Here is a 125,542-nt window from a genome sequence, read left to right on the forward strand (position 1 = left end):
TGAAAGTCAGCAGGTGCCACAAATTTTCCCCTAAAGGACCCTCTTACCATCACACTACTGCTTAACTGTGTATCCAAATGCCAATAAGATGCATGGAATCCTGAAATCGCTTTCAGAAGAACAATGTTGTTCTCGAATTTTCATGTGAACCACTGAAAAAAAATGTCTTATGTATATATATAACTTCTTTGCTTTTATATTTCAAATTCACCTTCCTCATATAGCCTCTCTTTTAGGCTGAATGTGGAAAGTGGCTGCTACTGACCTGAGAAAACGTCTGAGGCATTGTTATGTCCTTGACATTGTCAACTTCTTTGCTTTTTCCATGTTTCCCAGGCTGTACCCTCCATCAGCATAGAGGACACCTCCAGAAAGCAATTTTCTTTCACAAGGAGTATACCTTGAGGTGTCCTATAGGTAAGTGTGAGCAAGATGTTGTTCTTGCTTGGAAGAATTTTGCAAAGCAGATTGGATCCAGCTGAAAGAAACCAACCTTACTACAATATAGTTTTCTTCTTTCTTTTAATACCGAATTTGTAACATACATGTAATTACAGTCCTAGAGGGGAAAGAGAGAGAGAGAATCAGGCAAAAAAAAAAAAATGCTTGAAGAAATAATGACTGGAACTTTACAAATTGGATGGAAACATGAACACATGGATCTAAGAAGTTCAACAAGTCTCATGTAAGATAAATACAGAGAAAGCCACTCCTAGACAAATGACAGTCAAATTGATTAAACATAAACAGAAAGAGAACATCTTAAAAGCAGCCAAAAAAATAAAAACATATATACCAGGAACAATGATATGAATGATGGCTAATTTCTTTTTCTTTTTCTTTTTCTTTTTCTTTTTTCTTTTCTTTTTTTTTTTTTTTTTTGAGACGGAATCTCGCTCTTTCGCCCAGGCTGGAGTGCAGTGGCGCGATCTCTGCTCACTGCAAGCTCCACCTCCCGGGTTCACGCCATTCTCCTGCCTCAGCCTCTGGAGTAGCTGGGACTACAGGCGCCCGCCACCACGCCCAGCTAATTTTTTGTATTTTTAGTAGAGACGGGATTTCACCATGTTAGCCAGGATGGTCTCAATCTCCTGACCTCGTGATCCGCCTGCCTCAGCCTCCCAAAGTGCTGGGATTACTGGCGTGAGCCACTGTGCCCGGCCCGGCCTCTTTTTTTTTTTTTTTTTTTTTTTGAGATGGAGTCCCACTCTGTCACCCAGGCTGGAGTGCAATGGCGCAATCGCTGGTTCAAGCGATTCTCTTGCTAAGCCTCCTGAGTAGCTGAGATTACAGTCCTGCACCACCACACACCGTTAATTTTTTGTATTTTTAGTAGAGATGGGGTTTCACCATGTTGGTCAGGCTGTCTGGAGCTGCTGACTTCAAATGACTGACCCGCCTCGGCTTCCCAAAGTGCTGAGATTATAGGCGTGAGCCACCATGCCCGGCCGAATGATGGCTAATTTCTTATTAGAATCTATGCAAGACAGAAAACATATCAGAAGACAATGGAATAGTATTTAAAGGAAATAAAACTGTTGCCATAAAATTCTATATCCACCTAAGAAAAATTCTTCAAAAATTGAGGTAAAATAAAAACATTTTCAAATGAAAGGCTGAGAGAATTTACCACCAACAGACCTACACTGCAACAAATGTTAAGAAAAATGTTTAAAGATAAATAATACCAGATAGAAACTTGGGCATGCAGAAAGGAAAAAAAAAAAGAGAAAAATGATTAATGAACTTCCAGTTTCCTGTCAATTATGTGAAGAACTTAGAAGTCACCATTCCGTCCTAACAGGTAAAAAGTTGGACAAACTGATAATTAAGCAACCTTTCTTAGATTCATCAGAGAAATGAGGTCACAAGGCAAACCAATGCCCTCAAAATTGAAGAGACAGGCAAATACAGAGAACCACAGCTTACTAAAGCAAAAACTCACGAGCAGAAACCACCTTGGGAACAAGTACTGAAGTAGAAAAACCTAAACTGTAATTGATTAATTGCTGGAAACTCACTGCAAAAAAACTCTGAGAGTTAAAAATTCTGGGGGAACCCAGTCACAGGAAGGCTCCCACACTTTTATGAGTTTGACCTCCAGGAGATCTACCTGAGTAGGGAGGGGATCTACTCCTCCTGAGTAGATCTCCTGGAGGTCAAACTCATACAAGTGAATATTGAATATTTGGGAAAAATAATGAATATTGGGGAAAAAATCCCCCATGCTCTGGCAGCAGGAAGGGGAAAAGGAATTATTTTGTAATATGTCAGAACATTCTATTTTTCATAACAAGTCTTGCCCTCAGGAGAAATTATTTTACCAGATACTAACTTGCTGGGGTTTATCACTACCATAAGACCAAAACCAGACAAAGACATTACAAGAAAAGAAAACCCTGCAGACCAATATTGCTCATGAACATAAATGCAAAAATCCTCAACAAAATATTAGCCAGTCAAATCCAATCACGTATAAAAAGAAGTAGAGCCAAGACGACCAAATAGGAACAGCTCCAGTCTACAGCTCCCAGCGTGAGTGACGCAGAAGACAGGTGATTTCTGCATTTCCAACTAAGGTACCAGGTTCAGCTCACTGGGGAGTGTCTGACAGTGGGTGCAGTGCACTGAGCGTGAGCCAAAGCGGGGCGAGGCATCACCTCACCCGGGAAGCACAAGGGGTCAGAGAATTCCCTTTCCTAATCAAAGAAAGGGGTGACAGATGGCACCTGGAAAATCGGGTCACTCCCACCCTAATACTGCACTTTTCCAACAGTCTTAGCAAATGGCACACCAGGAGATTATATCCCATGCCTGGCTCAGAGGGTCCTATGCCCACGGAGCCTCGCTCATTGCTAGCACAGCAGTCTGAGATCAAATTGCAAGGCAGCAGTGAGGCTGGGGGAGGGGTGCCCACCATTGCTGAGGCTTGAGTAGGTAAACAAAGTGGCCTGGAAGCTCGAACTGGGTGGAGCCCACTGCAGCTCAAGGAGGCCTGCCTGCCTCCATAGACTTCACCTCTGGGGGCAGGGCATAGCCAAACAAAAGGCAGCAGAAACCTCTGCAGACTTAAATGTCCCTGTCTGACAGCTTTGAAGAGAGTAGTGGTTCTCCCAGCATGCAGCTGGAGATCTGAGAACGGACAGACTGCCTCCTCAAGTGGGTCCCTGACCCCCGACTAGCCTAACTGGGAGGCAGCCCCCAGTAGGGGCAGACTGACACCTCACACAGCCAGGTACTCCTCTGAGACAAAACTTCCAGAGGAATGATCAGGCAGCAACATTTGCTGTTCACCAGTATCTGCTGTTCTGCAGCCTCCGCTACTGATACCCAGGCAAAACAGGGTCTGGAGTGGACCTCCAGCAGACTCCAACAAACCTGCAGCTGAGGGTCCTGACTGTTAAAAGGAAAACTAACAAACAGAAAGGACATCCATACCAAAACCTCATCTGTACGTCACCATCATCAAAGACCAAAGGTAGATAAAAACCACAAAGATGGGGAAAAAACAGAGCAGAAAACTGGAAACTCTAAAAATCAGAATGCCTCTCCTCCTCCAAAGGAACACAGCTCCTCACCAGCAATGGAACAAAGCTGGATGGAGAATGACTTTGATGAGTTGAGAGAAGAAGGCTTCAGATGATCAAACTACTCCAAGCTACAGGAGGAAGTTCGAACCCATGGCAAAGAAGTTAAAAACCTTGAAAAAATTAGATGAATGGCTAACTAGAATAACCAATGCAGAGAAGTCCTTAAAGGACCTGATGGAGCTGAAAACCAAGGCACGAGAACTATGTGCCTCATAAGCCTCACTAGCCAATGCAATCAACTGGAAGAAAGGGTATCAGTGATGGAAGATCAAATGAATGAAATGAAGAGAGAAGAGAAGTTTAGAGAAAAAACAATAAAAAGAAATGAGCAAGGCCTCCAAGAAATATGGGACTAGGTGAAAAGACCAAATCTACATCGATTGGTGTACCTGAAAATGACGGGAAGAATGGAACCAAGTTGGAAAACACTCTGCAGGATATTCTCCAGGAGAACTTCCCCAGTCTAGCAAGGCAGGCCAACATTCAAATTCAGGAAGTACAGAGAATGCCACAAAGATATTCCTCGAGAAGAGCAACTCCAAGATACATAATTTTCAGATTCACCAAAGTTGAAATGAAGGAAAAAATGTTAAGGGCAGCCAGAGAGAAACGTCGGGTTACCCACAAAGGGAAGCCTATCAGACTAACAGTTGATCTCTCAGCAGAAACTCTACAAGCCAGAAGAGAGTGGGGGCCAATATTCAACATTCTTAAAGAAAAGAATTTTCAAACCAGAATCTCATATCCAGCCAAACTAAGCTTCATAAGTGAAGCAGAAATAAAATACTTTACAGACAAGTGAATGCCGAGAGATTTTGTCACCACCTGGCCTGCCCTAAAAGAGCTCCTGAAGGAAGCACCAAACATGGAAAGGAAAAACCAGTACCAGCCACTGCAAAAACATTCCAAATTGTAAAGACCATCGAGGCTAGGAAGAAACTGCATCAACTAATGAGCAAAATAACCAGCTAACATCATAATGACAGGATCAAATTCACACATAACAATATTAACCTTAAATGTAAATGGGCTAAGTGCTCCAATTAAAAGACACAGACTGGCACATTGGATAAAGAGTCAAGACCCATCAGTGTGCTGTATTCAGGAAACCCATCTCATGTGCAGAGACACACATAGGCTCAAAATAAACACATGGAGGAAGATCTACCAAGCAAATGGAAAACAAAAAAAGGCAGGGGTTGTAATCCTAGTCTCAGATAAAACAGACTTTAAACCAACAAAGATCAAAAGAGACAAAGAAGGCCATTATATAATGGTAAAGAGATCAATTCAACAAGAAGAGCAAACTATACTAAATATATATGCACCCAATACAGGAGCACCCAGATTCATAAAGCAAATCCTTAGAGACCTACAAAGAGACTTAGACTCCCACACAATAATAATGGGAGATTTTAACACCCCACTGTCAACATTAGACAGATCAAAGAGACTGAAAGTTAACAAGGATATCCAGGAATTGAACTCAGCTCTGCACCAAGCGGACCTAATAGACATCTACAGAACTCTCCACCCCAAATCAACAGAATATACATTCTTTTCAGCACCACACCATACCTATTCCAAAATTGACCACATAGTTGGAAGTAAAGCACTCCTCAGCAAATGTAAAAGAAGAGAAATTATAACAAACTGTCTCTCAGACCACAGTGCAATCAAATTAGAACTCAGGATTAAGAAACGCACTCAAAACCGCTCAACTACATGAAAACTGAAAAACCTGCTCTTGAATGACTACTGGGTACATAACAAAATGAAGGCAGAAATAAAGATGTTCTTTGAAACCAACGAGAACAAAGACACAACATACCAGAATCTCTGGGACACATTCAAAGCAGTGTGTAGAGGGAAATTTATAGCACTAAATGCCCACAGGAGAAAGCAGGAAAGATCTAAAATTGACACCCTAACATCACAATTAAAAGAACTAGAGAAGCAAGAGCAAACACATTCAAAAGCTATCAGAAGGCAAGAAATAACTAAGATCAGAGCAGAACTGAAGGAAATAGAGACACAAAAAACCCTTCAAAAAATCAATGAATCCAAGAGTTTGTTTTTTGAAAAGATCAACAAAATTAATAGACTGCTAGCAAGACTAATAAAGAAGAAAAGAGAGAAGAATCAAATAGATGCAATAAAAAACGATAAAGGGAATATCACCACTGATCCCACAGAAATACAAACTACCATCAGAGAATACTATAAACACCTCTACGCAAATAAACTAGAAAATCTAGAAGAAATGAATAAATTCCTCAACACATACACCCTCCCAAGACTAAACCAGGAAGAAGTCGAATTCTGAATAGACCAATAACAGGCTCTGAAATTGAGGCAAAAATTAATAACTTACCAACCAAAAAAAGTCCAGGACCAGATGGATTCACAGCCGAATTCTACCAGAGGTACAAGGAGGAACTGGTACCATTCCTTCTGAAACCATTCCAATCAATAGAAAAAGAGAGAATCCTCCCTAACTCATTTTATGAGGCCAGCATCATCCTGATACCAAAGCCTGGCAGAGACACAACAAAAAAAGAATTTTAGACCAATATCCCTGATGAACATTGATGCAAAAATGCTCAATAAAATACTGGCAAACCAAATCCAGCAGCACATCAAAAAGCTAATCCACCATGATCAAGTGGGCTTCATCCCTGGGATGCAAGGCTGGTTCAACATACCCAAATCAATAAATGTAATCCAGCATATAAACAGAACCAAAGACAAAAACCACATGATTATCTCAATAGAAGCAGAAAAGGCCTTTGACAAAATTCAACAACCTTCATGCTAAAAACTCTCAATAAATTAGGTATTGATAGGACATATCTCAAAATAATAAGAGCTATCTATGACAGACCCACTGCCAATATCATACTGAATGGGCAAAAACTGGAAGCATTCCTTTGAAATCTGGCACAAGACAGGGATGCCCTCTCTCACCACTCCTGTTCAACATAGTGTTGGAAGTTCTGGCCAGGGAAATCAGGCAGGAGAAGGAAATAAAGGGTATTGATTTAGGAAAAGAGGAAGTCAAATTGTCCCTGTTTGCAGATGACATGATTGTATATTTAGAAAACCCCATTGTCTCAGCCCAAAATCTCCTTAAGCTGATAGGCAACTTCAGCAAAGTCTCAGGATACAAAATCAATGTGCAAAAATCACAAGCATTCTGATACACCAATAACAGACAAACAGAGAGCCAAATCATGAGTGAACTCCCATTCACAATTGCTTCAAAGAGAATAAAATACCCAGGAATCCAACTTACAAGGGATGTGAAGGACCTCTTCAAGGAGAACTATAAACCACTGCTCAATGAAATAAAAGAGGATACAAACAAATGGAAGAACATTCCATGCTCATGGGTAGGAAGAATCAATATCGTGAAAATGGCCATACTGCCCAAGGTAATTTATAGATTCAATGCCATCTCCATCAAGCTACCAATGACTTTCTTCACAGAATTGGAAAAAACAACTTTAAAGTTCATATGGAACCAAAAAAGAGCCCGCACTGCCAAGTCAATCCTAAGCCAAAAGAACAAAGCTGGAGGCATCATGCTACCTGACTTCAAACTATACTACAAGGATACAGTAACCAAAACAGCATGGTACTGGTACCAAAACAGAGATATAGACCAATGGAACAGAACAGAGCCCTCAGAAATAATGCCACATATCTACAACTATCTGATCCATGACAAACCTGAGAAAAACAAGAAATGGGGAAAGGATACCCTATTTAATAAATGGTGCTGGGAAAACTGGCTAGCCATATGTAGAAAGCTGAAACTAGATCCCTTCCTTACACCTTATACAAAAATTAATTCAAGATAGATTAAAGGCTTGCATGTCAGACCTAAAACCATAAAAACCCTAGAAGAAAACCTAGGCAATACCATTCAGGCCATTGGCATGGCCAAGGACCTCATGTCTAAAACACCAAAAGCAATGGCAACAAAAGCCAAAATAGACAAATGGGATCTAATTAAACTAAAGAGCTTCTGCACAGCAAAAGAAACTACCATCAGAGTGAACAGGCAACCTACAGAATGGGAGAACATTTTTGCAATCTACTCATCTGACAAAGGGCTAATATCCAGAATCTACAATGAACTCAAACAAATTTACAAGAAAAAAACAAACAACCCCATCAACAAGTGGGCAAAGGATATGAACAGACACTTCTCAAAAGAAGACATTTATGCCGCCAGAACACACATAAAAAATGCTCATCATCACTGGTCATCAGAGAAATGCAAATCAAAACCACAATGAGATGCCATCTACACCAGTTAGAATGGTGATCATTAAAAAGTCAGGAAGCAACATGTGGTAGAGAGGATGTGGAGAAATAGGAACACTTTTACACTGTTGGTGGGAGTGTAAACTAGTTCAACCAAAGTGGAAGTCAGTGTGGCAATTCCTCAGGGATCTAGAACTAGAAATACCATTTGACCCAGCCATCCCATTACTGGGTATATACCCAAAGGATTATAAAACATGCTGCTATAAAGACACATGCAGAAGTATGTTTATTGTGGCACTATTCACAATAGCAAAGACTTGGAACCAACCCAAATGTCCAACAATGATAGACTGGATTAAGAAAATGTGGCACATACACACCATGGAATACTATGCAGCCATAAAAAAGGATGAGTTCATGTCCTTTGTAGGGACATGGATGAAGCTGGAAACCTTCATTCTCAGCAAAGTATCGCAAGGACAAAAAACCAAACACTGCATGTTCTCACTCATAGGTGGGAATTGAAAATGAGAACACATGGACACAGGAAGGGGAACAGCACACACCGAGGCCTGTTTTGGAGTGGGGGGAGAGGGGAGGGATAGCATTAGGAGACATACCTAATGTTAAATGACGAGTTAATGGGTGCAGCATACCAACATGGCACATGTATACATAGGTAACAAACATGCACGTTGTGCACATGTACCCTAAAACAAAGTATAAACAAAAAAGAAGTAAACACCATGATCAAGTGGGATTTGTCCCAGGAATGCAAGGTTGGCTCAACATTTGAAAATTAATTAATGTAATCCATCACATCAACCAGCCAAAGAAGAAAAGTCACATGATCATATAAATAGATACAGAAAAAAGCATTTGTAAAATCCAATTCCCATTCATGATAAAGCATTCTCAGCAAACCAATAATGGAGCAAAACTTTCTTTTCTTAACTTGATAAAGAACATCTAAAAAATCCTATAGCTAACACTATACTTAATGATAAGAAACTTGTAGCTTTCCTGCTAAGATCAGGAACAAGCCAAGTATGTCCTCTCCCCCTATCTCTGCTTTTCAACATTGTACTGGAAGTCCTAGCTAATGCAATAAAACAAGAAAAGAAAGTAAAAGGTATATAGCTTCAGAAGGAAGAAATAAAATTGTCTTTATTCACAAATGACATGATTGTGTATATAGAAAATCCAGAAGAACCAGCAAATTCTTAGAATTAGTTGGCAATTAGAAGAAGTTGTAGGATACAAAGCTAATATACAAAAATTTGTTATATATCAGCAATAAACATGTGGAATTTGAAATTAAGAACACATCACCATTTACATTATCATTAAAAAATAATATACTTAGGTATAAATATTATAAAATGTGTTCAACATTTATATGAGGAAAATTCTGATGAAATATATCAAAAAACTAAATAAATGGAGAGATATTCCATGCAAATGAATAGGAATACTAAATATTACCAAGATGTCAGTTCTTTCCAACTTGATCTGTAGATTGAATATAGTCACAATCAAAATCCCAGCAAGTTATTTTGTAGATATTGACAAACTGATTGTAAAGTGTATGTGGAGGAGCAAAAGACCCAGAAAAACCAACTCAATATTGCAGGAGAAAACTATGTTGGAGGACTGACACTACCTGACATCAAGATTTACTATAAAGCTGCAATAATCAAGGCAGTGTGGTATCAGTGAAAGAATAAACAAGTAGAACAATGGAACAGAATAGAAAGCTCATAAAAAGACCTACATAAATATAGTCAACTGATCTTTGACAAAGGAGCAAAGGCAAATGGAGTAAAGATAACCTTTTTCATAAAAAAATTCAAAATGGATCACAGACTTAAATATAAAATGCAAAACTCTAAAACTCCTAGAACATAACACAAGAGAAAATCTATATGACCTTGGGTACAGTGATGACTTTTTAAATTCAACACCAAAGACATTACCTATGAAAGAAATAATTGATAAGTTGGACTTCTATAAAATGTAAAGCTTTTGTTCTACAAAAGATACTGTTAAGAAAATGAACAGACAAGCCATAGAATGGAAGAAAGTCTTTGCAAAAGATACATGTGATAAAGGATTGTTATCCAAAACACACGAAGAACTCTTAAAATTTAACAAAAAGAAAAAGAAACCTATTTTAAAATGGGCAAAAGGCCTGAACAAACACCTCACCAAAGAAGATATACAGATGGCAAGAAGGCAAATAAAAAGATGGTCAGCATCATATGTCACTAGGGAATTGCAAATTTAAACACCAATGAGATATTATTACATACCTATGAGAATGACCAAAACCTACTAACAACACCAAATACTAGTGAGAATATAGAGCAACAGGAACACTCATTCATGCTAGTGGGAATGTAAAATGGTACAGCCACTTTGGAAGACAGTTTGGCACTTTCTTACAAAGGTAAGTATACTCTAACCATATGATCCAGCAATTGCATTTCTTTGTATTTACTCAAATGTATTGAAATTTTATATCCACACAAAAGTCTGTAAATAGATATTTATAGAATTGTTTTTGTATAATGCCAAAACTTGGAAGCAACCATGGAGCAAAGAGCAGCCATTGCTACTGTGCCCTTTCTGAATTCCTGGTCTATTCCTGATACACCATTAACCTTGGAATAATTTTTTATGAAGAAATAGATAACCAGAACACTAACCATATCAATAATTATACTAAATGTAAATAAACTAAACCCTTCAAATAAAGGCAGACACTATCAGATGGATTTAAATTAGGCCCAACTATATACTGTTTACAAGAGAAACTCTTTGAATAAAATAATATTGATAGGTTAATGAAAAAGAAAAATGTATAAACATTAATCATAGAGATAGTGTGACTATATTAATATGAGGCAAAGTACACTTCAAGATAAGGAGTATTATTAGATGTAAAGAAAGATACTTCATAACAATAAAATGGTCTCTCCATCAAGAAGACAAGAGAATTCTTAAATGCCTATGTGTCTAGTAACAGTTCTATAATTATATAGCAAAAATTGATAAAATTAAAGAAGAAATAAAATCACAATTACAGGTGGAAATTTTAAGTTATTCCTCAATACTTGATAGACCAAGTCAATAAAAGTAAAGATATAGGATATTTGACTAACATTATCAACCAATAAGAAAACGGAGAAACAAACTGTGACATATTTGTAAGATGGAATACTACTCAGTAATAAAAACAAATAAATTATTGACATATACAGTACAGATGAATCTTAAAAACATTACGCTGAGTGTTTTAAAGCCTCATATACAAACAGTATGTGCTATATGATTTCATTTATACACAATTCAAGAACTGGGAAAACTAATATAAGGTAGAAAAAAATCAGAACTGTGGTTGCCTTTGGTGAGGGAGGGAGCTGGCAGTGATTGATTGTGAAGGGCATAAAATAACTTGCTGGTCTTGATGGCACTCTTATATTCTAAAAGTGGGTTGGGTTATATAGCTGCATGAGTTGTCAAAATCAGCAAATATACACTTAAGATTTATGCATTTTCTTGTTATTAAATTTTACATTAAAAGAAGAAGCTACAATAAATACAAATCTCTACTTAATGTTATGCATGCTGAAATATGTAAAGGAAAGCATACTGATGTCTGCAATTTACTTTGCAATACAATAAAGAAAAGATGAATTAATAGAGGGATAAATAGATGGATAGATTAATGATAAAGCAAATATAGTTCAATATTAGTAGACTTGAGGGGGAGGATATACAGGTGTTTACAATTCTTTCACCTATGCTGTAGCTTTAGCTTTTTCATAGTAAAATGGTAAAAATTAAAAAAATAAAGCTGAAAAGTTATTTAGGAAAGAAGTAGAGGACAGACAGGGGGTGAGTAGCTAGGCAGTTCCTCCTTTTTCTTTGCTGTGACTCTTGCTTTATAGATAGAAGAAAATGCTTCTATAAAAACTGAGTAAACAAAGAACCCAGTAGAGTGGAATTTTACAGGATATCTATATTAAGTGGTTTTCAAATCCTTCCAGAATATGTCGGAAATGCCCAGGTTCCTGAAGTTGTAGGAGATTTCCTTGCCTGAATTTGCCATGGTGTGTTCATGGACTGTGGTCTGTTTGGGATTAACTAGAATTCCCAAATGCAACAAGCATTTGCTTCCAAAAACACTCAGATCAAGAGACCTATTGAGAGTATAAGGTCTATAAATGGACATCTCAAAGGATCTTGTTGTTCTAATATAATCCAAAGAATGTTTCCTATATAGCCCTAAAAAGGATACAAGATAGGGGGTGGGGAGAGTCTCCTGTAATATAAACTCCATGAAGGCAGAAACATATCCACCTTGCTCACCATTTTATCCCCATACTTAATACAGTATCTAACACAAAGAAAAGTCCTGTTAAATATTTGCTGAAAAAATAAATGAATAATGATCCCTCCTATTGGAAATCGTGTGGGAACTTTTAAAATAAGTGATCACATTTCAACTGTCCTGTCTACTCTGAACCAGTAGAGACAACTTCCCAGCCAGTAGGGTCTTGATCAAATATAGAATTTTATATTTTTGTCTAAATGGTTAGTATGTCTTCCCAATGAGAGAACAACCAAAACAACAGTTCTTACTGCTATTACCATTTATTGAACAAGTACTCTAAAACTAGTAACTGTGTTAAGCAGCTTACCTTGTTGCCAGTTCTTACAGTAATCCTGAAAGGTACAAATGAGATGAGAAAAGCAGTGCTTACCCAAGATATTAATTCACCAAAGGATATACTGCTAGTAAGACTCAAAGCATTCAAATATAAGCTGCCTAACTCAAAATCTTATTTGCTACAAACATCTAGCACAGCATATGGTATGCGTGTTCTATACAATGTAATACATAAATAAATGTAGAAAGGCTACTATATCTAGATTGCTTGTCCCATGTGCATATGTGGACAGTTTACTCTTGGCAAACACCTACTGTAGACCATGGTGCGTGTGTGTGTAGTAACTGCCTAAACAATTAGAAGGAGGAAGGAAGCACATCCTCCCTGGCCTTTAGCCCCTCTCTTCCTCACTCCCTGGTCAACACAAGCCCATCTAAACCAGAAAGCTCTTTCTGCCTCTAGTAGAATTAGTGGCTCCAGAGTTATTATTCTCCACCCAGCACAGTTGTGTATTTTTTGGATGCTTGTTCTCAGGAGAGGACTCCTCCTGGGGTTTGTTGTTTCTCCATGCCCTTAATGGACACTGTGGAACACAGTTCCCCTTCTCACAGAAACTCTATCTAAGCACTGAATGTGTATGAATGCTCCTGTCCTGATCATGACCATCCCTAAACAAGAGCACAAGAATAGCACCCATGTGGGGACAAGAGACCATAGACCTGGGGAAGAAGCTCATCCTGCACAGAATTGAGAAGTAGTTGAAATATGTCTTCAGAGCAATCTACCACTCTTTCATTAGTGTCCCTCTTCTCCATGTTGAAAACCTTCCTATCCAGCTAGAGTCTATTAATACATGGGCCTGACTTAGAACAAGCATTACGAGGCCACTGTCAAAATGCCAAGCTGTTACAAGTAGAAACTCTTGGTTTTTTTCTTTTATTTTCTTTATTTTATTTATTTATTTATTTAATTTATTTATTTATTTGAGGCAGAGTCTCAGTCCATCACCCAGGCTGGAGTGCAGTGGTATGATCATGGTTACTTGCAGCCTTGACCTCTCAGGCTCAAGCGATCCTCCCACCTCAGCCTCTTGAGGAGCTAGGACTACAGGCATGCACAATCAAGCCTGGTTTTTTTTGTTGTTGTTTTCTTTTCTGTAAAAACAGGTCTTGCTAGGTTGTCAGAGCTGGTCTGAAACTCCTGGGCTCAAGTGATTCTCCAGCCTCAGCCTCCCAAAGTGCTGGTATTGTAGGCATGAGCCATTGCATCCAGTCTACAAGTAGACTCTCATGTCATACAGGTTCAGTATTATAAACCAGGATTCCATTGCTGAAAACACACTTCATTTCAATAGATGTGAACATCAACCAAAACAGAAAAAGAAAATTCCTCTCTATATATTTTCTTTTTAATATGAAATATATCATAATCTAGAATAGTGTATGACATACATACAGCTAAAATAATAATTACAATATTAATATGTATATTAATAACCAAATCCCAAAATCGTCTTGAGGACAATTACTGTATTAGTCCATTCTCACCTTGCTGTAAAGAATTACCTGAGACTGGCTAATTTATGAAGAAAAAAGGTTTAATTGACTTAAAATTTCTGCAGGCTACACAGGAAGCATGGCTGGGAGGCCTCAGGAAACTTACATTCATGGCAAACGCAAGGGGGAAGCAAGTACCTTCTTCACATGGCAGCAGACAAGAGAGAGTGGGGAAGGGTAAGTGCCACACACTTTTAAACCATTGGATCTCGTGAGAATTCACTCACTATCACGAGAATAACATGGGGGACATCCATCCCCATGATTCAGTCACCTCCTCCCAGATCCCTCCCCCAACATTGGGAATTACAATTCGTCATGAGATTTGGGTGGGGACACAGAGCCAAACCATATCAATTACCTAATTCAAGAAATAGATCATAAGCAATGTCCCAGAAGCCTCTCCACATGACCCTCCCCAACCACATCCCCCTACTTTCTCATCAGAGATATTCATTATCCAATCTCTAGTGATTAAAAAATAATCCTAGTTGTTCTTTACATTTTCAATATATATGTATATGTCCTAAATCAATATAATTTGGTTTTGTCTATTTTTGAACTTGATATAAATAGTCAAAGTCTTTTGACTATACGAATTCTAACCATAGGTATTCTTTTGTCACTTACACCTATGTCTCAACATTACATCTGTAGAATGCATCTCTGTTGTTGCTCAAGTAATGCTTTACAACATTAATTTTGAAATATTTCATAACTGCTCACCCATGTGAACTTTTCTTTATAAGGAAGAATAGATGGACTGAAGACCTCATCTTCCTTCTGGATAAATAGCCAAATGATAAGCATCACTATTCTTCATTTCAACAGGTTATCTTGATGTGACTTGTAGGAATGTCTTTAGAAAGAAAATGTTGAGAATAGTAATTACATTCTCTCTATCTTCTCCTTTTCCTCCTTCTTCTTCTTAGACACCTTCTTTTTCCCTTTCTCCGTAAAGATCTCTTGAAAGCAGTAGCCTTCATCTTTATTTTTTACAGAGACTCACAAAAAAATATTGAATGCATGAGTACATGAATAAATTTAAGATGCCTTTTCCAGAAAAGTGTTTGACATTATTCTTATGTTACATTCAGTTTTCCTGCATGTTCTGATAAGATGCCTGTTGGAGACTGAATATTTGTGTCCCTTCAAAATGTATATATTAAAAGGCTAGGCATGGTGGCTTATGCCTGTAATCCAAGCTCTTTGGGAGGCCAAGGTGGGCAGATCACTTGAGGTCAGGAGTTTGAGACCAGCCTAGTCAATATGGTGAAACACTGTCTCTACTAAAAATACAAAAATTAGCTGGGCATAGTGGCACATGCCTGTAGCACTAGCTACTTGGGAGGCTGAGGCAGGAGAATCACTTGAACCCAGGAGGCAGAAGTTGCAGCGAGCCAAGAATGTGCCACTGCCCTCCAGCCTGAGTGACAGAGTGAGACTCTATCTCATAAAAAAAAAAATTATACATTAAAGCCTTAACCTCCAGTGTGGCTGTATTTGAAGTAAGGAAGTAATTGAGGTTAAATGAGGTCATAAGAGTGGGATTCTGATTCAATAGGACTAGTGTCCTTATAAGAAGAGACATCAGAAAACTACCTCTCTCTCTCTCTCTCTCTCTCTCTCTTTCTCTGTCTCTGTCTCTCTCTCTCCATCTTTGCTCATGAATGCAATGAGGAAATTCTGTGTGAAGATACAACAAGAAGACAGCCATCTACAAGCCAAGAAGAGAGTCCTCACCAGCAATTGAACTGTCCAGAACCTTAATCTTGGATGTCTATCCTCCAGAGCAGTGAAAATAATAAATTTCTGCTATGGTGGCCCAAGCAGACTATACAATGCCTAAGCCTGCCTTCCTGAACTTATCAAACCACATAGTCAATTCCTTAACACATTTTGCTCAGGATGATAACTTCTTCCTTTGATGCTTTACCACTGGTAAAAGAGAAATAATACCTTTACTTAAATCTTCTCTTAGTACGAGGCATTTGAATTCACTGTTGTGATTATGCATAGAAACAGTCAAAGTTGTACATCTCACAGACAAGGCCATGCATTCTCATCTCTGTTGACTGCATTAATTTAATGCCAACAGAGTTGATCAATAGTTATTTCGTTTCCAATCTCAGGCAGACACCAAGAGGTTTGGGGATTGACTGGATACACCTCACCTGAAACCTGCCACAGGTATTTTTAGTTTCAGTCTTTTCCATAGTGAAAAGTATGTAATCTTAAAACAATCCTTTCTATTTAACATTCAAGTTTCCCTCAAAGATGGAAACATTTTTCTGCAGTAAGACACAATTGTAGGTCAATATAATATGCCACGCAGATATAGATAGCCTCCTCCACCTCTCAAACACATGGAAATGATGAGTTACAAAATATGGGATCCACAGGAGATATTTAAAAGAAAGCAAGAAAATCTTTAGGTGCCAGTACCCGGACAAGTAACTAAAGCTTAATAGATCATAGGTATTTTTGACCTGAAGTCTTTAGAGCCTGGAATGTGAATGTCTAACAAGGATAGGAGATAAAGTACTCACATGTCAGGTAGGAAGACCTGGGCTCCCTCATGAAGTCAGGAGACAGGAAAGGTTATCTTGGTGCTTGGGAACACCAGTAGAGTAAGCTGGTCATCTGGTTATGAGTGAAAAGGAATGAAAAGAAAGAAATCACTTGCGAGAAATTAGAACCTAAATCTGGTATGAGTACTACAGGAATTTCAAGCTAAGAAGCTGATAAAAAATGGTCCCGGTCTAGAATATCTATAAAAAGCTGTCAGAGGCACATGTGAAACCATCATATAAGACTCTTCTACAGCAATCTTAGACTTGAACGAAAACCACAAGACAAACAAACCACTGGTGAAGATAGGTTCACAGAAAATAAAATTACTTATACAAGAATGACTCTGCAAATGGAGCAAATGGGAGAAATCACACCTAAAAAACAGAAAAAATAACGGAATAATCTGAAGAATAATCTGAATAAGACTGCCAGAGTCTGACGTGATCCCGCAAAATTCATATGTTGAAATCCTAACCCCTAAGGTGATGATATTAGGAGGTGGAGCCTTTGGAAGGTAATTAGGTCATGGAGTGGAGACCTCATGAATAGTTTTAGTGCCCTTATAAAAGAGGCCCAAGAGAGGCCCCTTGTCTCTTCCACCATTTGAGGATACAATAAGAAAGTGCCATCTCTGAATCAAGAAGAGAGCCCTCACCAGGCACTGAATCTGCTCGTCTCAGTCTTGAACTTCCCAGCCTCTGTAACTATAAGAAATAAAGTTTTGTTATGTGTAAGTCACACAGTCTATAGTAGTTATAGCAGCCCAAACAAAGACAGAGACCCCTTCCAAAATAAATACATAAATCTATTGATATCTACTTATCTATATTATACAACAAGATAAGCATAAGGAGACTGCTAAGGAAAAATAACAGGGATTTGAATAGGAATGAGATAGAAATTCTAGAAACATAGTCAAAAGCTTAATGGATTGGGTTAGGCAGCAATCAACTGAAGACAGAATTCATCAAAGTGGAATGTAATAGTATTAGAATGACTACTAGTAAGAATATTAATGACTAACTTTTTTGGAAGATTCAGTCATTATTCTAAGTGATTTCTGTACAACAATTCATGTATTAGTTACCTATTGCTGCATTAAAAATCACCTCATAACTTAAATACTTAAAGCAACAACTATTATTATCTCAGTTTCTTTGAGTCAGAAATTCAGTGTGGCTTAACTGGGTGCCTCTGCTTCAAGTCTCTCACAAGTCTACAATTAAGGTGTTGTCTGGGGCTGCAGTCTCATCTAAAGGCTCAACTGAGGAAGAATACTTTTCCAGGCTCACTCATGGTTATTGGCAGATTCAGTCCCTTGTGGGCTATTGGACTGAGAGCCTCAGTATCTTGTTAGATATTGGCCAGAGGATTTTCTCAGTTCCTTAACACATTTTGGGCCTATCCATAGGGCAGTTCACAATATAACAGCAGGCCTCCCTCAGAGCAAGTAAGCAAGAGAGTTAAGGACAGCACGCAAGATGGAAATCACAGTCAATTTGTAACCTAATTTCAGAAGTGACATCCCATCCCTCCTATCATATTCTATTTATTAGAAGCAAGTCATTAGGTCCAGACCACACTCAAGGAAAGGGGATTGCACAAGGGTATGAACACCAAGAGGTAGGTTACTGGGGGCCTTCTTATAGGCTGCTTACCACAACTCATTTAACTTTTCCATAAACCCTTGGTATGTGAGAACTATTTGATCTACAAGTCACAGGTGAGGAAATTAAATCAAGAAAACCTCAAAAACAGAATGAAAATCTCCAGCATCCCATACATCTAATAGAAATTCCAGGGAGAATAGAAGAGAGGCAATATTCAAAGAGATTATAGGCAAAATTTTTTCTGAAAATAAAGAAATAAGACCTCAGGTTGAAGGAGCACACTATGTCCTAAATAACATAAATAAAAACAAATTTACAACTAGGTTCATTGCAGTAGAATTATAAATATTAAACTCAAAAAGAAAAAGCTTAAAGCTGCAGTTAACAGTTAAAGGAAAACCAACTATCTCCAAAGAAATAGCAATTTGATAGGCAGCAAACGTTTCATTAGCAATAATAGGTACCAGAAGACAAGGGAATGATATGTTTACATTAGGAAAGACAATTTTTAACAAAGAATTGTGTAACTGACTAAACTATCACTTAAGAGTAAAGGTGAAATAAAGACATTGTTAGACTAACAAAGGTTAAGGAATTTTTTTATATATAAATCCTCATAGAAAAGAATGTATCCTAATTTATTGAGAGTTTTTAGCATGAAGGGTTGTTGAATTTTGTCAAAGGCTTTTTCTGCATCTATTGAGATAATCATGTGGTTTTTGTCTTTGGCTCTGTTTATATGCTGGATTACATTTATTGATTTGCGTATATTGAACCAGCCTTGCATCCCAGGGATGAGGCCCACTTGATCATGGTGGATAAGCTTTTTGATGTGCTGCTGGATTCATTTTGCCAGTATTTTATTGAGGATTTTTGCATCAATGTTCATCAAGGATATTGGTCTAAAATTCTCTTTTTTTGTTGTGTCTCTGCCTGGCTTTGGTATCAGAATGATGCTGGCCTCATAAAATGAGTTAGGGGGGATTCCCTCTTTTTCTATTGATTGGAATAGTTTCAGAAGGAATGGTACCAGTTCCTCCTTGTACCTCTGGTAGAATTCGGCTGTGAATCCATCTGGTCCTGGACTCTTTTTGGTTGGTAAGCTATTGATTATTGCCACAATTTCAGAGCCTGTTATTGGTCTATTCAGAGATTCAACTTCTTCCTGGTTTAGTCTTGGGAGAGAGTATGTGTCCAGGAATTTATCCATTTCTTCTAGATTTTCTAGTTTATTTGCATAGAGGTGTTTGTAGTATTCCCTGATGGTAGTTTGTATTTCTGTGGGATCGGTGGTGATATCCCCTTTATCATTTTTTATTGCGTCTATTTGATTCTTCTCTCTTTTTTTCTTTATTAGTCTTGCTAGCGGTCTATCAATTTTGTTGATCCTTTCAAAAAACCAGCTCCTGGATTCATTAATTTTTTGAAGGGTTTTTTGTGTCTCTATTTCCTTCAGTTCTGCTCTGATTTTAGTTATTTCTTGCCTTCTGCTAGCTTTTGAATGTGTTTGCTCTTGCTTTTCTAGTTCTTTTAATTGTGATGTTAGGGTGTCAATTTTGGATCTTTCCTGCTTTCTCTTGTGGGCATTTAGTGCTATAAATTTCCCTCTACACACTGCTTTGAATGTGTCCCAGAGATTCTGGTATGTTGTGTCTTTGTTCTCATTGGTTTCAAAGAACATCTTTATTTCTGTCTTCATTTCGTTATGTACCCAGTAGTCATTCAAGAGCAGGTTGTTCAGTTTCCATGTAGTTGAGCAGTTTTGAGTGAGATTCTTAATCCTCAGTTCTAGTTTGATTGCACTGTGGTCTGAGAGATAGTTTATTATAATTTCTGTTCTTTTACATTTGCTGAGGAGAGCTTTACTTCCCAGTATGTGGTCAATTTTGGAATAGGTGTGGTGTGGTGCTGAAAAAAATGTGTATTCTGTTGATTTGGGGTGGAGAGTTCTGTAGATGTCTATTAGGTCTGCTTGGTGCAGAGCTGAGTTCAATTCCTGGGTATCCTTGTTGACTTTCTGTCTCGTTGATCTGTCTAATGTTGACAGAGGGCTGTTAAAGTCTCCCATTATTAATGTGTGGGAGTCTAAGTCTCTTTGTAGGTCACTCAGGACTTGCTTTATGAATCTGGGTGCTCCTGTATTGGGTGCATAAATATTTAGGATAGTTAGCTCCTCTTGTTGAATTGATCCCTTTACCATTATGTAATGGCCTTCTTTGTCTCTTTTGATCTTTGTTGGTTTAAAGTCTGTTTTATCAGAGACTAGGATTGCAACCCCTGCCTTTTTTTGTTTTCCATTGGCTTGGTAGATCTTCCTCCATCCTTTTATTTTGAGCCTATGTGTGTCTCTGCACGTGAGATGGGTTTCCTGAATACAGCACACTGATGGGTCTTGACTCTTTATCCAATTTGCCAGTCTGTGTCTTTTAATTGGGGCATTTAGTCCATTTACATTTAAAGTTAATATTGTTATGTGTGAATTTGATCTCAATAAATTAGGTATTGATGGGACGTATTTCAAAATAATAAGAGCTATCTATGATAAACCCACAGCCAATATCATATTGAATGGGCAAAAACTGGAAGCATTCCCTTTGAAAACTGGCACAAGAGAGGGATGCCCTCTCTCACCACTCCTATTCAACATAGTGTTAGAAGTTCTGGCCAGGGAAATCAGGCAGGAGAAGGAAATAAAGGGTATTCAATTAGGAAAAGAGGAAGTCAAATTGTCCCTGTTTGCAGATGACATGATTGTATATCTAGAAAACCCCATTGTCTCAGCCCAAAATCTCCTTAAGCTGATAAGCAACTTCAGCAAAGTCTCAGGATACAAAATCAATGTACAAAAATCACAAGCATTCTTATACACCAACAACAGACAAACAGAGAGCCAAATCATGAGTGAACACCCATTCACAATTGCTTCAAAGAGAATAAAATACCTAGGAATCCAACTTACAAGGGATGTGAAGGACCTCTTCAAGGAGAACTACAAACCACTGCTCAAGGAAATAAAAGAGGATACAAACAAATGGAGGAACATTCCATGCTCATGCATAGGAAGAATCAATATCATGAAAATGGCCATACTGCCCAAGGTAATTTATAGATTCAATGCCATCCCCATCAAGCTACCAATGACTTTCTTCACAGAATTGGAAAAAACTACTTTAAAGTTCATATGGAACCAAAAAAGAGCCCGCATCGCCAAGTCAATCCTAAGCCAAAAGAACAAAGCTGGAGGCATCACACTACCTGACTTCAAACTATACTACAAGGCTACAGTAACCAAAACAGCATGGTACTGGTACCAAAACAGAGATATAGATCAATGGAACAGAACAGAGCCCTCAGAAATAACGCCGCATATCTACAACTATCTGATCTTTGACAAACCTGAGAAAAACAAGCAATGGGGAAAGAATTTCCTATTTAATAAATGGTGCTGGGAAAACTGGCTAGCCATATGTAGAAAGCTGAAACTGGATCCCTTCCTTACACCTTATACAAAAATCAGTTCAAGATGGATTAAAGAGTTAAATGTTAGACCTAAAACCATAAAAACCCTAGAAGAAAACCTAGGCAATACCATTCAGGACATAGGCATGGGCAAGGACTTCATGTCTAAAACACCAAAAGCAATGGCAACAAAAGCCAAAATTGACAAATGGGATCTAATTAAACTAAAGAGCTTCTGCACAGCAAAAGAAACTACCATCAGAGTGAACAGGCAACCTACAAAATGGCAGAAAATTTTCGCAACCTACTCATCTGACAAAGGGCTAATATCCAGAATCTACAATGAACTCAAACAAATTTACAAGAAAAAAACAAACAACCCCATCAAAAAGTGGGCGAAGGACATGAACAGACACTTCTCAAAAGAAGACATTTATGCAGCCAAAAAAAACACATGAAAAAATGCTCATCATCACTGGCCATCAGAGAAATGCAAATCAAAACCACAATGAGATACCATCTCACACCAGTTAGAATGGCAATCATTAAAAAGTCAGGAAACAACAGATGCTGGAGAGGATGTGGAGAAATAGGAACACTTTTACACTGTTGGTGGGACTGTAAACTAGTTCAACCATTGTGGAAGTCAGTGTGGCAATTCCTCAGGGATCTAGAACTGGAAATACCATTTGACCCAGCCATCCCATTACTGGGTATATACCCAAAGGACTATAAATCATGCTGCTATAAAGACATATGCACATGTATGTTTATTGCGGCATTATTCACAATAGCAAAGACTTGGAACCAACCCAAATGTCCAACAATGATAGACTGGATTAAGAAAATGTGGCACATATACACCATGGAATACTATGCAGCCATAAAAAAGGATGAGTTCATGTCCTTTGTAGGGACATGGATGAAATTGGAAATCATCATTCTCAGTAAACTATCGCAAGAACAAAAAACCAAACACCGCATATTCTCACTCATAGGTGGGAATTGAACAATGAGATCACATGGACACAGGAAGGGGAATATCACACTCTGGGGACTGTTGTGGGGTGGGGGGAAGGGGGAGGGATAGCATCGGGAGATATACCTACTGCTAGATGATGAGTTACTGGGTGCAGCGCACCAGCATGGCACATGTATACATATGTAAGTAACCTGCACAATGTGCACGTGTACCCTAAAACTTAAAGTATAATAAAAAAAAAAAAAAAAGAAAAGAATGTATCCAAAAAGAAATTGAAACCAGAAGAAATGGAATGTATAAGTAATGGGGAACAAAGAAAAAATGGTAAATGTTATTAAGTTTAAAAAAGAATTAATTTTTCAAAAAGAAAACTAATTTTAGATTTTTTTTTTTTGAGACTGAGTCTCATTCTGTTACCCAGCCTGGAGTGCACTGGCTTGATCTCGGCTCACTGCAACCTCTGCCTTTCAGGTTCAAGCAATTCTCCTGCCTCAACCTTCTGAGTAGCTGGGACTATAGGCACATGCCACCACACACAGCTATTTTTTGTATTTTTAGTAGAGCTGGGGTTTCAGGATGTTGGCCAGGCTGGTCTCAAACTCCTGGCCCCAAGTGATCCACCCGTCTTTGCCTCCCAAAGTGCTGGGATTACAAGTGTGAGCCACCATGCCCAGCCTAGATAATTTAAATTCTAGTTAAGAAGGGGATATGGTTTGGCTGTGTTTCCATCCAAATCTTATCTTGAATTGTAGTTCCCATAATTCTCACATGTCATGGGAAAGACCTGGTGGGGAGTAATTGAATCATGGGGTTGGTTACCCTCTTGCTGTTCTCGTGATAGTGAGTAAGTTCTCATGACATCTGATGGTTTTATAAAGGGCTTTTCCCCCTTTTGCTTGGCACTTCTCCTTCCTGCCACCATGTGAAGAAAGACAGGTTTGCTTCCCCTTCCGCTATGATTGTAAGTTTCCTGAGACCTCCTCAGCCATGCTGAACTGTGAGTCAATTAAACCTCTTTTCTTTATAAATTACTCAGTCTTGGATATGTCTTTATTGGCAGTGTGAGAATGGACTAATATACATGGAAAATGGATAAGGAGATAGTTTAAAGTTAACTTATTCTGGGGCCAGGCCCAGTGCCTCATGTCTGTAACCCCAGTACTTTGGGAGGCCAAGGAGGGAGAATTGCTTGAGGCCAGGAGTTCAAGGCCAGCCTGGGCAACATAGCAAGACCCCATGTCTACAAAAATGTAATTTAAAAATTAGCCAAGCCAGGTGGCATGCACCTGTGGTCCCAGTTACTTGGAAGCCTGAGGCAGGAGGATTGCTTGAGCCCAGGAGTTTGAGGCTACAGTGAGCTATGATTGTGCCACTGCACTCCAGCCTGGGTGACAGAGCAGTACCCTGCCTCAAAAAAAAAAAGAAAAAAAGAAAAAAAGAAAAAAATACATTTAGATTGTTTCAAAAAGTTTACTATTTTAAATAATGCTACTAATAAAATTTTCATACAGATAGCCTTCTCCCTACTTTTGTTTGATTCAGTTTAATTCCTCAGTATAAATTCCTAGGAATAGGAATTAGTACATATAAATATTTTTAAGGTTTTCAATACAGCTGGACAAATCCATGCTCTACCTGAGTGGCTTTCCTAAGGTATTGTACCACTTGTTGATAAATTAGCAATAGTTGTTAAAGGATTTAGAAATGTTCTTTTTTTTTTTTTTTTTTTGAGACGGAGTCTCGCTCTGTCGCCCAGGCTGGAGTGCAGTGGCGCGATCTCGGCTCACTGCAAGCTCCGCCTCCTGGGTTCACGCCATTCTCCTGTCTCAGCCTCCCCAGTAGCTGGGACTACAGGCGCCTGCCACCACGCCAGGCTAATTTTTTGTATTTTTAGTAGAGGCGGGGTTTCACTGTTTTAGCCAGGATGGTCTCGATCTCCTGACCTCATGATCCGCCTGCCTCTGCCTCCCAAAGTGCTGGGATTACAGGCGTGAGCCACCGTGCCCGGCCAGGATTTAGAAATGTTCTTAACCTTAATTCTGCCTCCAGGAATAGATCTCCAAAAGAAAATAAATTGACACAGTGAATGTTTATCAAATAACTATAATAAAGAAAACATGGACAAGAAATAAATCTCAAACAACAAAAGACAGGTTATTACAGCACATTTCACAATAGAATACTGTGTGACCATTGCACAGTGGCACGTGCCTGTAGTCCCAGCTACCGGTGAGGCAAAGTTGAGCTGGGAGGGTTACCTGAGCTCAGGAGCTCTGGGCTGTAATACACTATATAATCATCTATCTGCACCAAGTTCAACATTAATATGGAGCAAGGACCACCAGGTTGCCTAAGAAGGCATGAATCAACCCAGGTCAAAAACCAAGCAGGTCAAAATTCTCATGCTGATCAGTAGTAGGATCACACCTGTGAATAGCCACTGCACTCCAGCCTGGGCAGCATAGCGAGACCCCCATCTCTTTTCTAAAAAATCAGAATTTAGAAGAGTATTTAATAATATGAAGAAATGTTCACATTGTATCTTTAATGAGAAAGTATTATAAAACACCATGTATATTATAATCTCATGATATTTATACATATGTGTGTATCATACATTTATTTATGTGTATATATGTATATCTGTGTATTTATATAGAGATATATATAATCACACATAAACATATAAATATTAAATAGCCATATGTATAGTATAATGATATATATGGTTAAATGCCAAATATTAATAATGTTATCCCAGGAAAAAAGTAATGAGTGATTTTAATATCTCGAATTTTTTTGGCTTTTTTCACAAAGAACATATAGTACTTTTCTGGCCCAAAAAAAAGCAGTGAAAAGAAAAATGAGGCCAAATATTTCACTCTAGTTCAACTCGTCCTCATAGAAATGATACCCTGGTGGGCATTGGGTTGCCTACTCTCATCTGTACTTCCTTTTCCTTCATAAGGAACCCCAATTCGTTTAGGCACACAATCAAGAGCTTCATGATGAAGCTTTAAGCTTTGACCATCCCACCCCAAGTTCCAAGAGAAACCCTGATTGGTCTAAGGATAATCCCATTCTCCTTGCTAGTAGCAGAGTTAGCAATGGGCCACCTCTGACCAATGAACTGTGAGGTGAGATCTGAGGTAGGGGTGAGAGCTTCTGGGGATCATTTGCTTGCTTCTGAGAGAGAGCTCAGGATGAGATGGTATCTCTTCTTCCTCCAAATTTATGTGTTTTGACCAAATGCAGCCATTTTGCTCCCTGTGTGATGCTGAAACTGCCACTGAAGGCAGAAAAGCAAGAGCTTGGAAAGCCTGGGTCCTTGAAGGTTTCACTGAGCTGCTGATTTCAATAAGGCTGAAGCGCGTTCTACCTCCAGACTTCCTGCTTTGTGAGGTGATAAGTTTTCTTATTGTTAAAACCAGTAGTTCCCAACTTTTGCTATGATTCAGAATCCCTAGGGGGATTTAAATAACACTGATCCCCAAGTTTTCCTAGTGTAAAGTCAGGGTCTTCAGAGGCCAAGCGCTCTGAGTCAGGGTTTTCTGTTAGTGACATCAGAAAGCATCTTGACTGATATAGACACCTTTGAGGATATCTCCACCGTTTTTGTTGTTGTTATTGTTGTTTTGGGTTTTTTTAAAACCTTCAAAGCAGAGATTTGTTTTGAGATTTTCACACCTAGGTTCCTCCTGGAACTGAGATCTTGGCTTCTAAAGTGCAGCATTATTGATTTCTTCTGTTTCCCGGGCATTTATAGCGAAACCCATCCAAAGCCAATTCCAGGTGACTTTGGATATTTGTAACACATTAAGGATTAAAGACGTGAAAGAACCTGCTTAGTCATTTAATAAAAGTATATATTTTATGTTTTCCAGAAATACTTTGTAAAGAGTTACCTTTTTACTGTATTTTTAGCAAATATTGAGTTTGGGTAGGACTGTCAAATGAATACAGTATTTAAATATCTCATGGTTTTGGTTGGTACATTGTGGAAAGTACAGGCCTTTACAATCTTCATACCTTGAGTTTCTATAAATTCCCAACAAACTTCAAAAAGTTTTTTTTATGCAAGTACATTCTTAAAATCATGTTTAGCAGAGGGCTGTTATAAATAGTACCTTTTTAAAAGAGAGTTCAACAAGCTCTCGGATATCTACTGCGGCATCAGTTCGTAATACACATCATTGAAAGTACCATATCTGAACAGTTGGTGGGTGCAACGGCATAACAAAGCTGTCTCTTGAGATAAATAGTAAAAAAAAAAAAAATCACAGAATCCCAAATGAGAATGACAACTCCAAACTGGCCCACCACTCTCTCTGCCCTGGCCCTGGGAGTACACTTGGCTGAGGAGACAACTATGCACCTTTCAGGCACTAACACTTCCCAGTCATGGCTGTACCATCAGCACAAGCTGTGGGCTACCAATAAAATATAATAAGCCAGACCCAAAAATCTCACGATCACTGTGGGAACCCGGTCAAGCCCACCATACTACTGATGGTTTTTGTGCCATTAAACAGCAAGTAAGTTAATAATTGCAGCAATTTATCTCAATGCTCCCTGCTGCTTTTAGTGCTTAACTCAAATATAACGTTCACCAGCTTCTGCCAGTAGGCAAGATGGAGAGCTTTATCAGAAAAAGTAAAGATCGCTTTGTGATTATTATTTTGCCTTAAGGCAAAGCTACCCTTAAGTGCCCCCACACAGCTCCTGGTGGGACGTTATCTCACGAAGGCTCTGGAAATGAGCACTATGGCATTTAGAAGATTTCCATCCATGCCTGCCCCACCCCACCCCCAACACACTTTTGAAAAATTGAATACGGTGCTGTCTTAAATCACAGAAAATGGCAATTGATAAGATATAGAGTAAGCTATGTTTTCCTCCCAGCATAGCCTGGCTGACCTGGGCACTCCCTGTTCCAGACCTACCTGGTCCTTGCTTAGCCGCAAAGGCCACTTACTGTCTTGCCATTCTATGTCTATTGCTCACCTGGTATGTTAAATGTTCAGGACAGTCATACTGTCTCCACGTATGGACTCAGTGTATTACAATACAGAGCTTAATTCTTGCAGACTAAGAACCCAGCAGGTTGCAGAGGTCAGGAGTAGCCTGGGACTAACTTTTAATTGAGTGTCTGGTGGGAGAATCTCTCGTTGTTTAAGAGAAATCATTTAAGCTTCCACTTAAAGTGATTCTGTCCCTAGGTATTTTTTTTTCATCACATGTCAGTGGATTGAAGATTCAGATAGCATCTGACATCAGTGACATCACAGTTTGCCTCTAGTGAATGTAAATTGTATTTGCAAAGAAGATATTTTCAGTAGTCAAATATTTCTGAATGAAAGATGCATGGAGAAGACCAGAAGAGAAAGAGAATGTGAACTTGCAAAAAGGTAGTATCTGTATAACAACCATCTCCCCAGAAGTAACTGCTGCTGCCCAGGCTCCCACACTCTCCAGAGAGCCTTCTACTGGAGGGCTAACTGGCCAATTCAAAGGAAAGAACCTTTCTCAAGATTTTACTTCTTTTTTCTTTTTCTTTCTTCTTTTCTTTTTCTTTTTCTTTTTTTTTTTTTTTTTTTTTTTTTTTTTTTTTTTTTTTTTTTTTTTTTGAGATGGAGTTTCACTCTTGTCGCCCAGGCTGGAGTGCAATATCATGATCTTGGCTCACTGCAACTTCTGCCTCCCAGCTTCAAGTGATTCTCCTGCTTCAACCTCCTGAGCAACTGGTATTACAGGCACCCACCACCATAACCGGCTAATATTTGTATTAGTAGAGATGGGGTTTCATTATGTTGGCCAGGCTGGTCTCAAACTACTGAACTCACGTGATCTGCCTGCCTCAGCCTCCCAAAGTGCTGGGATTACAGGTGTGAGCCATCGTGCCCAGCCAGATTTTACTTTAAAATCCTAAATTTTAACTTGTGATAATCTCCCCAGCATCCCATCCCAACTGTTGGTTATTTGCTTGAGAAGTCTCATTTCTATAAAATATTGAAGAAATCCAAAAATATGATAGCAAGTGCTTTTCACGACTGCTCTGTGCTTTCACCATCTCAAAAAGTTCCCAAACAACGTAAAGTTAATTGTGACATAAAAGCCCCAATGAATTTCCAAAGATCAGGCTAGACCAGGCAAGAAATGATATATGAAAGAACATATTATTATAAGCTCTGTCGATACATCTTTGTCACTTATTTTTGGTTGGTCTTGATATCAACTGGAATCTGAAGAATGGCAGATTTTTCCACAAGGCATTGAGAAATGTTACTAATGAGCCCCAAATTATTTGTTACAATCATAAATTCTGAAATCAGCTTCTGGAGTGAAAACCCAGATCTACTACTTACTAACTATATAACTTTGGACACATTAAGTTAACATGTCTAAACCTCAGTTTCTTCATCTGTAAATTGGTGATAATATTAGTAGCTAGCTCATAGGGTTGTTGTGAGAAATACATTAGATAACAGATATGTAACTGTGTATTACTCTGCCTAGTGAAATTAGCTCTTAATAATCTTAGGTTATTATCATTTTTGTTATTATTGTTAATATTAAATCAGTGGAAATGACATTGGCACATGAAGTGAAAGCCATTTAGCAACTGCTTGGCTAGAAATGGGACTTAGAGCCTCCAGACTGCTAACCCCATGCAAAGCTACAGCTTTAATAGGCTTGCCCAGCATCCATTTGCTGTTCTGCAGGGGAAGCAACCTTCACCAGGATCCTCTAGCATTTCCATGCAACCTAACATCAAAGTGCCAAACCCTGGAATTAGCAGAAAACACTGAGTGGCTGCCGTACTGAGCTAAGGCAGCTATGACTTCTTCAAAGCTGCCTTTTTTATGGAAACAAAAGGCGCCAGGGCCCTTGGTCATTCATGGCTGTGGTTCCTCCATGTCCTGTTTCCTTAGGACCCCGTAAGATCACCCTCCTGATCCATCACTAGTTGCCATTCTAATGATCTATCAGGAAAAGATACCTGCCATTGATTCGGTTTCCCTGGGGTGGACTCACAGTAATTTATGAACCAGCCAGAGTGTCCTCTCCTTGCGGACTTAATACGCTTAACAGCTAATTACATCTGTGTAGGGATTACACTTTACATTGTCCAGCTTTATGAAAACAAACCCTGGGCTTCCTCAGATTCCGTTAAATAGCTCCTTATCTCTAAGGCTGTGATCCTTATCAGTGCCATATGTTTGAGCACCCGTGCAGTTTCCAAATGACTCCACGAACGTCTTCTAGGGTCTAATTAGTCTACAGGCTGAAGGACAGGCCTGAACAGGGTCTCATCCTGAACTAGAAACCAGCAGGCCAAAGCCAAGGGGGAAGATTCCTCCCTGCCTTCTATCCTCCATAAACCAGTCAAAGGTCAAGGGTCCAGACCCGGATGACCACATGTCAATTCTACTCACAAGGTGACCAGCATGTCCGATGTCAACCTTCATACAATGTGGAGCTTGGGTGCTCAAGTCCCAGAGGATCATGGGATATCTTTAGCCAAAGTCAAAGTGAAGTCTTTGTCCTTCCCAAGGATGCTGTGGGAGGACTATTATAATAGTAACACTTGTGTTTAAAGGATAAACGTCTTTGGCTTTTTAACACAAGCTAGCTAAACCCTTCCAACCCCCAAGGAAACAAGTCAATGCTGCTGGCTTCCTTTTGCCACCATGGCAAGGGAGGTCTCCGCAGGGAAGCCAATTTGCCTCACATACTATTTTCTCAAGGCTTGGGAGATTCCCAGGCTTGGCAGACACTAAAAACACTCCTTCCCTTGGCTTATAACAATTCAGCTAAAGACCTTGTCTTAAGAAACTCATGCAAGGAGGTGATGCAGAGTGCAAAGATCAGGAAATGTCTCCCTGTGTGAAGAGCCCGTAGCAGAGGGGCAGGCTGTAGCTTTCCAGCCTGTGACTCACAGAGTCACTTCCCTGCTTCCCCCATCCTGGACTCAGCTCCTTGGCCACTGTGTCTCAGCTCCTCTTCCTGTCTCCATTCCGCCCAGACCCCTGAACAAAGCAGAAGTCTGGAGTCCACGGCAAAGACTGAAGTGTTGTGTATATATTTGGGCGTCATCTGTGGAAGCAGCTATTTTGAAAACAAAAAATAACTTTCCTGCCCTCAGAAGAACTTGGTGGGCTCTTAGAAGTGTCTCATTTAACTGTTTGAGACAGAAAACTTGGTTATCACTCATTGGAAAAAGAGAGGCAGACAGAGTGCATTCATTTTCATTGATCTGTAATAATAGGTAAGGTGGCCCCTTGAGTTGGCCTGGTGGATAATTGCTCTGCTCTAGAGCCAAATGGCCCTGGGTTTGATTCCCCACTTGTGTGCCCTAGTCTTCTCATCAGCGAAGTGGAGAAAACACATTTTCCTCATAGAATTATAGCAGAATTGACATCTTCACCACAGTGATTTTGCCTGGGCACTGTGGCTCACGCCTATAATCCCAGCACTTTGAGAGGCCAAGGAGGATCACTTGAGGCCTGGGCAACATAGCAAGATCCCATCTCTACAAAAAAAAAAAAAAAGTAAGGCATTTATTGCTTATTATATGCCAGGCACTGTCCTAAGTGCTTTACATACAGTATTTTATTGAATCCTCACAACAACCTTGTAAGGTGTGTTCTATTATTATCTCCACTTTATTAATGAGGAAACTGAGGCTCTGAGAGGTTGAGTAAGTTGCACATGATCACACAGCCACTAAATGGTGGATTCAAACACAGGTCTGTCTCACTTGAGAGCCCAGCTGCTTGGTGTCCAATATGCTGATGTAAAAGGGAACTTGAACTTGGAGGTCCCCTGGTCCAAATGCCTCCCTGAGTCCTTAACTCCTGGCAACTTCTTGACTCCTTCCCAACAGCCTTACAGAGCAACATCCTCTTACTCCAGAATGGGAAGAACCTGAAAGACATAAAGGAAAGGGCATGTGATTGGGAATCAGATGACCCAGGGTCTACTATTCTCATGGTTTCTATCCGTTGTCTAACTTTGCCCTTTGGGAAGACAAAAAAACCCAGAATGCTTTCCTTGAAAACCTCTTCATATATTGAAAGAGAGCCCTTGCCCTCAAATCTTCCCCTGTCTACTTCCAGCTTCCCAACCATTCTTTCTGTAAGACCACCCCGATCAGCCTCTACCAGGTATGCTGCAGCTTGTCAAGTTAACCCTTAAATGTGAGCACGAGCATTGAGGGTCAGAATCCAAGGGGGTCTGACCAGTTTGTAGACAACAGGATAACTCACTTTCTTGTCTCTACTTGTTTATCTAGTTATACAGTTGAAAATTTCCTTTGCTTCTTTGGAAACCCAATCATATTCTGAAAACACATTCAACAAAAGTCCCTAAGTACTTTTGTTCTTGCTGGTGTCAAGGAGGGCAGCTTAAAGGCACTAAAAATCAATTTGCTGAGAGTCAACTAGCTAAAATTCTATTCACCAAATGGCCAATTTTATCATTGCATTCCACAGCTATTTATTTAGGGCCTACTATTGTCAGGCACTGTTCTAGGTGCTGGGCATAAAGCAGTCAACACAATAGACAAAAACTTTCTAGAATTTCTCTGGCCACTTTTGAGTTTTTCTGATTCCTTTGGAATATCATTTTAAATTTTTTCAATATTTGGACATTTTTACCATTCTTTACCATTCATTTTCAAGTCATTGAAAATGATAAAATATATTTATGAAAGGTTTAAGCCTGCATTCCTCAACTTTTGGAAAATTGAAACTTCCATAGATCCTGCTATGAAGGCAGAGTGAAAATCAATCCATAAAAACTTCATAGAAACCCTCAAGTTGCTATAAACTTTATAAATAATACTGAAGAATGTTGGTTTATTGATCAATTTAATTTGATGAGTTAGTCAGTAGGCAAATTGTTCATTTGACAACCTGACCTTTAGTAAATTGATCACTGGCTAATTGATTTTTGGCAAACTGACATAACTAATTAGCAAACTAACCAACTTAAACCTGTTGCTAAGCCTGGTGTCCCACTCCAAAATTGGTGCAGAAATATCAAATAAATTTATTTGATGCAGCCTTTGAATCCTGACCAGTGAGCTCTTTCTGAGTCTTGACTGTTATACTTCAGCCTCCCCAGGCACCTGTCACCCAGCAATTTATTCTTCATGATATGAAAGTCTTTGTGCAGATCTTTAAACCAAAGGAACCAAGAAGAGCAGTACATTTCTTTGAAGGCCTCCATGCAGTTTGTTGAGGGCAGGTTAACTGACAATCTTTGAGAACTGTCTTTCAACAAGGTATGTCTACCACACTACGCTACCGCTAGCATCATCACATGAATATAAAAATAGCTAAGCTTTCTTGAATGCTTGCCACATTTGAAGTAGTGTGCTACCTGCTTTACACACATCTCATTTAATCTTCATCCAGATGAGGAACATAAGACACAGATAGGTTAAGTAACTTGCTCAAGACCACATAGCTAGTGAGTAACACACTCTTTCCTCTGGAAGTTAGATGTTTATTACAACGCTGAGCTTTTGTGTTTAGTCATTGCTTAGTGGAATTATCCCATAGGTAAAGCTACCTTAAAGAAGGGAATGTTGAAGCCAAGACATACTGACTAAGACACTTAAAGGTCCAGGTCACCTTAATATGTACCTGTCATTTGGCTGATTGATTTATTATAGGATGAGTCAGCTCACTGCCTGCCATCAAGAGAGATCTCATCCTGGCTTTTATCTCAAGTAAGAACATGTCCCCCATGTCTTCAGTAGACTGGATTCAATGCTGGTATATGTGACCTTTCATACTGAGGCTTCAAGCCTTAACTGCCCATCTTCACTTGTAACATGGTGATAACAGCACCTAATGCAAGGGCCTTTGCAAGGATTTAATGAGATAATATATGAGGCTCGATGCCTGGCATGTGGCAGATGATCAATAGCAGTTCTCCACCCTTCTAGCTGCTCATGTCTGAGTGACTGCAGAGCTACTTAGATGCCTATCACCATGAAATAGAGAGAAATAATGCAAATTAAGTACATTATATATATTTATTTTTAAATTCTATTATGCTGTGATTAAACTTGCTCCAGCATATCTGTTGTCCAAAATTAATGCTCACTGGTATTTTTTTTAAGTGAGCATTATTAACTAATTTTGTAAGAGCCAACTTACGAATGGATTCTGGCATAACATTTTGCTCCTCTGTCAAAGAAGCAATAAGCCTTCCTCCAGTACAAAGGGTCACAGGAAAAAAAGCTGGACCAAACTCTGAAATTCACTGATGAATAAGAAGATAAGAGAAGAATGAGGATGCTTTTTTCTCTCTTCATGACAGATCTTCAAGGTAATTTGCCAACCATATTAGACAGAGGAGCAGGGGAACAGCACAGCAATACATCATGATCTATCCACAATGATTGAATTGAGGGAAAATTCATTTCTGTTGACTCAAGTACAGGCTGCTGAAAAGATTCTCAAGGTGATTTATACAGAAGTACCCTTTGCTTGGTGAAACAGGTGTATTTGTGAAGTGTTGTGTGTGTTGCTTGATAATGTTTTTGAAATCCCCAAGAAAAAAATCATTATATGAAACAATCCTTACTGAATAATTCCTAGTAAAACTAATGAGATGATAGAACGTATTCTTTCTGTACTCTGTATGTTCATCCATTAGAAAAGTAAAAGGCAGCATGGGCACTGTGGCTCAAGCCTGTAATCCCAGCACTTTGGGAGGGCGAGGCGGATGGATCACTAGAGGTCAGGAGTTCAAGACCAGCCTGGCCAAATTGGTGAAACCCTGTTCTACTAAAAATACAAAAATTAGCTGGGTATAGTGGCACACACCTATAATCCCAGCTACTCAGGAGGCTGAGGCAGGAGAATTGCTTGAACCTGGGGGGACGGAGGTTGCAGTGAGCTGAGATCACACTGCTGTACTCCAGCCCAGGTGACAGAGTGAGACCCTGTCTCAAAAAAAAAAAAAAAAGAGTAAAGTAAAATACAGAACAGTAGTAAAAAGGACAATATAGCATTGCTTAACGATTACACCAAAGATTCCTTCCATGTTGCCATTCAGTCCCTGCTAACACGGAGTTCTTCCAGAGCACCAACACAATCTCATCTTGCTTTACAAGTGAAATGCAAATTTTGCAACATGAGGTGAACCAGACTAAATAAGCCTAATTTCCTCAGCCTTCTGTAACAGGGTTCTTACCTGGGTTTTTCCCATGAGCTCCCTGACTCTAAAGTCAGCTTAGGTGCCTCCATGGTAAATCTATGCATTACGATACTTAAAGAGGTTCCTGAACTCAGCTCTTTACATAAGAATGACTGAATAAAGAATAACTGAGCCAATAGTGAGAACTATGCTCAATTCATCAAGGTAAGACCATAAAGATATGTAGACTGTTCTGGAATAAGAGTGGCCTTCCTCCTCTCTGTGGTTCTGCTGATAACCCTTAACCCATGAACCTAAGGAAATAATTTTGACCACTGCCTAATAGGTTGTCTGGCACATAGTAAATCCTTAACAAACACTTGTGGAAATCATTAATGACACTCTTTTTGTGCATCCTACTCTGGCCTACCCACGTGGTCTACACTGTGATACCTACATCTTGCTTAGGGTCCCAATTACTTAAATGAGTTCATATTAACCAACTCTGTAAAATAATGTCTGGCGCATTTAAGCACGTTATAGATGCAATTAAATATGATCAAATAAATATATATAAATTAAATATTACTCACTTAATGTTTAGTATTAAGGGCTGAATCTGAACGTGACACTTGGTTTCTACGGAAGGCCTTGCTTTTCCCCACTATGTGTTTTGGGATGTCTGCCAGTTTTCTTGTTAACCTGGGGAGTGACTATGAGATATTGATGTTCACTTTCTGTCTAGCTTGAGTTCTCTGCCTCGTATCTGGGTTTTCATTCCAGTTATGTTCTCTCTGTGGCAATGAATGGAATGTTTTCAATCCCCTTTGTCAGGATAAGTTATTTCAGCTTAAAGAGATCTCCCGTGCAAAGCACCAGAATCTCGTTAAACCTCTCCTGGTAAGGTTTGTTCGGAGGGCTCCTGGTGAGTCATTCCATGTCTGGATCCTATGAGCTGCGCATAGACCCAGAGTCAGACATTGTGAGAGTACCTTTAACTGGAAGAACTCAACCCACAAAAGGACCTTTCTACAAATACATGTGTTTTCTAACTAAAATCTGAAATCATGAAAAATATAGGAAACAAGCTAGTTTAGCATTATTGAAAGTGTTGGTCCTGCATGATGTGATTAAGAAAGGATAATTTTATGAGTTAGTGAGGCTTGATGGCATGCGTTTCTTTGTTCTTATTGTGCTAAAGGAAAATAATGAGTTGATTTCCAGAGATATAGCTAAATGTGGCTGCAAGTGTCTAGCTATTCATGTCCCTGCCCATTTATTTTCTTTAGAGATAATCAAAGCTCTTGTATACGTTTGCACCAAACAGTAAATATGTAATGAAAATTTTTTTGAATCGGTGTCTTTCCTGAATTTATTCCCCCAAAATATTATTTCCTGAAGAAAGGAAAAGATAAACAGAGCAAAAAATGAAATAAAGTTAGAGTAAAAACCATTTTCTTATTCTGTTTTTCTATTGCAATATCTAAAAGTTGAGAGCTTCAAACAATTAAGGGATGAGGGTCCACTGTCACCAGCTTTTGGTAAGTACGCTGATTCTATGTTCTAAAATGCTTGGCATAAACAACAGGTGAGTATAAAATAAAAAATTAAACCACATATTTTCTTTTCTTTTTTTATTTTTAAACAAAAAAATTCACAAAAGTGCTGAATTTAACATCTAGGAGGCATTAAGTAATTACAGGAAAGTCATATGTTGCGTTATAAAGCAAATAAAATCTATGGTGCAATTTGATGTCTTCTCAATAACATTCACTTGATATCAACCACAGTTTACTGTAAACCTTGTCTTATCAGTAGTCTTCATTAGAATACTTTTTCCTAACTCAGATAACTCCCCCCTTATCTCTGAGTTAGACCTCTCCTGGGGCCAGTATGTTCTACTACCAGAACTTCAGGTCAACTTGGCTGTTAATTTCTCTCCGGGTTGCTCCTCCCAGATTCTGCCACTTTTCTCCATTTCAATCAAAAACAGGGTAAACCGTATTTTACCATTTTAATTTTTTAGCACCTAAGAGCAGTCTGTAACTTTTCCAAAAGTTAAACTTAAATTTGCTTTCACAAAAACGCTACAGATTTTTAATTATGCCTAAATCCTTAAATGGAAGAGATTCATTTAGGAAACGCAATCTTATAAAAATGTGTTAGAACCCCCTTTGAGCTGTGCTCACTGCATACCCAAGAATACATGGACTTGCCCAGTGCCCCTAAGGGAAAGGCCCATGCAAATGAGGAAAGATGTGTAAGAACAGCTATTTTTTTCCAAAGACTTTAGCTTTCTGGGTTTGCCTGCATTTTATCATCTGCTGATAAATATCTGAGTCAAAGGTAGAAAGAAAGACATGCTGGGGGTACAGGAAAATTGGGTTAAGTCAGCAACTAGAAAGCTGTGGGTTGTGGTTTTTTGCTTTTCGTCCTTTTGTTGAAGAGGACAAAGGAATGTGCATTGATAGGAAAACCTAATCCGGGGTAGTGAACTGAAACCCCCCCCTCCCCACAGCTCTCACCTCTCCTGCTGGGGTCGGGGGTGCAGAGAAGAAGGTGAGTGGAGAGAGAAATGGAAGATGAGGAGACGAGGGTTTAAAGGGAGGGAGAAGGACAGAAGTGGATCAAGGGAGAGAAGGAGGGAGGGCAGAAGCCAGAGGGAGAAACAGTAGCCCCACCTAAAACACACCAAAAGCCTCCAAGGAAAGCTTTGAAAATAAGACCCTGCAGGAAGCACTTTTAGAAACCACAGACTTTTCTTCAATACAGGGGCAAATGAGGAGAAAAAAAAATGCTAAGAACAAGAGGCATGGAAGACAGAAAAGAGAGGAAGAAGGCCAAACCTCACCTCCTAATCATTCTGCCTGAGGTGCTGAAAGCATTTCTTAATAAAGTGTGAAGTTTCAGCTGAATCCAAATTTCTGGCATTGGAAGCAATGCCAGAGCCACTTATGAAAAAGAAAATCTTCTCTTTTTCTTAAAGTGAAGAAAATCCTGTGTTTTCCTACAAGGTCTTCTCCATCCCAAATAACCTAGACTCTTCCATTCATTTACTGAAAGAGACTGTAACAACAGGAACAGATGAGGAACTCTCTACAAGGCCAGCCTGACCCACAGTTTACCAGTGTCTTTCAGGAGACCCTAATGTTCTCATCCCCAATCTGGAAGTGCCATCCCCAAGAACACACAACAGCAACAGCCCCACCCTTCATCACAAAGCTGTGCAGAACGTCTCAGTGACGTGCTAGTTTTGAACAATGATACAATAGGGTTGTTGCCAACCACAGGGAAAACAGGGATATTTAATAAACAGTGCTGCCATGATTGATAATCTGCTTGAAAAAAAGAATAAAGTTAGACTCCTATTTCACTTTGCTCCATATATGCAAATAATCCCAAATGGATTTAAATGCAATAAAAGAAGAAAATTTAGAATTGGGGGTTTAGAATTGGAAAGACCTTCTCTAATAAAATTTTTTAAAACCTAGGAGCCATTTTTTAAAAATAGGGAGAGGCATATTTGACTAGATAAACATTTCAAAATCTTGTATTAAAAAATCACAAAAAATAAGGTCACTTATTTGGGCCAATAATTTATTAAATAACTCCACCTACTGAATTTGGGTGATGGTAATCATTCAAAATGGCAATAATGGATCTTATGTTCTGACTCTGTAAGTATAGAGTAGAATATTATTAGAGACTGTAAATCTGGTCCATGCCTCCCTGCACTGCCATGGGTCTGATCACTTGTCTCAGGGTCTTTCACCCCCTGAGTTTCATGATTGGCTATTCTAACAGATATGGAGTTCACTGGAGGGCCAAGGAATCACATATCTCTGTTTTAACATCTCTAAAGTGCTTAGAATATAATATGAAAAAGTGTTGGGGGGTGTGTGTGGAGGGATGTGTGTGGGAGTGTGGATGTGTGGGGGTGGTGTGTGGTGGGTGTGTAGGACGTGTATGGGGGAATGTGAGGGGGGTTGTGACTGTGGGGGGTGGGTTGTGTGTGGGTGTGTGTGGGGTGTGGGTGAGTGCGGGGGTGTTGGATGTGTGGGTGTGTGGATGGGTGTGTGGGGGGTGGGTGTGTGTGGGGGTGTGCATGTGGGGGGGTGTGTGTATGTGGGTGGGTGTGGGTGTGTGGGTGGATCTGTGTGTGGGTATGTGTGTGCTGGTGGGTGTGTAGGTGTGTGGGGGTGGGTGTGACTGTGAGGGGGTGTGAGTGTGAGTATGGGGGGTTGGATGTGTGGGTGTGGGGGGGCTGGGAGGAGGTGTGGGTGTTGGGGGGTGTATGCGTGGCGTGTGTGTGTGTGTGTGTGTGTGTGTGTGTGTGTGTGTGAATTCTTTGTAATGAAGAAGAAGAGGGAAGAAGCAGTTAAACTTTAAACCAGACATACTTATCCTCAAAATAGTTGTGGTGATATTATACCCTCATACTTTGTACTACAAATACATTTATTGGTTTGTAAAATATATAATCAGTTTATGAAAATATCCCTTATAAGAAGAGTAAGAAAACCAGTAAAAATGTAAAACAACCACATGGAAATTATGTCTGATTCCTTCTTCTCCATTTTATTTTATTTTTACCTTTTTTCTTTGAGATGGAATCTGACCATGTTGGCCAGACTGGTCTTGAACTCCTGGGCTCAAGCGATCCTCCCACCTTGGCCCCCCAAAGTGCTGGGTTTTTAGGTGTCGGCCACTGTGCCCAGCCACCCCCTCTTCCATTTTAGAAATGATGGGTACAGTAATGCAACCTTGCAAAGGGATTCCTTCAAGTTTTTCAATGTTCTTTAATAAAATGACATCAATTGCTGAAAGCATTATGACCTTTGTTATGCTACATAATACTGATACAAAATGTGAATAGTACAAAGTTCATTATATATAAGGCTTTAATATATTACATTTGTTTCTACATAAACAGACTATAAATATATGTGCCATAGCATGTCTTATAGTCATTGTTCCCAGCATTTCACACTATGGTACCAAACAAAAAACACATTTTCTTTTTTGAAAAAAAGGACAGAACAAGGGCAAAAATCAGTAGAAATAGCTCTATATGTTAAAAGTCTAAATAATACAATAGATGTTATAATTTGGGCTATAAAATAATTTTGAAGTCTGGCTAATAATCATTCAGAGAGTGAACAAACCCAATCAGGTTTACTGGAGTAGAGGCCAAATAACTAAAATACTGATGGGTTGCGGGGTGAGAGTGGGTTGGGGACAGGGGGAAGAACAAAAGGGTAAAATCCTTCCTGAAACTTTGACACCACACACAGCTTCACATTGAACCTCCCGCATTCAGTCTCAGACATATCACATCAGGACAGATATGAGGGTATTCATTCCAGAAGAAACCAGAAGCTGGTTTGTGCAGTCAGAACTCTTCAACACGGCAGGGAGCCTTGAGCTGAATGTCCTTTCTTTGTGGTATTCTGAATAAAGGATCAGCCTGGGAGACAAGGAGCCAGAGCTGCATCATTTCCTTCCTGGGGCTTGGCCAGGAGACACGTAACGGTCTGGAAGGAACTCTCATTAGGAGTCAGAAACAGCACAACGAACTCTACTTTAGCCCAACTCGAAGAACACGCAACCTTCTAAAACCAGAAACCCCGTCTGAACCCTTTACATTTCAGAACAGACCCCATGCCCACCTCCACCAGAGCAAACACAATGCATTTGCAGGCTCCAGTACTCTCCAAAGCAAGGTAACGTTAGTCTTCCTTTCTATCAATCCGAATTCCACACTTAAGGCTTGGCTTGGGACCCACGTCCTAAACAAAGCCTCTTGGATAGACTCAGCCCTGCAAATCCTTCCCATCTTCAACACCTCGAACACTTACATTGCCTGGTTTATCTTCTAGTTTTACAGAAGTGTCAGCTCCCCAGGTACTGCTACTTCTTTGAGGATGGGGCCATTTCTTGAACGTCTTTGTTCTAAACCCATGGTGAGACCCGCAGCAGGGGGCATGATAAATGCTTTTTAAATGAATGAAAAAGAGGATCAGGTCAACACTGGGAGAAGACACAGACACATTCTTGGGTCACAAGCCTCTTCCAGGATATGCCTAGAAGACTGGCTCCCTGCAGTCCGAGGTCCTTTTTCTGTTGTCGAAATGAAAATCAAATGCGGCTACTTCCTGCTGGTGGAAAGAACAACACTTGAAAATCTGAGCAGCACCTCTCATGTGATGTCCAGGAGTTGGGGGTGTGGATGCTTCCTTTTAAACAGGAGGAGAGCTCAGTGTGGTCCCCGAGTCAGGCTGGAGAATCTGGGCTGTGCTACCGGTTTGCACTCCAATCTCTATCAGCTTTAAAAGTTCTGCTTCCTCACTGGAGTACACGGTGGTGTCTGTGTCATCGGAGTGATATCCGGACTGGTAGCCGCTTGTCTGGTTTGAGCCTTCAGATGCCACAGACTCCCTGCTTTTGCTGGGCACCATTCCACTGCAGAAGAAATGGCAAACAAAGGAGTTGGCAGAGAGAAGACAATTCTTTTGCTTTTTACCCTCACCCCATTCCCAACTCCATATGGCTGCCATCTCCCTGGAGACCGCAGCCCCGTATCTCTCCCAGTTGTTAATCAGCATAGCAGGTTTACAGGGACAAGGTCTATTTTCAGGTACTCGCATGAATTAGTAGTTGCAGATAAGTCCTCTTACTCAGGTCCAAGTCTTTCAAGCCTCAAATGAGATGAAAGGCAGTTCTCTCGAGTTATGCAAAGGCCCCAACTGATGGAACATGTTTATGGCCTCGCAGATTGACAAATTTGTATACAGTGACAGGCGCCAAAGGGCCACTTGCATGATATTCAAGGAAATTGGGATGTTCTTAAATTTCACTTGTGCTTTTCCTATTGTGGCAATTTGGGAATTACGGGGCATGTGTATGGTTGTAATAAAGCTCTTGAGCAACTTTAAACTTTAATAACTTGAAGCATGTGTGCAGTCAAGCCAGACATATCAAACGCTGCTTTTTACTCATCAAAACCACATTCCTTGGAAGGACTGAGAACCCCTGTCACTCAGCAGCAACTAGAAAATGTTTTCAATGGCATGGAATCCTGACAGACGGTAATCATGTCAAAGCCTAGAAATGCAGGCTGTGTTGATCTAAAACTTCAGGATTTACACTTTCACAAGCCATTCTAAGGTGTTTTTTCCCGGTAATAGGTGTTTTCCCCAACTTCTTCATGTTAAAACTGCAAAAGGGAATTTTAGTAACTCGTGTTTATACATAGTTTAAAAGTTACTTCAAATAATGAGAAATACAATTTTTTCTTTCAATTCAACCCCAACAAAACTAATGTAGGTGTCTCAAGCAATGGCATGGTGCTCTGCACATGATACTTGCCGAATAAACATTTTTTGAATCAATGAATGAAACATATCATTGACTTTCACAATTTCTTACCTTGGGCCTTAAAGAAAACAATAAAATAGCACAATGGCACCTTTTAATATGTTGGGGTTTTTTTTGTTTGTTTTCTTTTTGGTATGAGCATTATTCAAAAACCCATGAGTATTCCCATTTTATATAAAAGATTATAAGCAGATCAAAACCTCCTCTATTCTTACCTTTAGGTAAGAATACTCTAGCAAATAAACTCCAGCAAATACATAACTACACTTATTCTATTATTCTTATAAATATAGATTTTCATTGATTTGTTATGTTAAGAGAACGTACACGTATTCAAGACACCTACAAATTCCTACTGAGCCATAGAAGGGAGATTATATTTAAAACTAATTTTAATACTTTTCTCACAATGAAATACTTCGAATTCAGACAATAATATTTAAATGTCTCAAACAAATAGATATTGGCTTATTTATATATCATACTTCTTAAGCACAGATGCACCCATTTGTATACAGACTTAAAAATTCTTCAGAGTCCACAAAGATTGTAATCATATTGACAGCTTTACGGATCACATCCAATCACCTTTTTCATTTAGCCATTACTGACCACAGTAAATATACACAGAAATTCCCTAGTATTCATGAATTCTCATAAAAATTGACCAAATTCTCTAATTTATTTCAGATTATTTTTAGATTTATCACTTAATTTTATTGTGTGGTTAGTTTCCATTCTTTATTTGTTAAATTGATGCTAATTTCTCCAACCAACAAAGACCCCATAGGGAAAATTCTGCACTTACACTGAAAGTCCTAAGTTCCTTCCAAAAATTCCTATTGAAATTTGTCTTTTTAATATGGCTGAGTCTTACCCAAAAGATGGAGATAATTTGGTTCTGTCTTCCAAAGTTTTCAGCTCTTCTGAGGCAAGAACCATACCACTGTCCGTCTGGTTGTCCTTTTTAAGAGACAATGAGATGGCACAGTTAATTGAGCATATAAAATGACCAACTATTTAATTAAGCTGATTTCTCAACCCATCTATCATGTCTATCAAATAAGGTCCTGTGGAAGAACATAAAGGTATCATAGCCACAAATTGTCCAAGCTACAAAAGGAAGCAACTGCTTCCTATGAGTAGACACAGGCCAGGGAGAAGAGAAAATTTACAAATCAGCAGCTGAGAATGCCTGTTACCATCGCTGTCTTCACTATGACACTACTTGCACTTTAGTGAAATTGGTCAGAAAGCTACACTGTCTTGAACCTTGGACCAAGGGCTTTACTTATGAAAAAAACAAAGTTCCATCTCCATAATGACCCCATGATACACACACTCGAGGGCAGCCTTCTAATGAGGCTCCAAAACTTTAATGCTTAGGCTAATATTTATCTAGCTAGTGTTTCATCCTTTGTATTATTTCTAAGACTATTTTTAAAAGACGTACTTACATCTGGGATTACTTTTACTTCTGGTTCTTCTAACGGGATATCTTCAAATGTTTTTACACTCACAGGCCGGCTCTTTCGCTTACTGTTCTGCAGATACTGACTGCAAAAGAACAAATATTTATATTTTAGTGGTGGTATATTTGACTGCAGATCGGCTACCTAAGTTCATTATCTTTCAACCACAAACTTAATAGCAACCTTCAAAACATCCTTTAGAAAAACAAAACAAAATAAAAATCTTTCTCTGCTAGCACACATGGAAGGCTTAATTTCCTGAGAAAGTACATTTAAAAGTATAATATAACTGAGGAGTCTCGATGAGCCTGTTCTTTTGAATCCTACTTCTGAGGTCCAGTTCTGGACTAAAGACAACAACAGCAGATGGAGTGATCAACTGCCTTCTACTTGGCTTCCTGATTGCATGGGATTCCTCCATCGAGCTCTGGATATATTACTGAGTGTTTCACATCTGTCTGGCCATCTCCTGGGAAAGTTTTTCTGGATAATGCTCACAGAGCAACCATTCAATGAAAGATAGGCAGAGGAAACATCTGAAGGTCTCCTTAAAGGATACTGAACCCAGCAGTGATTTGAAGACAACCTCTTCCTCCTCCATGTAACAGAGGCTTGGTGTGCAAAGAGAAGGTGGGCTGAGTCTCACTGTCCCCTCGTTTTCGCCCCCAGAGTTGCTGTCTCAGGAAAGAGCAGTGGTTTGAGAATAACAAGATATTTTGCCTATTTCAGAGTCTACCACTGACTGCAGAAACTTGAGAAAGTCATGAATATTTCTGTGACCCTCTTGTCCCATCTATAAGATGTGTTGGCAGTAGCACTCCCTCCCCAGCTCACAGGGATGTTGGGAAGATGAATGACATAGAGAATGTTGGGCTTATTGCTCTTAGGAAGAATAATGCCCTCTTCAAACAAAGCTCATTTTTCTCCTTTGACTTCCAAAGCTTCCTTCAGGAGTCCAAAGAATAAGACTTGTTGAACAACAGATCCTCTCCTTCTTGAGAATGCTCCTTCCCGGCCGTGTGGCTTTGGGTGAGTCTAGTTGATGCTATCAAAATCACTTACAGCCCAAGTGGAGGGAAGGGAAGTCCTATTCACTGGAAGGGCCCACCGAGACAGAAAATACATTCTTCATTCCTATACCAGCCTACTTCCCACTACAAGCAGACTTCTGGAACATGCTGCATAGACCTTGGGCCAAAGGAGAAGAATGGAAATTAATTCTCTCTCCCCTACCCCAAGAGGCTGGTTCCTCCCTATAGAGAGAGGAGAGAATGAGATTTTCCGGTGACATCCTCACTCAGGAAACTCCACAAGTTAAGAGGATATGATACACAGGGTGCAAGCAAAGCCTACTTTCTAAGTCCAACCCCTAAAAGTAACAGTTGTCAAACACTACTGGTACCGTAGTCAATCATTCCTGCATTCACTTGTTCAGGAAGCCCTCACTGATAATCTGCCGCAAGCCTGACACTGTGCCAGAAGCTGTCTAAGCAGCATCTCATGATGTGTTCACCACGGTACCTCTCTAGGGGTGAGTATTACTATCCCAACTCTTCAGATGAGGAAACCAAGGCATAGAAAATTTGAGGAACTTATCCAAAATCACATAACTGGAATGTTTGGATTATTATTTTGAGGGCAATGAAGAGCCACTGAAGGATTTTAGGCATGGGATTGACAAGATCAGATATGCCCTTTAGAGAATTGACTCTGGATTGAAAAGAATAAGACTAGAGGCATAAGACCCAAGAGACAAATACTGCACTTCTTCAGGAGAAAGAAAGGCAGCTTGGCTAGAAAAAGGGAATGCCCATGAGGTTTGGAGACATGGGCTCATTCTAGAGATATCTAGGGGATAGAATCAACTAGGGTTGGCGAGTTTGGACAATAATTCAGCTGCCTTAGAAAGGACAGCTCCTTAAATTCTTAATCCAGTAATTTTTTAAATGGCATGATCCTCTCATGATTGACAAAGCATTTTCACAGACAATGGTGCATCTGTTTCTCCTAAGACGGAGAAACAGGTCTTTTAACTATTTCCCCTTTGGAGATGAGGGAGTCAAGGATTAGGGAGAAAATGGCTAATAAAAGGTAGAACTGGGACTCAAACTTAGGCCTTCAGACACTAAAGCCCATGTGAAGTTTTTGTTTTGTTTTACTCTACTCCATACAGACTCCCTTGGAAGAGTATCAGGAGGGAAAAGAAAGAAGAAAACAGCAGACACAATTGTTCAAGCCATTATTAAGCACCCAGTATGTGCACAGCACTGTTCTCTTGTCATGCATGCACTGATCATGCAGTAGCAGGGTCAGGGGTGTAAGTACGGGGTATGAAACAGACAAAAAGTGCAGAAAGGACAGTCCCACTGCAAACAGTCTAATGGTAGAGCCAAACTCAGGAATACCTAGCTAGCAGGCTGCCCCAAGCATCAATCTACAAGGGCCATTTAATCATCCCTAACAATTACAAAATGAAGAAAATGGTATGTACCAAAACCTTTCTCTAAGAGAGAACTGCAAAGAAATTTTTGATAAGCTGCTTGATGTGTGAGGTGAAACTCCCAGGGAAAATGACAGAGCAATTGCCGATGGTCCCCAAACTGCCCTCAAAGAAAGATGAGCCCAGCAAGTATGTGTTTTCTTGCAGGAAGCATGCAAACTTGAGGCCAGAGCTGGTCCACAGGGGAAATTAGAGGCAAAGCTAAGTCTAGACATGAGTGGTCCCTCCCCCACACACTTCTCAGCCTTTTCTCTAAATAAATGCTAAGTAAATATTTTTCAAATGGTTTAAAGGGGCAACAAATCATGAAGCTAGCTCCCACAGTGATATCTCTGTCCAACTCTATTTATAATGCAATAGAATTGAAAATTAGAAGGAGAAAGACTGCTCAGCTTTTGTACTTGGCCAGAAATGCGTAAGAGGATAGAACAAGCTCCCTGAGAAGTACCCCAGCCTCAACTCATTCTCCCCAGAGAAACAGAACCCCAGGAGAGCAACAGAATGAAGCATGCCGTGTGCAAATGCCTCTATCTGCTTTTCTTCAAAACCAGATGATTAAAATGTGACCGTGAGTTTTATTTTATAGAAAGGAAAAAAGGTGGAGGAGGTGGAGAGGAGATGCAGACAAAAGATTCCAATTTCCATTTTATTTTTCAAATTATGGCTGGATAAAAGAGAAACTGGGCTGGAAAAACCAATTCAAAAATCACAGACAGAAAATAGGAGCCAGGCCTGTGCTGGGAGTGTGGTGTCACATTTGTCCACGCTTCTGGGGATAAACGTTAGCAGCCCTTCTATATATCCAACATCGTATTTGGTGCTTCCATTACACAAACATGATTTCTTCTCCTGCTCAGCACCATATGCAAAGCACCCGGTGAGCCAGGAGGCTGCCGACTCGGATCATCACTCTACTTGGTCACAGAAAACACATGGAATGTAGTTCATGATCAAATGGCTTTCTGATAAAGGGGGAGGCAATAATGGTGTGTGGGAACAACTGTCACACTAAAAGGCCAGCTCAACTTGAACTGGAAATGTGTAAACACAGGAGTGGAATTGTAGTCTCATCTCATTACTGTTTCTCTCTGAGGGCCCTCCTTGGCATGGGAGGAAACAACATGGACTTAGGGGTCAGAGGAACTGGATTCATCTCAAGGATGTGATTTTAAGCAGCTCACTTAATAGGTATCTTTTACTGAGTGCTTTCAAGGGCCAGGTGCTTAGAAATAGATTATATCTTATAACTCTCAAAACAGCCATTTTCAAACAGCACCACTGACCTTGTCTCATTTCACAGATAAAGAAACTGAGGCAGAGGGTAGATGATTTGCCCCAAGTTGCACAGCTGCTACAAGACAGACTTGGGGGTCCTACTCATTTCTATCTGACTCTAATACCTGATCTTTAACTACAAGTTTGTACTGCCCTCAGGTAATAGAACTGAGCCTCATGTTCAATAATACATCAAAAAAAAAGATCATTGTTTCTACCTTGCCTGACTCTGAGTGTCATGATGTGGGCAACATCTGATAATATACGGCAAAGTTCTTTAAAAATATGCCTAATGCTTTTGACTTCAATGGAACGGTCAGCTGTCTTGCTGGCTTCTAAGCTTTCTTCCTTCCCATCAGTGTTTCTGCTGCCCCACACGACTCTAGAGGGCAAACTGTCCACGAGTTTCTCCTTAGCATCCCCTGCCATGTGGCAACCTGGCCAAGTTCTGGACATGAGAGAGCTCCCTGCCCCTCCCTGCAGCCCAGGCACACTCGGGCTGGCAGGCTGGACCCATGCTGTCAGGGGTTCCATTAAAGCAGGAAAACACCCAAACGGGTTAGGAAAGAAACAAAGCAAAATGAAGTAGTCCCAGCCTTAGTAAAGGGCAATTTTAATATCATATTGTAGAAAACCACACCAACTCTTTCCTTATGCACAGGTGCTGGGAGAGAGAAAAAAGAAAGCTGCCTTTAGAACCCCTCTGCAAATCAGGAAAGGACTGCAGTGCATGTGTTTTAAATAAGCCCAGACATCCCATTATGCAAATAAAATGCTGAAAATCAGACGTGGGAGGGGCTTCTGAGATGCAGTGTCCAGTCTAATTCCGGACACAGACCCATGGCTTTCTGTATCCTTGCCAGAGAGCCATAAGCATGTTCTCATGCAAGCACAGAACTCTTCCTTTCTGAATCTCTCCTAAGCCATTTAATTCACATTAATAAAAGCATACACGGGGATAATTTAAATGCAGATGTCTTTGTAAAACTCGTCTCTTTATTCTGGAAATTAGCAAACTGTGGCATTCCAGCTATTGCAGCTGCAGGGCTTGGAATTCTTAAAGGCAATGCTGTGGCAGCAGCGTGGGCTACAGATGGGAGGAAGCACACCTACCCAGGCCCTCTTCCAGGAGCATTCCCCATTATGTTAACCTCAGGGCTAAGGTTATGTGGAAGTGGGATGCAACAGCCTTAGACAAGGTCTTCCTTCCACTTCCAATCCCCCTCCCGAGATGGCCTTGAAGTCACCCTCCCCCGGGGGATGTTAGGCCATATACAGTACCTGATTCCTGCTGTGTTGTCATAATGGAATTTGGGGTCACATACTTCCTCCTCCTCCATACAGGAAACAGGTGAGGTAGGCAGAGAGAGTCCAGAATCCTCTTCCATGCTCAAAGTCTCTGATATCGGAAGAACAATGTAGTCTTTGCCATCCTGAAACAATAAACACAGAAGACTGTTGTTATGGCTTCAGTTCTTCAAGTGCCTTTTCATTAAAAACAAAGGGCACAGGGACTTCTTGGCTACATAGGGTGTGTGGCTTTCATATCTGAACATAGAACTTTAAGACAACAATACAAATCATGTGTCAGAAACAAAAAGCTGTTGAAATGGAAGGTATATTAAAGGAGAGAACTAAAAACAAGATGGGTAAGCAGCCCACAGGGAAGTGCAGTTACAATGAAGAGAAAGCAGGCTGTGGTCAGAGAGGTAACAACAGAACACAAGGAGCTACATAGAACAAAAAATCACTCATTCACAAAGCCCTAACCACACGAGCCAAGCCCTTCAAAGGGCATGGCATCCAGTTTTAGCCACCACATTTCAAGGCAATGGAAAAACTGATGACAGTCTAAAGAAAAGCAACAAATGGGTAGGAAAATGGGTCTTTTGAGAAAAGGTTGCACAACTTAATATTATTGCATCAAGAAAAAGAAATAAAGGGCTATTTGATATCTGTAAATGTTTGGAAGGTTTATTGATAAAAATAGAGCTGACCTATCGTCCCCCAGCTGTTCAAAAGAAAAGAAAGAGGAAATTCACTTCCATTGTAGTAAGAGGCATTGACTAGAGATTAAATAACATTCTAATAGTAAACACTACAACTCTAAAATCTTCCAGTGGAAGTTATAAGAACCTGGGATGATACCAAGACAGAAACCATCTCTTTTGCATAGCTTAGATGTATTTTTGCCTGCAGAATTTATTAAAAATTTCTTGAAATTTCTTCCATTGTTGATCTTCTGTGGATCAACCAGATTTTTTCTTTGTTTTAACTTTAGAAGAGGATTTGAAAATATAACAAAAAGATAAGTAGGTAGAAATCAGAGTGGTCTGCTCCCGGGTTATAAATTAGAATCCTATCTGTCTAAAAGGGTAATTACAGCTTTTAGAAAAGCATTATTACTCAGATGTAGAAGAATACAGTAGATTATTCAATGGCTGAGAGGATGGCATGGTAGCCATGAGACAGTTCAGGCAGTAGGAAAGTCCTTGACATCTAAGTACTCTTTGTAGGTGCTTCTTGGATGGAGGTGACAAACCTGCTGAGCATTAGCTTGCAAGAGATTTCCCAAATGTTCCACCAACTCTGAAAACGTGGGTCTCTGACTGGGCTCCCCGTGCCAGCAGTCCAGCATGGTCTGGTACCTAGAGAAGCAAAACACTGATTTCATTAAATGCCTCTTTCTTCCTGAATGCTGAAAATAAGCACTTAAATGAGTACACATTTGTAAAGAGCTGACGAGGTGAGATGCTAAATAAGGATACAAAACTGTGTAAGACACAGAGTCCCATACTCCAGAGGCTCAATGTGTATAGAAAACATTTAAAGCAACATCTAATAAAAACTAACTGGTTGCTTTGAATAATAAAGTACTATCTTTTCAAGAAGTGATGACTCCATGCTTGAAATTATCAAGAAAGGCCCCAAAGTAAAAGCAGGACACTAACTGGGCAATGAAGAAGGTCTATATAATGGAAAGTCTTCCAGGCAAGGAGAATTTGCGAGCAAAGAAAGAGAACACAGGAATACTTCTTAAAGTCTTACATTTCTGGTGTAGTATAATCAGGGGCCCTCATTCTAGTTCCTTCTTTCAATCGCCTACAAAATTCTTCATCAATCTTTACCCCAGGATATGGAGAAGCACCTAGAATAAAACAGGGAGGAGACATTCTTTGATTTGATTTTCTCTTATAGAAAACCCTGAGCCTGAATCTTGCACATCCTCATCACCTATGTATCTATTTTTTTTTTCAAAGCTTCCGAGAAGTTTTGCCTGATAGACATGAAGTACAGGAGAGGAAAAGACAACTTTTGTCTTCCTCTTTGGAGTCTGGATGGAAGGACAAAAAGAAATGACTTACCTAAGGAAAATATTTCCCACAGCAAAACACCAAAAGACCAGACGTCACTCTGGATTGTGTACACTCTGTCAAAAATTGTTTCTGGGGCCATCCATTTCAAAGGGAGGCGAGCCTACAGGGGTAGAAGACAAGGATTCAGAACCCAAATTAGCAAATATCTGAAGAAAAAAACTTCCTCTGTTCCTGAACACAGGTCCTGAAGCTCTCTACGAGGAGTTTTAATTCTGTTACTTAACCAAGCACTGGGTTCATATTTGAAACTTACATCTCCTTTTCTGACATAATCTGGATCTTTATAAATATCCCGGGCCAAGCCAAAGTCACAGATTTTAACCACGTTCTTCTCCGATAAGAGGATATTTCGTGCCGCCAGGTCCCTGTGGATACACTGCAAAGAGAATCATGTGTGCATTAGGTCTCGGCACAGCTGATCTCTTTCACATCTGTTGTGACCTCATGCATCAAAAAAAAATCCCACATCAGAAAGCCAACTGATTAACAAGGACTGGGTTAGTATCTTTTATCAACACTTCAGGAAAAAAGTCTGTGAGCTTTGCTGAGACACACATCTGCTTATTCCATAAACAGCCCCAGCCTTTGGAGTTAAATAATTAAGTTATAATATGATGATGGAATCATAAATAGGCTCCTCTAGGACACAAAAGAGTGTGTTTCTGGTCACATCCACACATTCCTTTTACCTGGCCCCATATTTGGTTTAAAACGTGTTATTCTAAGGAGGTCCGAGAACGGGATTTGTTTTTTGAATGAATGCACGGAAATCAGAAACAAGGGGCTCTCATTGGTTTAGTGCTCTTTGTTGGTTTCCCCCTTCCGTATGAAGCTGAAGCCAGACTGGCTCTGATAAACAATTCCCAATGTGGCTTCCCCTGATTTCAAAGTGCTGGGTTATTATAAAGGTCTATTAAGGCAATTTCAGCCTATCACAAGTCAGGTTGATTTTCTAGTGCATTAATAGTACAATGAGATTCATCTTGACTTCTTTCTCTTCCTTTTAGCTTCTCAGTTTCTCCTTTCTCTGTATCCTCCAAACTTCAGCTAACTTCCTACTACTCGGCAGCTTTAGCTCCACATGATATTTTGTAAGAAAATGAGTCTTGGGGAGCACAAGAAATGAATCAATGGCTTAGAAGAAAACTTTTTTTTTTTTTTTTTTTTTTTTTGAGAAGGAATCTCACTCTCGCCCAGGCTGGAGTGCAGTGGTGCAATCTCAGTTCACTGCAACCTTCACCTCCCAGGTTCAAGTGATTCTCCTGCCTCTGCCTCCCAAGTAGTTGGGACCACAGGTGTGCCACCACGCCCAGCTAATTATTATATTTTTAGTAGAGACGGGGTTTCACCATGGTGGCCAGGCTGGTCTCAAACTCCTGACCTCAGGTGATCCACACACCTTGGCCTCCCAAAGTGCTGGAATTACAGGCATGAGCCAACACACCTGGCCAAAAGGAGAATTCTTAAATCATTGGAGAAGTGATCATGTAAGCCAGGCATTGCTGACCTTCCCACACCTCAAATCTGTATGGCACTCTCCTCTGAACAAGGCATATTCAGAAGCACATTATCTAGCACAATTGAGCAACACTGGCAATTCCAAAAAACAGACAGTGTTTTTGACTTTTCCCCCCAAACAAAAAGTTTCCTTTTTTAACCCGACAACCAAGTGGATTCAAGAAATAGTCTGGTAGATGTAAGGAAAGTTAAAGCATTCCCACATTCATTTCCATTCTCTTCCTAGTCCCCAAAAGGAACCCTGACTAAGTGGCGAATTCCGGCCATAAAAAAATGGTAATAATAAGTCATAATCTCCAAGAAGTGTAAAGGGCCTTTCTCTTTGGGAAAACCCTATAAGGTCCCAGTTCTCCTCCTTCCCCTTGGGAGAGAGAACATAAGAGCTACCTAGCAGAAACATCAAAGAGCCTGAGGCCTTTAATGCTATGAGAAGGGGAAAACATGGGTTGAAGATTTCATTCTAATTTAGGAAAAACAAAAAAAAATATGACTTAAGTCTTTCTTTCTTCATTAAGCTGCATGAATACATTCTGTCAACTGATAGTTCTTCCTGATCCTTAATTTGAAGTATTGTTACCTAATATAAAATTACACCTTTTATCCTTTCCAGGGGAATCACTGCCACCAGCCTTGCTCCCCGCTTGGTGTTTACAACCTTTGGAATAGTTGTAACTTGTCACGTCCCCATCTCAGCCTTTGTTTGGCCTACTTTTCTAATTTTAGCTCTTTTAATCGCTCTCATCTGAAGCCTGTCCTTCCTCGTTTCTAATTATACTCCTAACAAATACTTTTTGATGGATGTTGATGAATGTAAAATAAATTAAAAATGATTCTCATGCCAAGATATCTGTAAGGCTCAGCCCCTCCCCTTTCCAGGTCATTGCTCAAATGTCAAGTTCTTAGTAAAGCCTTCCTCGTCTACCTTGTTTAAAGTAGATGTACACACACAGAGAAGCATAAACATACACAAGTGCATTGCTCCTGTGTATTCTATAACCCTTTCTTGCTTTATTTCCCCATAGCATTTACTCTCATCTAACCTACAACACGTTTTACTTGTTTATATTGCTTATTGTTTGCTCTACCCACTAGAACTGTAAACTCCATGAAGGTGAAGAGCTTTGCCTGATTGTTCACCACAGTATCCTCAGTGCTCAGAAGACTGCCTCACACTTAGTAGATGCTTGACAAGCCTTTATTATACAGCTTAATTTCATGAACTCCTTAACCACTCTTACTCAGCAGAAACAGAGCCTCCCCAGTAGAGCTCTTCTAAAAGACGTAGAAGTGGTGAATGAATTACAATCCCAAACAAGCACCAATGGCTGACACTGGACATCTTATTTCCAAACCTGTGATCTGAAAAGATAGCTGATTTCCCCTCAACCTTTCTTACCTTTCGCGATGCCAAGAACTCCATGCCCTTAGCCACTTGGAAGCTGTAACAGATGAGATGCTCCAAGGTCAGGAAGTCCTTATACAGATCTTCAGGAGCTGTCCAAAGAGGCAGGAGGATGGAGATCAGTATTTCCATGAGTTAGTGTGATGTTTCTAAGTTTGCTAGAGTAATAATCTTTTTAAGACTTGGGAGTTAAGTTTTTAGGAAATAGAAGCAGAGAGTCAATGCTTCTATCTTCTGTAAATCTCCTGAATCCCAGTATCATTAGCCTTCATCATACCCCCTTAGGAACAATACTGGTTTTTCCATTTTAGCCAAATTGAACCAGTAAATCCAGGAGGTAGAATAAGGTAACACTGACCTAGATAATCTGGGAAATAAAGAGGACATTTCCAAATTTGCCACTTACACTGTTTTTTGTCATGTACCCAGAGGGATAAACAATAGTTTCATATCAAGAACTCTAAAAATAAAACAACAATATTCAGGGTCATTGAATCTCTTCTCTCCAGGTTTTGTCCTGGGACAAAGGCCAAAAGTCAAACTATAATCTGCAATAGATAACTAAAAATACTAGAAATATATTTAATTCATTTTCAAACTTAAAAAGTGCTGTAAATACATTAAATCTGGCCTGGGAGGGTGTTTTTTCCTGAGAGATAACAGAAACATGGAAAGATAAATTTACGTAAATTGGTGGTATTTACTTCAGTGCAACTGGTACAAATAAACACTAAGATATTAAATGGGTGTTTCAAAATCATCTCTTTGGTCAGATAAGACTTATGGCTTCTTTCCTGGAGACAAATACCAGAGTAAACAAAAACTTAGTTGTAGTAATAAATTCGTAAGTATTTAAAAGGCTGTGAGCCTTTTTCTCAACAACTCAATCTCTTAGGTTTCTGGCTCACTGGCCACTGTTTTTTGAAAGACAAAGAGCAGGGTAGAGGCAGCACCACTCAGTGTGGGCCCAGCTAAATGAAGCCTAGACCACCTCCCCATGTGCTTCTAGACCAAGTCCCAGCCTCACACTACCTTCTCAGCTTCTAAGGAAAAGGAGTTAAATGCAAATTCTCTCTGTAGCCTCATGTCAAGGGAAACAGAGTGGGTTTCTTCCACTATTCTTCTAGACTTATGCCTCAAGGGGAGCCAGCCTGTCACCCATCTCTACATCCACAACGCTATCTCTGCTCCTTCTGAAGGAGGCAGAAATACAGTGTGTCCTGGAGCCGGCTGAAGTCCTGGAAGTTAGGCTGGGACCACAGCTCCACCCAAAAAGAGCACTAAAATATCACTCAGGCCAGGCACGGAGGCTTACGCCTATAATCCCAGCACTTTGGGAGGCTGAGGCAGGCGGATCACCTGAGATCAGGAGTTCGAGACCAGCCTGGCCAACATGGTGAAACCCCATCTTTACTAAAAATACAAAAAAAAAAAAAATTAGCTGGGCATGGTGGAAGGCACCTGTAATCCCAGCTACTCGGAAGGCTGAGGCACAAGAATCACTTGAACCCAAAAGGCGAAGGTTTCAGTGAGCCGAGATCGCACCATTGCACTCCAGCCTGGGCAACAGCATGAGACTCCACCTCAAAAAAATAAAAATAAACATAAAAACAAATAAATAAAATATCACTGGAAACATAACTTAATAAAGGCCAGGATATTTATCAAGACTCGCCTGAGGAAGTATGGTTGGAAGGAAGACTTGATAAGCCGCTTGGGGTAGGGTAGAAACAACAGATGGCTCCTAAACTGCCTTTGAGAAGGTTAGGTATAATGAAAAGACTTTTGCACAGGTAAAGCATGCAACGTGGGGCAAACCACTCTGGGGCTCTCCAAGGCAATGGAGAGGCTAGTCAACTACCAGAAAACTTGTGGCCTCTCTCACTAATAAATGCTGAACCAGTATTTTAAGAACACTGCTGTGGTTGTAGCCGACTGCTTAGCCCACTTGGACTACCCAGATTTCTCAGGCTAGCCCTGCTTCACTTCCCAGTCTAGGGCTTCCACACTTCACTTTTGGGGAGACAGAATGGAGGCAGTCTATTATAGAAATTCAGGTCTCTTTCAAATTATGAGGTAGTATTGGACTTTTCCCATGATCAAATTCCTTGTAACACCCTATCACCCTGTCTGCTCTGACAAGAGCATGCCATAGCATGCAGGAAGCACTAGCCAGTACCTTCCTCTTCTTCTACATCACTGAGGGACTTCTCCTCCACAAATCCAGAGCTGGCTGAGCTCTGGCTACTGGTGATGCTGTCCAAGCGCCGTTTCAGATCCACAGGGATTGCTCCAACGTAGTCTTTCCCTTGACGGAATCGTGCCCCTTTGGTCTATAAAAAAGCAAAGGAACAAACAAACTCCTTGAATACAAAATGAGTCTTTAAAAGTTTACAACCTTTAAAATGTAGTAAACCATGGAGATAATTGAAACTACTAAAAAGCAGACAAGGAGGACATCAATTTCAGGATTATGCAATCTCTGAGCTGAAACTTGGGGCAAGTTTTGTGCATAATAGGGTTTCTTCCACAAAGCCTAGCTCCTTCTTTAGCTTAAAGTGACAAATGCCACATTTTGAGTTGCATTCAGACACACTTTCAGCATTAGGATGCTCTTCACAGAGGGATTTACACTCCACGGGGCCAAATATGGCTAGGGGAGAGACAGAATAACCCAGAGATGTCCTACCCTCTGCCCTCCCCTTTCCTCGCTCATACCTGCCTTCTCCCCCATGTCCACACTCTGTAATGGGTCAGTAGATTAAAATCACATACATAAAACAGAAACATATGGCCCCCAGAAGGTAAAAGAGGAAGTTACAACAGCCAAGAGGTAATATGAGAAGATTCCTCACAAGTTCTTCACAAAATTTCAACTAAAAAACTAACCTGTACCATTTTGAGTTTCCCTTCATTTTATAACATGGCCAGAGCAGGATTAGGAGATGACATACCTTGTAGGGGACAAATTCATTTCTCTTGCTCCTCAGGTAAGTGGACAGGTTTCCAAATTTGCAGAATTCCACAATCACCATGAGTGGCCCTGCAGGCAGCATGTCCAGGAAGGAAAATGGGTTTTCACTCATATTCCTCACTAAGCGTTTAATATAGTGATGAACCCAAAAACACCTTAGAAGAAGGCTACAACCTTTCATTGGGACAGGAGTGTAGAAATCAGCTGGTCCCAATCCCCTTATATTGTAGCTTTTCTTTTTTCCAGAACACATTTTCACAAGATTAACCAAAATTTCAGAAGAAAACCCACCCATCTACTTGCTTTTCAGTGCAATCTCCTGATATGATTCCATTTTGGGGGTAACTACCCTTAAGCTTTCAAGTTTTAGGGAAGTTTACTCTTCTCTGGACATCTGTTACACAAGTAACAAACTGTATCATAGTAGCATGACATTTCTTAATTCAGAGAAAGTTTTACAATAATTTAATTCTAGTGCCAATTAAACCTCCATGAAATATATTTATTCCTAGGAATCCGCAAAGTATTCTAAGCTAAGAAAATCAAGGCCAGAGGAGTTGACTGCTTTCCCTCAAACACTATCAGAGAGGCATGTTAAAATTGGGTGACCAAAACCACCCACAGTTACTCACCTCCTGGCTTGGTACAGGCACCTAGAAGGTTGACCACATTGAGATGGTGACCAATATGAATGAGGATCTTGAGTTCAGACATGAGAGCTCGATGCTCACTGTGTGTTGCTCCTTCTACAAATACAGTACAAAGAGGGAAATCATAGGTATGGACATTTCCTTCAATAATTGGGGTCCCTCCCTCCCTGCATGCCACTATACAACTTACCCTCCGGGGTAACACAGCTGTGACCTAGTTTACAGACCACATGCATTTCCTCAAAAGTGAAGTGTAAATTCTATTTTCTAATTTGAAATAAAATTCATATTTTAAGTGAGCCAGAAAGTTTGATATTTAAAGGAACCCATTGTGAAACCTTTTGCAAAGCGGAGAATACATCTGCAGTGGAATCATGCCCAGATTCTCTTCTTCTGCAAAACTGGATTTTTGCATTTCAGGTTCACTATGATTCTGAGGGTCTGATCATTTCAGCACTTCCTCATAAGGAAGCAACACCATGTATTAAATATCTTCACGTGTTAGGGGCTATACCGAATGTTCCAGCCAATCTGTGCCGATCTGTGCAGGCGAATTAAGGCCAGCTGGAAAGACCAGTTGGCACATGAGGCTGATGGCACTAAGACTATGTGTTTGATCCTGTATGGACTGCTACACTTCCCACTAATTCACAGGCATGGTCCACATCTAAGGCTCTGATGAGCCACCTCAAAATTACACACTCCCTTGGCCACAAGAGAAAAAAGGCAGATGGAGAAAGATAGCTTTGAAATGCACAAAACCTATTGGCAAAGGGTCATTGGCACTGCCTTCATCAATGAAAGAACATCACAATTGAAGAAAGAAGCTTTACTGTCTAACCTCCTAAAATGAAAATGGCCAGACCAGAATTCCGTTACTATTAGAATTAACAATTATTTATAAAGCTTTTAATTTAAAAAATATAACCCATTATATTTTTTTCTAACACAACCATTCTTGTTTTGCAAATTATCTTTTACATATGAACATCTTTTACATATTCCAATTCTGGAGAACATGCTATTTTTGTATTTCACTATCTTCCTTTCCATGTCTCTAGATGGTCTATAATTATCTGATTCCACAATATATTAAGAAACAATTTTAATATAACCACAGTCCTTTTTCCCTGTACCCAGAACCACTAAGTACAACTGTGTTGGCTGAGCCCTGCACGAGGGTAACCAGGCAAGAAGGTGAAAGCCATTCCCAACTTTGCTTGCCAGACCATGCATCCTGGCATAAAGCTACAAAGGAGGATCCTTTTTCCAATTTGCACAAGGGCATTATTTAGGCTGACTGCATGTGTGGCTAGTAGGCCCACATAAGCACAAAGCTACTGATACAAGCCTTGCAACATATTTAAAGACTAGATAAAACAGAAAGATAGATCACCACATAATTTTGCTTTTACCTTTCAACATTTTGACTGCTACTGTCCTGCAAGTTGCTGTCTTGTCAATTCCAAAGGCATCTGCTTCAATCACTTGGCCAAAGGCACCACGGCCAAGAGGCTTACCTAGAGTCAACAACAACAGCAACAAGAAAACAGACTTGGATTACTATACAACCAAAGTGATACGCAGAGACATCAACTAGATAGGGTGACCATACATCCCAATTTAACATGGATAGTCCAGTTTACTCCTTTGTCCTGGCTTAATTATTTAATAACTCCCCCTTCACTCTCCAAATGTCCTGCTTTGGATGATTACATAGGGACCCTACCTCTAAGTGGCTATATGAATGATTATACAAATTCAAGAAATGGAATTAATATTTCTAAACCAGAATCCAACATCTGAATACACCACATTTGTCATCATTCTAATGGAGGAAGAGATGGCCTGGTAAACACAATATCAAATTAATAGCAATTGAAAATGCACCTAGCTTCAGCCGGTCTCTGGGGAATTCCCATTTGCTGGCATCATAAGGCAGTCGTTCACAATGTTCATCCAATGGGAGTTCATCTGGATCCATGACGATGGACAAGTAGCCTGTCTTCAGTTCCCCTCCATTGGCCTGGAAAGCATCAATCCTTCCAGTCATAAACACACTGTTGTTTGGCTGTTGTTTTGTGTGCTTGTTATTGCTGTTTATTGGAGCCTCATTCCTGTCTCATTTTCCAATAAAACTCATGGAGTTTGAGAGTGGTCCTATTATAACCCTGCTTCTAGTTTCCCTTGTCCCCCAAAGGAGCTCAGAATTAAGGTTTTAAAGCTTAATTACACTAGACAGTCCAAGCCCTTTTCCTCTCTAGTGGCTTCTATCAATTAAATCCCTGAGATCCAGCCAAAAGAAAGTGGGCAGGAACGTTATTGTATTGAAATAAAAATGTGCCCATTGAGCCAATAACAATGGGAAGAAACAACTCAAAGAACCCCAGTCAGTTTTCATTAATCATGAAAACCAATGTGCATGGGCAGAAGGGAAATTATTTTTTTACCCGCTTAACGGTCCGTAGGATGATGACAAGAAGTAGCCAGAAGAACATGGCAATCACCGCCGTGCCTACTAGAATAATGATTTCCAAGTTCGTCTTTTCCTGGGCACCTGGAAAGACACAATTGAATGAGTATCAACAGTTGGAAACTTATACTTTTTGTTTGTAAGATGACAAATTTTAGCACTAAAGCAAAATCCCAAGCTTACCAACTTGGAAAAATCCTAGAGGACAACAGTTACACACCCGTAACTTGAATGGAGTCTACAGAATTCTTTTTTTGAATTTAATTTATTTATTTATTTATTTATTTATTTATTTATTTATTTATTTATTTTTAGAGACAGGGTTTCTTTCTATGTTCCAGGCTGGAGTACCATGACACAATCATAGCTTATTGCAGCCTCCAATTCCTAGGCTCAAGCGATTCTCCCCCCTCAGCCTCCCGAGTAGCTGGGACTACAGGTGCATACCACCAAGCCCAGCTAATTTTTCTTTTATTTTCTGTAGAGACAGGGTCTCACTACATTGCCCAGGCTAGTCTCGAACTCCTGGCCTCTAGCCATCCCCCCTGCCTTGGCCTCCCAAAGTGCAGGGATTACAGGCATAAGCCACCACACCTGGCCTACAGAATTGTTAATGGAAAATTTAAAGCTTGCAAAACATTGCTCATGTAAACTTACAACAATAAAATTCTTAAGTAATTAAGCATAGAAGTAGTAATGTCTTAAAAGCCAAACATAGAAAGTGTTTAGAGGAAGAGCAGTCTTTGATGGAAAGAAAACAGATCATTCTCTACAGAGAAAAAAAAATATTTCTATTTGAGGAAAACAAAAGTCTTCTTTTAAACTGATAGTCAATATTTTGATCTGTGCAGAGTTTGCAAAAGGATCACATAAGAAACCAAGTAGGGAAATAAACAAAATTTTTTGACCTGAGAGTTACTAATGACCATGTATCTACTATGCACTCATCACTTTAAATATGCCATTCCACTTAATCTCCTCAACAACTCTCAGTTTTCAGATGAAGAAACAGAAGACCAGAGAGCTTAAGCTACTTGACTGAGGGCACACAGCTAGTCAGTGGTTCAGTCAAGAGATAAAGAGGCCTGTCCAACATGAACTAACCATTACATACACTACCCCATCCCTTGTGGCAGGAGTCTGAGTGAGGAGAAGAGGAAGAGCCAAGATGAGCACATCACGCATGGCCTGGTAATGGGAGTTTCAAATCACTCATGAAAGGAAAGAGAAGAGGAAACTAGAAGTCAGCAAGCAAAGCTGCAGATGCTCAGGGCTTCAGAGGACAGCTCTGAGTGGAAGAAACAAAATACAGAAACAGGCTTTCCACTAAGAGTGATTAGCAAAGAGATGATAAGGAAGCAGTCATCACTTGGGGCCTCCCATCAGAAGAGTGCAAGGAGAATCAAACCGGGCCACAAGCTGTGCGGATGGCCCACTACGGCCTCAAGAGAGAAGAAGACAAGTAAGAAACTGGTTTGCAAAATAAGTAACAAATTGGTTTGCAAAATAAAAGTTAACTTAACCATTGAGAGACAAGCACAATTATGCTTGGAGTAAATTTTGTTTCTCTGGTGGTCCTAGGGAAGTAATTCTCTATTTATACACACAGATTTAAAAGTCCAGTTGAACATAGAGGATAAAAAGTTCAAAGAGTCTGTTTTCTATGTGTTTGTATATTAATATTCTCGCATAACATTTGGGAACCCAGCAGGAGTATTAAATATCTAGCTCTGCCTTTCTTAGCATTCACTCCAGGTAAGAAGTAACTATAATCTCTGTGCCAGTGTTACCTAGTTAGGCATCTGTAACCAGCTGCAGGCCACCAACAAGAGGTAATGCAGAGCATCAGAGACAATCTAGACGTCATTCTGCGGATTTGCCCTAAAACATGAATCACTTTGGAAATGACAAAACCGCCATGGTCTTTGAAATCTTTATTTGCAAGTGTAGTTTATGAAATGCTAATAAGCTTATACATTTGAAAATATGTCAACATATCTCGATGCAATACTTGGCATCATAGATTTGGCAGAGTAAAGGGACCAAAATCTAGACTTTGAGAGACAAGTTAGGATGAGTTCATAGAAATCCATCGATCCCTTCTATCACCATACTTCTTTCTTACCCTTGCATACCATTCTTTTACCCCACAACACAGTTTTATTCTTTCCCTGGTGGGCTATAAAAAAAAAAGCCATAGGAATATACTTCTTAAGATAAAATATTCTGCCACAAATTACTTTTCCTAGCTAAGAAAATGACAGATTTCACATCACTTCTGCATACACACGTATTGAGATAAAAACCAAAAATTTTCCATGTCAGAAGAGCAATGGTCTATTGTTCACAAGTGAATCTTAATTATCTCTAGTCCAATTAAAACTCGGAATCCTTGTGACTATCTGGATAGCATTGACTGCCATGATTAGGCAGCAATTCTAATGTTTTTCCAAATAAATATAAAGGCATCATTTCTATAAGTTAATCAAGCCATTCAAACAAAGACAGAATCAGGGAGAAGAGGCTATTCATCCTGCCTGATTAAGAATTTTTCCACAATAAGAACTGCAGGAATAGGAAATGTGATGCAAGCAGAATTATAACAACATTAATTATGTTTGCTGGTTAAAAGAATACATACTCACTGAGAAAATTTACAAAGTACAAAGAATATTAAAAATCATCTGTCGTTGCCCTATTCAAAGTGAATGTGTGTCTATAAGATACAAACTAATCTTCAAAAACCACAGGATGTATCTATGACTTCCCACTGACCTTCTTTTTTTCTTTTAAGTTCCGGGATACATGTGCAGAATGCTCAGGTTTGTTACACAGGTAAACATGTGCCATGGTGATTTGCTGCACCTATTAATCCATCTCCTAGGTATTAAGCCCAGCATGCATTAGCTATTTTTCCTGATGCTCTCCTTCTCCCCAACCCACAGTAGGCCCCAGTGTGTGTTGTTCCCTTCCCTGTGTCTATGTGTTCACATTGTTCAGCTCCCACTTATAAGTGAGAATGTGTGGCGTTTGGTTTTCTGTTCCTGTGTTAGTTTGCTGAGGATAATGGCTTCCAGCTCCATCCATGCAGCTGCAAAGGACATGATCAGATTCCTTTTTACGGCTGCATAGCATTCCATGGTGTATATGTACCACATTTTTTTTTATCCCACTGACCTTCTATTATGAAAAATGCCTCCACTTTTGCACAGCCAAGAACACTGCATGCCTGGCAGGTGTAGAGGCCTTCGTCCTCCTTCCTCACTCTGCGGATAGTGAGGTTCCGGTTCCCATCCTTCAATACAATGCCTAACAGAGGAAGAAAACGATCATTCTCATTTATGATGATGTAGTCTGTGAAGTTTTTCAGGGAAATTTAGAAAATATAAATGCTGCCCTTCATCTTGTTCTATTATCTAACTCTGTAGAGTCACATGGGATCTACTGCTGACTAATCTCCTATATGGCTTTCATGAAAATTCAACAGGGCCCCATACTCCAATTCTAAGTCTGTGAAATGAGCCAGGTCATGGACACCAATACTGCTTTTTTTCTACATTACATCAAGAAATAATATGGCTTTTTAGATAACATCCCTGGGAAAGTTCTGCAACCCAAGAGTGATAGCCAAATTCTATTTACCTGAGTCTTCTACAAGGGTCTCATTATCTTTAAACCACATGATCTGTGGAGGGGGATTCCCAGATGCCGTGCATGAGACTTCGATGCTTTCCCCAATACTTGTCGTCTGATTCTCCAGGTTTCCTGTGATCGTGGGTGCCACACGCTCTAGACACACAAAAAGAAAATCACAGAACATGGAATTATAACTTTTGAAATGGTTCTGGTATCAGCAAACTTTTAAACAGTTTAAATTTAGTAAAAAGGAACTTGTTGATATATTAACTTCTGGGAAAATACACTGGTCACTGGGTAAAGTTAAATGAAACAAGTCAGTCAGGACACTGCAAACAGATTAATGGCTTTTAACATTCATATTAGTGATACTAGCTGGTAATCCCATCACAAAAGAAAGGTTCAGGGTCACCTTTATGGATTTTTCCTCTAATTAGACACAGCCTCCCCAGGTGAAAACTTCCCTCCCATGAAGATTCTAGTCAATAATACCCTAGAATCCCTTCAAATTTCTCTTGGAAGTGCCAAATTTTAGTATCATTCAACCAATAATGCCTTACATTTATTTGGCAATTCTTATAAAACTTGTTTACACAATTTGTGTTCCTCACTAGTGATCTTATGTAATGAGCAGAATAGGACTGTTAGCGTTATCTCACAGATGAAATAAATGATGTTCAGCGACATTAAACCACTTGTCCATGTCCCTGCAACTAAGTAAACAGTTGAACTGTTTACAGAATCTGGTGAGGCTAAAAGACCAGTTCAGTGCTATTTCCACTAAAACACAAACAAAACAACAATACCCTAAGGGAAGTCTTGGATTTAAAGAAAATGAAGCCCATGAGTATTTGTTTAAGTGTACAAGAACACTTTAGATTTATTCTTTCTTCAGATCATCAAAGTGCTGTGGAAATATCTTGTCCCAACCAACTGAACATCAAAAGGAATCATGCTGAAAAAATCCACGTCAACACTTAGCAAAATGAGATTACCTCAACAGCGTACTACATTGAAGTCTAAGCAAATGTACTGGATTCTAGCCTATTTCTAAGAATAGGTTTTAGGAAAACAAGTTAGGAGTCCTTAGGGAAGCAAAGCAGCTAACTGCGAGCACATATTTTCTGGGCACAGCTAGGCCAGGAGCCTACTTCACATCTCTTTCTCAATTCTGCCATAACCTTGAAGCCAGACAAGCCAACAGAAAATCCATGTGATCTATGTGGTGTGACTTGAAGGATGCTGGGGATGACTTGACCCCAAAGTATCTCTTATTATGACACCTGAGTCTTAAAACTAGCGAACTTTATGCTAGTGTCTGTCAGAAGGTGCCTCTTCAAATACGCCAAGGCCTCTGATGAAGACGTTACCCTCTAAAACTGTGGTATAGATGAATTTACTTGGGCAATTTCCTTCCTAACAGTAAAAAAAAAACAGAGGGCACATATATCCTAGGAATTGGAAAGGGACACCACAAGAGGAGAAAATGGAGAGAAGTGGCACAAAGAGACGCTCCCCAAATTTGCCTGATTTTCCCACAGACAAAGCCATGGCTGCCCAGCTTTTGCACAAGGCATGAGGTTAGACAAGGGGTAGACAGTGCCTCTATGGAGGAATTTACAGAGCTATCTGCTCACTGAAGTGATCGTCCCATTGACCTTGGGCTACGCTGGATCATGTGGGATGACCCAGAGGTACAGACAGTGAATGTAGCTTCCTTCCCATGGAGTCTTCTAGGTCTTAAACGCAGCCCATCATCCCACTCTTCATGCAGCAGGTGCCTTATTGAGCAGTTAGTATATGCTGCTATGCTCTATGACTAGAGCTATAGCAGGGAGCAAAACAGAGAACAATTCCTGTTCTCATGGACACAGAGACCTCACTGTGCTGTGACTTCCCAGTGGTTGCCTATGTTCTCCTCCTTTCCTTCATGTTTACCACTGTGAATTTCTGACACTCTCCTAGCTCATAGCAGGCATTCCACAAATATTTGTCTATTTAAATAAATGGATGCCCAAGATAAGGCAGAAGTTTCCCTGGTTCAAGCTAATATCCCTTGCATATACTAGTGAATTACTCCATCATCAGGTTTTGTTATTTTCTCCTTTCGATATATCATTTCATTATTATTAGCTTCTTTCTTCCTCAAGGACTTTCGGTGAAGAAGTGTGCACCAGTTTACAACATAATCTCCTAGAGGACAGTAATCTTTGCATAGCACCTGAATTGCACTACATTTAAGGCATTCCAACTGCCTCTGCACAATGATCCAGAATTGTCTCCCTACCTAGGACTGTGAGCTGCCTGACCACGCAATGTCTTTTCTTGGTCTTCCTGTCTTGAGCAAGGCAGACATAGTCTCCTTGGTCCTGCAAGGATGCATTCTTAAGCTCCATGATCAAAATGTCATTTGTGCTATTAGAGAACATGGTGGCATTCAATTTCCAAAGAGTATCCAAGTTCTTGCAAACAGGTGTGGGCAACTCTCCCACATGGATTGGCAGAGGCTGTGGGCCAAGCTTGTACCATGTGAGGTTCTCAAACGTAGATCTGTCTGCAGTGCACCACAAAGACACGCTCTCCTGCTCAGTGGGCTGCATGTCAGGTTGCAAAGTAATTTCAGGACCCCCTAAAATGAAGAGGCCATAGTTATTGAATGGTGATTTAACTTGGTACAGCTCACTATCATCTTGCTGCTTTCAGACTACTACAAAGTACCAAAAGAAATGAAGCTCTATCCGTTCCAGGTGATGTACTACAACTTGACAAACAAACTAGACAATTCAGGTCCCAAAATATCTTATTTGGCCAAACACATTACTTGAAAATGTAAACGAATTCCTCAGATATTTACCACATCTCCACTATGAGCTCTACGCAATGTTTAATATATTAAAAATCCAAAGCAAAATCTCTAATTCTAACAGAATTTTAAAATTAGGTCTTCATTAACACTAACACTCAATGATATGAAAGCTACATTTATGCCAATGAATTAGCCCTGGCTATAATATTCCATTCAGCACAATCAGCTAAAGCTTATCCATAAAACTAAGATGCACAGGCAAAATCGGCAGCATTGGGAGGGCACTGCTCCTATGTCCTTCTGATTGCCTCCATAAAGCCCACCCTCATCAACTGTTCCACAGCAAGCCCACCAATATGTACTGAAGCTCAATAAGCCAGGCACTGTGCCAGACTCTGAAGACTGAGATGTAAATACCACACAGAGCTTGTGGTTTAAAGCATCTGTGAAACCATTCTCTCTCCAGTGTAGTTAGACGCACTGACTTCACATAAGCCCAGGAGATACCTGAGAAGTTGTAATTTATGAATGAAAGCATCAATGATCAATCCAAGTCCTCTTTCCTAAATGCCATGCCACTCACATGAATGGCAAAAACAACAGGGAATTACATAGCTTAGTACCCACTGTGTGAGTGATCCAACCCAAACCTCCAGAGAAGAGTACTTACTGGTCACGTGGAAGGAGATCACCCTCTCTCCTCTCCCGACTTTGTTGACCGCTTCACATTTGTACAAAGCTGACACATTTGCCGCTTGGATAACAAGGGTACTTACAGTCTGTGCGGGGAAAAAACAAATCCCAGGCCATAAACAACGCGGCTGTTTGTGCACAAGCACTCAGTCCAGCAGTCTCCACAATCACTCCAACCTGCCTATGCCATTCCCACTTCTGCAGCGGTTGGACACGCTCAAATTTATGCAATTGCAGGTTGAGTATCCCTTACTCAAAACGCTTGGGACCAAAAGTGGTTTGGATTTTGGATTTTTTTTTTTGGATTTTGGAATATTTGCATTGTATACTTACCAGTTGAGCATCCCTAATCTGAAAATCCAAAATGCTCCAACGAGCGTTTCCTTTGAGCACCATGTCGGCACTCAAAAAGGTTCAGAATCTGGAGCATTTTGGATTTGGGGTTTTTAGGTTTGGGATATTTACTCAATTTGTATAATTATGCTGCTGTGGAGCTCACACATTATATAAAAAGGGCTTTGGAAGCCATGAAACTAATGATGTGTTTTAATATGATATGATACACATTTTTTCATTCTCATGTTTATAAAATCAGAATCACCCTACACAGATGCATAGATTTAATGTCATAGATGTTTTTATTTTTCTCTGATAAGCTATTAATAAGTTAATGGTACTGCTAAAAGTCAATGGTATTTTCAAAGTGACTTAATACGCTCTATTTAATCATCCAGACTATTTGATTATTAATCTCCAATATGCCTCACATATTATTGTACCATCCTTCCATTAAAGAGAGAGAGATTTTCAAATTTTAAAACTTCAAACTCACTTTGTTTTTTCCTTCAATTAGAGCAAATTGATTTTTATTAACTTCAATTTTATTTCCTCCCTGGAAGTCCTCCACACTTCTCCATTCTTCACAAGGGTATGGGTTTGTCACTGAGACAGCTTGGCTATAAGAAAGAGATAACAGCGCATATTATGATTTAATTTTTCTTTAATTAGAGTCAAGAGTAAGGAAAAGATTCAGACTTTGGTTATTCTGTTCTTAGAAATAACTTCCAACGCAGCCTACCATGGTACAAGACTTGGCGCCAATTAAAAATAGGCATTGACAATGAAGGAAAAGGTTCTAGGTAGATTCATTCAGGATACAGGAGGGAAGCAGCTATTCTGGGAATAAACCTTCATTCATAAATTGGATCGACAAGACAATTCAAGTTAATTTAGTTCAAAGGAAGGCAAGGAAACTTAGAAGCCACTGGGCTCCTTAAAGTAATTTCTCTGGGACCATGGTCTCTGTGAAGGAAATGATCAGCAGCTGAGGAAGAAGCTCATAGTGGCCATTTCAAAAACAACAACAGGAAGTGGACTGCTTAGGGTGGTGGTGGGTTGGCTGCTGTTGTTGTGTTTTTCCCTAAGGATGTCTGGACTTGTGTCAGAGCATGATAAGCTGGGCCTGAGACCCTGAGGACTGGGGCTGGGTCTATCACTGCCTCTCATCTATCAGCATTTCCTCTGAGAGATGGATCTTCACACACACAAGAAGGAGGGATGTGGTATTCACCAGCCGATTGGTATCGGGAGAAAAACCAAAGACTGGCAATTAGCAAACTGAGCAAATAGCCTGTGTTTGGAGAAGTGTACCTCACGGCTAACCTAACAAGGCTGAGCTTAGCTAACCCCAAAGGAGGATACTCCAAGCAAAGACATCCCCTAAAATGTAAGACACAGAGAAAGATGGATGGAGATTCAGGCTACCTCTTGAGAGAAAACTTTTTTTGGTTTAGGCTTCTCCATTTAGGATGGAGTCATATCATAGCTCAGCTGTAAGAAATGCAAGATGGCAGGAAAGCAAAGAGCATGTGGCCTTACTCACCTGGGCTCGTTGGCGCACTCTTCCTCCAACTGCCAATACCAGTGGATGTGATGCGGGGGAGGAATGGCATAGACCGTACATGTCAGCGTTTGAGTGGTGCCGTACTGGTAGGAATCCACAGGAGAGATTAGAGATTTCTCACCAATCTGGGGTGGGACTGAAGATGGGAAAAACAACTTTTGAATTGTCAGTCAGCTTTGAAGAATGGGAAATAGAGGATTTTAGCAACTAAAGCTGACTTTCTTTAAGCATATGATTTTGCTTCCACTTTCTTTTTCGAAGAACACCTAGATGTGGAAACAAGAGACCTGAGTTCTAGTGATACTCATAAAAATAACAACTAGCCAGGCATGGGGGCTTATGCCTGTAATCTCAGTATTTTGGGACGCCAAGGTAGGTGGATCGCTTAAGCCCAGGAGATCAAGACCAGCCTGGGCCACATGGTGAGACCCCATCTCTACCAAAAAAAAAAAAAAGGAATAAAGTAACGAAATAAAATAAAAATGACAATAAGCTAATAATAATAATAAACTAACAAGCTGAATGACTTTATGGAAGTGTTGAAATCCTGTGCCTCTCATCTGTATTACAGAGATAGTTCTCTCTGTCCTCTCAAGTTTAGGAGATCAGGGAAAGGCTACAGAAAACAGCTGAAATAGCACAGTAAATACATTTATTATGTGCCAAGCATTGTTTGAAGTGCTTTGCATGAATTCATTCACTTAATCCTCACAACCACTATTACTGTCCACAGCTTTATACGTGAGAAAAAAATGAAACAGAAAAAAATGACTCGCCCAAGGTCACTCAGTTAACGAACGGCAAAACCTGGAACAAACCTAGACACTCTGACTTCTGAACCCAAACACGTAAACCACCTCATGTTAAAGGAAGGTGTAAATCTTTAGAGAATGCATTCCTGCCACCATCATCTGAGTTTTTCATTCTCTCTCCCTCTTCCTCCCTCCCTCCCTCTCCACTCCCTTTCCCTCTTCCCCTTTCTTCCTTCTCCCTTCTCTCACTTCCTTCTTTCTTCTCTCCCTTTTTCCTTTCTTTCTTTTTTGACTCCAAAGTCAAAACTATTTCCTTATTACTGTCAACCTAAAGCCTCAGATTATGCTTTGAAGACTTGACTTCTTTTTTATGTTTATTTCATATAGCAGAGAATTTGCTAAAGTGAATAAAATATTTAGTGGCTTCATGAACTGATGAAATGGGCTATTTGCTGTCCGTGTTTTGTTTTTATTTCCTGTTCATTTCCTCCTCCCATCCTACTTATACACTTTCCAGTTTCTCCTCTCCCCAGTCCCCTACACCTATGCTGCTTCTAAACAACCTTTTTGGAACCTGTTAACTTTTTTTTTGAGACGGAGTTTTGCTCTTGTCACCAGGCTGGAGTACAATGGTGCGATCTCGGCTATCTGCAACCTCCACCTCCTGGGTTCAAGTGATTCTCCTGCCTCAGCCTCCCAAGTAGCTGGGATTACAGGTGCCCACCACCATGCCTGGCTAATTTTTATATTTTTAGTAGAGACGGGTTTTCATCATGTTGGCCAGGCTGGTCTCGAACTCCTGACCTCAGGTGATCCATCCGCCTCGGCCTCCCAAAGTGCTGGGATTACAGATGCAAACCACGGCACCCAGCCTATCTTTAAAATATTCCCTGAAAAAAAATAATAAAGCCAAGTTCAGCGGCCTACAGAAGAGTATCAGGACACGTAGGGAAGCACCTTAATGTCATGGGAAAATATCCTGAAGTTTTAATATGCCGTACCAGAAGGGGGAACAAAGAATTACAACAGAGAAGCATTTCTCAAACTGTTTGGAGTGAGAGATTAATGAATTTGCTCAGGGGAAAAAAGGTGCTCTGGTCAAATAGGTTTGTTAAACCTTGAATACTCTATGTCTCTCCTCCTGGAGAATACCAATATACATTAGCATATAAAAGGTTCTGCGAAGTCCTGCAATAAAGAAACCTGTTACACATCTACACATCACCTTAGCACCTCTCACACTCACTTGACCATGGCACCCTTCTCCCCACTCCATTCCAAACACTTATTTGTACCTTTCAGTTTCAGAAAACAAAGTTCAAATTATCTTTACATCAAAAACTTACTATCTTTCCTTTACAGACTCAAAATCAGATCCTGAACTCCTGTCAAAAAGGAAAAAAGAAAAGCTCCCAACCAAGCCAACAGTGTCAACTTCAAAAGCCTTCAGAGTTGGAACGTGCCTGCACATCTCTGATACATCAACTACAACATCAAACTAGAAGCTTTGCACAAAATCTAAGGAGAAGGGTCTTACACATCTGTGTACCAGGTGGGCAATTCCATGAGAGGGGAACATGGTAGTATAACTTAGCTTGACAACTGTCCCTGTGGGCATTCTTATTTCACAACATTTAGCTATCGAGGGTATCACTACTTTAATCTTGCATTTGTCCACCACAAAGCTCATTTACACGGCCTCTTAAACAAACATGGCCAGAGCACATGGTCCTACGTTTCACTTCAGCTTCACCACGCCAGATGACTTTTGTACGCAGGCCCAGCCATGATATGAGTGAAGCAGCAGGAGGCAGAGGAACGGTGGTTTGGCTGATTTGGAAGACAATGTATCATAATAAATCTTGGGCAGAGAGGAAAATTGAATGGACTCACCATACACAACCAGAGAGACCACATGGCTCTGCTTCTCCTTTGAAATGGGATTGGTAAGGATGACAGTGTAATTTCCTGTGTCTCTTTCACTCACTTCCATAATCGTCAGTACATGCCCCGCTTTAATTGTGTGATTGGACTCAAGGGGTATTCCATTTTTATACCTATGAAAAAAAATTCTCAGGAATTAGTATAGTCAAAGGATTTGCTCTCACACGAAATGATGCTTTGCATTTATTTCCAGTAGTTACCATTTTATTTCTGGGGGTGGGTAACCAAGGTACTTCGCAGGGATTCTGACACGCTCCCCCACCGTGGCTTCCACCAGAGATTCCATGCCACTTCCAAAAGCAACAAAAGGTTTTTCTGGAAGAAAATAAAAAAAAAAAAAGGTCAACTTACTGTAAATGGTCATTTGATTTAGTTTTTCATTTCAAGTGAAACGTCAAAGACCTTGAGGGTCTGAGTAGCTGCAGTTCCAAGATTTCCTGTACTATCTTTCAGTGGGTCACTTTTCAGCTTCTCCCACACCTCCCGTGTTTCTCCCACACCTCCTGTGTTTGCATTTGCTTTTCTCTCCCCGCTAGTGCACTCCCACAAGCCTAGTGATTGCTCAAGTCTCAACTCAAACACTTGCTCCTCTGTGCAGCTTTCTCTAAGTCCCCCAGGGATGCTTGGGTGCTCCTTCTCCTCTGCTCCCATGACAGCCTCCACACACCTCTTCCACCATGAGGCCCCAGGACTCAGTCCTCAGACCTCCTCTTTATTTACACCTTCCTCTAGCCTCAGGTTTAAAGTATCATTCACGTACCTCCTAAATGTGTTATCTTCTGCCCTGACTCCTCTGGGTTCCGGGTTGATATGTTAAATATCTCCACTTGGATGTTTAACAGGCATCTCCAGATAAACATATCTAACACTGTTTCCCTAAATCTCACTGCCTTCTCGATCTTTGCCATCTCAGTAAATAACACCATCATTTACTCAGTTGCTCATGCTAACGCTCGAGTCATCTTCCACTCTTTTTCTCTTATACTCCACAACCAATGAATTGATCAGCGGACCCTGTTGACTCTACCTTCAAAATATATCCAGAAGCAGATCACCTCTCACTACCTCCACCTCAACTACCCTTGTCTAAGCCACCCCTCAACTCTCACTTGGATAACTGCAATTAGCCTCCCAACTGACCTCCTTATTTCTGCCCCTATTTCCCTGAAGTATTCTGGAAAACAAAAGTAATTCTATAAAAACATAAGCCAGAGCACATCTCTCTCTGTGTATTTTGACAAGTGCATCTTGGCAAGTGAAATAATTTAAATAAATTTAGGACACTTAGTGATTTCTATTTTGTTCATTCAGAAGAAATTTTCAAGTTCTTGCTAGGGATGCCACGTGACCTAGAGGTCAAGAGCATAGCTTTGTAGTCAGGAACTTGAGTTCCAATCTCAGCTTCAAAGATGAGATGAGCTAATAAAGTAAGTGCTCACTAAATCATACTTGTTATAGTTGTTGCCACTTTTATGATTACAACTCTAATAAATAGCATTATCTAAGGTATTTTTAAAATTTCACTGTATTGATGCATTCTCATAATATAAACTCCAAAATCCTTTCCAAGGCTTATAAGTAGGATGCCACACAAATTACCATGTAAACTCAGACATTTATGTAAATGAAAGAGAATAAACAAAAAATTAAGGTGATTTTCTCAAGGCCAGTTCAATTTAATTCCAGTTCAATTACAGTTGACCCTTAAATAACACAAACTTGAACTACATGAGTCCACTTATAAGCAGATTTTCTTCCACCTCTGCCACCCCTGAGACAGCAAAACCACCCCCTCCTCTTCCCCCTTTTCCTCAGCCTACTCAACGTGAAGACAAGGATGAAGACCTTTATGATGATCCACTTACACTTAATGAATAGTAAATATATTTTCTCTTCCTTACAATTTTCTTAATAACATTTTCTTTTCTCTAGCTTTATTGGAAGAATACAGTATATAATACATATAACATATAAAATATGTGTTAATTGACTGTTTATGTTATCAGTAGGGCTTCCAGTCAACAGTAGGCCATTAGTTATGTTTTGTGGAAGTCAAAAGTTATACCTTGATTTTTTTTTTTTTTTTTTTTTTGAGAAGGAGTTTCACTCTTGTTGCCCAGGCTGGGGTACAATGGCACGATCTTGGCTCACTGCAACCTCCACCTCCTGGGTTCAAGCAATTCTCCTGCCTCAGCCTCCTGAGTAGCTGGGATTACAAGCTCCCACCACCACACCAGGCTAATTTTTTGGATTTTTAGTAGAGATGGGGTTCCACCATGTTGACCAGGCTGGTTTCGAACTCCTGATCTCAGGTGATCCACCCACCTCAGACTCCCAAAGTGTTGGGATTACAGGCGTGAGCCACCGCGCCCGGCCTATACATGGATTTTTGACTGCAGAGGAGGGAAAGTTAGGGGAACTCCCCTGAGTTCCCCCAATCCCTGAGTTGCTCACAGGTCAACTGTATATTGCTAAATGTTTCCCCAGTTTGCAAAGCTCATGCTTATTCAAGTAGGCCTCTCAGCCTTGCAATAAAATGAAAATTTAAAAACTACCTTAGCTAATACTATTTATCATAGTAACAATCCTAATAGCAGCAATAACTATAATAAGTAATACTAAATGAACTCTTACTGTATATCAGCACATCTCATCTTTAAAGTTGAGGTTTGAACCCAAGTTCCTGACTACAAAGCTATGCTCTTGACCTCTAGGTCATGTGGCCTCCCTAACAAGAAAAACTAGAAACTATCTTCTGAATGAACAAAATAGGAATCACTAAGTGACCTAAATTTATTTAAATTATCTCACTTGTCAAGGCACAGAATAATTTCCAAGACCATAGCTTACCATGGACCCTGACAAATGTGCTGTTCTTCTTGGTCATCAGCCCACTGGATGCTGCACAGGTGTACAATCCTTGGTCACTCCGGGTTACACCATCTATAGTTAAGGTGCTCAAAAATTTCTTCATCTCACTCCCAGACTGGGTTTTTAGGTCTCGGTTTACAAGTTTCTTATGCTGATGCTGAAAAAAAGAGTTGACTGAACTTCCAAAGCACAGCATATAACATTACCCAATAACTTCTAGTAACACACAGAATTAAATCTGGGCTTTGGTAAACATTATTTAATGCTAAAAACAGGGACACCAGAACTTTTAACCTCATGCAGACAACAAATATATTTTGTTTCAGGAGAAATAAATGGAACCAACTGAATTAGGATTTTTAAAACCTCACGTGGTGAAAGTGAGATGGATATAAACTGCAGAAACACAAGTAAATGTGACCACTGTTTAAGGAGCAGTGTATCTCATGCCACCTCTTAAAGAGAAATTCCCTTAAAAGGAATGTAGATCAAAAACTTTGGAGAACAGAGAAATGACATAATGTGGAAAGATGTAATCACCTAGAGAAAACTAATATTCATAGCCTGGCTATTGCAGAATAGGACAAAATTCCTGGTATTTCACCTTTTGGTGGGTGCTATCTGTTCTGCAATTCCCTTAAATTGTGTGTGTGTGTATGTGTGTGTGAGTGGGTGTGTATGTGTGTGTGTTTAAGGCTCTTACATTTTATCTGGCCAAAGAGGCCCCTATCTCTCAAGCAAACTTCACTGGGGCTTATTATCTAAGTATTTGGAGGTCTGGCTTTGAATCATTAGCGTTACCTTCGAAGAAGGGTATTCCCAGTTGAAGTCAATCCCCACATTTAGTTCAGTTCTTGCTGTACAATTTAAGACAAGCTTTTCTCCAACAGATAGTTCAATTCCATGAGACGGACTCAGAACCACATCATAAATCCTATACCCTAGAGCAAGTAAATTGAAAAAACAGAACATGAGAGAGCAAATAAGCCTATAACTTTGCACAGATTTATTTTTTAAAGTAATGCAACTTTAAAACATGCCACATTGTTTTTCCCTGCAGGCCTCACCAATACTTGGTAGCTCCCAGGAAAATGGCCAACAGAGGTTTACAAAGCACTACCTTCACAGATCTCAAAGATGTTGTAACCCAGTGGACAGAAAAGTAGTAAACTTTCAGTGGTCAGTAGCCCTAGGCCAGTAGGGCCAGCTTTAGCAAATTGCTGAAGTTTCCATAAAATAGTCATAATTGAAATAATTGATAGCAAGCAATGCTCTGAACATTGAATTCTTCATAAAATGTGCTCGAGTAATACCATTCGCTTTCATCCTTTTTTTAAAAAGTTTTCTTTTTCTTCCTTAATCTTGGCAAGAAAAGAGACAACCTCAATTGCACATGGGTTTATTTGGTAGAGAAGAGCAGATGAATTGCCCAACACCATATCCTGAGTTCCTATACTTTTCAATATCCTTCTTCACTCTATGTTGTTATCTCCAAGATCTTAATACAAGGATATGTTATTAATGATATGGAAAGGAAATGTCCTCTTACCTACAACGACAACTATGTACATAATAGACTGGTAACTTTCATCATTAATTTTTGCTTCACAGAAGACCATGCCAGCATAGCTGATCATGTAGCTGGGAATAGTAAAGCCCTTCTTGCTGTCCCAGGAAATTCTGTTACCATCAGGAACAAATCTCTTTTCTGGGTATCTCTGGGTAATAAAAAGACATATCAAATATTTAATCCAGTACCAAAAATGAGAGCCATGTACAATGATCACTGAAGAATTCATCTTATTTTTAAGAATACTAATTAGTTTTATTCATTGCATTTGACCCTTCCTAAAGGATCCTTAAAACTCATTGTGAATATTATAAACAGGTTACCCATCTTAATATTAGCTTAAAATTATAAAAACTTAAGAGACGATTGGAGGAGATGCAACTTACTGCACAAAGTGACACGTTGAGATTTGAAATGGACCCGAGACATGGAATCACCACAGTTTTGTTTTTGTTCTCAGTAATGTACACGACTCCATGTTGGTCACTAACAGAAGCAATAAATGGAGATCTGTAATCTAGAAGAAAATTTAGTTTTATTAATGAGTTAATAGTATTTACTAGAAAAGTTGGTCATTTTTCAGGTTCCTAAACTCTAACCAGACAAGTGAATGACTGGAAGGGACACCTCACACAACCAAAGGCATCCACAGATTATTCTGCTGATAGATATCTGTGCTACATGAGGGTGTGTGTGTATGTGTGTGTGTGTGTTTGTGCATGCACATGCATGTGTATATATCTGTGTGTATAAAAATTTTGAAAAAAAACTCCCAATTGAGATTGACTCCTTTCACAAGGTTTATTGACAAGCAGAATATATTTTTATAGATTTCACATTTTAAAAGATTAATCATTATAATTTTTTCAAAATGAAGGATAATATTTACTTTAAAATTTAAAGTTAAATCTATACACTTTACCGACAAGTTTTACTAATATTTAAAATACTCATGTGCTCTCTCTTTAGGTAAATAATGTAAATTCCATGAAAATAAATGAATGGATCCCAAAGGATCTTTAGATTAACAGGAAACAGCTAACACTTTTGAATTTGGTTATTCAAGAGGACCATTCATGTGAGCATTTTAAGATTCTGAAGACTAGGGATATGATTCTTTCTAAAACCATGTTTAATTGTTTTTGCATTTAGTTTAACATTTAGCAGTCATTGATATCTTCAATGACAAACATTTGAAAAGTCACCACTCCAAAGACTGAGAAGAAAACTGAAGAGATTCTGACTGGGTTCTTGGCTCACGCCTGTAATCCCAGCACTTTGGGAGGCTGAGGCAGGTGGATCACTTGAGGTCAGGAGTTTGAGACCAGCCTGACCAACGTGGCAAAACCCCATCTCTACGAAAAATACAAAAAATTAGCCAGGCATGATGGCACGCACCTGTAGTCCCAGCTATTTCAGAGGCTGAGGCAGGAGAATCATTTGAACCGGGGGGCAGAAGTTGCAGTGAGCTGAGATAGCACCACTGCACTTTAGCCTGGGCAACAAGAGCAAAACTCCGTCTCAAAAAAAAAAAAAAAAAAAGATTTCAAGGCCAATCAAACATTACTCATACAATGTTAACATGCTGCTGGAAACCTAGTCCATTCCTCAGAGATAGAGATGATGTGGTGTGGAGTCATGCTTGAAATCTCAGAGAGATAACATTTCACATTGCTATGCCCAACACATCCCATCAAGCATTCTCAGAGTGCTTCATAATAGTCAGTCAAAGTGAAGAAAGAGTTAATTAAACCACAGGGGACAAAGGCAGCTAATTCCCTGCAACAGCAGAAGTTTGATTTCCTTCCCAGCTGGAAAGCACAGAAAAGCAGCCAATCTAGCCCACCACATGCCATAGCCATTATCTTATGAGGCCAGGGCTCACTTCCTGGCTCCATCCATTGCTGAAGAGAATGGGGTCAGAAGACTAGGGAAGTAAGGTGGCGACCAGAGGGGACATTAAACACCTATCCATAGAGAATACTTCAGTGTTTCCTTTCCCATTGTTTAACTTCATGGCCAAAATCTTGGACAGCCCAACTCCTAGAACTTTAAGCTTAGACAGGAAGCAGAATTTAATGGTATACCCAAAGACAGGCAGTGTACCAATAAACAGTGCTAGGGATTGCCACTTCTTAATATTGCCTACCTTTCATCCACATGTTATGAAATATTACATAACTTGCTTACAGAGCAAGCCTTTGGAAGCTAAATTAACCCTTTGACGTAAGACTAAACCTATTTAGTAAATCAATTCTATTTCGGTATCTCAAAAAAAGGAAATAAACAAAAGAAACCCAAACCACCACCCAGCCTCTCAAAATAAAATATTTACTGAAACTCATGAAATGAATTTTCACATGTCTCCAAGTTTCCTGACTTAGGAAGAAGTAAATAATGAGATATGGGGGATGTTCATCTTGTAGTATTTCTAGACAGGCTGAAAGCAGGAAATCCTTGCAATCTTCTGACCGAGCTGCATCTCTCAAGACTGCCAGGTCAAAAGGAGCCAGAAATTCTCCAAGATGTGAGCCTTGTCTCTTTCAAATCTTGTGGAGGGAAGGAGGAGGGCACAGAATTCTATCTTTGACAGTGCTTACTCTGGGCAAAGATATTTCTCAAACATTGTGAATCCAGTGGCATAGGTTATTTTGATGTGGTCTCCACTTTTTCATTGCACTGACCATATTACACTACTGAAATGTAAGCAGAGATATGCAAGTGTGTTTCCCAAAGCTGATGAAATTCTTGCCCTGTAAAAGCTGCTTCTGGGAAAAAAGTCTAAGTCATCTTCACCTGTCTCAAATACTCTGGGATGTAAAAAGGCATATACGTAAATACATAAAATGTCTGTTTATCTTCACTGAAAAGAAAAATATTTGGTACATCCAACCAAACTATGATGCAGCCCTTACATTCCTTAAATTTATATCATAGGGATCTCATTAGTTAAGTTAGGTTTTCACAGAAAAGATAAGATAGTGTAAGATTTTTGAAACACAAAAGAATGCATAACTCATTATAAATGCAGAATATGTGTGACATTTATTTTATACTATATGGATGTTAAGTCAGCCTTCATAATATCAATCCCAAACTGCACATCCTAGAAAGATACAGCATATCATCCAAGATCTCAGACCAAACAAGCAAAGGAAAGAAACATTGTCCTGAAAAGAGTCTGAAGCAATGTCTTTATTTGCACATGAGTATGGGAATTGTTTTTTATGAAATACTAGTAAGAAAAAAAGGTTCCTATGTGCAAAAAACTCCAGAGCCCTTGGCAAAAAATGCTTTCCTATGCATTCTTGGGAAAATCTCCTACTCTGCTGTAGATAACTTATCTCTCCACAGAAATTTCTCCATAATTCACCCCCAAATCTTCCTCGATTTCAAGAATTTTAGGTTTTCTTCTCAAACATAGGAAGACTTTTTATAAGTCTCAATGGCCAACAGTGAACACAGATTTACCTTGGAAACAAAGATCAGACCCAAACTAACTGGGCAAAAAAGAGGTAACACGGCCCAAGCTCCAGAATCAATGAGTCTTATTTCTCAGAGAAAGCCTCAGGAGAGAAGAATTGTGTGTATTCCTCTTGGCAAACAGCCTTTAGAGCAAGCCCTTTGTTGTACTCAATTCTTCTTTGAGCCTATTGTCTTTTATAACTGGTAAAGAGACGTGGGAAATGAATTTTATTTCACCACTTACCTTGAACATAGACATAAATGACCGAGGCCAAGTCAGTTTCCCGGTAGAAGCACTTGTAGGCTCCAGTGTCATTTCCGATCACTTTTGGAATTGTGAGTGTCTTACAGAAGAGGCCATCGCTGCACTCAGTCACCTCCACCCTTTGCTCACTGCCACTCTGATTATTGGGCCAAAGCCAGTCCAAGTCCCTCTGTCCCCTGAAAAATTAATTTCAGGGAGGTATTAATATGAAGTGCCAGACTGTGAGGCTATTTCTAAGAAAAGAGAAAATTTGGTTTTGAAACTTAAATAAACTCTTCAACAGACACAGTCAGTCTTCTACCGGCCAGGCATGGTGGCTCATGCCTATAATCCCAGCACTTTGGGAGGCCAAGGCGGATGGATCACCTGAGGCCAGGAGTTCGAGACCAGGCTGGGCAACATGGTAAAACCCTGTCTCTACTAAAAATACAAAAATGAGCCAGGTGTGGTGGCGCATGCCTGTAATCCCAGCTACTCAGGAGGCTGAGGCATGAGAATTGCTTGAACCCGGGAGGTGGAGGTTGCAGTGAGCCAAAATCACACCACTGCACTTCAGCCTGGGCAAGAGGGCAACCCTGCCTCAAAAAAAAAAAAACAAAGTCTTCTACCAACAAGTCAGATTGACATATGATGAAAAGTTATAAACTCAGCTTCAGAAGTCACTTATAAAGATTCCTGAGTTTTCCATTAATTAATGCATTCTTTCTTTCAACAAATATCTATTAAGCATCTACTATGTGCCAAACTTGTTAAGGACTAGAGAAAGAGCAGTGAACAAATCAGACAAAAATCAATGCCTTTATGGAACCTCAGTCTAACTGGAGAAAACAGGCAATTAAAAAGTAAGGAAAGTTTATTGTATAAAAGATAGTGTTTAGTACTATGGAGAAAAATATAGAAGATACAAAGAAAAGAGTAAAGAATTTTGCAGGAGGTGGTCTTGATAAAGCTAGCCATAGGAACATCATGAAGAGCAGTATTACAGGAGCAAAAACAGCACATGGAAAGGCCCTGGAGCAGGTGCATATCTGGAGTATTAAGGGAACAGCCAGGAAACCAGAGCAGCCAGGTAAGAGTGAGCAAAGGGGAGTAAGAAGTGAGGTTAGGAAGGAAGGAGGTGCAAGTAAGAGTCCCTCAGGACCTTGTAAGGACCTCGCATTAAAACATAGATGGCTTGTACTGCAGCATTTCTCTACAAGGCCCCAAGGAAGATAAGAAGATAGTCAACATCAAGAAGAATGTAACATTATTGGCCCTTCATTCAAAGAACTTAAAATTTCCAGGAAGTTGCAGCTAAATCAATGAAGTTACTTTTAACACACTCCATGGTTTTTTTCAGAACATAAGAAATGTTTATGCAGAGTTTTAAAAAGGGAGCATGGGATCCTTGGGGATTTCAAATAACCTTGTTATCGAGGGTCGGTAAAAGGAAAATCTAATGGGAAATGTGTCTTAAACAAGTAAAGCTAGAGAAACAGCACCTGCTACTGTGTTTTTTCCCAAGGGCTGGGTATTGGTAAGGGGCTAGGGTATTCTTTATACTGCAGTCTAAAATAGATGTATGTCATTCGGTTTAATGCTTAGTATTCAACAAGTATGAAGCAATGGCAATAACCTACCCAAGGTCCTTTGTGGACCCCCAGCACTCTTCCAGGAGGGTAACATCACCTCCACTTGTCACAGTCTCTACCAAAAACACACAGGTCCTAAGAAGGCTCCATGCCTTTCGTGTGTGATCACTATGTTAAACCCAAGGGTCTTCTATCTTTCGTCCTGGGGTAAGGGTTGAAAGGCAAAATTTAAAGGCCTCTTCTTCTTGACAAAGAAGTCTACTTCTCCAGTTATCAAAAATCAATAGCATGACTTCTTGCTAGCAAGTGGGGAAAGATGCATTCCAGAATATCAAGGCAGGGCCCGAAGTCCATTATTTATGTAGATCATGCGCTCAGTAATATTACCCACTAAATATTAAATTGCTATTAAATATTACTGCCTAAGTAATTATAGTAATAAATTTCTTATAAAGCAAAGTTTTTGGAAAGGGATAATAAGTGTTCAAGAATCATACCAAGCATAATAAATATAGTCCCAAATTTTTTCAACTCTATTCCTTAAATGTATGCCCTCAACTTCATTTATTCATTCATATTTATTGAGCGTATGTCTACTATACGCCAGGTGGCTGTACTGGTTATTGGAATGTGGGTGTGGGTGTGTATTTGTGTGCGTGTGTGTGTGTGTGTGTGTATGCATGTTGGCAGAGAATAGTATAAAAACACCAGCAAAATTGTACAGAATTTTTGAGAGAAAATTCTTCTCATTTTCCATTATTACATCAGTTCTTAGAAACCTCACCACTTATGAACAATTACTACAAGCTCTATTATAATTCTGCTCTACTGGAAATTATTTCCACTCAATAAACAATCAGTTACTTAACACAAGAAATCTAGATCTAGAATGAATCCTTACCTGCAAGTAATTTGAAGAGTTGTATTAGCCTTAATTGTAAGTATGTCTTTTTGTATGCTGAGCCTGGGCAGATCAAGAGAAACACTAGGCAAACCTAGAAACAAATTAAATAAATGAATGTAGTTGCCACTGAGTTAGACCTAATAGGAAACACCTTCCATAAACAATGCATACTCTATACTTTAAAAGGCCTCTTCAGCAATTCATTGTATAAAACTGGGAATTTACTTTTCACCATTCTCAGTAAAAGTTCACAAGCTGTGTCATAACAGGAAGAATGGGCAGATGGTCATAAACCAACACAACAGTTCTGCAATTCATGGAGCTAGGGTGGAGTTCCTGTTTTCCTGCATTGCCAACTTCAAGGTCTTACAAAAGGATACGGGACATTGAAACCAAATGAACCTTCATCTGATGATCTCACTCCCTTGGGAAAGGACCCACTGACATTTCTTATAGAACATAGGATGTACACATTTGACTAAATTGCTGATTAACGAATCCCACTTAGACGGATTTTTATATAGTTCATCTACGTACCCTGAAGGGAGTGAGAGAATCTATGACCTTGTCTCATTTTCCTTTATCAATTTTCTAGTGCGCTTCCCCTGGTAACCAAACTGCCACAGCTGAAATAATGGCTCATAAAGACTGTACATTAAAAGCAAGGGAGAGAAACTGAGGAAGAGAAAACATTCCCCAATTCCACACATACATGCATATTAATATACTTTTATGTATGTGTGGAATTTTCCCAATTTTACACATATGTGCAAATTAATATACTTTTCTGTCTACTGTAATTCATTAGCATTACCCTTTTTTTAAAAAGTATATGAATATTTTCGTGAAAAATTTTCCCAGTTTCACACATACATGCAAACTAATGTACTTTTCTCTCTATTGTAATTCATTAGCATTACCCTTTTTTAAAAACGTATATAAATTTTTTTAAGTGCAATGCTAATGAATTACAATTGGGAGATCTGAACTTATTCATCAAAGCCCTGAACTCATCCTGACATCAAGCTTCAGACATAAGAAACTTGTCTTTACCTATAAGGGATAAGAACCAGAAAAGTACCATGGCATAGATTCCTCACCATGGGTCACTCTACAGCAAGATAACTGAATTCTCTGTCAACTAAATGTGAAGAGCTATGAGGTGTTGAAAAAGCATGAGAGAAAGAAAAATTGTCCACTATGCTAGGGTCTTAATAAATATCAAGACCTAGAAAATACCAGCTTTAAAAAAGTAATTGATGTTGGGCAGGCTCCCAAGCTTTCTAAGTCATATCAACTAAGAAAAAATGACTCCCTAGGCCTAAACTGGCATTGACCTTGCTGGGCAAATAAGAGAGTATGAACAAATAGGACGAAGTATGAGACGGAATAAATAGAGAGAGTATAAGTAAATACCCAGTGCAAACATCCAGTGCATTGAATCTGAGGATCCCAATATGAACAAATGCAGGCAAAATGAATAAGTGACTGCACATGTTCTCACACACCACACAGATGTGCAAAATAAGTTACTGACATAACTGGTCAATATCATGGTTTTTAAGTCAATAATATGGTTTTTAAAAAACTGGAAACTAAGTTATATCAATATATCTCAGAAATTAACTGGCATTGGTACTGACTTATGTTTAGAACAGTTTTGTTCTTAAGACTTTAGACTCTGTCAGAATATCCCTGGGTCTACAAATCTGCATTTTAACAAGCATTTCAAATTATCCTACCACAGATGGTCTATGGGCCACTCTTGGACAGTTGCTGGTCTGGGTGGTCATGTTTAATTAATTTGCACAGTACTTTGTGCGTGGAACGGGGGTTACATTTATGTTTTAAATAGAGAATGGGGTCTCGCTATGTTGCCCAGGCACTTCTTGAACTCCTGGACTCAAGCGATCCTCCTGCCTCTGCTTCCCTAAGTGCTGGGATTACAGGAATGAGCCACTGCACCCAGCCTGCACAGTACTTTTTAATATGAAAGAAATAACTGCCCCCAAAACAGGCAAACAAAAAACCAAAATGTTTAAAAGCAAAATGAAACCTGGAGTCCCACTTTGTCTAAGAAAAGGAAAATGAAAACAATTCATTTGGATAACACAGATTTCAAACTTGACTGGGGAACACTAGGTTGAGAAAGATGCTGAAAACATGATGTACAATTCACACTGCCATCCAAATGAGAAAAAAACCATTATTTGGGCACATTCTTGTGAGAAAACAAATGGCAGTAAAAATGATTCTCAATAAACTGTGCCCACTCGGCTACCAAAATCAGAAACTCTTGAAGGTCTCTCATAATTTATTGCCACAGATCACATTCTAGACACACTTTCCTGTGTAACAAATATTTTAAAAAAGAAAAGGTATGTCCTTCATTCATAGGAAGCTGAGACTATGCCATACTATTCTAGAGACACGTTTACAACAAAAATCTATTCAACAAGGCTCTCAATAACTTCAAATTCATATTTGTAGACCAACATAGTTTTTTGTTTTTTGTTTTTGCTCCATTAAATGTCATTCGTTTTCATTGGCAAGCTTGAGCTGGACTCTTCAGAAAGTTCTAAAGAAATAACTGTAAGAGGTACACATGCTACTACTCAATAAAAAGCCCTTCTATGTTCAAATCCCATAACCAATATTAATTAATTTGTGCACTGTTACCCTTCCAGCTCAAAGACGGGAAGGAAAAACAACAGTGCCTCTGTCTCTAGAATTTGATGGCACCAATTACAGCCCAATCCAATTAAGCAAGTAATGCACTCCAAAAGGGCAAGTTCACCATTATATTCAGGGCGACCGGCCTGCCGTTACTACTACGCTAGGAAACACCCCAGGCTTAAAAGCAACTCACTTCTTTGTGGAATACAGAGCAACCACATGTTCCAGACCTTCATTCTCTGCCCAGAAAGGGGGAGAGAGAGGGCTTGTCTGGGACAAATGAGTGTCCATGGTGGACTGGACCCGTTGAACCAAGTCATTATAAAGAAAATTCAGTAACCATGGACAGATGATCCTGGTACTGTATGTGGGTGTGAGTGTCTTCTAAGACATGTGATTCTTGTCTTAGGGAGTAAGAAATTTTTTTCCCTGAATTATTCGACTTTTTTTTTTTCTTTCTCTGACCCTTTCCCCTTTCTCACCCTGCAAAGGGTGGAAATCTGGATATCAGCAAACTGGCTGCAGGAAAGAAATATTATCTAAGGGGTTGAGAGAGAAAGGAAAGTGAGGAAGAAAAGACAGACAGCTATTGCATGAAGAACGTGTGTGTTCCTAATTGAAGGAGACGGAAATTTTAGGCGGCAGGGAGAGGAAGGAATGGCACTAAAGCTAGGTACCAAGGCCCACAGGAAAGGTTTTCGGAGCTTGAACTTCTGACTATGCGCTTACACCAAGGACCACAGCGCTTTGAAAGATGTGCAATGCTTTACGCAGGACAGTTGGCTGTTACTTGGAGACCCTTGGGGAAGCTGTCAAAGCCCCCAGGACAAGTCCCTATTCCCCCCCTTCTTCGCTCTGCAAGGAGAGCGGCGTCCTGCACCAAGGAAGGAAAAAAAGTTTCTCTCCGCTCCAGACCCCACTTCACACAGTGGTGTGCAAGTGTGTTCGAGCATGAAGACAACAACGGGCCGGGTCCCGCAAAGAGGCAGAACCGAGTGTACCGTCCGATCCGGGAGACCCGGCCTGAGATTCCGGCAAGGTTTTCTTCCCCGGGCCCGGACTAGGATGTTGCGCGCAGCCAGACAACTTTTCACCGCCTGTTCTCGCCTGCGGAGGCACCTCCTGCCTGCCAACCCCAGGCGCCTTCCCACCCCAGCCTCCCAAGAGCCTGAGGGTGTGTCGGCATCTCAGGACATGCTCCAGCCGAGGTCCCTGTCGCAAACCAGAGTCCTAGAAAAGGAACTGGGCTAGAGCACAGGCGACCACAGACTCGCTGGGTAATCTTGGGCCAGTCTCTGAGCCTCAGTTTCCCCACTGGTAAATGAAAGATCGCAAAATGTCAAGTCCTGTCCAACTCTCCAGCTCTACGATTCCGAGTTAGATCTGGCTTTCAGGTCCTCTCCGCCCTCACCCGACCTGTCTGCCTTCCTCCTCCAGAGTGGGCTCCTTACCCACAGAGGCGGCCCGGGTCTCCACGCAGAGCCACAGGGCGACGGCCAGCAGCACCTTGCTCTGCATCCTGCACCTCGAGCCGGGCGAAATGCCCAGAACTCGGGAGCCGGTTCTTTCTCCCAGCGCCTGTCTAGAGAAGGAGGCGCGGAGGTGGAACTCGCGGCACCCCGCAGCGCAGGACAGTTGAGCGCACAGGGCTAGGGAGCCCGGGCGCCGACCGCGGCTGCAGGGGCGTCTGCGGGTGCCGGTAGGAGAGGATATCCAGGCTGCCAGACGGACTTTCTGCGGCGCGCAAGTGATGCCCGGCGCAGGCAGAGGAAACGCAGCGACCACACATTGACCGCTCTCCCGGGGTCCCGGGACTCAGTGCAGGGTGGGAGCTGGTGCCGAAACTCTAGAGCGCGGAGGCGGGGCCATGCGGGGCGGGGCCGGAGCGGAGGAGGGGCTCTCCCGTGCGGCCAGCCCCGCCCCTCACCCGGGTACCCGGCGGCGATCTCCAGCTCCCCAAGCCCATTTACATCTCCCCATTTCCCCACACAACTGGACTGCGCTGGGCCCCAAGTCGCCCAGGAGAGAACATCCCAGAGCAACAACTTTGTTTCTGGTGTAAATAAAAAGTACTCGGTAACGGGCGCTGAGCAACTCCAAGATTTAATCGCTTGCCGGTCCCCGAAATTTGGGGAGCATCACCAGGAGCGCTGCGAAGAGCAGCGCTCCCTCACCAGGCGCGTCAAAGTGCAGGACCCTCTTCGCCATCGCGCGCGTCTGAAGTGGCCGAGAATCTGCAGCAGTTTGGAGCCACAAGGGAGAAGCGGATACTCAGCCAAGTATGCCGGGTCGCAAGCTGGCAGCGACTCCTGCCAGTAGTTTTGGTTTTTGTATAAGGGTATTTTGTTTGGCCAGTATAATTGTAGTTTAAAAAGCTGAATCTGGTTGCTCTTAATCAGAAAACGCACTTGCCCAGTTCGCCAACATTCCCGCTATTTCCCAAAATATTTGGCGGCTCCAAGTTTGAAGTGACCTGCCTAGCCCCAAGAAGGCTTTTGTCCATCGTGCTCCCCAACGAAGAGCCCTAGTGAAAGTTTGGCCATGCCCCTTTTCAGAGCAGAGCTTCCAGCCAAGATATCCTTAGTCCCAGGGGAAGGAGGCCAGCTGCCAGCGTGCTTCAGTGGAGGAGCAATGAAGCAAAAGCACCTAGGACACTCTGTGACCAAATTGCACAACTGTCTCCACGTGTGTGGACTTCTTGTGGCAGCTGTTTGGAGGGGAACTCCAATTCCTTCCTGACCACATTCGTTCCTTCTGGTTTTCTGTCCATATCTCCCCACACCTGGGGAGTGACATCAAATGTCCCCTAACTTCATTAAATATGAATCTTCCAGATGCCTATGTCTTTTACCTCCCAGAGGTGCTTTTTAATGACAACCTAAAGGACCATTCTTCACCAAGATAAACACACAGAATTATTATATCTACACCTAATTCAAACTAGATTGATTGTATACAATTAATGTAACCTGTTACTTATCTTCATCTGTTTTTAAATATTTACTGTATTCACGCTTTTACTTTTCCAAGTTGACAGGTGAAATATTTTAATGCTGAAATATAATGAATGTATATGGCAAAAAAAAATTTTGGAAAAACACAAAAAGGCTTAGAGTGAAAAGACTTTTCTTTTGGCAGAGGCATTTTTATGTTTCCTTTTTTTTCCAAGCAGATTCTTAAACACAAGTATGTAGACATGTCACCCTTCTCTTCCCACAATTGCTTGGTATAAATGCTATTTGAGCCTTGGCTTTTTTCCCTTTAAATTTGATTTATTTATTTGAGACAAGGTCTCACTATGTTGCCCAGGCTGGTCTCCAATGCCTGGACTCAGTCCATCCTCCTGCCTCAGTCTCCCAAAGTGCTGGGATTACAAGCACGAGCCACCCTGCCCAGCCTTCACTTTATAATATACACTGGAGATTCGTTCTACATCAACCTTTAAAGCTCCATCTTTTATTTATTTATTTATTTATTTATTTATTTATTTATTTTTATATAGAGGCAGGGTCTCACTATGTTGCCTAAGCTGGCTGCGAACAAAGCTCCATCCTTCCATCTTTTCAATGTTGGCATAGTGCTCTACTATATAGATGTACTCATATTTATCTGGGAGGTATTTATTTGGGGAGGGGAGAGAATCTTTAAAGAAACTCCTCTCTTCCTGCTAGTAAACTCAGCAAATAAAATAGGATGGACTCTGGCAAAGTTGGATAAAGGGGTGGGAGATGGAACCTGGTTTGGAGAGGGCAGTTTTTCTCCATCCCCATCACCAAACAATTCCCTATCAGCCTTATTTACAGTTCATGACACTTCCTCTTCCATGTCTCATTTAAGAAGATAGTGTCTCCTCTGAATGCAAACCAGAACCTGCAGGCCCGTGGTAATAGCCCCCTTTAGAAGTCTTGGAGGAAATGATGCGTCTTTGATGGCCGCAAGACCAGAATTTGGCAGAGTCTCAATGAAATCAGTCTACCACATTCCCTCCCACACAGCACTTAGAAGTGCCTTAGGTTCACAAAAAAAATGGCAAAGTCTGTTAAAAAAAAAAAAGATAGAAAAGAAAGAAAGAAAGGCTGTTCCATGTGCAGCACCCTCTCGTTATCTGGCATTGCAAAGGAGTGACTTTTGTGAGTTAACCCAACAGTAAGGCACCTAGCAAAGTGCCCCAAATGTGTTGAGTGTTCCATAGATGCTATTCAGATGCCACAGCAGAGTAGTAGCTAAGTGCACAGACTCTGGATTTTATTCCCAGATCTACCGCTTATGATCTGTGTGATCTTTACCAACTTACAAGTAACTTATCTATGAAACACAAAAAAAATTATAATAGTACCTTCTTCATAGGGTTCTTACAAGAATTAAAGGAGTTACTGCATGTAAGGCACTTGGAGTAGGCCCCAACACAGCTAGTAAAGATCTTGGACATAGAAAGCACCAGATACACATTAAGAAACATTCTGCAAAGGTTGCTTATACTACAATGCATGGGCTTCTTCATGCTGCTGAGATCTAAACTGCTAAGCAGGCTCATTCATTCAACAGTTTTTGAGCACCTACTATATGCTAGGCATTGAACCAGGAACTGGGGTTACGATGGTGAAAATAATGTCAAGATGAGCTTAAATGAGGAATCATTGTAATAGCCTCACCCAAGACAAATTTAATTTAATCTTTAAGCACTTCTTGTCTCCAGCTACTTTTCTGGGCTTGTACATACAGAATATACATTGTTCATACTCAAAGCACACTGCATAAATTACTCTCCATGATCTCCAAATTTGGTTACATTACCAACAGTATTTTGGACTCCATGTCTTAACAAGTTATATGAAGATTTGTCAAAGGTTAATAACTGTGGAAGTTCAATTGCTTCAAAGAGAATAAAATACCCAGGAATCCAACTTACAGGGGATGTGAAGGACCTCTTCAAGAAGAACTACAAACCATTGCTCAATGAAATAAAAGAGGACACAAACAAATGGAAGAACATTCCATGTTCATGGATAGGAAGAATCAATATCGTGAAAATGGCCATACTGCCCAAGGTAATTTGTAGATTCAATACCATCCCCATCAAGCTACCAATGACTTTCTTCACAGAATTGGAAAAAACTACTTTAAAGTTCATATGGAACCAAAAAAGAGCCTGAATTGCCAAGACAAATCTAAGCCAAAAGAACAAAGCTGGAGGCATCATGCTACCTGACTTCAAACTATACTACAAGGCTACAGTAACCAAAACAGCATGGTACTGGTACCAAAACAGAGATATAGACCAATGGAACAGAACAGAACCCTCAGAAATAATACCACACATCTACAACCATCTGATCTTCAACAAACCTGACAGAAACAAGCAATGGGGAAAGGATTCCCTATTTAATAAATGGTGCTGGGAAAACTGGCTAGCCATATGTAGAAAGCTGAAACTGGATCCCTTCCTTACACCTTATACAAAAATTAATTCAAGATGGATTAAAGACTTAAATGTCAGACCTAAAACCATAAAAACCCTAGAAGAAAACCTAGGCAATACCATTCAGGACATAGGCATGGGCAAGGACTTCATGACTAAAACACCAAAAGCAATGGCAACAAAAGCCAAAATTGACAAATGGGATCTCATTAAACTAAAGAGCTTCTGCACAGCAAAAGAAACTACCATCAGAGTGAACAGACAACCTACAGAATGGGAGAAAATTTTTGCAATCTACTCATCTGACAAAGGGCTAATATCCAGAATCTGCAAAGAACTCAAACAAATTTACAAGAAAAAAACAAACAATCGCATCAAAAAGTGGGCAAAGGACATGAACAGACACTTCTCAAAAGAAGACATTTATGCAGCCAACAGACACATGAGAAAATGCTCATCATCACTGGTCATCAGAGAAATGCAAATCAAAACCACAATGAGATAGCATCTCACACCAGTTAGAATGGCAATCATTAAAAAGTCAGGAAACAACAGGTGCTAGAGAGCATGTGGAGAAATAGGAACACTTTCACACTGTTGGTGGGACTGTAAACTAGTTCAACCATTGTGGAAGACAGTGTGGCAATTCCTCAGGGATCTAAACTAGAAATACCATTTGACCCAGCCATCCCATTACTGGGTATATACCCAAAGGATTATAAATCATGCTGCTATAAAGACACATGCACATGTATGTTTATTGCGGCACTATTCACAATAGCAAAGACTTGGAACCAACCCAAATATCCATCAATGATAGACTGGATTAAGAAAATGTGGCACATATACACCATGGAATACTATGCAGCCATAAAAAAGGATGAGTTCATGTCTTTTGTAGGGACATGGATGAAGCTGGAAACCATCATTCTCAGCAAACTATCGCAAGGACAAAAAACCAAACACCACATGTTCTCACTCATAGGTGGGAACTGAACAATGAGAACACATGGACACAGGAAGGGGAACATCACACTCCTGGGCCTGTTGTGGGGTGGGGGGAGGGGGGAGGGATAGCAGTAGGGGATATACCTAATGTAAATGACGAGTTAATGGGTACAGCACACCAACATGGCACATATATACATATGTAACAAACCTGCACATTAAACCTAGAACTTAAAGTATAATTTTAAAAAAATTAAAAAAAATAACTGTGGAAGTTGAACAGTGGTACTTAAAGATTCATTTGACTATTCTCTCTACTTTTACGTGTTTGAAAGTTTCCATGATTAAAAAAAAAAAAATCTGTTTTAAATGACTGTAATCAAAGGGATGCCCAGGCCAATACAACACTAACTTTTCCATTGTCTTTTCCTTGATTTGGTGAAAATAAGGATTTGGAATGTCCTTGAGCATTATCTTTTAATCATTTCAGGCAGCAGCTTCATCATTTGTCAATGAAAATAATAATTCTTACCTACCTTAAGGACTGTTACGAGACTCAGATGAGATCATCTCATGGAAGTGCTCTATAAAGTGTAAAATGGTGATGGTGGTAATAAGGATTCAATAGATGTTTAATTTTCTTCCTTAAAGTACTTGTTACCAAGGCCTTTCATCAGGTGTCTTCCACACATACCTTCATCGCCTAAGAACATCAGCTGTTCAAAAATATTTCCTGGCCAGGTATGGTGGCTCATGCCTGTAATCCCAGCAGTTTAGGAGGCTGAGGCAGGAGGATTGCTTGATGCCAGGAGGCTGAGGCTGCAGTGAGCTATGATTGCACCACAGCATTCCACCCTGGGTGACAGAGTGACACACTGACTAAAAAAAAAGATAGTATTTTCTATATTTCTTTGAGATATAGATATAGATATAGAGAAGAGATACATGGAGACATACATGCATAATAGAAAATTTTGCAGAAAATATCTAGAAGGGTACACACCAAAAAAATACCTACCTTGGGGAAATGATTGAGGCACAGAGGCAGAGGGATGAGAACATGTACTTTTTGCTTCATATATTTCTATAATTTTTTTCAAACCAAGAAAGTATTACTTTTACAAATAAAAAATATTATAAAAGACATCAACTCTCTTTTCTAGGGGCTGTTATATTTTTAAATATGACCATTTATTGATTACATGTTTGCATTGACAACTTTGTCATGTTTACTGTATTTTTCTTTCCATGTTCATTTATTTTCAACTTACCAGAGCCTATGACTACCTCACCAGATGTTGGCTCAGTTTCACAGCCCATCCATACTTACAACTATTGCGACTTGGGAGATCATGAGCATACCCTTTGTTTCTCATTATCTACCTTCTTTAAACATCTAAGTTTATTTTACTCCTTGTGAGATTTATTCATTTAACTTAAGCTATATTTGTATGTTCAAGAAAAAGAAGGCTATGTCACCACAAAGCCAGGCCTGCCTTGAATGTGTCCAACAGTGTTCAATTTTATTCACAAAGCCTTATATTCTAGTAAATATAAAGCAAACTCTCCATCCTTTTAGTGAAAGAGATTAAAGAGAACTTGATTACTTGCTCCCTGCAAAGGAAAAAAATCTCAGTTACTATAAACACGTATAACTATGTTCCAGTCCCAAACTCTCCCGTATAATTTCTTGGAATATCTCACATGAGAATAGATACAATAATTTTTAAATGTGTAAAATATGCAAAGAATTTAAATAACCAACTGAAAGTCCACACAGCACCAGAGAAGGGTGCTAAAAAATATTAAGAGCTAACACTTTTTGAGCACATCATTTGAGCAGGCTCTGTTCTGAGTACTTTATTTCTCATTTCATCCTCATAACATCCCATGAGGTGGCAAGCACTATTAGTATTCCTTAGAAAGAAAAGAAGTAAAGAGAAAAAATATTTATTCTTAATTTAAGTAAATGTCCCTTTGCCTTCCTAAAAGTCTTGCCCAAAAAAAAAGTTGTTATATCTCTTTGTAAATAATCAATGAAGTTTTTTCATCAATAATTAGGAATATGGTAAAAAAAAAAAACAGGGCATTCTTTGCTTTTTTCAATAACAATAAAAAGAAGGGGTAGATTTTTGGAGCAGTTACTATGTGTCAGGTATTTTCCTTGGATTATCTTATTTAATGCACATAATAACTCAATAGAAAAGATACTATAATTATTCCCATTTAAGGGAGATGGGAAAATGAGGTTTAGAAAGTTTTTTTTTTTTTTTTTTTTTTTTTTTTTTTTTGAGACGGAGTCTCGCTCTGTCGCCCAGGCCGGACTGCGGACTGCAGTGGCGCAATCTCGGCTCACTGCAAGCTCCGCTTCCCGGGTTCACGCCATTCTCCTGCCTCAGCCTCCCGAGTAGCTGGGACTACAGGCGCCCGCCACCGCGCCCGGCTAATTTTTTGTATTTTTAGTAGAGACGGGGTTTCACCTTGTTAGCCAGGATGGTCTCGATCTCCTGACCTCATGATCCACCCGCCTCGGCCTCCCAAAGTGCTGGGATTACAGGCGTGAGCCACCGCGCCCGGCCGAGGTTTAGAAAGTTTAAGTAACTTTTCCAATGTCCCATAACTGTAAGTGGTGGAATCAGGACTTAAAAGCAGAGCAGTATTAAGCACCCAAAACAGACCCCTCCTAGCACATACAAATAGCTTTTTGTTTTTGGTTTTTTGTTTTTTTGAGGACTAATCTCATTCAAGGCATGAGGCTAAGTGAATTGATGCCACTGACTTCCTCTGCCTCTCCATAACAATAGCTTCCATTTTCCTAGATGCATGAAAAGCTAAGTGACTTAGAAGAGGCACTCTGAGATGGCTGACCAAGGAAGAATGCAAAGCAGGTAATTAGATCTTGCCCTCCCCACCTGCAGAATCCCAGCCGCATTGAATATTTACCTTCCACCCAACCCCCAAACCACAGATCTTCTCTTCAAAAAAAAAAACAACAAAAAAAAAAACAAAAAAAAGGAGCAGTTGCTTCTATACAAATAATCACTTGCGCATTTGGGGCATTTCTTTTCTACCATGAATTTTTGTCATTTGTCCTCCTGGACATACCTTCCATACCCAGTGCAAATATCTGTCCCAAGTGATATGTTTTGTTTTTTTATTCAGCTGTCTGCTTCAATTCAGACTCTTCTAGGAGAAATAGGCAAAGGTAAATCTTACCTGAGCAAGTAGTTAAGTTTGGAAGGATAGTTGGTAAGGTCTAATAAAAACGGTTAAGGACATGATGATGGTGCCTATTAATAAAATCTATTTTGTATACTATAGACTTATTGTGTTATGTCTAATTAAATAAAGCTATTGTAAAGATACTTGGGTTAATGTTATATGTGCTAGCTATATAAAATGTACTTTATATGATTATTCTTAAATTCAAATTTAGATAATAGTCATCCATTTAATAAATATATCCAGTTATGCTGAATTTATACTTGATCATTGACAAATTAATGTGGACTATTTTGTTATTCACAGAACTAGGAAATTATTTTCCTTTTCCTGTACGCACATAGCACTTATGCAACATCTGATAGCATAATCACATATTTATTCAAATATTTCTCCCTCAAATCAGGGATTAGGTCACATTGATTTTGTATTCTCCGTGCCTAACACAGTCCCTGTGCATATTCACCTCTAAACACAATAATGATGTCCAAGTTATTTTTGTTATTTCCATTTCTGCTGCTATTTGTTCCTCCTTTGCTTTTTATTTTTCCAGAATCACATGCCTCTTGACTATTCATTGCAAATGTCTTTACAGAGAGCAACTTGTGGGAATAAATGGAACCATACAATGTCAACATAGACACAACGGAGTGAAAGAGTTAGTTCTTAATTTATTAAGCAGTGGGGATTGAAGATTTTTGTTTTTGATTTTGAGTACAATGAAGAAAAAGAAATAAAGCATTTACAAGATTTGCATGTACTATACAAGAAACGTGTGATTGAAATGTTGCATCTGTGTCATTTGCAGACTCGTAACCATTTTCCAGTGAATTAATACCATCCTCCCCCTTTAAGCCTATCAAGTTTTCAAAGAACTGAATAGTGCAAAAATATACTTTTGGTTCCCAGAGAAGTGCTACAGATTACCATTCCCATATAAGAAGAATGTATACACTTCCAGGTTAGTTGAATTAGTTTGCAATACTGTTCACATTTTTAGAGACTAAAAATAATGTTTCCTGGTAATGCCACTTCACCAGTGTTGAGAGCAAGTCAATGACAGCAGAAAAGTTTTATGTTCTTTGTATATAAATTTAGTCTCCAGAGTTTCCAAAACATTGGTGAATAGTCCCTGGAGGCATAAATAAAATTTTTTTCTTTGAGCAGTGTTTCTGAACGTTCATTTCTAATATATCACTGCCTTGCTTCACTTAATTAAAAAAAAATCTCCGCAAGGAATGCCTCACAAAGAGAGAAATTTCAAAATAAAATGAAAAATACAACTTTAGATCTAATTGATAATCATCCAATAATTGGTCAGGCTGGTCATAGGCAGATGAAAGGCTGTAAGGGAGTCATTTCATGCATCTGATCACATAATATAAATAAAAGATCCAGCTGTGGAGAAAATGATTCTAGTAACAAAGCACCACATCAAAAATATTCCACATTAAAATGGTCTTTGGATATATAGAAAAATGCTTCTATTTCCTTATCCTAAGAAAACTTGACCTTGCTGCTCCCTGAAGCTACTTAGTAGTCTAGTACTTTGACCTTTCCTTCAAACGAGTTCTTGAAAGATAAAAGGACATCCCTCACCTTCTCTCCTCATGTACAATAACTTCTTACTCTTGACTCTGCCCAGCATCTCCACAACAGACATCCCATTGTCCACCCTCTTCTTGAACTTCCGTCTTTGTTGAAGCTTGAAACATTCATGGGTACACTCCTACCTACCAGCCAATGCCCTTCACTGGCTGACATTCCTTTGCTCAACCCTAAACATAGGGATCGCCAAATCCATTCTTGGTCACCATCCCTTGTACTCTTCCATGACTTTCTCAGGAATTGTATTTCCTCTTTTGCCTTTGACTATCTTCCTTATGGAGAAAACTTGAAAAATTGTGCTCTCCAACTCTGATTTTCTACCCTAGCTCCAGCCTCTAATCTCTAATTCTTCCTGGACATCTCTGTGTATGTTCCACCAATTTCTTAAATTCAAAGTGCCAAAAACTGAATTCTTTGTCTGTTTATACCCACCCTGCCTCCTTCAGCCTTCTTAAGCTCGAAGTCCCTCTAGATGCTTATACTACATTCCATGATATCCCCCTGCCTTTTCTTTTCCTCTCAAATCCAATTTTGTCTACATTCTTTACTTCCCTCATATCCATCTCCTATTTTCATTCATCAGACTGCCCTGACTCGTGACCAGTTTGCCTTTTTCCTGGAATATTCCAGTCCACTCATCACTCTGCTGCCAAAGTTATCTTCCTAAAACACAAAGTTCATCTGTCCTTCACCTTGGACAGTTGACCTCTGTACATAGCATAAAGCCCCAAATCCCAAGCCTTGTATTTAAGGGTTTTGTTCTTTGCTGCTTCCTATTTATACAACTTACCTCCCGGTATACCGTGGACATACTCTTAGTCCAACTTTCTAGATTTCAGTGGCCACCTCCAGAAAATGCATTACACTTTTTTGTCTCTTGCTTACTGTATGCCTTGAATGTGCTTTATTCCAATATCTGCCCATACGTAGTTGGCCCCTCTTTAAAAAGAGGCCCCAGGAAGTCTCTGCAATCCCTACTCATTCCCATCTCCCCATCTGACTTACTCTCTCCATGCCTGCAAGAGTAAGGATTCCTTAAGTTGTAAGAAACAGGAAAACCAACTCAATTTGGCCTGAATGTATAGGATCATGTTGTTGTAAGTTATGGGCTGGCTTCAGACAGTTTTTTCCAGAGTCTCATTGTGTCATCCTGCTGTTTTTCTCTGTGATTTTCTCAATTCTGCCTTCAGGCTGTCCTCATAATAGAAAAAAAAAACATGACTACACATTCTCACCCCACACTGTCCACAGAAAGACAGTGTCTCTTGAGAAATAAAAGGGAAGATCCTTTGATCCTTTGACCTAAGCACATCTTAAATCTCATTGCCTTATCCCTAAACCAATTACCAGAAGCAGGAAGGATCTGATAGCCTATGTCAGAGTCCACCTTTGCAATTAAGAATAGGCTCAATAACACCAAACTACATAATTAAAATAGAAAAGGGACTATTACTCAAAAAATTCTAAATATTTTTCTAGGAAGCAGGGGGAAATGGATGTTAAAGAGACAGCTAATCAATGACAATTATATTCCCCACGGTCCAAGAATATCTGTTGTGACATAAAGGATATCATGCCTTATAACAGGTTTATTTGAGTATGTGTGTCTGTCTCTCTCATTATATTGTAAGATGAAAGACAAGTTTAGTGTGGCTTACATAATCGTTTACTCTAAACTTCCAAATAATTGATGACAAGATTTTCATTCTTCTTCTGAAATAGTTTTTTCTGCATCCAACAGTATCATCATAATAATGACTAACATGTATTGAGTTATCATGTGTCAGGCCCTGTTGTAAGCATTTTACGTGTGTTGACTCCCTTAATTCTCACCATCAGGCTACACATTTCACAGATGCAGAAATTAGGGCTGAGGGAGGTTAAGTAACTTACCCAATCCTAAGCAGCTTGTGTATGGAGGAGCCAGGACTTGAGCCAAAGCAATGTGTTTCCAAAGTCTACACTCCAAAGCTGACTCTTATGCTGGTTGTATTTACTAATCTCAATAAAATGTACCTGTTGGCAAAACAGTAAAAAGCTACTTATCTTTCAGCCCACCCATTCAGACTACCACTCAGTCTTGCCAATTCTTTTTTAATGTATCTGTCCTTTATGGTTTGTTCTTACATTAAATTGACCATTCAAATTCTGACCATCTCTTGGCTAGAATTCTAGACTAATATATTTAAGAATCAATCCATCTCATATTTCCATCCCAAACTATACACTTAGCCTCAATACTTTTCTTCCTGACCTGATCCCCCATATTAAAGGTGGAACATCTTTCAGCTCATAATCAGAAGAGAATAAGACCATCAGAAGTTAAATATCTAGAGTGGCTTGTGACAACAAGTCTTATGGGGCAGCATGGTAATTGATTCTTTGATGTTGTCCCACCTCTGAGATGGAACTCATATAACTGTGAGAGCCCTTCAGAGATTATACAATCCAGTGCCTTCTCTTCAGTCAGGAATCCATTAACCATTAAAGATTAATCTTGATTATTAGCATCTTGAAGAGGCATTGAAAAGATTCTCCACAACCACACTTGGAAATACAGAACTTCTCCCCCCAGCATGTAACTGTGACAGCGGCATGCCATGAGGTTTCACCCCACGTTATGTACCCAGTATCCTGCTGCAGTGCCAGAGGCCTGCTCCTTGAGCACAGATCACAGATTGCCAAGCAATCTCTACTAATTCATTACTTTGCTTTCTAATAGCAAGGTAATTATGATTTATCTATGCAAACACCAGCATTTTAGATGTTTTAAAAGTATTACGCATGCACTAGATATATTGTTCCTTTTCTTAGGGAATTTATGGATATGTATCATTTTATTTTTAAGTTTTAACTTTCTTATGTATTTATTTATTTGAGATTTATTAGTGTTGAATCAGTGGTTCTCAACCCCGGCTACACATTAGAATCTGCAGGGTCTGGGGAGCTTTGAAAACCTGGTAGCTGGCGCCTTCCTACATCATAAATCAAAATCTTTGGGAGGAAAGATTTGATCAATAGATTTTTGTTGTTGTTGTTTATTTGTTTTCTACTATGATTCTGTTGTGCAGCCAAAGTAGAGAGACATCATGTTAAACTCTTGTTCATGAGAACAGAAATATCTTTCCAAAATTTAGAAATAAAAACTTTATAGCTTCAGGATGATTCCGTCCATTGGGTACAAGAGCCACAGTGAGCTTTCCAAAGAGCACCAAAAATACATGAGAAATTTGAAAACCGTAACACATAAGAGCAAAATAATTTATTCCTAACAAACTCAAAATTATGAAGAATACTTTTAAATACATTTCACCCCCCAAAATCTGTTTCATGTGAATGACTGTTAAGGTGTTTGGCATGATTCAGGGTGAGTCTTCCACATGTAAGGGCATTTATAACAAGTTCTTAAAGCATTCCTGAGTATTTCAAATTGCTATTTAACATTTGACTGATGAAATGTTTCTACCTACCACTGGGAAAAAAAGTAGAAGAAGTAAAAAAGTCTGAAGTCAACAGTCTGGTACTAATAATTCACTTTGATAGGAAGAATTACAGCGTTCCAAGTCTTAGCTTCAAACAGAAGATAAGCTTTTTATGTTTGTTGAGGCAGCTCTCTCCTTTTTTTCTGAGTCATGCTTTTTGTGAAACGCTACTATGAATGAAAGAAGAACTGCGTGAGGGGGATTGAGTGGGAGGAAGACACCAAAATTGAGTTTCAAGAAATATACATCATCTAAATCAGTTAATCTGATCTAGAAACATTGCTGAACATAATGGAGTATGTGGTGTCGTCTTTTGCCCTTCCTAACTCCTAAAATCAAAAGTCAAATTCTAATAAACTAGAGTAATATGTAGAGCTAACTCATATCCAGTTAAAAGAATTCTTTAGGGTCTAGAATGAGGACCCCAGAGTACAGCCACCTTTAAAATTCTTGGCCGGGAGTGGTGGCTCGTGTCTGTAATCCCCAGCATTTTGGGAGGCCGAGGTGGGTGGATCACGAGTCAGGAGTTTAAGACCAGCCTGGTCAAGATGGTGAAACCCCGTCTCTACTAAAAATACAAAAAAATTAGCCGGGCATGATGGCGGGCGCCTGTAATCCCAGCCACTCGGGAAGCTGAGGCAGAGAATTGCTTGAACCCAGGAAGCAGAGGTTGCAGTGAGCCAAGATCACGCCACTGCACTCCAGCCTGGGCGACGGAGACTCGACTCAAAAAAAAAAAAAAAAAAAAAAAAAAAATTCTTTATAAGCTTGTGTTTCAAAAAGTTTTAAAACATCTGTATGTGTGTGCTTGTGTACAGAATACACACTAAAACCATACCCATCAGAATCTAACAGCGGTTATTCCTCAGTGAGAAAAATATGAATGACTCAAATTTTCTTCAACCATCACATAATACTTTTTATATGTATATGCATAGCAGAAAAGTCTTGAAGGGCTCACATGAAACTTAATTACTCCTGAGGACCAGAATGGGGTGGTAATGATGGAAGGGGTCTCATTTATTACTCTATATTCTTTCATATTATTGAATGTTTTTATTAATAATTTATAATTGAAAACGATAGTTTAAATAATAATAAACATATGATTAACATTTGAATTTTAAAAGAGCCATTAAAGACCATACTCATTCTTTCCAGTTGGGAAGTGTCTTTATTAATATCTCATCTGCCCAGGTGGGTAAGAGAACGTGAACAGAAATGCTCTCACATTTTTAATATTTGTTATGGCAACATCTCACTTCCAGGTACCAAAACCTGTGTCATTTTCCATTACTGCATAACAAATGACTCCAAAACCTAGTGGCTTCAAATAACGAGAATTTATTATCTCAGTTTTTGCAGGTCAGTGAGGGCAGTCTAACTGGGTTGATCTGATTCTGGGTCCTTCATGAGCTTGCGGTCAAGATGTCAGCAAGGGATGTGGTCATATGAAGGCTTGACTGGGGCTGAAGAATACCTTTCTGGTGTGACTCACTCACATGACTATTGGCAAGAGAACTCAGGTCTTCACTAAATATTGGGAATCTCTATAGGGCTACTTGAGTGTCCTTATGTCATGGAAGCTGCCTTCCGCAGAGCAAGTGACCCAAGGTAGCAAGGTGGAAGCCACACGTCTTCTATGACCCAGACCCAGAAGTCATACACTGTCAGGTCCACGGTATCCTATTAGTTCACAGTTCAGCCCTCTTCCGTGTGGGAGAACAGTAATTCCAGGACTTTCATACCAGGGGCAGGGGTTACTGGGGGCCCTCTTGGAGTTTATTACAATTTCCGTCATTAGTGTTTTATAGTTTTCAACATCCAAATCCTGACCATATTTTTATAGATGTATCCCAAAGTATTTCATATTCTTTGATGTCATTGTAAATGGTACCATTTTTAAGTTTTAATCTCCAATTGTTTTTTGCTATTATATAGAAATATAATCAATTTTTATATTGTCCTTGTAACCTGTGCCCTTGCTAATCTCACATATTAGTTCTAGTAGGTTTTGATAGATTTGGAGATTTTCTATGTAGATGATAATGTTACCATTAATAAAGACAGTTTTAGTTCTTCCTTTCCAATCTGTATGCCTTTTATTTATTTGTTGGCTTGTTGCATAGACTAGGATCTCTAATATAATGTTGAATAGAGGTAATGAGAATGTGCATCCTTGTCCCATATCCAAGCTTGAGAAGAAAGTATGTAGTTTTTCATCATTAAGTATGATGTTTTAGGTTTTCCATAGATACTTTTTATCAGGCTGAGGAAGTTCCCTTCTATTTCTAACTTATTGGAATTTATGATGAATAGATGTTGAATTTAGTCAAATGTTTTTTCTGACTCTATTGAAATAATAATATGGTTGTTCTTCTTTAGTCTGCTGCTATGTCAAATTGCATTGATTGATTTTTGAATGTTGAGCCAAACTTGCATTCCTGGCAAAATAACCACTTAGATATAATGTGCTTTCTTTTATTTTTTAATATATGGCTAGATTCAATTTGCCAATGTTTTGTTAAAAATTTTTGAACCTATATTAATGAGGGATATTAGTCTTCAGTTTTTTTTTTCTGTTTCTGTTTTGTTATCTTGACAATGATAGCCTCATAAAATTAGTTAAGAAGTATTCTCTTCTATTTGCTGAACCATAGATATTTGCAGGTAAAATGATATTATCTTGGACTTGATTCAAATTATTTTGGATGGATAGAGGGATGGATGTGAATATACATGATACAGGATAGTCCAGGAGTTTATAATTATTGAAGATTAGCAATGATTACGTAAGGATGTACGACACTTTTCTCTGTGCCTCTGTATATGCATGACATTTTTGATAATAAAATGTTTTCTTTCTTTTTTTTCTTTTTTTGAAACAGAATATTGCCCGGTCGCTCAGGCTGAAGTGCAGTGGGCATGATCTCAGCTAATTTTTATGTTTTAGTAAAGATGGGTTTCACCATGTTGTCCAGGCTCATCTCAAACTCCTGACCTCAAGTGATTCACCCTCCTCAGCCTCCCAAAGTATTTGGAGTACAGGCGTGAGCCACCGTGGCTGACCAAATATTTTCTTTAAAAATAAACCAGTGTCTTTTCCACAGCTCTATCCTAGTTTCCAATTAGTATGTGAGTAGAGGAGAGCATCTCAAAAGTTCAGCAAAGGGAGAAGTAGAGATTTAGACAGAGTTCATAATTCTTTTAATGACTGTACTGGTCATTAGCGTCCAAATGTGTATTAAGAGGAGGGTAGGATACACTGAGTACAGCTTCAATTCAAAGGTAGGATTTAAGACCATCTTAATTTCTTGGCTAGTTCTTCAACTTAGCTTTGAAAAACTATCCTGTAATGCAATGGTTGTCAAACTTTAATGTGCATGAGAGAGCTTTTTAAAACACAGTTTGCTGGCTGGGTGCGGTAGCTCACATCTGTAATCTCAGCACATTGGGAGGCCGAGGCGGGCAGATCACCTGAGGTCAGAAGTTCAAGACCAGCCTGGTCAACATGGTGAAACCCTGTCTCTATTAAAAATACAACAATTACCTGGGCATGATGGTGGGCACCTGCAATCCCAGCTACTTAGGAGGCTGAGGCAGAAGAATCGCTTGAATCCAGGAGACAGAGGTTGCAGTGAGCTGAGATAGCGCCACTGCACTGCAGCCTGGGCGACAGAGCAAGACTCTTTCTCATAAAATAAAATAAAATAAAATAAAATAAAATAAAATAAAATAAAATAAAACACACATTGCTTAGGACAGTAAAACTCTTTTGTATGATATTACAATAATGGATTCATGTTATACACTTATCAAAACCTATAGCATATACAACACCAAGAGTGAACCCTCATGTAAATTTTGGAATTTGGATAATAATGATGTGTCAGTGTAGGTTTATCAACTGTAACAAATGTACCATTTTGGTGCAGGATATTGACGGTGGGGAAGCCATGCATGTGTGGAACAAGGAGTGTATGCCAACTCTGTACTTTTCACTCAATTTTGCTGTGAACCTAAAACAGCTCTAAAATATAAAGTCTATTTAAAAGAGCAGAACAAAAACAAAAAACACATTGTTGGACTCCATCTTTAGAGTTTCTGATTCAGTAGGCTTGAGGTGGAGCCTACAATTCTGCCTTTCTAATGAGTTTCCAGGTAATAGTTATGATGTTGGTCCATCAGCCACCAAGAACTTCTATTCTAGTATAATGCTTTTGATCTCAGAAATTTAAGCCTTCTCACAATTTAAACTCGGGGTTCAATCCAAATAGAATAGTATTTCATTCACAAGCTACATTGACTCTGAATTCTGTTAGATTCATTTTAGCAAACTTTGCTTGGGCATCGACTATGTACCAAGGCTCTTGTTAACCTCTATAGATACAAGGACACATATTAATGTACTGTCCCTGCCATTAAAGATTTTATAGTCTGATGTTCTAATCTTCAGTCTTGTTTAGTAATTTTAGAAAATATTTATGTTCAGTTCTAATCTCTTTCACTTCTAATGGATTATTTTTAACTTTGCTTCTTTAAAACAAATTAACCATTGAGTTCAGCTTATAGTATAAAGCATTATGATTTTTTTCTACATCTTGCTCCATAATATAATTCAGGTCTTCCCAAGTGTCCCCCAGAAGGGACCTGAGAAATCATCCCATTCATTCACTTATTCCCATTTTACAGTTAAGGAAAGAGAGGCTCAGAAAAGGCAACTTTTCCAGGTCACTGAGCTACTAAGTAAGAGGGCTGGAACTAAATTCAAGTTGTAGGACCACTAATGCTGTGCTCTTTCTGTGACATCAGGCCTCATGACTTAAATTCCAACATCAAAGAAAATTATGGATCCCCACATCTAGAAAATATTACAAATTTCCGTAGAATTTCACATTTAAATTAAATTATTGAAGATCTTTGTGAATTAAAGAAGAAAAGGTGGGGGAAAAGATGAAGGGATTGGGTGGTGGTGGTAGAAGTCATAATAGTAGTAGTATAGTAGTCATAACTTTCCATGTGTTACATAGTGTGACTTTCTTAGAATATCCACTCTTCTCAATAACTCTTTGAAGTATGTACAATTATTATATCCATTTTACAGATGAGGAAACTGAAGCACAAGAAGTTTAGTAATTTGCCCAAAGAGACATGGCTTTTCAATTCAATTTCATTTAGTAGTCTTAGGTACACTTAATCCCCCAAATGTAACCAAATTCTGCTAGGAGGGAGGTGTAAGTAATATTGAATCATTGTGTAGAGTTTTGTATAGTTCTTCAAAGCACCAAATCTCTTTTAGATAGCTTAGCAAATCTTATTGAGGTAGTTGAAACATAAGGAAATTTAAAATTCTTTCTTCTGCACCCGTTAAAAATTTATTTAACAGTTCTATTTTTCTTAACAGGTCAAATATTAAATAAAAATTGTTCTTTCAGCAATTGGATTCATGAACAGGTCAAAAGGCTTCATTGGAGTGGATGATGCAGAAGGTACACATGCATTCACACACACGTAGACACACACACACCCTCATTCAGTCTCATACATAAACAAACATTACCTTATACCCTAGGGGAATATTTTTAGCTATCTTTAGCCAAACTGGTTTCACTTGGCAGACTGCAACCCCCTACAGGTGGCACCTATTTTCTGTGAAGTGTTTCCTTTTCCCAGAACTGAGACATCGGCACCACATACCTCCTTGCTCTTCTCAACATCTGTTTCTACTTATGTGCCAGATAGGGCCACCTGAGCTGTGAAGGGAAACAAAACAAAGGTTCATGGCTATTGTCTATCAAAATGTCATGTTTTGGTCCACCCAGATTGGGAAACTCGGTTGGAATGCCAAGCACTGGTCTACTGTAAGAAGGGGCTATGGGAAAAAAATATTTTCCTTATTCAACTGTTCGTGTTCATTAGGAAATAAGGTAGGGCTCTAGACCTTGGAGTCTAGGGAAACCAATTCATAGAGAGATTAATCATTCGCTATCACTTCTAAGGCATTGCATATTGCTGCACAGATGGTACAAAGAATATAGAAAGGCATAAAACTTACCCTGAAGAGGTTTATAAGATTAGGAACTCAGAATTGGTACATTAGAAAATAAGTATGTAAAGCTAGATAGTGTATCCAATTTACAGGGCAAGCAATTAAGTATCATAGGCATTCCTTGGAAGGAGTGATAACCAAGAACTGGGGTGATAGGAGAACCTCAGTGGTGATGAAACTTGAAAAAAGTAACTGATTTCATTGTCATGACAAATGAAATCATTTTATTTTAAAAGATTACCAGGATGAAAATGACCAAGTCATAACTCTCCTAAGACCCGAATCCCATGACACCCAAGAAAATCTGTGCCCGTGTTTCCTAAATGTGTTTATTTTCTGCTTCTCTTATTTTCCTATAGTCAACATTCAATTTATCCGCAGTTGAGGATAGAGACTGGCAAGGATAAATCTAGGGATATACCCTACCCTCCATTTTTGCCTTCAGGTTTCATTTCTCAAATGAAAGTTCTCAAAATTTTTACTAGAGTCGAGTAACATGCATCCAAATGTAATTACTTGAATATATACATGCGCAAGTCTACAAGTTGCCTGTAATGAGGATATTCATTGCAAAATTAGATGATGAAAATGTTAAAAAATGGAAACAACCTTAATACCTACCAGTAGGGAGGAGTTGCATATATTGCTCATGGAAAAAAAGCAAGCTGCCAAGCAGTAATGTCTAGTATGATTCCATTTCATTAAAACAACAATCAAAAAGAATACCTGTACCCTGTGCATGTACCTCATGCATAAACCAATTCTGGGAGGCAATATGAGAAATTGTTAATAATGCTAATATCTGTGGGACTGGCATTTGGCATTTCATTTTTTTACTTTATTTCTTCTTTGCTGATCAAGATTTTAAAATGTATACTACATTTATAATGTTTAAAAATAGTTTAATATACATGTATATATATGTAATATTTAAATTTTTGATTTTCAGATCTTCTGTTTAAACAACAAATGACCTGGAGACTCAAAGTGAAGCAGACTCAACAAAAGGTTCAGAAAAGTCAACCATTAAGCAGAGGAATGGCCACTAGGCACAGGTTTTTTTAAATTTAATGGTATTGGTCATGGCCTCACAGAAAACAAAATTTTCTTCAAGCAATAGATGATAAATATTTTGGGCTTTTGGTACTAATAAGTAGTTCAAAGCCTCAGTAGCTTGAATTTCAAAACTGAACAGGGCTCATGGAACTACTCAAAAATCGTGAGAGGCTGATGGTTTAAGAAGTGGGAAAGACATTGCTAAGATGATCTGTTTGCTGATGGCATTCTGTGACAGCTGCCAGCCTCAAGCAAGATTGAAGAATGCTAGATGTTGAAGTGGCCTTTCTTCTCCTTTGCCTGAAGAGCTCTGAGCAAGGCAGCCAGATGACCATGAACTCTGTGTTTGGGATCTGGAGATAAGTGGGAGAGGCTCAGAGCATCCTGCTGATGCACCAGTTCAGGGAAAGTTAGTTGACGCAACCCTTTGCCTTCCGCTTGGCTTGAATAAAATCAGGAAAAGTGGCTTAGACTCAGTACTTTCTCTGCCCTCCTCAGGGTCCACATGTTTCCTGACCCTTAACCTTTTTTTCTGTTCAGGGGCAGTCACCTGCACATGAGCTTAGCTGACAATGACATCCTGCCCATCTCAATGTCCTGTACCCATCCTTGTGGTTCACTGGGCTGCCCATGTCTTCTGCAGACAACTCGCTTCATGTCTAGCCATTGTCTGACCTAACCATTCAGCCAAGATGGTTTTCTTATTTAACAGGATTGGAGACCTTTGAAATGGGCAAGTTGGAGGGAGTCCCCGTAAAAACCAACTAGCTAATTTACAAAAACACAACCCTCAAGAAATAAATTGAACCGCCTTTTTTTTTTTCTTTTTTTTTTTTCTGATTCCTGTTAAGGAGGGTATAATGGCCAAACCTTTTAGGCTGATGATAAAACACCTGCTCAACACTAACTGTCCTTTTTTTCTTTCCTTTTAGAAAAATATATACAAATTTTGGAGCTCTAGTGACAGAAATGGATCAACTCTGTGTGTCCATTTTTCTGGTTACATCCTATAGGAAGTAAATGTACATTATAAATGATGGAACTCCCAATTATGATATAGTGGAGAAAGCACTGAGCTGAGGGTTAGAAAACCTGATTTTTATATCAATTCGGCCACTAAATACTCTGGACCCTGTTTCTTCATTAGCAAAATAAAGGAGAAGATTGTTGTCTTCTTGTTATGAAATGCTTTGCTTCCACGGATCAGCAGCAAGTCAGAGGCAGGAATCATACTCAGTTGCATTTTCTGCTCCATCTGGAGATCTACATTCAGTTTGTCACCTATCACAAGTGTCCTGGAATGAGGCAAATTCCCTCATTCTGGTAAATAATCAGAACCAGTTTTTTTGTCATGTTTGCTACTCTCTGAGAAACTTAGCGTGTTTTCAGAAATTATATTGTACGGTTAATTTTCCCCATGGTAGCCTGAGAACTTTAGTGTGGAAGAAGAGAAAAAAAAACAAGGAAGGAAGGAAGCAAGGAAGGAAGGGAGGGAGGAAGGAAGGGAGGGAGGAAGGAAGGGTGATAGATAGATGATGGACAATACATAAATGACAGGTAGGTAGGTGGATGAATAGACGATGGATGGATGGATGGATGGATGGATGGATGGATGGATGGATGGATGGATGGATGGATGAATAGACGGATGGATACGTGAATACATAGATAGATGGAATCAAGTTTCTAAGCATGGTCTCTAGAGCCAGACTACCTTGGTTCAAATCACAGTACTACAACTTTCTGACTGAATCACCTCAAATTATGTCACCTATTTGTGACTCAGTTAACTTAATGGAAATGGTAAAATTCAGAAAGCAATATTTACCTCATAAGGTGGTTGTCAAGATTAAGTAGGATTATTTATGTAAAGCTTTCAGCATAGTGCTGGATGTATAGTAAGTGCTCCATAAATATTAATTATTATTATAATTATTATTTAGGAAATAGTATGTATGTTTCCCTTTCACCATCATTCCAACCACCAATCCCCCTGACCCCACACACACACCCAGAGGTAACCACTGCTAGTGGTTTGGTGCATGTTTTCTCTTACATACATAGATATATACACATGCTCATGCACTCACAAACACACACTCCTTACAATTTTTGTGTTACTGTTCCCAAAAGTGGGTTATATATCATATATTGTTCTGAGATGATTGTTTCCTTTTGCTTAGCAATATGCCTTATAGAGCTTTGTATGTCATGTATAGACATTAATTCATACACCAAAATACACTAAATCATGCCTCTATTGATGAACAGTTAAGCGGTTTCAAATTTTTCAATGGATAGCCTTTAATATGTCTTTTTTCTCCTATGTAACTATTTCTATAAGATTGATTCCTATCTTGCCGAGTTATAATATATGTGCACTCAAATATCTTATATGTATCCTGCCCTATTATCCTCTAAAAGGATATTCTGAATTTATATACTCCCATTGACAATTTATGAGTCTGTTTTTGCACCCTTTTACTCTTATGGAATACTGTTAATATTTTTAAATCTGTAAATTTTATGAGCAAAATGTGCTACTTTATTTTAATTTATAATTCTCTAATTATTTATTTATTTGTTCATTGAAATTGACCCAGGCTTTTTGTAGACATTTACTGTGTTTTCCTTCCCCCAATCCAAACATTTATCTGAAAATGTTGCCAAAAAGTGTGAACAAGGCACTGCACAATGCCCAGCTGATAGGATAATCACTATTCTGGGTATCTCCTTCCTTGTGTTACAGCCAAGAAGGTTGGAAAAAAAGAGAGAAGTTTTCCATTAGAGAAGTTACATCCTTATTCTCTTTATTTATTTCTTTTGTGTTCTTTCAATAGTTTGACTTGGAAATCCAACATTTGAAATTGGGACTATTCTAATACTATCTTATGAACAGTTTGCTTAATTACATGGGGAAAATCAAAACCCAAATGCTCTTACCATGGCAAATTTCCTTAACGATCTCAGCATCAACACTCAGTGCTAATGGGAACGTGAAGAAAGGGATATTCTCATACCCGCCTGGTAGAAATCCATTGTGCTGCAGTCTGTAAGGGAAGCAAGCTGTTAAGGCATCTGTTAAAATTAAAAGCATATATATCCCCTTTGCCCCAGAATTTTACTCCTTGAAATCTAACTATAGAAATGATAGCATTAATATGAAATGGCATATATACTAGGTCACTACTCAGTCTTCAATGTCAGTTTGAATTTCCTGGGGATTCAGTTCAGTAGGCTGGGATAGAACTTAAGATTCTGCTTATTGAAAAAGCTCCCAGGTGATGCTAATGCTGCTGGTACATGGACCACACCTGACTGGCTAGGATGTTAACTGTGGTATATTGTTCATTAACAGAGTAAATTAAAAAACAAAAACAATGAGTGAATACTCATCAGGAGGCCCAGGAAATCATTAAATATCCACATCATTGAGTATTATGCAGGGATTTAAGGTAATGAAGTAAAGGTTTACTGCTTGATTTGGAGGGCCTTTTGTGTGTGTGCATGCTTGTGTGTATGATTTTATTATACAGAAAATATGAGAGAATATTAGGTTGTTAGCCACCTGTGGAGGGGATAAAAGTAATATGGCAGGAAGAAGATAAGCAGAAAAAAAAGGGAAGGGAAAAATCCAAAAGTTTATTTACTGAAAATAGCATATTTGTAATCATATATATATATGTATTTTTTTTTGAGATGGAGTATTGCTCTTGTTGCCTAGGCTGGAGTGCAGTGGCACAATCTCTGCTCACCGCAACCTCTGCCCCCCGGGTTCAAGTGATTCTCCTGCCTCAGTCCCCCAAGTAGCTGGGACTACAGGCATGCACCACCTCACCCAGCTAATTTTGTATTTTTAGTAGAGACGGGGTTTCTCCATGTTGGTCAGGCTGGTCTCGAACCCCGGACCTCAGGTGATCCGCCTGCCTCTGCCTCCCAAAGTGCTGGGGTTACAGGCATGAGCCCACCGTGCCCGGCCTCTAATCATATTTAATGGACACTAACATATATATGTAAGTATACGTGTCAGTAAATTTTAAATGCTTAATACAAAAAAGTTAAAGAAATAAAAAGTAAATGTGATAAAATTAAACCAGATCAAAATCTAGGTACCGATCCATGCTACAGGAAATCTTGAAAACATTTTACTAAGCAAAAGAAGCCAGTCACAAAGGACCACGAATTGGATGATGCCATTTATGTGAAATGTCCAAACTTAGGCAAATCTGTATATATAGTAAGTAGATTGTTCCTTGCCTACGGCTGGGGCAGGCGAGAGCAGGGATGAGGAGGTTAGGGGAGGAGGTGGTGGCTAAGAGGTGCAGAATTTCTCTTGAGGGAGATGAAAATGTTCTAAAATTGATTGTGGTAATGGTTGCACATATCTGTGAATACTAAAAACCACTGAACTGTACATTTTAGGTGGCTGAACTGAACAATATGTGAATTATATCTCCATAAAGCTATTTAAAACTTCTGTGGATGAAAACAATTTTTCTAATGTGAAAGAGCAACTAACTCCTTCTATTTCTTGAGATTGCTTTTCCTAATTGTTGACTTAATAATTTTTCTTCTTCAAAAGGCAAAAATCCTAACTTCAACTTTATCAGGAATTTTTACTCATTATTGACATAGTTTCTGGTGCACATGCCAATGTAAAAAGTATATAATGCCTTCACTATAAACTTATGCTCACCAATCTGAAATGGACCCTAGAAATCACACCATGTCTCACTTGCCCATTCTCCGGGAAACCCTCTCCAAGCCTTCTTCACTTCCTTCTATCCTTGTACCCCAATGCAATGGAAAGAAAGAAAAGCCATCAGTGGGCTATCATGTAAACTGTCTACATCTGTTCCTGTCCTACTTTTGTTTCTTCTGACCTAGAAATAATCCCCTCTTCTGTGCTTTGGGCCCCATTCTCTGCCATTTCTTAGATTCCTAACACTAACAATAATCCTTTCTTACTCCCACAGATTTTATTAATGCCCACTCTGCTTCATTTATATCTACCTGGTTTCCACAGTCATTGAAGCTTACAATGCTTGCCTTATGTTATAATAATAGTGTTGTATATATCTTTGCATACTTTTTTCCACTTACATAATATAAATATATTTAGCAGAAAGCTCTTCATATTGTGTTTTACAAAATAAAAGGGACTATAGAGTTAAAATATTCTTTATATCCATTCATCTGCTGATGGACACTTAGGTTGCTTCCAAATCTTGGCTATTGGGAATACTGTTGCAATAAACATGGAAGTGCAGATACATCTTCTATATACTTACTTCTTTTCTTTTGGATATATACCTAGCAGCAGGATTGCTGGATTATAAGGTAGCTCTGTTTTTAGATTTTGAGGAACCTCCAAACTGTTCTCCATGGTGGTTACACTAATTTACATTCCCACCAACAATGTATGAGGGTTCCCCTTTCTCTACATCCTTGCCAGCACTTATTGTCTGTCTTTTTGATATAAACAATTTTAACTGGGGTGAGATGATATTTCATTGCAGTTTTGATGTGCAGTTCTCTGATGAAGGACGCTAAGCACTTTTTTACATACCGTTGGCCCTTTGCACAGGTTCTTTTGTGAAATGTCTATTCAGATCTTTTGCTCATTTTTAAATCAGATTATTAGGTTTTTTCCCTATAAAGTTGTTTGAGCTCCTTGTGTTTTTTGGTTATTAATCCTTTGTCAGAAGGGTAGTTTGCAAATATTTTTTCCCATTCTGTGGGTTGTCTCTTCACTTTGTTGTTTCATTTCCTGTGCAAGAGCTTTTTAACTTGATGTGATCCCATTTGTCCATTTTTGCTTTGGTTGCCTATGCTTGGGGGGTATTCCTCAAGAAATCTTTGCCCAGGCCGATATCCTGGAGAGTTTGCCCAGTGTTTTTTTTTTTGGTTTTTTTGTTTGTTTGTTTGTTTTAGTAGTTTCGTAGTTTCTGGTCTCAGACTGAAGTCCTCAATCCATTTTGATTTCATTTTTGTATACGGTAGGAGATAGGTGTTTAGCTTCATTCTTCTACCTATGGATGTCCAATTTTCCCAGCACCACTTATTGAAGAGACTATCCTTTCCCCTCTGTATATTCTTGGCACATTTGTCAAAAATCAGTTCACAATAGATGTATGAAATTATTTCTGGGTTCTTTATTCTCTTCCATTGGTCTATTTATCTGCTTTATTTGTCAGTATATTGCTGTTTTGGTTACTATAGCTCTATAGTATAATTTGAGGTCAGGTAATGTAATTCTTCCAGTTTTGTGTTGATCTGCTTTGTTTTGGCATTGGCTATTCTGGTTTTGTTTTGTGTATGTGTGTGTGTGTGTGTGTGTGTGTGTGGTTCCATATAATTTTTAGAATTTTTTACTCTATTTCTGTGAAGAATGTTCATTGGCATTTATTTACTTATTTTTCTGTGTCTATCTTATTTCTTTTTTCTTTTTAATTTTTGTAGGTACACAGTAGGTATATATATTTATGGGTTACATGAAATACTTTGGTACAGGTATGCAAAGCATAATAGTCATATCAGGGTAGATAGAGTATCCATCACTTCAAGCACTTATCTTTTGTGTTACAAACAATCCAATTATATTCCTTTAGTTATTTTTAAGTGAACAATTAAATTATTTTTTACTATATTTTCCCTGTTGTGCTAGCAAATACTGGGCATTATTTATTCTTTCTAATTTTTTTTTTGTACCCATTAACCATTCCCCTCTTCCCTCCCATCCCACCACACTACACTTCCCAGCTTCTGGTAATCATCATTCTAATCTTTATCTCCATGACTTCAATTGTTTTAATTTTTAGCTCCCATAGATAAGTGAAACATGCAATGTTTGTCTTTCTGTGCCTGGCTTATTTCACTTAACATAATGATCTGTAGATCAACCCATGTTGTTGCAAATGACAGGATCTCATTCTTTTTTATGGCTGACTAGTATTCTATTGTGTATATGTACCACATTTCCTTTATTCATTTGTCTGCTGATGGACACTTAGGTTGCTTCCAAAGTTTGGCTATTGTGAATACTGCTGCAATAATCATGGAAGTGCAGGTACTTCTTTGATATACTTATTTCCTTTCTTTTGGGTAGGAGTAGGATTGGTGGATCATATGGTAGCTCTATTTTTTATTTTTTTGAGGAACCTCCAAACTTTTCTCCACAGAGGTTGTACTAATTTACATTCCCACCAACAGTGTACAAGCGTTCCCTTTTCTCTACATCCTTGCCACCATTTATTATTGCCTGTCTTTTGGATAAAAGCCATTTTAATTGGGGTGAGATGATATCCCTTTGTAGTTTTCTTTCGCATTTCTCTGATAATCAGTGATGCTGAGCACTTTTTCCTATACCTGTCTGCCCTTTGTATGTCTTCTTTTGAGAAATGTCTACTCAGATATTTTGCCCATTTTTAAATTGGATTATTAGATTTTTTTCCTATACAGTTGTTTGAGCTCCTTATATATTCTGGTTATTAATTCCTTGTCAGATGGGTAGTTTACAAATACTTTCTCCCATTCTGTGGGTTGTCTCATCACTTTGTTGTTTCCTTTGCTGTGCAGAAGCTTTTTAACTTGATGTGATCCCATTTGTTCATTTTTGCTTTGGTTGTCTGTGTCCATGGGGCATTGCTCAAGAAATCTTTGCCCATTCCAATGTCCTGGAGAGTTTTACCCAGTGTTTTCTTTTATTAGTCTCATAGTTTGAGGTCTTAGATGTAAGTCTTGAATAGGAAAATTGGAAGTTCCTCTACACACTATTAACACTGCACATATTGCCACTGTTACATATTTCTTAATCATTTGCATTTTATCCCCTATGAATTGCCAGTTCATATGTTTTGCCCACTTTTAAATTGGACTGATTTTTATATCATTTTATAAAATGTTTTTGTACATTACAGATACAAACCCTTCTTCTAACAAATGAGTTCCAAATGTATTTCCTTTTGGTCACTGAAGTTTTGATTTTTGTTATGGTATCTTCTCAACAGAAGTTTTGAATATTTATGTTGTCAGATCAATAATTTTCCTTCATTTTTTCTGGGGTTCTTGTCTTGCTTAAGGAATTTTCTTTGATTTCAAAGTTATATAAATGTTCCTCTGGATTATCTTCCAATATTGTAATGATGTTATAAAAACATCATTTTATACATGCAGATTTTTAATTCATCTAGAGTTTGTTTATATATCGTATAAACTAGGTAAAGACCTAATTTTATTGCCTGATTCAAATCCTAACTCTACTATTTAATAGCTGTGTGACTTTGGACCAGTTACTAAATCTCCCTGTGTTTTAGTGTTTTCATTTGTGAATTGGAATAATAATAGTATCTATCTCAAAGGGCTGCTATGAAGATTGAATTAATACATGAAAAGCCCTTAGAATAGTACCTGGCATATAGTGAGTGCTAACTAAATGCTAGCTATTAGCTGACCCAATCCTGATACCATTTATTAAACAATTTTTTCTATCAGTAATGCCCCTTTTAGCAACATAAAGTTAGCATATATACCTAGATCTGTTCCAGACTCTGTTGTATTCCACTGATGTATATATGAATACCACACTGTTTTATTATTAGCTTTATAGCACACTTTAAAATCTAAGGGGAAAAATCCCTCTCCCTAATCCTTTTTCAAAACTTTCTTGGCAATTTCTCATCTATATAAGCTTTAAAATAATCTTACCCCATAATATTCATCTATATAAACTTTAAATAACTTAAAAATAATTTTGGATGGAGGAAGAGAAATAAATTATCAGCTCCACCTTGTCCAAAGGGAGCAAGTGCCAAACTTAGTACACTCTTCCATTACAGAAATCTAAAAGTTTACACTGTGAGAGGGCACACAGGCAAAACGAGCCACTTAGAGGCAACTATTTCACCAGATTGCTCTTAATCTGGAAAAGTGTTAGCTTCTCCCTACACTCTACCCATGGGGTACAACACAAGGATCCTTGTGTGTTTACTTTAAACTGTGTTTGGCACATATGCTTTCTAGGATAAAATAGTTTATCTGGATTTGCAAAATCATTTCCTGTCGTTCCAAGATCAAGCACCATCTTGACTTGTAAACATGTACTCTTCTGTCCGCCCAAGCAGCTTAGAGGGCACCAATTCAGGTTTCCCTTCCAATCGTGACCAGGAAGAAGCCCAATAAATATTTCAAACATAAAAGGATTGTTATAACAAAGGGGTCTTAAAATCCTCCTGGGTTATCTGAACAGCTTTCCGTTTCATTTTGTTTTCACCTCTATCCCCTTGAAATTAGAAGAGATTTTTTTCTCTGAATGAAATACAAGTTTATGCACACAAAGACTGACATTAGAAAAGAAAACAAACAACAACAGCAACCAAAAAAAAAGTGGGGCTCTCATAAATGAAGGTATAGATATTAAGGGGGAGAGAAATGTTATGTCAGGAAGACAATCTGACCACAGGCCAGTTTTGGTAATCCTATTCAGGATGGTACTCCTGATAGCAAGCAATTCCTGCCTCAGTGACAACTCCATATATATGTGTTATAAACACAAACCTATCAGAGCACGCATTACATACACCTTACCATGACATGGCAGATGGTGGCTGGCTTCCAAGATAAGCTTTATGGAGAGTGAAGAAGAAGGGACAAAAGAAGGTGAGAGGCCCAGAAAAAAAAAAAAACACACTTCCTTTAATCTTTTGATGTTACCAAAGTGATCCTTGATGAAAGAAGCATCAGTCTTACTTTTCTCCCTTTCCATAGATTGAAATCGGAGGCTAAATATCATCAAAAGATGGCTCCCTTGGAGGATACAGCTTCCTAGAAGCCTCAAGCCAAAACCCAAAACAAACAACAGTGGTTACATTGGCTAGACATAATTGCAAGGCATTTGTCCAGCTTTATTTCTTCAAAGTCACTCACAATGAATGCCACACCGAATGATCTCGAAGAGACTTTATTCTTTGACTGTCACATAGATTAAAGAAGGCAAGTGATAACCCCCTGGAAATTGTTACAGAAGCCTGGCAGCCCAAGGTAATGTATAAGAAGTTTAAATTCACAAAAAGTACAACTCCACAGTGGAGTATTTAGCTAACTTAGGGATAACAGTATCCGACCCAAATGCAGCAAATTACATTACAATAAAAGCAACGGAACAATTAATCAAGTCATCAAGTCAAAAGTATATATCATGAACAACTTTGGGCTCGGTTCTGTGAAAGGCACTGGGTGGAGAAGTACAAGAATAAGACCCACAACCTCACCCCTCTATGACTGTCTTTCTAGTTACAATAATACACAGGCAATAAATTCAAGTAATATGAGGCAATATATGATTACACTTTTACAACTATGCAGAGACCATGCATGCAATTAGATTTCCAGTAAAAGAGAAAATGTTCTTTGAATTTCATTGTGATGAACTATAATGTAGAACTCAAGCTATAGGGTCAGTTCTTTAAATCTATAAATTACTCTAATTAAATATTTCTTTTTTGTTTTTTTGGAAATACAACTTGGGGCTTTTTCCTCCTCCTAGCTCTATGATGTAGTTGTTTGGGGAGGAATTTTCTCTTTAGAGTTCTCAAGTTTATGTACATATTGAATATATTTAACTTTATTTAACTATTTGAAAATAATCTGACCTCAAATAAAGTAAATAATAAAATCAGATTTTCCCTGCTGAATAAAGTTAGTCTTACCTTGAACTATGAAACACCCTATTAAACTGTTTAGTAATGTTTAATTACAGCTCTAAATAATAATGTATTAGGTGTAGGACATAACATGGAAACAAAGCCAATTCATCATAACACAGATGGGTTTTTCATCATAAAAAATGGAAGGTTGACAGGCAATCACAAAGAAAATGAAGTGAACCACTGAAGATGTGTCAGTAATATATCCCCAAACCTCTCAAAGCTATTGATAAAATTAGATAGGAGGTTCATGTTATTCAGATCAGTTGTCTACACTGATTAAATCAGACAACTCCTTGCAATAGGAATCATTCAATACATTATTAATGAAATTGTGCTAAATAATTATTCAACTCTCTATTTTGGATATACTATAAATTATGAGCAGGTGGAGGAATAAATTTGAAATTCATTTAATAATTGCTAATGTTTATACCATATTTGATCATACGTAAAGAACTCTCACTCATAGAAATTGCCTCATTTGGCCGGGTGAGGTGGCTCACACCTGTAATCCTAACACTTTGGGAGGCTGAGGCGGGCGGATCATCTGAGGTCAGGAGTTCGAGACCACCCTGGCCAATATGGAGAAACTTGGTCTCTACTAAAAATACAAAAATTAGCTGGGCATGATGGCACAGGCCTGTAATCCCAGCTATTTGGGAGGTTGAGGCAGGAGAATCGCTTGAACCTGGGAGGCAGAGATTGCAGTGAGCCAAGATCACACCATTGCACTCCAGCCTGGATGACAGAGCGAGACTCTGTCTCAAAAAAAAAAAAAAAAAAGAAATTGCCTCATTTGCCTCTAAGACTCTGGGAGGTAGCTAAGGGGTTACTGTCATCCTTACTTTATTTTTTTTTTCTTTTCTTCTTCTATTTTTTTTTTCTGTGTACTCTCCTATAAGCATCTTCACTTTAAAGAGGAAGAAACTGTCTCAAAGAGATTAAACGACTCTACTCATCTGAGCTAACCCAACAACCGAGTCCGGCTGTCGTGACACTACCAAGAACTCTGCCTAAGTGAGTCGCAAAAGCAACCCTTAGATTTCACACGTTGTGCATGGGTAATGGTTGAGTGAAGGATCTCAGTGGATCCGTAGTGCGTATGCATGAAACGTTTGTTCTTCAAATAACTGCTACCAATTGCTTTGTAGACAGCCTCCCTCCACCTTTCCAGCCGGAAAGAGTCTCCACTTAATCACTTCTCAGAATGATTCTGTAACTTCCCATTACTTTTTGGTTAATAAAATCTAATTTCAGTTAGCTCCCTTCCTTCCTAGAGCAGGCAGTCTGGGATGGCCCTGGGTTTGGAGTTGGGTAGCGCGGCCAGGTGACGGTCTCCTTCCCTGGGCCGTCAGGGCTGCAGGCGGCTGTGACACTCCGGAGGCCTCGACAGAGGGGTCCCAGGCGCAGCGTACCCGGGCTCCTCTTGCCTCAGCGGAGCGTCCCACGGCAGTCCCGGACCCGCGCCTCTCCCGCCCGGCTCCTGCACGCCCAGCGAGCCTGCAGCCTGGGATCCTCCGCTCCTGCATCCCGGCTCGGGATGGGTCCCGGCTCCCCACCTCACGCCGGCGGGGCCACCCTTTCACTCCGCCTCCATCTGCTCTGTGGTCCGCGCTCGCTCCTGAAGTTAGGCGTATACACCACCTTCCAACTGGGACAGAAGATATCAGTCTCGCTTTCTCTCAGACGCCCACGAAGTTGAGACTGCATTCTTCTGAAGATTCACTACTCCCTCGTTTAGGGAGAAGTACCAGCTAGTGCGCCCGTCTCCCACCGCCTTTCCTGCCCCCACTGCGTCCTTGACCCAGGTAGGCATCTGTGTCATATCTGGGGCCCGCCCTGGGGCTCCATGTCTTACCTGCATCACTTTTGAACCCAATGCCGATCTCCATTTCCCGCACACCCCAGCACTACCGGGTAACCTCTGAGAGTAGGAAAAAAAAAAAAAAAACCCTCAAAGTGTCTGCAGGCCAACCACATGGCAGCATGTGTGAATATGGACGTTGGCTTAGTTAGAGGGCTTACTTTTGCCATTTATTATTTTAGCTTTGTTTCTTGGTCTAGGAATGTGCATTGCACAAAAGAGGCTCTCAAGAAATTGTTGTTTTTTTTCTAGTAAACCCAATTCTCTTTTAGGTCAGTTTTGTATAGCCTGTTTTTAAAGAATGTGACATAATTGCAATCTCTCTCTTTTTTTAATCCTACATTTTTTTAGACCTTTCACTGTGGATTTAAAGCAGCCCTTAAAATAGTAGGTAAGTGTTTCCAACTTTATAAGGTAAAAATTAATTGCATCAGATATTATTAACGTTAAGATAACGTAAACCACAAGTTCCGGGGTGTGGATACAGTTATTGTTGTTGTTTTAATTTTTTGTAGAGATAGGGTCTTGCTCACTATGTTGCCCAAGCTATTCTTGAATTCCTGGCCTCAGGTGATCCTCCCACCTCAGCCTCCCAAAGTGTTGAGATTACCAGCTTGAGCCACCATGCCCTACTAGATACAGTCTTACTCAAGTGACAAAGTCATAAGAGCTATTAAAACATATTGCAATAATAGTATCATAACCTTCCACCCACCCCCATAGTCCTTACTGTGTGCCAGGCTCTGTTCTAAATGTTGTAAGAATGTTAACTGAGTTATACAGGTTATCTCAAGCAGGATTTGACTCCAGGATGAGTGCTCTTAACCACCGCATAATATTGTCTCTCTGACTTTGTTTCTGGAGAATATGAAAATAATACCTTACATAAATTTCTGTGATTTCAATCATAGAATTACCAGCATTTTTTAAAGCATTACCTTTTGTACAGCCACTGTGTAACAGCTTTGAGAGCATTACGTCATTTTATCTCAAATTCTATCACTCCCGCCCACCCAAGAGGCAGACATGGAAATTGCAGCTCCATTTTACAGATGTGAACACTGCAACTCAGAGACATTAAGTTTCTTGGCCAAAGTCATGACATTAGTAAGTGGCAAAGCCAGGCTACAAATTCAGGTAAACCTGACACCAAAGTCTGTGCTCTAAACCAAAACACTCTGGGTTCTGTTCAAAGTGAACTAAATTAGGTCTAAATACAACCCCATATTTAGTCACCTGGCACAATCATGATGCTATATCAAATCAGAGGTTGCAAACTGATGACTCCTATTCCTGGGCTTCCAGCCTTTCTGCAAAGCGCTGAAGATCTGGCAGCACAGGGCCCATGCTGCACCAGCAGGCACAATTGCCTCAGCTGGGGCTGGACAGTGCCAGCTCATTTCTGGCATGCAGGCACTCAGGTCCCAACCAGTCCACTTCACCCAACTGTGTCAGTGGCCCCCACAGGCATTTGAGTTTTTGCTCCCTATCCTAGAAATGTTCAGACCAGTGCTGCATCTCCTCTGACCATTGCAAACTGGTACAGATTTTGAAATCAATTTATGCCAGTTGAGCAGGGGTTTCCTACAGTGTAAAGCTAGACATCTGGAGTTGGGGAATTCCAATTTCAATGCCCTTCTGGCTTTAGACCAACTGTAGATTTTACAATCCCACATCAAGGTCTATGATATGGCTCCCGGTGACAGATGTGTGGCACTAGCTCTGCTCACTGGGGAAAATAATCTGTCTGACACAGGGCTAAAGTCAACCTCTGTTTGCCATTCACGGTCTCAGCAATCTCATTTCTCTCTGTGTTGATTACCACTGCATATCTAAGCCTTTCAAGTTTTCTCTTTCCCTCAGGACCTAGAGGGTCCCTGGAGGGTAAAGACAGTTTGCAAAGTCAGTGTGATTCATGTTTTAGTTTCTGAAAAGAGAAATTTGGCATCCATAGAGCTGCAGATAAGAAACGGGATGTGTAGTGTGAAGACAAAAGAGGCAGAAGGGACACCTAGTCTTCACAAAACAGAGATACAGCTGAACATAATAAGGTTGGACAGGTAGAGGATTTGCACAGAAACATTGGCTATCTAAACACTATGTGGTTGTCATAAATACATTTGGGAAGGAAGAGAAGGAATAATATGATTTCTCTTCCTAACATACCTTGGAAACCAGCCAGTAAGGAAACAGTCTCATCACTGAGATATTTTTCTTTCTTCAACACCATGAAAATTAATGAAATATTATAACATTTTATTTATCTAGGCTATAAATTTGTGTATTGATAGATTCTTCTTTCCTGGTGATATGGTTTGAATTTTGTCCCCTCCAAATCTCATGTTGAAATGGGATTCCCAGTGGTAGAGGTGGGGCCTGGTGGGAGGTGATTGGATCATGAGGGTGGATTCCTCATGAATGGTTTAGCTCCGTCTCTTTGGTGATAAGTGAGTTCTCACTTGGTTAGCTCACACAAGATCTGGTTGTTTAAAAGGGTCTAGGACCTCCCCCTTCTCTCTCTCTCTTGCTCTGTCTCTTGCCATGCAATGCACTGACTTCCCCTTTGCCTTCCACCATGATTCTAAGCTTCCTGAGCCTCACTGGAAGCAGACACTGGCACCACACTTCCTCTGCGCCCTGCAGAACCATGAGCTAATTAAACCTCTTTTCTTTATAAGTGACCCAAACTCAGATATTTCTTTAAAGCAGTGCAAGAATGGACTGACACATCTGGGTATAGAATACTTAGATTTTAGATTACTGGAGATTAAAAAGCTCAAACTGGCTTGAACAAAAAAAAATGAGGCATTGTATTCATATAAGAGACATCCAATTTAGCTTCAGGTGTGGCTGCAACCGGATATTCATATGGAGTCGCCAGGGGTTAGTATCCATCTCCTGGCTCTTTTTTCCTATACATTGGCTTTGTTCTCTGGCAGGCTATCTTGTGGTGGCAAGGTGGTCTTCAGCAGCCCTAGATATACATTCTGCCAGGTTATCAATGCCAACAGAAAGAAATGATCTCTCAGAAGAATTTGAGCAAAATCCCCAGGACTGTCTCTGTTTGATCTGGCATTGGTCATGGGCTCACCCCAGAATTCGTTACTGTGGCCAGAGGTATGTGGTGATGTGGTGTTCTCATTGATTGGTGCTGAGTCCCCACCAAAGGCAAGGGGTAGGGCCATCTCCATCCAAACCATAATATCAATGTCAAAGAGGTGTGATTTTCAAGACGGAAAGAGAGAGAGAGAGGGCGGGGGGATTCTGTGTGCAGAAGGGCAATGGGCAGGCCAAACCGCAGATGGTCACTAACATTCTTCACTCTGACCTTGAGGCAGGCGGGGAGGATGAGCTTTCATTAAATGATTTTTTCCTAGTCCTTTTGAAAAAGGACTCAGTATTGAGTTCCTTAGCTTCTGGGTCCAACCCACAAATAAACCAGCAGAGTAAAAATTATTATTTTCATTGGATCACTGCACAAAATACAATCAAACAGGAACCAATATATCAGCAAAGGAATTCTTTTCATGAAATATCCTAGTTATCCTTAGTGACCCAACAGTTATCTCCAGGTAATATTAAGCATCAAAATGTTATTCACCCAAACTCCTACATATTAATTCTGAGGCTCCCATATTATTGGTATAGAGCCAACTCTTAATTATTGGCAGACGCAGAATATGGAAATTATGGATCAAGCCTAAGGTCTCGTTTTAGCAAAGCGATTCAGACTCTTCCAGATAAACTTTTACCCCAGCTGCAGCAAGCAACAACACTGACTAATTTGACTTTCACATCTGGCAAAACGGCTCCCACACATACCTAGATAGATATGTGGGTCATACACTCCTCAACCCACTTCACAGAGTCTGATGAAATCATATCAACTCATACCAAATGCAAAAGGGGAGCATTTTTATCATTTTGGCAAAAAGATTCAATTAACCAAGAACTCAAAAAGCCAGTGGTGAAAATCGAATCCAAAGTTGATATTTTCGACTTAATTCCTTCCTGCCCTACCCCCATCTAAAAGGTAGCCAAGACCCTCAACCATCTTCCCCACCAAAACATAAAATTTCTTTTCTCATATATTCTTAATTATTCTACGACTTTCTGTAACTACTTAAGCATAAATCTTCAGGGATAAACAGTAGATGAGAAATGGAAAAAGTTGAAGATAGAACCTTGAAGGCAGGAGGGGTAAAGGAATCAGCCTAGGAAAACAAGGAGTGATCAGAGAAGCCATGGGAGACATGGAGGGGTTTTTACAATGGAGGCCAACTTAGAAGGGGATGGCCAGTGGTGTCCTGCTTAGGGGTCAGTTTTATTTAATCTTAAACTCTTCTCACTCCATCCACTCCAACTGCTGAATAACTTTCTTTTACTCACTGGAAGCTTGCTCCATGCTCTCTTTTGGAAATCTTCATATGGACCACACCTTGGGTCCAGCTTGATCACTAGCTACATGTCCAGTCTTGAAGGTGGCTTGTGCCACTGCCAACACTACCTGCTAATGTGTATCCAGGCCTCCTGTGTGCCAGGTATAGTATCAAACGCCATGCATGAACTATTTGGTTTAATTTTAAAAATAATTCCACAGAATAGGACACTTTTATTATCCCAATTTTCCAGATGAGGAAATTTGGCTTAAAATGATAAAGTATCTTGCTCAAGGTTAACCATTAGTAAGTAGCAGAGCAATAGCATGTCAAAAAAATGGAGGAAAGAAAGAAGATACCTAGGAAATCTACACATTTGTCTATTCTATTATTGCATGACCAGACTGTGTTTATATTTAAGTAAGGCTATGATTCCTTTTTTAGAATATTCACCAAGCAAATGCTTGATGAGAAGATATAGATTGTATTCTTTGATGTAAAGCATGCTAAAACATGAGAAATAATTAGAATTATGGAAATCATTTTTCAGGATCAACACATTCTAGTAACACTGAGCTCCAAGGAATACTCGGGTTTGGTTTTGTTTTGTTTTGTTTTGTTTTGTTTTGTTTTGTTTTGTTTTCCCTAGGAGCATAAATCCCTCTTTTGATGAGACAGAGCCCTATGGCGGTGACTTTCTTGGTGGTTTAGTCTTAATTCTGGCTCCCAAGAATAAAACACACAAAAGAAAACCCGTGGTGATTACAGAACTAATAGCTAGCATGCGGTAGAATTCACACAGGACGTGGAGTCAGGCTGAGTTGGGATTTTATGTACCGATTAGCTGTGGGATTCAAGACAGGTCCTTAACCTCTACAGGTTATGAGGACGATCACAATACATATGCTCACGGGATTATCTCCTTTATATAAATGTGTAGGAATTTTAGTTAAACTAATTTCTAGGATAATATTTGAGGAGCCATGAAAGTTAAATATGATGGTAAATAGGAATATAGGTCTGACACCTAGGAAATACTCAAAAAGGAAATTTAATTGAAATTTTAAATACACCTATTCTTTGACCCAGCAATCCCACTTCTAGGAAATAACTACTCAGAAAGGAAACCACAAGTAAATAAATGTACACGTACAAAGACGTTCATTAAGCATTGAAATAGCAAAGAAGGAAAAATTAGAAAGGCTGACTAAACAGTGGTCCACACATGGCAGTGGCTGACAGTGTGGGTAATGGCAACCAATTGTGTGGGCAGTGGAGCTAAACTGTGTGAGCCACAGAGCCAAATGACCTCAGTTGGGATCCAGGCTGCATTAATGTTGTATGATTCTGGGCTAATTACTTAACCTCTCAAGGCGTCAGTCTCTTACTTCTGTAAAATGCAAATGATAAAAGTGATTACCACACAGGTCATTGTGAAGATAAAAATGACTTCATACTTGTAACGTACTTAGAAGAATAAGTAGAACATAATAAACTTCGCCGACTGTCAGCAATCTTGTAACCATTTTTAATTTTAATTCTTAATTTTTTAACTGAAGTTTTTGTTTCATCAAGGTATAATTTACATATTCACCAACTCTAGGTGTACAGTTTGACGAATTTTGGTAAATTCTACAACCAGCACGATCAAGAATTTTTCTATCACCCTGAAAAGTTTCCTCATGCCCTTTTGCAGAATATTTCCTCCTCCATTCTCAGGGAACCATTGATCTGCTTGTAGTTTTGGCTTTCCTTTTCTTTTTTCTTTTTTTTTTTTTTTATTATACTTTAAGTTATAGGGTACATGTGCACAATGTGCAGGTTTGTTACATAGGCATACATGTGCCATGTTGGTTT

The 125,542-nt window shown here is 39.5% G+C and overlaps 1 protein-coding gene and 1 pseudogene across 1 annotated transcript, besides 2 other annotated features; one reads left to right on the forward strand and one right to left on the reverse strand.

Moving 5' to 3' along the window:
* On the forward strand, positions 24,915-25,203 carry RN7SL424P (RNA, 7SL, cytoplasmic 424, pseudogene; annotated as a pseudogene).
* KDR (kinase insert domain receptor) lies at positions 39,658-86,772 on the reverse strand. The gene is made up of 30 exons (NM_002253.4): positions 86,404-86,772; positions 82,274-82,367; positions 79,781-79,977; positions 76,458-76,588; positions 76,051-76,219; positions 75,303-75,442; positions 74,481-74,658; positions 71,831-71,945; positions 71,580-71,743; positions 68,914-69,070; positions 67,864-67,987; positions 67,009-67,117; positions 65,820-66,161; positions 63,539-63,685; positions 63,074-63,205; positions 59,874-59,980; positions 59,314-59,449; positions 58,839-58,943; positions 57,406-57,519; positions 56,754-56,842; positions 55,979-56,132; positions 53,794-53,891; positions 51,133-51,255; positions 50,868-50,979; positions 50,551-50,650; positions 50,045-50,150; positions 48,784-48,935; positions 43,713-43,812; positions 43,133-43,218; positions 39,658-41,340 (listed from the first exon to the last, which is right to left on the reverse strand). The coding sequence occupies exons 1-30, from the start codon at positions 86,468-86,470 to the stop codon at positions 41,118-41,120; spliced, it is 4,071 nt and encodes a 1,356-aa protein (NP_002244.1). The 5' UTR covers positions 86,471-86,772; the 3' UTR covers positions 39,658-41,117.
* Positions 48,479-48,773: a silencer, noted in NCBI's record as "tiled region #1754; K562 Repressive non-DNase unmatched - State 24:Quies". NCBI's record gives its function as "represses a minimal TATA promoter and a strong SV40 promoter by Sharpr-MPRA in K562 cells {active_cell/tissue: K562}" and the evidence as "EXISTENCE:reporter gene assay evidence [ECO:0000049][PMID:27701403]".
* Positions 93,839-94,452: an enhancer, noted in NCBI's record as "OCT4-NANOG-H3K4me1 hESC enhancer chr4:55998829-55999442 (GRCh37/hg19 assembly coordinates)". NCBI's record gives its function as "activates a minimal SCP1, AML or CMV promoter by ChIP-STARR-seq in naive H9 embryonic stem cells {active_cell/tissue: H9 hESC(naive)}" and the evidence as "EXISTENCE:reporter gene assay evidence [ECO:0000049][PMID:30033119]".

This window comes from Homo sapiens, chromosome 4, assembly GCF_000001405.40.
Source record: "Homo sapiens chromosome 4, GRCh38.p14 Primary Assembly".
In the NCBI taxonomy this organism is placed as follows: domain Eukaryota; kingdom Metazoa; phylum Chordata; class Mammalia; order Primates; family Hominidae; genus Homo; species Homo sapiens.

Coding starts and splice junctions, on each gene's coding strand:
- KDR (NM_002253.4), bottom strand. CDS start 86,470: ATGCAGAGCAAGGTGCTGCTGGCCGTCGCCCTGTGGCTCTGCGTGGAG. Junction 50,151..50,550: donor GATTATACTACACCAGAAAT/GTAAGACTTTAA, acceptor TTGCTTCTCTAG/GTACCAGACCATGCTGGACT. Junction 43,219..43,712: donor AAGTAAAAGTAATCCCAGAT/GTAAGTACGTCT, acceptor TCTCTTAAAAAG/GACAACCAGACGGACAGTGG.